Source organism: Sarcophilus harrisii, chromosome 4 (assembly GCF_902635505.1).
Source record: "Sarcophilus harrisii chromosome 4, mSarHar1.11, whole genome shotgun sequence".
Taxonomy (NCBI): domain Eukaryota; kingdom Metazoa; phylum Chordata; class Mammalia; order Dasyuromorphia; family Dasyuridae; genus Sarcophilus; species Sarcophilus harrisii.
The window spans coordinates 320640542-320782419 of record NC_045429.1 but is presented as its reverse complement, the minus strand read 5'-3'; the positions used below and the strand labels follow the sequence as shown (position 1 = coordinate 320782419).

Below are 141878 nucleotides of genomic sequence, written 5' to 3'. Positions count from 1 at the left end.
ATACTTGTCTAGTTGAATCTGAGACTACATTTTAAAACCTTATCTGCTTGTTTTTTTTTTAAACTTTGTTTCTTTTCCTGAGCATGACTAACCACACAATGGTCCTCAGACAGGTGTTTACAGCTACCTACCTCACTGATTCACTACCTCAATGTTGGAATCATGGAGAGGTTTGGATGATTGACAGTAAGAAATGCTCCTTGCATCTTTAACATGTTTCAAAGGAGGAAATGGCTACCAGCAAAAAGATGAACCCAATCTTTGAAGTATATTTGGACAGCGCAGAGCAGAAGTGAAAATGAAATGGCTGTTGAGCAGTGCCATAAAATGTTTCATGTTTTGATGTTTTGAGTATTAAGCTTTCAGAATAGAATACTAAAAGATATGAGTTTCCAATTAATTTTTTATAAGTCTTAACTATATTTCAAATATTTCTTTTTTGTATAGAAGAAATAGTTGTCCAAAACTTCAAATACTGAGTATTTTTCAATAAAGGACCCTCATGATTCCTTTTCGGATGACCCTAAATATGAGAGCTCCTGGATTGGGTTTAAGGAACCAGAGACAATCGGATAAAAAGAGCTTGGTACCTCTTTTTATTTTTTTTAATTAAAATTAAGATTTTATTTTCAAAACATATGTTTAATTTTTCAACATTAACCCTTGTAAAATCTTATGTTCCAATTTCCCCCTTCTTTCTTCTACCCTCTCCCCTCCCCTAGATGGCAAGCAATCCAATATGTTAAACATGGGTACCTCTTTTTAGAGGTCAACTACCCTAGGACTGAACCCAGTTTACATGAGTCCAGAGCTAGGGTTCTGTCATAAGGACAGACCACCTCGGCCCTTTGGACCTGAAGGCTAATATTACACTTAAATGAAATAAAAATATTTTTCTCAAAAACTCATTTTTGAAAAACATTTATTGCTCTGAGTTAAGTCCCCTACGGTCACTCAGAATAAATGTAATCTTTTCTACATGGGAGTATCTTTAAGATATTTCTGCCCAACTTCTCAATGCAGCTTTTTCCAAAACTGGGCAGAACTAGAAGATTGAAAATATAAATGTTAGAATTGAAAAGATCATTTATTCTAATCCCCACATTTTACAGATGAGGAAACAGAATGCCAAGAAGTAGAAGAGCTAGAGTCTCAAGTCTCCAAGCTCCTGTGCAGAGTTTATTTTACTCTACCATTTCTTAGGAAAAGCATGAGAGAACTAGGCTCACATAACAAACGTGAAATTATATGAAAGTGCCTAGGGAGACCTGAGTCTTAATAACTTTATTAATATAGTGATATAATGTATTGGCATGTAATGTAATTCTTATTCTGCCACAGACATTCACTTGCTCCTGATAGATTGTCCTTAACAAAACCACTTTTCTCCTATTAGTTGGTTAGCTTGTCCTATATCTGTTAATTTCAATTTAAATCTTTTATTTCCTTACTATAAACTGTTTACCTACAGGGAAGTCAAACTGTGTATATTTTAAAGCTTACAAATGGGAACTGATAAAAATATTCAGAAAGTGCATTCCTCATTCTAGGGAGACAAAATTACTTAGCAGGAGCTAATCTGAGGATTTAGAACTGTTTAGACAAAGTAATACTGGACCGTACTTCTAGTTTAAGAATGTGGGCTTCTAATAGGTCTAGAAATAAGTCATGAACCAGTTAAGATTGCAGGTTAAAGAGCATCCAGAGTAGAATTTATTGTTTCAAGTGAACTCAGAATAATCAGCATAGTAATCAAATAGATATAGTTAAAATAAGTACATTATATTATTTTTAAAGGAACTATAGAAATGAAAATACCAATGAGACTCTGGGGACACATTGTGTGTGTGTGTGTGTGTAGTATTTAAGAATTTTAAAGGAAAAAATCAAACATGTAAGATATAAAAAAAACTATTATAGGTAGGGACTTCAAGTTACCTTTTTCAGACCTAGATAAATCTATAAATTACCTAACAAACAAAAATTATAGGTCTAAATTTCTAGTGATTATTAAATGGGAATAAAAAGGTGAATACATATTTCTGTGTATGAAATATTTACATCTCAAACAGATGCAGACAAAGAGAAATATCAAATGTATCCTTTATTGACTACAAAAATCATTACCAATAAAAGGTCTTTAAAGAAAGTATTCAAACATATGGAGAACAAATAATTGTAAAAAAAAAAAAAATTGATGAGTCAATAGAAAATAATTGCATCGAAGAAAATTATTATATACTAAAACTTAAGGGTTTGGCCAAAAAGCCTAGGCAGAAATTTGGATCTCTCGACACTTTCATCAACAAGAAAGAGGACAGATCAATTTAAACATTAAAGAAAAAAACTTTCGGATCCAAAAATCCCAACTGAGCACAAAAACATAGTTTTGTAAAATAATTTTTTTTATAAATTAAAAGCAAAAACATTTACTTGATTGATAGATAAAACATTAGCTAGGGCAGCTAGATAGAGTGCTGGGCTTTAAATCAGGAAGACAATGGTGTCACAAAAATTTGGATGTGACAATACAAACAAACTATTAGCTATTATGTTTTTTTTTTTTAAAGGACAAAAACCAAGTTACCAGTATCATAAATCTAAAAGAATTAGTGGCAAATGAAAGGGAAATAAAAAGAATAAAAACTTTTATTTACTATATTCTCACATCAAATTATTATGCCATGTCAAAAAATAGGTAATAATTTTTTCCTTATAACAATATTTCCTTACAATCATGTCATTTTGTTCAGGCATTCTCCAATTGATTAGGATCCCATTTTAGATTCTACTTTTCTTTTTTAGTTTCTTAGTTCAAGATCAAAAAGCTTTTTCCTTGCTACTATTACATTCAGCATCATCCTCTTTCATAACCACCCAACTCTCAACCCTACTTGTTAGCTTGTTAAGTTTAAAATTTCTTTTTTTCAAAAATTAGTTTATGAAAAAGAAATATTCTATGTGGCTTATAACAAAAATCATTGCATATACCATAAATCTTTATATCATGCTATTTTGTTGGGGGTGGGGACATTGCTCAAAAGTATAAAATTAGGTTTGGTACATCCTTTCTAAACTGTCCTACTTGTCTGCTTTTTTCTTAACTTCTGTTTTCTTCTCTCAGTTCAAAAAAAGTTTCAATGTCCCACTAATTTTGGCATCACTTTTTCTAATAACCATTCTCACCTCACTGCCCACCCTCAGAAAAATTAAAGGAAAAATATTTCATTATAACAAATATGCATAATCAAGCAATCCACACAGTGGCCATCCATTCACCTTAATTCCATTATACCTCTATCGGGAGACAGCTAACACATTTAATCATAGGTATTCTCTTATGGTGGGTCACATCATTGATCTAAATTCTATACAAAAACATACAAAGTTTGGTTTACAAATACATCAAACTCAACAGAGAAATAAGTGAGGATCAAGGTAAGGTGCTTAAGGTGGAGGGTAATATATGGAAAAGAATTGTAAACAGAAGACCACCTTTTTTGTTTTGGGGGAAAAAAACTAAAGAACAAGTGTCTAAGGAGGTGTCAATCAAATGAGGAATGGCTGAACAAATGAAGATAGATTAATGTGATGGAATATTATTGTGCTATAAAAAAAATTTTTTTTTAAAAGGAAGGGCTGCCCAGAATCCTGGGTAGTATGAATTAATACCAAGTGAAGTAAACAGAACTAAAAGTACAATTTTTTACAAAGATAATTAACATTATCAAGTAAAACAACCTTGAAGGTGTAGTCAAGAAGGCAGAATAGCAGCAAGTGGTACAATGAGCTTCCCTTCACAAATTCCTCCAAAAAAAAGTCACGTTATTTTTCCAGCCCAGGTCACTACAGGAAGACAAATGTTTGGACGCTAGGCACGATGTCTGACAAAGATTATCACATATAAAATATTCCAGCACCCACTGAAAAACTGCAAAAGAAAGTCCTAGAATTCAGGAGTCCTCAAACTTTTTAAATAGGGGACCAGTTCACTGTCCCTTAGACTGTTGGAAGGCCAGACTATAGTAAAAACAAAAACTTTGTTTTGTGGGCCTTTAAATAAAGAAACTTCATAGCCCTGGTAAGAGGTATAAATATCCTCAGCTGCTGCATCTGGCCCGCGAGTCAGTTTGAGGCCCTCTGCTAGGGTACCATACCAGGGTAGCCCCAGAACCATACCCAGATATCTCAATAAGGACTGGTGTCAACTGGCAGCCTTATTGCCCTGTACCCAATTCTGGATCAGAGATTCAGGGTAAACTGAAAATGGAACATGCATCTAGGGGTAGCTCAGACACAAACTCAGGTCAGAAACTTTCAAAGCTCATCAAAAATGCTTTAAAAGTTCTCTATTAAGTTAAAAGTATTATTCCCTCTGTTAGATTGTTCTCAGTTTTGCAATGTTACTTAGTTGTTTTGCCTTTTGGAATATTGCATTGTAAAATCTATGTATAACAAAAATTGCCAGCTCTTGTGTGATCTAGACTGTTTTCTGTGTATGATTGTGTATAAGGAACTGTGTCCCTTAGTATTTATCCTGTTTTCTGGATATTTGTAGTATTTTTTCTTTGAAAATAGGAACTCTGAATTTTGACTGTGACTTTTTTTTTTTTTTTTTTTTTTTGCTGAGGCAATTGGGGTTAAGTGACTTGCCTAAGCTCACACAGCTAGGAAATGTTAAGTATCTGAGACCAAATTTGAACTTGGGTCCTCCTGACTTCAGGCCTGGTGATCTATCAACTGTGCCATCTACTGTGACTTTCTTGGGACTATTCCTTTTTTATTTTGGGGAAGAAGACATGATCTGTGGATCTTTCTATCTTTACTCTCTAGTTCTAGGTCTGACAATTTTCATTTATTTCAGTCTTTTGAATCTGTTCTAACATTTTTTACTATCTAGGCTTTTTTTTTTTTAATCTTTTGTTTAATTTCTTTTAAGTAACCCTGTAGTCTTTTTGGAAAATCCATCTTTTCCTTTGAGATACAATTTGCAGTTATTAAAATTACTTGCTCCTTATTTGAGGAATCTTTAGATCTATAATAATTTTTTGTAAGATTGTACTTTGATTAACTCACTTCTGAAGCTTTAGTTCCCAAATTAGAATTTTGTGGGCTCAGCCTCACCCACCTACTGAAGTGGTTTGCTCTGCTTGGTCTCTTCTTGATTCCCCTAGGTTCTTATCTTGACCTCCACCTCCCTGAATTATACCACACTGAATCTTCAGTTTTTTAGTATTAAAATTTCAGGAACCTTTATGGCACTCAGGACAAAGTGCTATGGACCTCACATCCTGAGCTGTCTCAAAGTCCCTTCCTAGAGCCTTCTGAACACTGAGATTCTAGACTTTCTGTATCTTTATGGGTTTTCCACTTCTCTACATAGAATCTCGTAAACTATATGTGTGATTGATCATATTGGTAGGTTTTAGCTTGTTTGCCTGTGCTACCTTCCTATTGCCTATGAATAGTTATGTGAAAACTAGGCAGTCTATCTTTGTTTATAATTGGCCAAGATTCCTCCACATCTTTTTATGAAATCAACTATGTGATGGAGAAGTTTTTCCAATAAATCAGGGATAAAGCAAGGATTTCAAAAGGAAGTGACAAGATTTCTATGAACTAATATACAATGAAGTGGGCAGAACCTGGAGAATGATTTATATGACTATAACTTTCTAAAGAAAAACAATACTTCAATATGTAAGGTGTGTTCCATGCAGTGAAATTTACAATTGAAATTCACAATTTCACAGAACTAGAAATGAAACATTCATCCTACCTCTTGACAGTGAATGTACCAGAGATAAAGAAAGAAAAATCCATTTTAGGACATGGACTACTACATGGATTTGGTTTTTGAGAAGATGTAGAAGAATGAAGGATATAATGATAGAGCAGGAAGAAAAAGAATAAGAGTTTCAATTATTTTTTTTCAAGTGCAGAGAAACTAGTTGTGATAGATATAGTAGTCTCTGCTTCTAGGGTGACAAAAACTGGTGAATCACTTGGGTTCTGGAATTCTAAGCTGCAATAGGGTTAATTCCAGTCTGGTCTGACACTTTGTCTTAATATCAAATAGTAGAATAAAGTCTAGTTGATCATAATTGTCCCACTTAAAATGAAACCAGGATAGATCCAAGTACACCCAAATCTATTTTCCAAATGACATCATATAAAATGCTCAAGTAATAATTTCAAGAATTGTATTATTACAAAAGCCTCTTATTTTAAGCGCTTCATATTGTTCAAAGTTATGGTGACTCAGTATCTCATTGTTTCAAATCCTGCTTATCAATCAGTGTTGGGAGAGGGCCTGATGGAGAAGGAGATAACAAGTTTGCAGCTTTTTGTTTTACCTGCTCTTTGTGATGCACCATAGAGCTTCCCAGTTTAGGGTAAGTTCAACCAAAATTATCAAGTTCCCATTGAGTCCATTACCATTTAGGAACTTATAACTGAAACTGCTTTTTTGAAGAAAGGAAAACTATTATTGGTTGTAGTAAGCTTAAAATTCTTAAATAGGGCTCTGGTTCTATGTTATATGCCAATTATTATAGTAGTTAACTGGAGATAGAACAATTAAAATAACTGATGCTGATTGATTATTCCCCAAGAACTTTTGACATATTCCTTCTTTCATTTACATAATGCTTCAAACACACACAGATACACATACACAAATATTGATTGGTTTTGCTTAAATGTTTTTCTTTATTACAGGAGGAGTTCAATATGGTATGAAGAGCAGAAAACTAAATCTCAAAATGACTGATGTCAAAACAAAAGGCATCCATAAAACTAATATTAAAAAAAATTAACTGCAGGTATAGACTGCATGTGAGTTGATGGATTTCACCATGTATTGTAGTAGCAGTTACCTACATTAGCTCACGAGCTGTCTCTTATGAATTGTAGGCAACTAGGTGGCACACTGCAGAGTACTAGACTTGAAGTCAGGAAGGAAGTGAGTTCAGATACCTAAGACTTATATTCCCCTGGGCAAATTACTTAATTTTTCTTAAATTCAGTTTTGAGGATCAAATGAGATAGTATGTATATAAAGAGTTTTGCAAATCTTAAAGCACTATAATATTAATAAAGCAGAGAATGTAACATATAATTTGGCCACCAGATGGTGATGTACCTTCAACCTAAGTGATTCTGGAGTATGTACAATATTCCCAGGATGCATGTGCAAGCTTCCTATCTTTGCAAGGTCATGTGGTTTCAAATTTATGGCAAGAAAGGATTCTCTATTGATAGGATTCAGGATTCTATATTAGAGTTTGACAAAGTATTGTTTGTGTTCATGAAGATTGTATCTATTACTTGGGGGAGAGAGCATTCCTGCACCTGGGAAATTGGCTCTCTGTGTTTATGTGTTTATATTATTCAGGCAATCAACTCTGTAGCAGCAGTTTTGTTTTGTTTTGTTTTAACATGGTGCCTTTCCCAGCTGAATGGAGCTGAGAGATTGTGGGTCCTGAACTGCAACAGTAATCATAAGAAAGAAACCAAAGAGTCACCGCCCCGGGTTCTAGATATTCTCTGGTTCCACACTTCAAAAATTGTAACCCATCAGCCCCCATCTGTGTGTCAGCCTTATCTCTAGTCAGAGGGCTAACAAACTCAAAGCAAAGCAAAAGAATTCACTAAAATATCAAAACAAAATATCTTCCCTCATAAATCTGGGATACTCTGCCACTAATACATACAATATTAATAGGAAGAATGAACACACAGTTCATAAGTGTGGAGTCACAAAATTCACATATTGGCCAGGGTAATTTAAACCTTTGGAATCAGATTTCCCCTGATGTCTTTTAGTGACGTTTTAAAAAAAAATTATTATAGCTTTTTATTTACAAGATGTGGGTAATTTTTCAGCATTGACCCTTACAAAACCTGTTCCAACTTTTCCCCTCCTTTCCCCCATCCCCTCCCCTAGATGGCAAGTAGACCAATACATATTACATATGTTAAAGTATATGTTAAACACAATATATGTATACATATCTATACAGTTATTTTGGCACAAGAAAAATCGGACTTAGAAATAAGGTAAAAATAACCTGAGAAGGAAATAAAAAATTCAAGCGGACAAAGACAAAAGGAATGGAAATGCTATGTTGTGGTTCATACTAATTTCCCACAGTTCTTTAGCTGGGTGTAGCTAGTTTCTTCATTATTGAACAAATGGAACTGATTTGGTTCATCTCATTGTTGAAGAAAGCCATGTCCATCAGAACTGATCCTCGTACAGTATTGTTGTTGAAGTGCATAATTTCCTGGTTCTGCTCATTTCAGTTCATGTAAGTCTCTCCAGGCCTTTCTGAAATCCAATCCTTATAATGACTTCTTAATCACAATTCTTTCAAAGCATAGCATCTCTGCTGTGAGTTATTTGGTTGAGCCCATCTTAAGCTACTTTTCATACAGGCATGTGACTGATTTATAGCTGTGGTCTCCACCATTTGTAGTATCAGAATTATCTGTAGTCTACTGACTATTAACTCAATAGTCAGTAAACATCTTTTAAGTGCCTTCGATGTAGCAAGCACTGTATTAAGCACTGGAGATGTAAATACATTTAAGAAAAAGGAATCTCTGCTCTCAAGGAACTTCAAAGACAACACACAAAGGAAAACTGTGGGGCAAGGGCTAAATAGGGGCATGATCAATAAAAAAGAAATCCAAAATAGTAAATCAGGTGAAGTGAAGAAAATCCAAAATGAGTACATTGAGGTGGGAAATGAGACAGAGATGTGACTTTGAGGACTCTCAGCTGGAATCCTGTCTTAAGGTATTTTTATATTTTTGGAAAGAGCTAGAGTTCATAGTTGAAGACCAGCAAATTTTGGGTCATAGTCTTGATGAGGTCTAGATTTGAGGTACCTAAATGAAATTAGGGTTTAATTGAAGTCTAGTGGCAGGTTCAGGGTACAGGGAGTCAAATGGAGCTTCCCTGCAACCCCATTGGATTCAGCGCAAGGATACTGAGTTAAATGAAGTGTAGTAGCGGTGTGAGTCCCCAATAAAAGCATTTATTGCCTGAAAAGCTAGATTGATAAAAGAGGTGTATTATTGGGCTTGGAAGCAAGGTTAAAGCATAGTTAAGGAAACAGGCAAAGGTAGAGATAAGACGGGCACCGGACAGAGGATCCAGTGGACAGAAAGTCCTGACATGCCAGGCATAAGGCTGCCAAGTTTGGGACCTCTGCAAAGAAGGGGTCCCAGCATGGCCCTTTTATAATGGTAGATTTAGCTAGGGGGCCTGTGGGTGTAGCCCCGAGTTGGCTCAGATCTGGGGGCCGGGACAGGTCCGGATCTTCTATTGGAATTCAAAGGGACTAGGATTCGTGAATCAAAAGGTAATTACATTAACTAGGAAGGGTTGGGAATCACAAAGAAAGGAATCTTAAAGGGACCACATCTGCATTAGTCTCACCATCATTAGCTTTGGGCACAGTTAAAATCTTTGCCTAGGTATTAACATGTACAATTTTGCTGGGTAGGTGATTCTTGGTTGTAATCCTAGCTTCTTTGCTCCCCAGAATATCATATTCCAAGCCCTCTGATCCTTGAATGTAAAAGCTGCTAAATTTTGTCTTATCCTATGAATCCACTATACTTGAATTGTTTTTTTCTGGCTGCTTGCAGCATTTTCTTCTTGAACTGAAAGTTCCAGAATTTGGCTATAATATTCCTGGGAGTTTTCATCTTGGGATCTCCTTCAGAAGGTGATCAGTAGATTCTTTCAGTTTCTACATTACCCTCTGGTTCTAGAATATCAGGATAGTTTTTCTTGATAATTTCTTGAAAGATGATATGTAGGCTTTCAGGTAAGCCAATAATTTTTACCATAACTCTCCTGAATCTGTTTTCCAGATCAGTTGTTTTCCAGTGAGATAGTTTACATTGGGGTTTTTTTTTTCTTATATTATTACTTGATTTTTCATGAAATTCATTAGCTTCCATTTGCTCAATTCTAATTTTCAAGGAATTATTTTCCTCAGCTTTTGTACCTCCCTTCCCATTTGGCCAATTTTGCTTTTTAGGGCACTCTCCTCATTAGCTTTTTGTACTTCCTTTTGCCTTTTCTCTTCTGCTCTAATTCATTGTTATGAGCAGACTTTTAACACCACTGTTTTGTCACCACAATAAAGAAACCACTAATGAAGGACAGTTCATGGCAATGAATTACTCTAAATTTCAACTTTGAGGTTGACTAATTAGGATTGTAGGAAAGGAATAGGAAAAGGCAGCTGATACAAATGAGCTTTGCTTACTTCCCTTTTCAGGGGAAGAATTTATTTCCCATTGTCAGAGAAGAGAAAAATCAATCTGTTTGAAGTTGCCTTTGTAAAAGAGTGGGATGAGAAGGGATGGATGGAGGAAATAAGAAGCATTCCAGACTGAAGAAACAGCATATATGCAGACACAGAGATGGGAGTGAACATGTTTGTGTGGTCTGTGAAGGACAGTACAACATGGATAGAATAGATTCGGATTTGTCCTTTTTTGGTCACAATGAGAGTGCAAATACACCCCTGAACAGAACTGTCCATCCCAGCATTTTCCATCCCAGTCCACATAACAGGACAATGGTTTATCCCAGCAATATTAGGGAGTTGAAAAGCCTGAAAAAGCTTTAGGCTTTGTTGAACATATCTACATAATAAAGGCAGGACTGTGGGCTACACTGGGGGAAAGAAAATAGCTTTGTCCCTGGGCTTAGGTTTATCTCTGGGCCTTTCCCTGTATCTACACATCTTCATGAGAAATTGGATATTGGATAGGATTTGGAAATTGAGAAACTTGGGAACCCTGGATTCCAAGGACTTTGGATGTATATAAGGACAACCTTTAGACGTGAACGAGATGAGGTGAAATCTTTCAAGACAGTTGTGAAAATTGAGTAAGGCTTCATCTATTTCAGAGTTGGAGTAGGCCTGAAGGACTTTAAACACCAAGACAAGGGCATACCTAAGTCCCCTTCCTGCCATCCCCTAAGGGCACACTTAAGTCCCCTTGTTATCCTCCTATGATATCAGGTCAAATATGGGCAACTATGTACTTATTGGTCAAGTTCAATTTCTTGGGTAGTTCCCGAGTTTAGAATGTAAAATCCTCAGCCAATAAGAATGAGGGTCAGTGGTGGGAGGGGGTATTTGCGTTAGGGATAAAAAGTGTTGACCCTGCCCCCTACGGCGTTTCCTCCCTTCCACTGTCTGCTCGATGGGATTCTCAAGAAGGTATAATAAACTTCCGCTTTGCTTCTAGATATTTCTCCAGCCTTTTTTTTTATTAAATGCTGTCTGAACCACACAGACCTAAGACTAATTAATTAGGACACCCTAGTCATCTGAGACATACAGATCTAGAGAAGTCCCCATTATGCTAGAGTGAAGTGTCTCATAGGAAAATCTCAAGCCTCTAGTGACCATGCCATTGAATTCAAAAATAGACTCGAGGCTGAAGGCATTAACCAGTCATCTAGGAGTTTCACTGCTTTATATTCTGAAGTGTTGGCTATTGATTATAGATAGAGGCAAAATTTCTTCCAGACTTGCTTCTGAGAAACATCGTCTTTTAATGGAGATGGGAGACCTTTACCCACCTTTTTTTTTCCTCACCAGATATCTGTTGCTAAGTACATATGACTTGAAAAGGCTGTGAAAAGTTTTAAATAGGAAGGAGGGCAGAGCCCTCTAATGAGGAAGAGATAATGCTGAAGTCAAAAGCCAGAAGCAGATGAAGTGCCCCAACTTCTTACCCAGTGGAACTTTATCTGACAGCAGCCAAAAGGAAATGTATTGTGTCATGTAACAGTAGAGTGTCATACAGCTTCAGGAATGTTAAGTTACTTGCTCCTCAGTCACACTTTGCCAACATTTGTACTACACGTACTACTTTTTTCTACATGTGTTTCCTACTCTTCAACCTGACAGTATGTCTTTCCCTGGGAGAGTATGCCCCTGGCAAAATATTTTATTGATCCTATTCTTACCATACTATTCCATTAAATGTCTACAAAATGAGTGGAGTCATCCAAGTTAAAAAATAACGATAATAAAACACATCATCAATGTGTTACAAACTGTGATTATGATCAGATATGAGCTCACAATGTTTGTTTAACAGTTCCTTGAAAGTGGGCCCTTTCTATAAATATATCAATCCGTTTAGCCTGACCTGATTCCAGTTTCTGCCCATATCCTTACTCCTTGAATATACTAGACTCACCAATGCCAAATTCACCGATCCATGTCACATCCATAACAAATACAGGAAAGGATGTTGGATCGTGGTACACAGATAGTGAATAGATGGATCCCCAGACTAATCACAACTGAGAGCAGAAAACTCTATAAGCCACTTGGAGAAGGATCCTAGAATTATGGGCAGAAACTGTATTCAGGTCAGGCTTAAGGGGATTGATATATTTATTCTAGGTTAAGTCAAAGAGGGTCTGGTTTAGGTAAAAGGGGTGATAGCTCTAGGAACAGAGAGTAAAAAAAGACATTCTAGATTGTAAAGAAACTATTGTATCTTTCTCAGACTTAAGAATTATGAATTGTAAAAGCAATAGCAGGTCATCATTGGTACAACCAAAAATATAGGAGACCCAAGTCAAAGAAATCTCTTATTTTGTCATATGGATGGTTTCAGCCCTTTTTCTCACATCTTCCTGTAATATATCTTCCATCTGTCCATTTTCACTGCTACCACCTTGATCCAACACTTTGCTATCTCACAACCAAGCCACTGCATTGAGCTCCCAACTGATCTCAACCTTCTTTCTCTCCCCCTCCATCCTGGCCTGTAGAGGCATCTCATTATTAATTGCTATTTCCTAATCACCATATTACTAATAGAGGGAGTATGGTCTCCTGGATAGAGTCCAGACAAAGACTCTGGGATCTAATAGTACCTACTAATAGTGTAATCCCACCCAAATAATTTCTTTCTTTCTCTTTTTTTTTTGAGGCAATTAGGGTTAAAATACTTGCCCAGGGTCACACAGCCAGGAAATGTTAAGTGACTGAGGTCGGATTTAAACTCAAATCCTCCTGACTTCAGGGTTGGTGCTCTATCCACTATACTAACTAGCTACCCTCCCTCCCCACCCCCAAGTCATTTCTGATCTCTCAACATCAGCCTCCTCATTTCTAAAGCAATATGAATGTTCTTTTCAGCTTGAATTCTATGAACCTTTTCTCCCCAATTCAGAAAACTCAGAATTAAGTGCTCAGACTCCTAATTAAAACATTTATAAAGACCTCTATAATCAGGTTCTAACCTACTTCCTCAATCTAATCTTCCTTTAGTTTACAGTCATTCCATGGCCTGTTACATTGATTTCACAGTGCTTCAAAGGATATAAATCTCTGCCTCTCAATCTTCTTTTTCTCTGCTTGTGAATCCTATCTACAAGTCCAAAGAATATAAAACTTCTCTTCACAAAATCATATGATAACAATCCTCTATCTATCCTTCCTTAATCTGGAGTTCTTAAAGATGTGGGGTTTTTTTTGTTTGCTTGTTTGTTTTGCTTTTTGTCATGGACCTCTTGGGCAGTCTGGTGAAACTTATGGATCCTTCTCAGAATAATGTATATAATAATAAATGCCTAAAATACATGCAACTACAAAAGATACCAGTGATATTAAAATGACAGTAATCAAACTACTAAAAACCACAAATATTCATCAAATGCTTACAATGTAAAAAATGCTTGTGCCAGTTAGGTAACCAAAGACAATAGTTTTTATTGTTACAAATTACAATTTTTTTTACACGTTCAATTAAGTAGTATTTTTTCAGTTACACATTTGGACACTTTTTAATGTCCTCCCTAAGAGAGTAAATAATTTGATATATTAAATATGTGCACTTGTGTAAAATATTTTCATATTGGTCATTTTGTGAAAGAAGAAACAAAGTAAAAGGGAAAAAAACATAAAAAGAAAAGAAAGTGAAGACAGTATGCTTCAATCTGCAATCAGACTCCATCAGTTCTTTCTCTAGATGTTGACAGCATTTTCCATCATGAGTTTTTTGGATTTTTAAGACAAATAATTTTTGTTTTTAAAGGGCTTACTTTGTAGTTAGCTAATGGATTGGGATGGGGGCTAAAGAGGGGATTATCTACACAGATAAGTAAAAGATGAGGTGCATTTGAGATGGAAAGTAGGAGGAAGGATGAGGGTTGAGAGGTTTTAATAAGGAGGAAACATCTGAATTGAGCCTTGAAAGAAACTAAGGAGTTGTTGAAGAAGTGCTAAAGGAGGAATACTTGCCAGACAAACTTGAAGCATATGTAAAGTTATAGAGTTAAAGTTGGAATCTTGAATTTGGAGAGGAGTTAATAGGTCAGTTTTTTGGTTTTTTTTTTTGGAAAAGTAATCGTTGTACAGAATTATGAAAATAACATGCAATAATAGTAACAATGAAAAATGACTTTGAAAGACTTTAAGAACTCTGATCAATTCAGTGATCTAACATAAATGCAGAGGATAATGAAGCTTGTTAACCAGTTCCAATAAAAAGGTGGATGATTGTTTTGTTTCAAGATATGGAATGACTGTGAATTTTTTCTTGTGTTCTCATAAGATTTAAATTTCTTCCAACAGTGGGTACATAAATCATTCTCCACGATCTAAGATGTCTAAAGTTGTTGGTGGTTGTGATGACTCTTGGCTCTGTATAATGAAACCAGTTTAATTTTCTGTTCAACCACCACCACAAAAATAATCCTTGTTTAGTTTTGCTCAAAATGTTCTGTTCTGGATGAGGGCCTTTCAAAGCAGGCTTTCCAGCTATCAAAGCACTATTTTAAACAGTTGCTAATAGCAACAAGATAGAGAAATAATCTTTTACATGTAAAAACGAGGTTACATTCAACTAAGAAGACAGAAGGCAAATGGAGAGTGATCTAAAAAAAAAAAAATCATCAAAAGCTAGTCAAAGTGAAGCCTTCAGGAACCAAGGAGGATGGGAATAATGTTGAATTGCTTTAGAGGTCTAGATGATAAAAACATTTAGCAATGAGTCAAGTGGCAAACTTAAGGAAACCCTTTATATCTGCTATATGTGAAAAGTCATCTTTTACTCTTGCTATACACATAGTCATTTTAACCAAAAGTAGGATCTCCCTTAACTTAAGTGACTCCATCATGAATTTGTAATGAGTATGCACACTCCAAACCCTTAAAGATGTAAACAACTTGATTGAACAGATCATCCCCCCCATCTCTTCAATTTTCAACCTCTCCCCATCAGTTCCTTCTTTATTGTCTTCCAACACCTACAAGACTCGTCTGGTCTTTTTAGAGTTTCATTTGTCTCCATTATCCTTTGATGCTTTTGTCCTATATCTTTTCTACCTTTCTTAGCTAAATTACTTGAAAAATTTTGCTGCACTTGTTACTTTAACTCCCTTTGCTCTCATTCATTCCTCAATTCTTTTCAGTTTGGTATCTGATCTCATCACTCATCTGAACTTGCTCTCTCCAAATTTTTCAGCAATCTTTTAATTGCCAAATCAAATGCTCTTTTCTTACTTACAATCTTCTTGACCTACTCTGTTTGACAGTGTTGATTATCTTTTCTACTTAGTTATTCTCTCCAGGTTTTTTGGACATTTCTCTTTCCTTTTTTACTTCCTGTCTAGCCACTTCTCAGTCATCTTTTCTGGCTCATCATTCATCCCACATCTTGTAACTATAGGTACCCCCAAGATTCTGTCCTGTCTCTATTTTTTTTCTTGATAACTTCATTCGCTCCCATGAGTTTAACTATCATCTCTTTGATGATTCATATATAATATCTATATCTATATATATGTATATATATACACAAACATATACATGTGTATATACATGTATATATATTTTACATATATTTTTAAAGTTATATATGTACATTCATTTTTTACATATTTCTATATGAGTCATATTGGGGGAGAAAAATCAGAACAAAAGAAAAACCATGAGAAAAAAAAAGGTGAAAATATTATGCCTTGATCTGCATTCAATCTCCATAGTTTTCTCTCTGGCTGTGAATGGCATTTTCCATCCAAAGTTTACTGGAATTGTTATGCCAAGGTTCCCTCTCCACATGGTCACCCTTCCCCCACTCCACCATGATTCCCAACCCTAACTTATCACAGCTAACTTTTTAGGGTGCCATTTCCCCAGGATCCAAGCTGCCAGCTCAAGACAGGCTCCAACCTCATGGGATATATCTCCTTTTCCCATGGCAAATGGCAGATTCACTAAGGAATTTTGCCTTTTTCTTCCCCATTTCTGGAGAGCTATTTTCCTCTCTTTTTTCTCTCACACCATCTCTTCATAAAGCTTACTTGCTTAAACCTTCTCCAGACATATGTTAAACACTCCCAAATCAATACTAGATGCTCCATTTAAACCATTAATTGCTTTTGCAAATCAATCTTTCTTGTTTGCAAATAACTGAACCAAATTTCATAAAACTTATACATGCCCAACAGAGATGACAAATTTTTAAGGCATAAGCCAGTTACAAATTACCTAATACCTCTAGAAAATAACACACCTCTAAGTAGGGAGATACAACCCCAACCTCCCTCAAGGTAAACTACCAGCATTTTGTTATAATAACCTATATTTTAACTTAAAATTCCAAACACGGCTTTAAATTCCCAATAATATAAAACCACTTTCACCATCATATTTAAAATAATGAATTTCACCAAATAGCAGTTTCTTTCCCTTGGTCCCACATGGCCCTACTGTAGGTCAGGACACGTGGGAGGAAAAGGAAAGAAGCTACCATCTTCACTCTCTGGATTCCACATACTTCTTGGATGTATAGGGTGATTGTACTCCCAATTGGGATAGCTAAAGGTATTTCTGGTCAGCTGAAACTACTCTTGCAGCTGGAGGGTTTCTCCTGTCCCACTCCTTCATAGCTGCACCTCTAATTAGTCTCCTTTCCTCTTGTGAGAAGAGAGAATTCAAAATGGACACATAAGTTCTCCTCCTGAGGACCCTTGGAGGGGCTGATGGAATTAAATCCTTTCCTTCTCTTTCAGGTACAAATTCAGTCTCTGGTGCACCCAGTCTTCAATAGTGCCTTCACCAATATCTTTATCACCCCATTCAAAACAACAACACCTTATCATCTTTTCCTTTTTCCTTATATATTTTGGCAGTTCGTTCCAATTACTTAATTTATCTCCCAAAGGACTATCTACTAGTATTTTCTGATCATTTTTCTCATCTCTCTCCACGAGGACTGGCTGGGACTGGGCCACATCCATTGAATTTGGATGGAATCTAAATTCCAAAATGCCCAAACACACCAATTGTCGCCAATTGACTCCAGTCATCCTAGAAGGCCTAGCCAAGCCTATCTTGTCCAGAGTCCCAGAGTTTAAGACTCCAGGCATCACAGGGTCTTCCCAGAGACCCTTCCAGAGTTTATGACTCAAGGGTCTCACAGGGGGCTTACCTCTGGGTTGTTGCTCAACAAATTACTTGACTGATCTGTCCTCCACTGAACCGGTCGGGATTTTTACCGCAGAGTTTCTCCTTTTGCTTTGCTCCGAGTTTCTCCACTTCACGTCCACTTTACCTTGGGGAGTAAGGAGAAGCCCTGGACGCTGGTGGGTTGCCTAAATCAGGGCAGGGCGCCACCCCGCCAGCACCCAAGGGTTCACCTACTCACCACAAATAGTGTGATCTAGACTAGCCCCCAAAACTGTGTGGTTCAGACAGAATTTACTAAAAAAAAAAAAAAAAAAAGCTGGAGAGATATCTAGAAGCAAAGCAAAGTTTATTATACGTTCTCGTGAGAATCGGGCGTCCCACAGAGATTAGAGACCAATTCAATGGTTTATTAAATGGAGAGAAATACTGGGACCACTGGATCCATGTTGATCCCAGGGCTAGATGAGACTATCATCTCAAAGAGTCTAGCCCCAAGTATTGGGGCAGAGAGCTTTTTATGGAATAACAAGAACAATGACATTACTGATATTCTAATGACATCTGAAATGGATAAACCTTTATCTTGTCAAACATTAAGGAATGTCTATAAAACCTTTATCTCAAACATTAAGAGGGGATGGTTATAACCTAAGGTTATAATGAAATAGGACAATTTGGAGGAACTGGGTCACCCCATTAAAAGGGAACCTTGGCATAACATTCCCCAGTTTTTCTCTTGGAACTATTCAAATCTTTGAATTACCTTCCTCTAGAAGGTCTTAGCACCATAATTTTGAACAACCCTATGTGAAGTAAATAGACCAAATAAAAATCAAAATAAAGCTAGACCAATGCAAGGCCTTATGGCAAGATCAAGTCTCTCCCTGATACTCCCAGAGTTAATCAGCAATACACAAAGTTCCTTATTTCAATTATTTCTGACAATCAATTGTCAGATCCTCTGCAGTTGTGGAGCATATGGACAGCTGTGGTCATTTGTGCATGACTCTGCCTCTGCTTACAGAGCAGCAGAGCTCAAGGCAGTTGTGCTGCCCATTCAGAGGGCTGGCTCCAGGGGAGGAGGATGAGGCTTGGAGTAACCCCACCTGTCCTGCCCAGAGCAGCAAACAGGGCTGCCACTAGAATACAGATTTCTGAGCAAATTATGCACAGTTAGACCAAGGCAGGCAAACCCCAAACTTTTAGAGGCGTTGATATCAGCAAGGTCCTTTTAAGTATGCTGAACTACTAATTAAAGATCTGGGGTAACAGATCAGAGAGACTGCCAGTTCCAAGACAGGTATCCAATTTCTGGTTGTTTCTAAAAAATAATCCCCAAAACTGAGTCTGCCAGGGCAATTCCAACAGAATAAGGGATTTCAGGGTTAAAGCACAACCAGCAAATCATAGTCTAGTAAATTTAAGCAAGGAGTAAAGGACTTCCAATTAAATCTGAACTAGCAGGAGATAAGGCAGAAGTGCCTAAGGAAATACACCAGTTTCCCCAATTTCCTATTTCTTCTCCTCCCTTTTTTCTTTTGGAAAGGAATTATCAAATCCCACATATAAATCATACACATATGCATATACATAACAGACTAAAAGTCCCTCAAACATAACAGCAATAGTTACACAAGTTTAACAATTTCCATCCCAAGTCTTAAACACACAGTAATACAGTGAAAATTTTAACAAGTCAACCACTTTTCCACCCCACCCCCCATCAGTCCGAATTACATCAGGAAAAGTGGGCGATGGCTGTCAATTGCTTCTTCATGCTGAACAGGGATGATGCTCAGTCCAGGAGGGGGATGGGTCTGTAGTGTGGCGAGCTGACAAACAAAGGTTTGATCTGGGTCCCAGAAGCAAGTCAACATACCTGTAATTTGACCAAATCTAGAAATAAAAACAAATCTAACAAAGAAAAGTTAGAACAGTCTGAGATAGAAAGACCGGTCCACAAGGACTGCTACAAGATGTGGCCTCTCATTAGTTATAAACCTTAAAAAAACTTGAATATCCAGACACAATATCTAGTAACCAATAGAAGACCAGACTAAATACTTATTCGCTCAAGTATTTAGGATATAATGATTACCGATGACCAGATTGGAAACAGCAAGGTATGACATAATTGAATCAACAATTTCTTATTGACCATTGCTCTGATTATAGAAATCAGTTACAGGAGGAAAAAATGCAGTGCATATTAACTACAAACCCAAGATATTTTACCTCTAGTAACAAATTCTAAACAGATATTTACCATAACCTTATCAGTTTGCTGCTTTTAGCCAAGACCCAGGTAGCTACAACTTGATTAAAAAAATGTCTGGAACAGTTTAGAGGGAGGGGGGAGGATAGGATTCCATGTGACTACCCTTCCCCCCACTCCACTTCCAAAGAGGCAAGGGTGGGGAGCGAAGTCCAACTAAACTTCACTCCAGGCTAACTAGGTGCTCCTATAGCTGAAGTAGCAGCAGTGGGGGGCGAGTTTAAATCTTTACAAAAGATCCTTATCCCATCCAACATTTAAAGTAGCAGAAATCAGTGGGTGGGTGGGGGAATCCCATAAAACCTACATGTCCACCAGAGCTGGATTTAAAGCATATAATCCATTTGTATCTCATTTCAAATAATAAAACAGAATAGTTTCTTTCTCTCCTTCTGGCCCCATGTGGCCATTATTCCCAATGGACTTCTCCTAAGCCCAGCTTGGCCAGGGATGAAGCTTTCAGAAAAGTCCTTGTTACATACTTTAGGTAAAATTAGAGGCACATGACCTCTTTCAGGCAAGTTAATAGAACTTCTTTAACAAGCTATTGTTCCTTTAAGATCTTATACTTAAGGATAACCAATTCATTTCCCAAATTTAGAATCATCTTTAAATTCCTAATCAAATGTTTTCTCCAGCTGGAGGTCAGTATTGAAATAACCAATTCCCAAATTTGATCATTGTTCTTAAATTTAATAGAGCTCTTAAGTTAACAAAACAGACAAACAAATTACAAACAATTTCTCAACACAGACAAAAATCACACAGAACACAGAGCACAACTAGACTGTCTAATAACATACAAGACATACAGAATCACACTTAGACTGCACAATTATAACATTCAGTAGGACACTAACATTAAAGCCAAACCAAATGGCATTTTAAAACTCCCAGTCTTTGTAGATAGCCCCCTGAGCATGCAAAAGCGGGAGGGGCCGACATTGCTCTAACTAACACAGGATGACCCAAGCAGGGAAACGGGAGTCCCGTTTTCAAATGTATATACTCCCCACTTGATGGAAGAAGTGGGAGGAGAGGCCAGAGCTAGCGTGGGGGAGGACCTCTCCTAGAAATGCATTGAGATACAAAGGACCGGCCTTTGTCTCTGGAAAAGAATTTGGACAGAGAGAGTTTCCTCAAGCAAAACATCTGCTCCAGGAAAAGATTTTTTTGAGGCAGCGGAGTGTCTAGATTGTGGACAGGTAAAAACTTAGTTTTCCAAATCTTTGCAGCAAGATAAGGAAAGAAAAAGTCTCTTATCTTGTCCAGAGTTCCATATTTCACACTCCAGTAGTGACGCCGGCGTCCAGTTGGCCACTCATCAACCAAACAAATGGCACCCCAAAAAGGGCACCCCAAGTGACAACTGCATCCAGTTAGCCACTAATCAACCAAACCAACCGGTACCCCAAGAAAAGGGCACCCCAAACGTGACAACCATGTCCGGTTAGCCACTAATCAACCAAACTACCCAAACCAGTTGGGCACCCCAAAAGTGACAACCGTGTAAGGTTAGCCACTAATCAACCAAACTACCCAAACCAGCTGGGCACCCCAAAAGTGACAACTGTATAAGGTTAGCCACTAATCAACCAAACTACCCAAACCAGTTGGGCACCCCAAAAGTGACATCCATGCAACTGCGTCCAATTAGACACTAATCAACCAAACCAACCAAACCAACTGGTACCCCCCCAAAAAGGGCACCCCAAAAGTGACAATCGTGTCCTATTAGACACTAATCAACCAAGCCAACTACAAGCACTATTTCGACACTACTGAGAAGTAGCAGGCTACTGAGAACCCAGGTGTTAGCATGAGCAAGTATATTCTAATTTTGTGAGAATCCAGACAGACAAAAACAAATCAGATTGGATTTATTCCCTCCTGGCTGAAATGGGGTTGTCTACCATCAGGCTATTGTGGCTGGAAACTGCTCTCTTTCCCGGAGGCTCTGAAAAAAAAATCCAGGAGGGCCCGACCTCTCCAGGCCAAGAATTCAGATACACAGCCACCCTGCCCAAGGCAGAGACCCCAAAAGTCTCTTATCTCTAATCCTGCTCATTTTCTAATTATCTCTCTGGGGAACTCCAAATGTAATGCCGAAGAAACTGAGCAAGACAGAGATTAGAGACCAATTCAATAGTTTAATAAATGGAGAGAAATACTGGGACCAATGGATCCATATTGATCCCAGGGCTAGACTATCATCTCAAAGAGTCTAGCCCCAAGTATTGGGGCAGAGAGCTTTTTATGGAATAACAAGAACAATGACATTACTGATATTCTAATGACATCTGAAATGGATAAACCTTTATCTTGTCAAACATTAAGGAATGTCTATAAAACCTTTATCTCAAACATTAAGAGGGGACAGTTATAACCTAGGTTATAACGAAATAGGACAATTTGGAGGAACTGGGTTACCCCATTAAAAGGATGTCCCACCTAGAAGGTCAAAGGAAGGGAGAGCAAATCAGAAGTTATCTCTTGTAAGTTAATGCAGCACTCTACTGCTGTCCTGGGATAGCAGGAGGACCAAGAGACCATTCATAGTTTCCACATTGTACTAAAGGGGAGGAATTAAAAAAAAAAAAGGTACTTGGAGTACATCATTAATTTCATATGGGACAAGTAATTTATTCCTATAAAATTATTCCTATTATATGCAAGAAAGTTTAAACAGAAAGAACATTACATACAGAACATAAAGCAATTTGTGAGATTATTAGTGAAAAATTCTACATGTCCTCTCTGCTGTTCAACTTGACTCTATTCCAAATAGAACTATCACTGAGCTTCTTGCTTCCTACTATCAGGCACTCTGGTAACAAACAACTGCTTCCAAGAATGTTTGCCACCCTCGGTTTAGTGAATGCTGCTGCCACGATCTTCTCAGAACTCGGGAACTTTTAAGCTCACAAGATCACCTCCTGCACTGAGATTACTGCTGGGTGATCTCGGGAAAGGACACCAAAAGAGGCAGTGAAGGGCCAGATAAAAGCTTGCCTGATTGTGCCCTTGCCACGTGGGTGAGGCTGCTATATGTCATGCTCTCCTGAGAGATGCAGCTGAGAGGGCCTTAGCCAGAACATGCCATCTCTTTTTAAAAGGGACGTTGAGTCATCGTCTCCTCTCAGCGGCATCTCAGGGCGAGTGCCTCTATCATGAGTCACATACATGGTTGGAACTGGTTTCCCAAAATTTCTACAAGGTTGATTGGGACCAGGAAGGGCAGCTTTGAGCATGCTCCATGCTGGAGGCGGTACAACCCTGCAATCTGCCAAAAACATGTAGGCAGGAAACTTGAAAACATTGTAGACATCCCTTTTCTTATTGTCTGTCCTGCCCCCCACCTCCTGTACTACCCACACTTACATTTAACATTTACTATTCTATAGTGCCCAGGTTAAACATCCGTCATCTGTACACTCTATTTTGGTGGCAGGTAGGTGGTATAGTGCATAGAGTGCTGGGCCTAGAGTCAGATAGATCAAATCCAACAACCTCAGACACTTACTAGCTATATGACCTTGGGCAGGTCACTTAACCCTATTTATCTCTGTTTCCTTCTTTGTAAAATGAGCTGGAGAAGAAAATGGCAAACTACTCCCATGTTTTAACTAAGAAAAACCCAGAATTGGGGGGTGGGGGTGGGAGTACTGTCTCAAATTGTTGGATGTGATTAAACCTAATCTGAAAATATCAGACCCATAGAATATTAGATCTAGAAGAGAACCTCTATGTCATCTAATCATTTTTCAGAAGCCCAAGAAGTAAAACTGATTGCCCAACATTACATAACACTGTTGATACTAGACCTCAAGTGTCCTGTTCACTTTTCATTTCATTAGATGGCACCTCAGAAATTTTCTTGGTGGAAATAGTAAGATAGTGTAAATAACATTGCATTGGAATTCAGAAAACCTGAGTTTAAAGTCCCAACTCTGCCATTTATTCACACAAGTCAGGTCAATTATCTGGTTTTTAGCTTTCTGGTCTGTATAAAGAGGGAGTTAGACCATAAAGCTTTCTTCCCACACATAATATAACTTTCAATAATTCTTTGAGTTTATGATAAATCCCACCCAAGGAGCATAGAACCACATTCAACTTCTCAGGTCACCAGTTCCAAAACCATCAGCTTGTGTGGTGAAATAAACACTTCTCTCTGGTCAAGACTAAGACCATACTTAGTTCTAGACAGGAGGTGGGGAAAGTCCCAGAGAGCTTTAAATAGGACTGGGTACAGTAAATGATGTGTTCACAGGTTTACATAAGGGTTCACTTCCCCATCAAGAGCTACAGTTTGATGGAAACAATTTTATCTTGGTGTTTTTTTTTTCTTGCCACATGATGTTACTTCCTGGAGTTTATTTAATTTAACACAAATGGACCAGATTTCAGGTGTTTGAATTCTGAACACAGAGGATAAGCCTCATTAACCTTGTAAGCTGCTGCTGAAGGCCAAAGTGTGTTTTCATGTGTTAAGGTGGGAGAAATGCTCAGAAGACAGGAATGGCCTGAGTGATCAAGGATCAAGAAGGAATGATAGAAGAAATCAACTTCTCTCAGAAAGAAAAAAAAAGATATGATATGACACATGTTTAGCAAGTAAATAGAACAGTCACTGACTGAACCAGAAATCACATTTATATTATAATTTCTGTTTCACTAAATCGCTTTAAGGAATTCAGTATGATATTCCCTTTGTTTTAAACCCAGAAACTAATATCCATAAATCTTTATACTAGGTTATATTTGCATTGCAGCCCACAACTGATGCTCACGAAATATACTGAAGTTGTATTCTTGATTTTGGATGGTCATGGGGATGCTTTGCAGAGCTTGCTTTCAGCCTTGTGGGATCCATTACTGAAGGAACTTTTATACCATGAGATGACAAGTGATCTCCTTATTGAACAAGGAAACTAGAAAAATTAATTAATTACTAGATATACCCCAAAGAGTTCTGAACTTTTTCTTCCTTTGATTTTCTCACTTGAAAAGTAGTTCACTCTTTGCCTTGAATATTTTTTGTGGAGCAATTGGGCCTGCTGCCATCCGTGTGAAGAATGGATACTCTATAGACCCCAACTGCCTTTTCCTCTTTTTTTTAATATTTTCAAATTTCATTTTAAAAATATTTATATTTATATTCTTCTTAATAGTGTACATCTTTCTTGAGTAGGACATATTCTAGTTTGAAGGACCTTATGAATTTGAAAGTTCCAGAGGTCCTAGGTTCTATAAGAGGAGTAGTTGGTTGTGTTGGTAAAAGGAGGGCAATAAGAAAAACTTCTCTATCAGAATAGGCAGCCACCAACAAGAGGGCTGGCCCAAGCTTATTCATTTTACCAGTAGACATGTATCAGGAGTTTGAACAGTGCTGAACTAGGATGAAATGTAAAATCTCTACTGACAGTGTTTGAGTATTAGTCTTTTTACAGATTGTAACAACACTTATCATATTAAATCCTGTTCTGCTTGTGTCTGCTTGTGAATGCTTTATTTTTAGCATTTCTTCAGTGTATTTATTTCAGTGGTGCTGTTATCTTCATTTTACAGCTGAGGATGAGAAAATGTGAGAAAAGGGATCCTAATCCCTTTCATTAGAATCAGGCTCCCCAGTACTGAATCCAGTCCAAACTACATGGCTAAGTACCATAAGAAAGGATAAGTGATTTAAGTTCCTCAAATATTTGGGAGGTTAAGTGACTTGCTTAGGATCACAGATAAGTCATATTGTCTCAGGACTCAAACCTAGCTCTCCTAATTATTATTTGGATGATTTCTTTCTCTGCTTACAGGCATTCTCTCTGGAATATTCCCCTATGCGGGGAACACTACCTCCTGTACTCCTAATATTGATCTTCCTAGCTTCCTTTATGTCCCAACTAAAATACTACCTTCTTCCTTCTATTTGCTTTCCCCAACCTCTCATAATTCCAATGCCTTCCCTGAGTTCATTATTTCTTATTTATCTTGTATTTAGCTTGCTGTATTTATATTTGTTTGCATGTTGTCTCCCTTAAATCTAAGTTGCTTGAGGAAAGGGACTATCTTTTGACTCTTTTCTGTATCTCCAGTACTTAGCACAGTGCCTGGTACATAATGGCACTTTAATAGATGATTATTGATCTATTGATACATTACTTCCCCTAGGGGAGATGAAAAAAAAAGGGAGTTGAAAGTAACACAATGTCGGTCAGTCAACTAGAATTTATTAATTATTTACCATGTGCCAGGAAGTCCCTGCTCTCAAGGGACTCACTGTTTTAAGGAGGAGACAACATGCAAATAAACAACTATGAACAAATAGGATAAATAGGCAATAATCTCAGAAGGCTAAAATTTAGAAGGATTCATGAAGAAGGTGGGATTTTATCATTGTTTTTTTATCCTCTCTCTTTCCCTTTCCCCTTCACATATTACACATAATAGTTGTTTAATAGATGTTTGATGAATGAATGAATTGAATCTAAGAGAAACAAAGAAAGATCAAATGTAGGCTATCAGTGTTATCTCAATTTTTTAAATTTAATTTACATGGTCCCTCCTGTACTAGAGTTTTTGTTTTGTTTTTTAACTTTTTTTTTTCTGTAATCTTCTTCCCTTCCATCACCCTCCCCATCCTTTATATACTTTATCATCTAGAATCAATCACAATGGTAATTTATCAAGCAGGGGCTGCTAGTAACCAAGTACATAGATCATCAGCTATGGAGGCAGGAGGTTCTGAGTTCAAATGTGGCCTCAGACACTTACAAAATGGGTGACCTTGATTGCCTTCAAAGAAAAAAAAAACAACAAAAAATAAATCAAGCAGTATTTATTAGGCACCTATCAATCCTATGAATTGACAATCCCAAAACAAAAACAAAACAATTCCTGCCTTCAAAGAGCTCAAATTCTATTGGAAGATATTTATTAAAAAATATATATATATATATAATATATAATAGGTATATGTAAAAAATATAAATATATAAACAGAAAAAATCCTGAGGAGCCACTAGAATCTGGGTATCAAGAAAGGCCTTAGATGAGAGGAGGGGACCTTCCAGATAAGCTTGATATTAAAAAAAATTTTTTTTACAAAATATTTTCTAATATATTCTCTTCCTACTAAGAATCCGTTCTACAAAACTAACCAATCCCTCTGATATTATATTCAGTAATCTATACCCATCATCCCCCCAGAGAAGGGAGAGTGCTTGAACCGGTCTGAATTGGGGATTTCGGAGATACTGAAGTAATTTGCCATTTCCTTCTCCAGCTCAGAGGAGGGGACTGAGGCAAGCGGAGGGAAGTGACTTGCTGAGGGTCGCACAGCTGCTAAGTGTCTGAAACTGGATTTGAATTCGTGGAGATGAGTCTTCCTTACATAGTAGGCCCTTAATAAACGCAGGTTCCCTTCCCCCTTTCCTCTGTTGCAAAGGTTCATGGGAGAGGAGCCAAACTAGAGGAGGGTCGCTCTAACGAGCAGAGGGATGGACCGGGGGGATGGGGAAGAGAGAAACGGGAGATTTGGCAGTTGATTGAATACGGGGCCGTGAATGAGGTAGGAGTCGAGGGTGTTTCAGAGAGATGCAGTGGACCCGGATGAGCGGAGGAACGACGGTGTTTTGGACATTTTGGAAGGACTTAAAATAAGCTCTGTTTGGGACTATCTACGGAGTAATTCCAGTTTTAAGTGTCCAATAGGCGACTGGCGTGGGGCTGCATCTGTAAATCGGGGAGTCTGCAAGTCGGATCCATCCGCATTTAGCAAGGGCCTTGCTGTACGGCAGGTGCGTATGTAAATTAGGAGACACAAAGAGAAGCGGAAACGCGGTCCCGCTTTCTCCTGCTTGTGATCTAATGGAGGAAAGGGCGTGTAAACAAGCCACGGTAAACTGGATACACGCTTCCGACCGCTGCTAAACATCCTTTCTCTTTTCAATCTGGTTCCCGGTATTTTGCCATTTCGAAACCCGACCTTTGTCATCTAACCTTTCACCTTGTGCCCACCAAGTCGCCCCGCCCCTAGCAGCGCTGGAGGCTCTAACCGCGTGAGAGTGGCGAGAACACCTCCCTCAGGAGTCCGGAAACTCACATTCCTTGCGGGACTACATCTCCCAGGAAGCTTTGCGTCGTTAGGGTGGGGTGGAAAGGTTCTCCAGAGGCCGGATTCTTATCCTGGCCGGATGGGGGATGTAGAAGGAAAGCGGCCATTTGCCCAAGGGGCGGAGAGAGCCGCGAAGAAGGCCGCTGTGATTGGATGCTAGTCCCGTCACTCATAGCGGATCATCTCAGGTTCTTGTCGGGTGACGTCAGGTAAAGGAAAGAGTGGAGTGCGGCACCGGGCTGGGCCTGCGAGCCGGGTGAGTGAACCAGTGACCTCTGTCCTCCCTTGCCCTCCCGTGCCCCCACCGCCTCTGACACTTTGAGAAAACGCGCCAGGGAGTGGATCCCGGGGAGCGGGTGATCTGTGCGCATGTGTCCTCACCTACCGGACCGTGAACACATGTGTTCACGTGGGGAGGCGGGGCGCTTCGCGGACATACATACAGACCGGGCGCGCCCACGCGGGTTTCTGCGGCGCTTTGCAAGCGGGGTCCCCGTTGCTCCCTCAGATTCGGGGAGCGGGCGCGGTTACCGGCCCCCTGTCCCAGAGGAGGAAACTGAGACTACAGGGGAAGCTGTGACACTTTGACAGCCGGGGCAGGATTGGAACTGGGGGCTCAGCCCTCAGGTGCGGTGCCACGGTGGGGGGAAGGGAGGAGGGCGCCGCCCTCAGACACACGTGACCCCTCCCGGATACACACGCGGGGGCGTCCGTGGCTGAACACGCCAATGAAGGTGTTCCTACCCAGTCATGCCCGCATGGGGGGGTCCGGTCCCAACCCCTCCCCACGCACACAGAGCGTCTCAGCCCCGACACCCTCAGGGGCGGTCACACTCAGACACGCACGGATAGCCATCCCTGAACACGGAGGCGAGGGCGTTCACACTTAGAGATACACAAGGATCTCCTTGTCCTAACAGAGAGAGGAAGCACTCACACTCAAACACAGGCAGGGGGTGTCTGGTCAGACACACACACACACACAGCGTCTCAGCCCCGACACCCTCAGGGGCGGTCACACTCAGACACGCAGGGATAGCCATCCCTGAACACGGAGGCGAGGGCGTTCACACTTAGAGATACAGGGATCTCCGTGCCCTAACAGAGAGAGGAAGCACTCACACTCAAACACAGGCAGGGGGTGTCTGGTCCTAACCCCCCCCCACACACACAGCGTCTCAGCCCCGACACCCTCAGGGGCGGTCACACTCAGACACGCAGGGATAGCCATCCCTGAACACGGAGGCGAGGGCGTTCACACTTAGAGATACAGGGATCTCTGTGTCCTAACAGAGAGAGGAAGCACTCACTCAAACACAGGCAGGGGGTATCTGGTCAGACACACACACACACACACAGCGTCTCAGCCCCGACACCCTCAGGGGCGGTCACACTCAGACACGCAGGGATAGCCATCCCTGAACACGGAGGCGAGGGCGTTCACACAGAGATACAGGGATCTCTGTGTCCTAACAGAGAGAGGAAGCACTCACACTCAAACACAGGCAGGGGGTATCTGGTCAGACACACACGGAGGTATCTGTGTTCACACACATCTGTGATTAAACGTGAGGGTATTCACACTCAGACATATGAGAGTTTCATGCTCACACACATGGATGTCCATGCTTACATGTGGAGATGAGGGCATAACACACACACGAAGGTATCCATGTCTAAACACATAGATGAGGGCACTCTTGCTCAGTCACACAGGAGAGTGTCCGCGCTCACACACGGATGTCTATTTAACCGTGTAGATGAGTGTGTTCATACTCAGACGCAGACACATACTGAGATGGTTTCATGCTCAAGCCTGTTTGCGCCCAGAGCCTGGGAGGAGCACAGTGCCCATCCAGAGGTGTTGGCCCCCAGACAGAAGCATAGCGGGGTGTGTTACTCCCCCCCCACACCCCCAGCTCACAGGCAGGAGCCTGGTATCCAGGGTCCGTCTCTGTCTCACTTTCCTTCTCTGATGAATGAGAGGCCCATGGGGCCTGTGTGGCTCAGCAGTGGCTTTCTCTTCCCAATGTGTCCTGGGGAGTTCCCTCTCCTCGGGCATTCCATTCACATCCTGTACCTTCACAGGAAACTTCAGGAATCTTAAATCATTTTATTTGTGGGAATTAGGAAATATACCTTGGCCTGTGTTACAGGAGCAACCTGCCAGTGGCTGCTGGGGATCCAACTCAGATCAGTAGAATGGATCCCTTCATGTGAGAGGCTGATAATGATACAAGGAGACTGAGAGGCAGTTGCTGTTCTCTCACCTCTCTCCTCTTCCCTCTGCCTCCAATTTATTTCATTCCCTAATCCACAAGGAACATCTGCAAAGGCTGCTTTGCAACTCCTTCAGGGTTGTTATGATTCACAGCTGTGGGGGCTTTTGGAGAACCAACCTGCTCCTTCACACTTAGGCGTGGTCCTTAACAAGCCTATTATTGGAGGAAGGCATCATTTTGGACCCCACTTGACACTATGGCAAAGATCTAAACATGCAAAGGCTTCACCGATGAGAAGGCCACAGGTATTAGGATTGCAGTGGTGCTGCTTTTTTGGTAGGAGCATTGTTTGAGGTTATTGAAGAAAAGGAAAAAAAAATTGAGAAAAAGTAGAATGTTAATAGATTGTATGGAAAGAGGTCTCAGCTTGGAGTCAGGAAAACAGGTTAGAATCCCAGCTTCCTGTCTATCAAAAAAAAAATTATTATTTTTTTTTTTATTGTACTATTAGCTTGTGAAGGAAATAAAAAATGCAGGTGGGCATAAATATAGGGATTGGGAATTCAATGTAATGGTTTTTAGTCATCACCCAGAGTTCTTTCTCTGGGCGTAGCTGGTTCAGTTCATTACTGCTCCATTGGAAATGATTTGGTTGATCTCATTGCTATCAAAAATCTTAATGCAGTTTTAAAGCTAAGGTTTTGGGGGTGCCTTGTATAATTACAGTCAAGTTCACTTAATCCTTCTAAAACTTAGTTTCATTCTGGATTAAAAGGAGAAAACAATATCTGTAATAGTTCCCTCAATGGATTGTTATGAACACGAAATTAAAACACTTTGTAATCTCCTATTTTCTAAAGTTCTAAGATGAAAATAGAAAACTTAATAGTAATTTGTCCAAACTGGAATGTGTGTGAAGAGGAAGGGAGAGTGGAAGAAAAATAATTTTATTTCAGCAGAAAGTGGACAAAAACAAGTCAGCTAGATGGAGCAGATAGAGCACTGAGCCTGGAGTCAGAAAGACCTGAGTTTGAATGTGACCCCATACACTCATTAGCTGTGTGACCCTAGGTAAGTTACTTCATTTCTGATTACCTCAGTTTCCTCAATAGTAAAATAGTGTATAGAAGATCAGCACCTATCTTAGAGAATTGTTGTGAGTGAAATGAGATGATATTTGTAAAGTGCTTAGCACATCTCATGGAGTAGGTGCTTACTAAATATTTAATTCCTTTCTCTTTCTCTTCCCAGAAGCAGAAAATTAAGCAGAGAAATTAATATGAACTCATGGGTTTATTTCAAACTAATCTCTCGTGTCTAAGACAGTGCTTGGCATAGTAAGCACTTAATAAATGGCCTGTGTATTGATTAGGCTTTTTTAGAAGCAATGAACTTCATCTTTAACTTCAAGTTGTCTGAAGCACTGAGAGATGATTGACTTGCCTGTGATCATTTAGCCATTGTGACCTTCTATACACTATGCTAGGTTGCCTTTCGATTCAGGGCTTGTTACTTGAAAACCCTAGGTCTGAATGGTGTTAATGCTCCATGACTCTACTTTCCTAAAAGGTTTCCTGAGTTCTAGACACTGTTTACAAGAAAATATGATCCTTGTATAATAGACTTACATTCTAAATGCAGCCTAAGTTTTTGTTTTATTCTTACCTTTGGACATATGCCAGAAATTTGGCAGCACACTTGATTTGCTTCAGAAAACTACTTTGTGAACAATCTCTGACCAAGCTGCTTCTGTTTTTCCCACCTGTCTCCTGCTTTTTAGCTTAATGCGGATGGACATTGCACTTAAGAAAGGCAGGGATGGTCGGTTATGACCCCAAACCAAACAGGAAGAAAAATTCCAAGGTAGATGTGGCAGTGGCTGGGTCTGCCTCTGGACTGGTTACTCGGGCTTTGATTAGCCCCTTAGATGTCATCAAAATTCGCTTCCAGGTACCTTTCTTTCTTTATGATATATAATAGATGGAACACAAGTTTAGCTGCCTTTACAAAAGTTGTTTGTGATACTTGAAACTGTATCTGCCTCTTTGAAGTTAAGAATATTCTCTGCTTCTTTTTTGAAAAAAGCCTTTTTCACCTGTTCCCTCTCCCCTTCCCTTTGTCTTCCCTGTATTCTTTGATTTATAGCTTCAGGTTGAGCACCTGTCATCCAGTGACCCACATGCAAAATACTATGGGATAATACAGGCAGCGAGGCAGATCCTGAAGGAGGAAGGCCTAACAGCATTCTGGAAGGGGCATATTCCAGCCCAAATTCTCTCCATAGGCTATGGAGCTGTCCAAGTAAGTGTCAGAAAACAGGTCAATGACCCAAGGTTTCAGTAGCTTAATAAAGGATTATAGAGAAGATGAGGTCAGCAAGGCAACTGTCCTTAGAGGATTGTCTCAGAAAGGGCGGGAGCGATTTTATCAAAGTGTTTTCTATTTGCCTCATGTGAAATACTTTCTGAACTATATTCAGAATGAGCTTTGAAAAATGTTCCCCTTCCACTGTATACTCACCATACATAATTAAATAGTCACAGCATGCTATACATTATACAGCATAAAATGGACTTTGTGCCTTATCTCCTATAGATAGTTCATAAATATAATCAATAATAACTCTATTTGTTTAGTACTTTTTAAGGGATTTTCACAAATATCTTATTGGAGTCTCCCAGTGAAGTAGATAAGGCAGCAGGTGTAATCATCCTTCTTTGAAATTGAACACTGAAATACAGGTGATTTATCTAAATGAGTTAGTGATGGTACCAGGACTAGTGGCCCAAGTATCCTAATTCCTAGCCCAGTTCCCCTTCTCCCCTGCCACACTGCACTCTCAAGTCAATATTGATTGAATATGGTTGGTCATTCAATTCTTCCTCTGAGGTTCTGCTACACAGCATCATTTGGAAAGTAAAAGCTGACGTGACATTAATTTCCCTTAAAGAGGTGCCTAAGGAGATAACCATTTGGGGTGGTAGTGTCCACTTTGGATCCATAATAGAATTTATGATAGTGAAGCTTGGCCATATCCCTCAGATTTGTTGTCTTTGTCTCTTATAGTTTGTGACCTTTGAGCTTCTGACTGAATTGGTCCACAGAACTATGAGACATGATCCACGTGACTTTTCAGTGCATTTTGTATGTGGTGGCCTCTCTGCCTGTACTGCCACTCTTGCAGTGCAGCCTGTTGATGTTCTCCGAACTCGCTTTGCTGCTCAAGGGGAGCCTAAGGTGAGTGTTCAGAGGTCAGAAAGGCATGGAATCATTAAAAGGCTGGGGAATGGGTCCGTCAAGGAAATGTCAAATTAAGTGAGATTCATTTGCTTAGAGAAAAGATTTGAAAGAGCCCTGATAGCTGCCTTTAGTCTATCAATAAGTAGTTATCATTGACTCAGAGTAATACAAAGTACTTTAAGAATATTCTTGGGGCAGCCAGGTGGTGCAGTGGATAGCACACCAGCTCTGAAGTCAAGAAGACCTGAGTTCAAATTTGATCTCAGACACTTAACACTTCCTAACTGTGTGACCCTGGGCAAGTCACTTAATCCTAATTGCCTCAGCAAAAAAAAAAAAAAAAAAAAAAAAGAATATTCTTAGTATTTGGTGTATACTTTGCATAATGGTGTCTTTCCAAAAAGGGATTTGTAATTGATTTTGTATAAACAAAATCATATTTTAAATGCAACAGAAATGAACTTTTTTTAAAAATTAAATTACATTTATTTCAATTAACAAAAATATTTTATATCCCTCCTGAACCTTCTACCAACATGACTAAACCTGTTTAGTCTATATCAAATTGCTTGTCTTCTCAGTGAGAGGGGTTGGGAAAAAGGGATAGAGAGAATTTGGAACTTAGAATTTTTAAAATGATTTTTACATATAATTGGGGGAAAATAAAATAATAAAAGAAGAATAGCATTTATACCTGTAGATCTTACTTTGGGTATAGTTCTGGTTGCCTGAGGCATTGGGATACTATGACAATTATGACTTAATTTTAATGAATTGTGTTTAGAAAGAAGTTGAAGGAAAAAGGCAAATAATGGAAAACCCTACAGATTCCCCCTGATGTCCACATTATCACTCTGTATGCCTTGGATTTACCTTGGGTGTTTTTTTTTGGAGTTTGACTAACCTTTATAGCAGAAATGATATATTTGTTAGTTATGTTATTACTGGGGGTCAGGATAATAAAGCCCAGAGAGGCAGGGCCATATAATGGGCACTGGATCTGAGGTCAAGAAGATCTGAGTTCATATCCTGTCTCAGACATATTCTGGTTGTATGATCCTGGGCATGCTCTTTAAACTTTCAGTGCCTCAGTTACCTATCAGTGAAATTGGAGGGTTGAGCTTATCCAGCTCTAAGATGCCATTCAGCTTTAAACCCAAGATCTTTTGACCTTATGAGTTCACCAGAACTACCTGTGCATGTGCAGATCTACAGAAACCTCCGGCATGGCGTGATGATGATGTACAAGACTGAAGGTCCATTGGCTTTCTACAGAGGCTTGCCACCCACTTTGATTGCCATCTTCCCTTATGCGGGGTTCCAGTTCTCCTTTTACAGCGCCCTGAAGCAAGTCTATGAATGGGCCATTCCAGTTGATGGGAAGAAAAATGGTGAGTGGGGGGGAGGGCCACCTCTGTAGTGACATTCCTATACTGGCCCATGGAGGGAAGGGAGTGAACATGATGCAGACTTAGAGGTCTGATTCCAGCCCACTAGATTTTCTCACCCCTGTCTCTGAACCCCTCCCTGAGGCCTTGCTGGTCACATCTTCTGTTCTCTCTCTGGCGGCTATCAGGAGACTGGTTGGACGACTGTAGTCTTTAAGACTCTGTCCTTGGACTTTGTGTGTTACTTTAAAGTTGTCTTATTTGGTCTTTGGTGGAATTTTTGTGAGGGGAAGAGGCCCTCACATCCTGACATACCCAGAGTTAGCTCTGCAGCTACTTACTATTAGTGTAGAAATCGGTTGCTCTTCCTATTTCTTTTCCTGGACAAAATCCTTTCTTATGACTGAAGAAGAATTTTAGGATTTGTTCTTCTGAGACAAGTGAAGAAGGGTGTTTTAGGGTGCCTGTCTGGGATGAAGACCTCAGAAAGCATTTTTTCTTTTTCTTCTCTGACCTCCCTTTGCTTTTGTTGCAGCAAACCTCAAAAATCTACTATGTGGCAGTGGAGCTGGTGTCATCAGCAAGACTCTTACATATCCCCTGGACCTCTTTAAGAAGAGGTTGCAGGTGGGTGGCTTTGAGAAAGCCCGAGAACCCTTTGGACAGGTAAGAAATAGTTTCAGTGGAGATCCATAGAAGGTTTTCAGATCAAAGATTTTAATTAATTAGGAATATTAACCTGGCTGTGATGAGTATAGGATAGATTTAGGGGGTGAACCTGGAGCAATGGATGTGATTACAGTAGTAACAGGCAAGAAGTGATGAGGGCCTGAATGAGGGTGTTGGCAAAGGGAATAGAAAGGAGGGGATGGATGTAAGGAATGGTCCTGAGGTCAGATCCACAGAATGGTGAATAACTAGATATAGAACCTTCTGCTCTGACCTCTCTCAGTGAGAATTGAGGACCATACCTGACTTAAGTAGTGACAGCTTTCCTCTCCTCTCATTAAAGAGCCAACCTCTCTAGTTGGTGCAAAACTCTTATGAAGATGATAGATGACTCCCCCACAGTGCCCTTTGTAGATGCTTATCAATAAGTATATGGACACAGAGGAAGGAACCTGCCTGTCTGGTTGGAGGTATTGAAGGCCTGGCATTTAAAAAAAAAAAAAAAAAAAAAATGGCTCAGAGTTCTTCCCACAAATCGACATAGGTTCTAGATAGACAAGTTTGATTCCAGTTCATAGGTAGATTGGATATCTCCCTTGTCAAACTTTTTATCATGTATTGTCCACAACTCCATTTTCCTTCTTTAGCTCTCTTGTCATCATCTTTTTCTATTGTCATTATCTGTGCTTACCTTTTTCTCCCTTTTTTAAACTGGAGACTTTTTGAGAGCAGCTCCTTTTACATATCTGCCTTTACATTCATATTATTTAGGGCATATAGTTGATGTTTAATCCTTTTTTGTTATTATTAGTTTGATTGAGAGAAAAAAAAAAAAAAAAAGGATTCTGTTGCCTTATTGTGGCCTGGAGCCGACTCTGGTTTCCCAAAGGTCATGGAAGCTCTTAGTAGACTGGACCTGCCAGGTTGGAAATGTTTTGAGTATGGGCCAGTGGAAGCTGTCATCTGAAGATCAGCCTCAATTAGCTAAGAAGACTTTGTCATCAGGTTAACTACAGCTTAGTTTTTTAGCTACAGGAACTCTGAAAAACCATCTCCTGAATCAAGGTGTTGTATTCAGTTTCTTTTTTTCTTTTTTTCCCCCTGAGGCAATTAGGGTTAAGTGACTTGTCCAGGGTCACACAGCTAGGAAGCATTAAGTGTCTGAGATCAGATTTGAACTTAGGTCCTCCTGACTTCAGGCGTTCCATCCACTACGCCACCTAGCTATTCTATTCACTGTTGACAAAAGGAGTACCCTACTCCCATGAAAGAAATTATAGATTCCTGCAATATTGAAATAAGGGCTTTCCTTAAAGGGAGAGTTTAAAGAAATTCTTTTGTTAATGCCTTGGTAGTATATACTTTACTCTCTAATATATGTTTTCTGTTCAGTTTCTTTTTTTAATAGACATTTCTTGATCACCTACTCTGTACAGACTCTTATTCTAGATACTGTGGGGGATAATAAGGTGGATACAAAAAAGCAAACATTTTCTCTGCCTTCAAAGGGCTTATGATATAGTAGGTAATATAATCAATCACCAGACATTTATGAAATATGTACTATTACATGTTAGGCATTGTGCTAGGCAAGAGGGTACAAAGATAAGAATAAAGTAGTCCTTGCTTTCCACTGAGCAAGAAATATTTGTAAATACACAGAGAGTTCTTGCTTTACATAAAAATTTACATTATGCAAATTTGACTTTATAAAAACAATTCTTGAAAAACCCACATTCCCCCAAAACCCCTCTTACCTTTACTGTACAGTACTGTGCTTGCCTGCTTTCTCACCGCTCCTGTCCCTCGGCTCAGCACTCTATTCCCTACTCCCTGTAAAGTTTTGAAAAATTCTCCAAGTGAAAGCAGAAGAATGGATGTGTGGAGAGACCACCATTATTGCTGGATTGAGGGTTTTATTTGAGGTCTCTGGAATTGAGAGAATAGACCTTTAACTTGCTTCGCCATTCTGCCCACCTACCTGTACAGTCCCTATGTGTCATCTGTCTTTTGTCTGTGTCCATGTGCAGACCCTACATGTCTTTCCTTATGTTCTTCCTCATGGTGCCAGCTAGGCCTCCATGCAGCTGGCCCTAACCCTATTCTTGTTTCTCTGTCCCTGACCTCATGTGTCCTTGTGCTAGTCTTCTCCTTCCATGGTTGAGAAACCGCCTTCTTTCCTCCCTTCTTCCCCTATAACAAATTTGCATTATGTAAAAATCACTTTAAGTAGAAGACTGCAGAAGGGTCCACTTCTGTAAAGCAAGAACTGTTTGCAAGTCTTTATTAAATAAGTACAAAGGAATTTGCAGGAGGATACTTTGACCTCTGAGACAGGGCAAATCTTTAGGAAGTTTTATTTGAACTCAACTTTGAAGGGAAGAAGTTATTCTAAGATAGGTAGGTGAGGAAGAAGAGTGTGGGCAAGAGGGTTAACTTGTACAAAAGCATGGAGATGGAATGTGATGTGTGAGGGACAGCGTAGCTACTTTGAACTTGTCTGAAATGTTCAGGAAGGGGAATAATGTATAAAATGCCTGAAAGGGAGGCTAAAGCGTGGTTGATTTTAAGTGGGGAAAAAGAGTAGTCTGTATTTTACTTGAGGAAATAGAGAGCCACAGAAGTGTATCGAGCAAGGGAGTGACATCATTACACCTGTATCATGGCAGCAATGTGGAGGATGAATTGGAGAAGCTGGAAGCAAGAAGATCACTTTGGAGGTGACAAGGTGACAAGGGCCCAAAATAAGGTGTTAGTAGTTGTGTGTACAGAGAGAAGGGGATTATTGTGAGTGATGTTATAGAGGAAAAAACGAGAAGATTTTGCAACAGATTGGAAAATCTGTGGTTTGGTAGAGGGAGGAATTGATGACTCCGAAATTGTGGGAAAGCAAGCAGGTGACTCAGTGAGTGCTGGGCCTGGAGTCAGGAAGCCACAGATAATAGCTGTGTGACTTTGGACAAATTATTTAATTTTGCCTTAATCCACTGGAGAAGGGAATGGCAAATCATTCCAGTATGTTTGTCAAGAAAACTCCATGGCCAGTATTGATTGCTGTGGTACATGGGATCACAAAGAGTCACACATGACTGAACGACTGAACAACAACTACTAGGTTGTGAACCTGGTGCTCGGAAAAATGACTGTACCCTCAGCAAAGAGGAGAAAATAGTGAATTATTTTCAGACAAGTTGTGAGTTGTAGTGTTTCTAGGACATTCAGCTTGAAATGTTACAAGACAATTGATGATGGGGAACTGGAACTCAGAAGAAAGAGTAGGACTAGATACATGGATCTGAGAGTCATCTGTTTAGAAATGATCATTGGACCCATGATCCACTGAGATCATCAGAACAGAGAAGACATGACAGATATACCTGTGTGCCTTGGGCATGGGTTAGTATGTACCAACAGATAAACTTGGGGATGTATACGCATAGAAGCATATAGGTGCTGATCCAGCAAAAGCTCTCAAGAAGAAGGGATCAAAAAGGTGGGAAGAGAAAATAGGCTCATGAAAAACTTGTGAGGAGTTTAAGATTAAGACTGCTGGATTTGGCAATTAAGAAGAGTAGAGCAGGTCTGTTCAGGTGATGAAATCTGAAACCAGATTGCAAAAACTTGAGGGGTAGGGGAGAGGGTGTAGATGAAACTTTTACTAGTCTTGTTTTTAAAAGGTCAATAGCTTGAGGCTGGTGCTAGTGAGGGTTTTTCTAGGTTAGAGGAGACCTGAGAATGTAGGTAGCAGAGTATAAGCCAGTAACAAAGACTGAAGATCAGAGACAGATGAATAATTTGCCAGATCAAATGGGAGGAGATAAAAGGGGGATTAGCCTGGTTTTAGAGAAAGGCTATCTTTCATCAGAAACTGGTATAAAGGTGGAAATAATGAGTGCTGATGTCAAGGAGTTCTGAGATGTAGCAAAAGAAAAAAGAGGACTCAAGTTAAATGGCTTTTTTTTCCTAAGTAAATATAGTAGGAGCTCTTCTGAGAAGATATGGGGAGAGTGTGGTATGGTGTAGCTTGAAGAGCCTTGAAGCTCTTGAAGAAAGCCTTGAAGAGAAAAGGTTTAAAGCTTGGGGAAAGTGATAGAGAATAAATAAATTAAGGAGAAGTCAAAGGATTGCCTTGCTGTGGTGAGGGCCCAAATGAGATAATATAAATTTATAGTGGACCCAGTTGTATGAATTCTTCTTCAGCTAAATGAAAAGTAGTGTGTAATTAAGTTCCTTATGAGAGGGGCATACCAAAGGGTTGGGGAAGTTCACAAGACGAAGTTAGCTCTTCAACTAGAGAAATCAGATGACTTCATGAAAGAGGTGAAAGTCAAGTTGGGATTTGAAGGATAAATAGGGTTTCAATAAACAAAGTATCGGGAGAGGGGGATCTTGTGACGTGTAAGGGATGGCACTGGCAGAGACTTGGAGAGGGGTGGGTGTGCACAGTATATGCTGGGAAACTTTGACGAGAGCATTTTAACTAGAGCTGTGGGTGGGGGAGCAGGTAGTAATTAAAAATAAGGGTAGAAAGAGATGGAAGTCTAAATTGTAATGGAATTGGGGTGGGGGAGGAGAAGAACATATAATTGGAGATGTTCTTAGGGGAGAAAAAACTGTTACATAGGATGGATTGTGGGGAAGAGGGATTGGATTCAGGGAGACCAAAATAGAACCCAGTGAGAGGTGTTTATTGAGAGCCTGAAGTGAAAAGGAGGACAAAGACTTAAGGAAAACTGGGAACTTGTTAGCTGTTTCTTCCTTCTGTCTTACCCCCCACAGTCATCACAAAGAATTCCCAGAAAGACTTGAGATGAGGCATATGTATCCCCAGCCAGCAAGATTTGAGCATTTGGCTTCCCTGTGCTCTTTGTGTATTACTGTCCAGCTTCCTATAGGAAGTCCTGGGCCATTTTATGACACCTTTTCCTTCACAAAGTAAATACTTGTATTCTAGACAGCAGAATTTTCTACCATTAAAAGAATTGGATTTATTTAAAACAACAATAGAAAGTGTGCTTGTACCTACCATGTCTGCATAGTAGACCCAGCCAATAGGCCCAATTGTTGCCAGCTTTGCTCTAAAGTTTTCAAAGGACACACCTACAGTACAAGCAGCAGACACCAGTATAGAGGGGAGAAAGAAACGGGTTCTTAAGTCTGTTAGAGAAGACAGACTTTCTGCTTCCTATTCTAGCAGAGAGGGATGTTATCGCATAATGCTCATCCTGTGCTCAGGGGCCTGGAGTTTTCCAGGTGCATTTGATCCTAAAAGGTTAAGAAAGACCTGATCTGTAAGTTAAATGGTTTCTGCCCAGGTGTTGGGGGGTGGGGAGGCAGGAGGAAGGGAATGGATTCCTATGGTGGAACAACAGCTCTCCTGAGGTACTTGCCTGACCCTCTTTCCACAGCAGGCTTTCTAGAGCTTCTGTATCCTGCTTTTTGTACTCTTCTCACCAGATCTTTTATAATGTTCTGTTATAACTTACATGTCTCTGACAAATCATCAGTCTCAGCCAGTATTTCATTTTGGCTGGATTGATTTTTTTCTCCTATTTTTCTTTTTTATTCTTTTATCAAAAGGCACAGTTCTCTGTGGGGGAAGGAGAGGGGTGTTTATTGATGAGTGAACATGATATAAAAAGAGCAATAATCTTTTTTTTTTTCCCAAGAGGGGAAAAATAAGGTGTCCTGTCTGGGATACATAGTGGAATGGAATGGAATGGCTCATTTCATCTAATGATTTCAAGGCAACTCTGGTCAAATCTGACTAAACAGTTTGAAAGAGAAAGAATGAGATGCTTCTGACTTCATGCTGCCCAAGGGGCAGAATCCTTGGAGGACCGAGACAGGGCGCCTCAGCCTGACTTCTCCGCTCCTCCCCACAAGGTTTTCACATGTTTTCCTTCTCTAGGTCCGAAAGTATCAGGGCTTACTGGACTGCATTAAGAAGATTTTCCAAGAAGAGGGCACCCAGGGCTTCTTTAAAGGCCTCACTCCCAGCTTGCTAAAGTCTGCCATGTCGACTGGCCTTGTGTTCTTCTGGTATGAGTTATTCTGCCACCTCCTCAGCTGCAGGAATGCCTTAGACACCAGAAGAGAGGACAAGTGAGCCGAAGTCTTGGGCTTCAAGACTTGGGCTTCAGGACCGTCTCCTTGGTGCCCTTGTGGGGATTCTTCATCCATTACCTCCAAGTCCTTAACTCTGAACACACAGTGGGGTGGCAGCTCCCATCTGCACTCAGTCCGTATGCTGCCAACAAAGGAACTTCTTTTGGATTTCTAGGGAACACTTGGGAGTTGACACATACATGTGACTAAGCTTTTATTTTCCTCCATTAGACCAAGGGGTAGAAAGAAGGCCTGACTTCCTCATGTTACCCTTCTCCACTAAACACTTGAAAAGAACAGACTAGGTGCTGTATCTGCACTCTCCTCAGGCTGAAGTTTGAGCAGTTTTAAGGCTGGTATCTGACACTGCAAGTGGTCCCTGTCCTGTTTTAGTCATCAGAAATTATATTCCTTGGTTCAGAGTCTTCTCTTCTCCCTGCCCACATACCTTACTACTTTTCTCTTATTTCTCAAGTGATCTCCGCAAGTTCTGTTTTTTATTTGTTCTCCCTGTAATGGCTAAAGGAAGAAATTGCTTTATCTTTAGTCATTCTAAAATTAGCCTGCCGGTGCAGGAGGTAAAGGCAGTCCTACCTTTTCCAAACTCCATTTTCTGAATAATTTTTACCTTCCTTCATTGCAGCTCATCCCCCCTTTTTGTACTTTAAGGAGAATCAGTGCCAAACTGAGGGACCTCCTCATCCCCAGCTGCCTGGACCTTAATGTCTGGGCAGACACAATTTGAATGTTCTCTCTGCATGGACCAGACTGTTCACTGAAAGCCTTCTCTTATGGGCCTTGGGCTTTGGGGAAACAAGCAAAAGATGACAGGGACTTGAAAGTGGTGATGAGTAGATGGGTGTGGAAAGGGAGGGGAGGAGTGACCAACCTCCCTAGGATTTCATTTTCCCCTTATATAGCAACCACTCATTCCCTAAAATAACACTTCCAAGGAAATTTGGGAGAGCAGAGGCTGCTGCCCCTCTGTGGTGTTTGGCTCTGAACATGTCCTGGTGATGACTGTTCATGGGCTGGTGCCTGCTGAGTGATCCCCATGGGCCCCGTTATTAAGCTTAGCAAAGGTGACCTGTTGTGGTGAGGGCAGGGTTTATAGCTCTGCAGTGGTGAGGCTAGAGGAGCCCATAATTGATATTTATCTAGAATCCCTGGAAATATGAGTTGGATATGGAGGAGATGGGGAAAGCTGAGGCAGACCACAGCAGCCAGGCTCCTCGCCTTCATCCATGCTCACCGAGTGTTCTAGGGCCTATGCCCCAGAGCCTGGCTGAGCAGTCAGAGAATCCAAACTGTGAGGACTGTTGGCTTTTCTGGGATACTGGGATTTATTAGAGGGAGCCAGAAAGGTTGCTTTGATCTGCAGATCCTGAGAAAGGGGCCTTAATTGTCCCTCTTGCTGCCTCTCTGACCCACAAACCTTGAGGGCCTACAGCTCAAAGGAGCTGGGCTTTAATAACTGGTTTATAATTTCTGTTTCATGAAATCTGTGACACTCAGAAATGTTGGAGGGTGAGAAACTTCACTTTTCAGACCACCTTTTCCTGTATCTTGGATGCTGTCATGTGAATGAGCAGAAACTGCTATAGAAAGCCTTCTCATCAGGGTCCCTGGCTTGGCACCCAAGGCTTTGCCTCTTTGGTACTGTTGGGAAGTCAGCTCCCTGAATGTATTTTATACACTTCCAAAGTCAACGCATCTGTGCTCAAATGCAGTAAAATCCTATTTTCACCAACTTGGCTCTGTTTAATTGTCTGCTTTTTGCTCCTGACTAAAAAAATTCCAGGCTCTTCTCTCATTTCTGATGACTCAAAAAAAAAAAAAAAAAAAAGCTTAATCTGTCTCCCTCTGCTTTGGAAAAAACTTCATCTGCTATCAGACTTTCCTCTTTGGCTGGGCTACTGGCGGGAGTTACGGCCAACTCCATTCTCCTACAGTCTAGAATTAGCTAATGAAGGGCAGAGGGAGTAGTTTAAGGAGTAAACAAAACATTTTTCTATATAATTATCGCTCACGTGTGTATATATGTAGTACTTTGTAGACATGGGCCCTTTTCAACAAACTGAGATTTGAGGTTTGTATTCAAAAGTCCCTTTCATCTCTCAGTCTGATCCTGTGACCCCATTTTACAGGAGAGAAAACAGGTTCATAGGGATTGTATCCTGTCTGAGTCAGCTATAAAGTTTCAGAACCCATCTGGCTTTGGAAGAAAAAGCATTAATCCTACCTTAGCATCTGAATTCAAATCTGGCCTGAGACACTTTAACACTTCCTAGTTGTGTGACCCTGGGCAAGTCACTTAACCCCATTGCTTAAGCCAAAAAAAAAAAAAAAAAAAAAAAAGGAAAAAATCTAACCTTAGGGGCTAATGAAATTCCTTGTACAACTTATAGGGTATCCCAAAAGTCTTAGTGTTTCTCTCTGTTAAAGCTTAAATGTGCACCAAGACTTTTGAGAGTCCCTCTATACCACTCATGATGTTAGGACCAGCTTCTGGAATGCTTCAGAGGCAGCTAATGAGCATCATGAATTCAATCAGGGCAATACCCCGAAGGGATGGGATTAGATCTGGGGTTCTGACTTTGAATTCATCATGGGATCTTTGGTTATATTAGGGGGAGGGGGTTCCTAAACTGGAGTGGGGGGAAATCTTGATTTTCACCAACCTTTAACATAGTGTTAAAGGTATGTTAAGCCTTTTCTAAGAATGGTCCACGACACAGAAATCGGATACCACCATTGGGGTGGGGCAGTAGACATTGGCACCTTCCATTTACAACCCACTTTCCTGAAACATCTTAGGGCCTCTGTGGCCAAATAGAATGATTTCATCCCAGAATGGCAAAGACTAACTGCTCCCTCCCTCCCTCCTTGAACTAACCAAGTTATTACTAGGTTCTCTCCTTCCCAACCTTCTGATAATCCCCATTCCCTCCTCCTCTACATCCATCCAGGTTCTATCACTGCAGCCAGAATAATGGGGTAAAGACACATGGGTGCTTTGAGAAGCATACGGAGTTCTGTAGGGCACTTACTCTCTTGGCAGCTCTTTTCCCCAGGGCCAAAGAGTCAGATTTATCTCCAATTCCCCCAGGAATAGCAGCCCCTTTCTCTGGGGCTCATTACTATGTTGAATCCAATTTTTTTTAGCTTTGTTTTGTTGTTTCTGCTGTTTAAAAGATTTTTAGTTTTGAAAAGATATGCATAGATAAATTTTTCAATATTAATCCTTGCAAAGCCTTGTGTTCCAATTTTTCCTTCCTTCTCCCAACTCTCTCCCCTAGATAGCAAGTAATCCAATATATTTTAAACATGGTAAAAATATATGTTAAGGCCAATGTATACATACATATTTAAACAATTGCTGTACAAGAAAAATCAAATGGGGTCAGCTAAGTGGCGCAGTGGATAGAGCACCAGCCCTGAAGTCAGGAGGACCTGTGTTCAAAAATGGCCTCATACACTTAACACTTCCTAGCTGTGTGACCCTGGGCAAGTCACAACCCCAATTGTCTCAGCAAAAAGAAAAATCAAATCAAACAGGAAAAAAATGAGAAAGAAAATAAATGCAAGTAAACAACAAAAGTGAAAATGCTATATTGTGAATCACACTCAGTTCCTACACTCTTTTCTGTGGGTATAGGTAGCTCACTTCATCACAAGATCATTGGAACTTGTCTGAATCATCTCATTGAAGAGAGCCACATTCATCAGAATTGATCATTGTTGCTATGTATCAGATGATCTCTTGGTTCTGCTCATTTCTCATAGCACCAGTTCACATAAATCTCTCCAGGCCTCTCTAAAATCCTACTGGTTGTTTCTTATAGAACAATAATATTCCATAATATTCATATACCACAATTTATTCAGCCATTCCCCAACTGATGGGCATCCACTTGGTTTCCAGTTTCTAGCCACTACAAGCAGGGCTGCCACAAACATTTTTGCACATGTGGGTGCCTTTCCCTCCTTTAAGATCTCTTTGGGATATAAGCCCAGTAGAAACACTGCTGGATCAAAGGGTATGCAGTTTGATAACTTGTTGAACAAAGTTCCAAACTACTCTCCAGAATGGCTGGATGTATTCACAGTTCCACTAACAATGTATCAGTGTCCCAGTTTTCCCACATCCCCTCCAGCATTGATCATTATCTTTTTCTATTGTCTTAGCCAATCTGACAGGTGTGTAGTAATACCTCAGAGTTGTCTTAATTTGCATTTCTCTGATCAATAGTGATTTAGAGCACATTCTCATATGACTAGAGATGGTTTCATTTTCTTCATCTGAAAATTGTCTGTTCATATCCTTTGACCATTTATCAATTGGAGAATTATTTGAATTCTTATGTTGTCAATTCTCTATATTACTGAGGCCTTTATCAGAAACTTTGAATGCAAAAATGTTCCCCCAGTTTATTGCTTCCCTTCTAATCTTGTCTGCATTAGTTTTGTTTGTACAAAAACTTAATATAATCAAAAGTATCTTTTCTGTCTGTGTGTTCAGTAATGATTTTCAGTTCTTCTGTGGCCACAAATCAGTTCCTTCTTCACAGATCTGAGGTAAAATACTTTGCTCTTCCAATTTGCTTATAATATCACTCTATATCTAAATCATGGACCCATTTCCATCTTATCTTAGTATATGATGTTAGGTGTGGGTCAATGCCTAGTTTCTGCCATACTACTTTCCAATTTTCCCAGCAATTTTTGTCAAATAGTGAGTTCTTATCTCAAAAACACTAGATTACTATAGTTATTGACTAATTTGTCCTGTGAACCTAACCTATTCCACTCATCAACTCGCCTATTTCTTAGCCAGTACTAAATGGTTTTGGTGACCGCTGCTTTATGCTATAGTTTTAGATCTGCTACAGATGTGGTACCTTCTTTTGCTTTCTCTTTTTCATTAAGTCCCTTGAAATTCTTGGCCTTTTGCTCTTCCAGATGAACTTTATTTTTTTTCTAGATTTGTAAAATAAATTATTGGGAGTTTGAGTGTATGGCACCCAAGAAGTAGATTGATTTAGATATTGTCATTTTTATTATTGCTGTTGTTTTAGATAGACTGGGAGGGCAGGCAAGCAGGTGGTCTCGGCCAAGTAAAAGCTATAAGGCCGAGGTCAGGCCCAAGTCTCAGCCAATTCCGGAGCTGGGGCTGGCTGTCGGGCAGCAGCATCCCGGGCCCGCTCGCAGCGACCGCGGGGCCGGCAGACGGCGCTGGCGAGGCGCCTTTCGGGCCCTGGCCCCGCCCCGCTCGCCCTGCGCTGGGTCCGCGGAGTTCTCCCGGCGCGTTCGGAAATGACCTAACCGGAGAGGCTGGGTCAGGCTGGATGCTCGCTACAGCCCCGGGCCGGCCGGGGAGCCTACCGTGTCCTTGCTGATGCGGCGTCCGCGGACGGCGGGGAGATAGGGACGGCCTCGCCCGGCAGGTGGGTGGCGGCCCCCGCGCGTTCCCAGCTGTGCTGGGGACAGCGAGAAAGGGGCTGGGGGTGAGGCAGCAAAGCCTCCCCGGGGGGCTTGGGTTACGGGCACTCAGAAAGGCTAGAGATGGGGAAAGCCTCGCCTTCCCCGGCCCCGCGCTCGCCCCCGCGCTCTGCAGGACTACTGCCCAGGATGGCGTCCCAGGGAGCAGACCTGTGGGAAGTAGAGACTGGTGTCTGGCACCGGGGAGGGAAGGACCGCCAATCCGGGGCTGAGGGCCTCAGGGGAGAAGCGCGCATGTGGGGCTCGAGTGGCCGCAGAGAAGTTTTCTGCACTTAGGCCAGCCCCATGCACGGAAAAGGGAGCTGTGGCCCCCGTAGTCCTGTTGGGAGGCCCTGTGGCTCAGTGAGTGAAGCAGGGCTGACTGAAGGCAGGAGCGACTGTTAGGGAAAGGCCTTAGAGCCCAGGTGGGACAGGACCTGCGGAGTCCAGTCATTGGAAGCTGGCTAAGCGGAAGCCTTTACCCCTTGTCAGGTTCCCTCCTGGGAATAAGGGTGTATCAGAAGTTTGGAATTGTGCTGAGCTCTGTGCTTTGAGGCAGATGGAGTGTGACTTCGGCTTGGGCAGAGCTTCCAGAATGAGGTGGAATTCCAGGTATCCAACCAGTTATCTACCTGTCCAGTCCAACAGGACTGTGAGCCCCCAAAAAGCATCCTATCAGTGACAAGAAATGAGCTCTCCCCATCCAAGATTGGAGGATTATCTTAATTTTTCCCAAATGTTTTAACTCTTTCGTTTCAGGTCAACATTAGGAACCAAGTTGGGGTTGTTTTTTTTTTTTTAAATACCTGGTTTAGAGAGGCTAACATTTCTTCCTGCTTCTCCTCCTCCTCCCCAAAAGGAGGATGAAGGGTGAATTAACATGGTCCTCAGCTGAAGCTGTGTGTTCTGTAGAAGGCACTGGATTTACTTGACTACTGTCATTGCTTTCTACTGTCTGGTGACTCTGGGCGTATCTTTTAATCTCTAGTAACCCTTACCTCCCTTTGCACACCTGTAACATGAGGTTGGGCTTTACTTCCAAGGCCCCCTCTAATTTCATGATTCAAAATCGTCATGAAGTTCTCTTAGTATCTTCTCTTCCAAACTACCTTGTATTTAAATATTTTCTGTGTTAATTTTTATATTTATACTGTATTTTTATTTGTATGTCTTTTCTAGCTCACTGCGAGTATCATTCTTTGTACTTGTATATCTTCTGTCAAGCACAGTGCCTAACATATAGTAGGTACTTAATAGATGCTGTGTGACTAATTGATCCTATGACAATCCCTCTCTCCTTACCACCCCTCCAGTACTGCCAACTAATAACCCTGTCTCCTGGCTGCTGCTGGAGTTAAACTGGGCAGTCATGGGTGAGCCAGGCCGAGAAGAATATGAAATACATTCCTTTGATGCCGAGACCCAGAGGTTATTGAAAACTGCCCTCAAAGGTGAGAAGGAATGGGGGGAGGGGAAGAGAAGGGGACCACTGAGCAGGAGCAGAGGTTGGGCAACTGGTGCCAGAGCAGACCTATCACCTACCTTAATTACACTTGCAAAGAAATGGAATCTGAGAATGGCTTTCATCCAGTTTAATACCTTATTAGTGAATAAAAAACTTCAAGATCTTTGAATTGGAAAGCAAAGATTAATTTTAAATGGCTGCATCTTTTGCCTCTCCCAGTGCGTGGCACATCATACATAGACACTTAATATTTGTTGACTATTTGATTTGGAGAGTTGGCCATAAAGGCCAACTTTTTTGGCCACAACAACTCAAAATCTTGTAAAATTCAATTGCTAATAAATGCCTGCTAGCTGTTAGGTACTCCTGGAGATTATCATGATCTGCTTTAGAAAGAAAATACCTGCTTGGATGAAATCACACAATCCCTTTTTTGGGGGGAGTAGTTGGGTTAAGTGACTCACTCAGCTTCACACAGGAACTTCAAGGCTGATGTTCTACATTAAATCACTTTGCTGCCTCCAAATCACAATCTTGAAGTGAGCAGGTTTTGAGCTCAGACATGGCTCCAGAAACAGGCATGCATTTCAAAGCATTTAAGGGATTCATCAAGTAAGAAGATATTAAAGAGACATTTAGGCCAGTATTTTAGAGGGAGAAAAATATGCCTTCTAATCAGTAAATCCTACTCTAATTCCTTGTAGTAAAGAGAACCATAATCTCAACAGTTATGTCAACAGAAACAGAATAGAAGCTCTCTTAAGTCCCTGAACAAAGATGGACTTGGACACTGGCTGTGCCTGTCCAAGGGCCAGCCAAGAAGTAGATCTGTATGAGCTCATAATATGGATTCATAAACTTTAACCACACTACCTTGAAAACCACCACCAAGGACAAGAGAAGTGATGGTTTTCTCCAATGGAAGTAGCACTCATGCCAAAGGAATCTGAGCTTATGTTTTTACTGGTTCATCAAGTGACCCAGAACTTTGCTAGTAAAAGAGTCTCTACTCTGGAGACATTTACATTCTTACTCTTGGCTTTTGCTATAATGTAACCAGCTCTCCTCAGGTCCCTTCTTCATACCTGTGCCCTAAAACAGACCTTTGGTGAAAAAATGTCTGGTGCCTTATATAGCAAAGAAGAAGTACATAGCTAGCGCATCCACAAGAAATAGCATTTATAGCACTCTAAAGTTTGCAAAATGCTTAATGTGTTATCTCATTTGATTCTCACTGTGAAGTAGGTGGTGGTGTTATCCTCACTGTATAGATAAGGAAACTGAGGCACAGAGGTGAAGTATTTTGCCAGGGTCACACAACCAGCTTCCGAGACAAGGTTCAAACTCTAAATCCAACAGTTTTGTGCACTAGGGCACTTAACAGATGTCCTGTGCCTGGGTTCTTAGGCAGAGCTACTGACGGAGGGGCACGATAGAAATAGAAAGTGCACCTCTATCTGTGGACTACCTCTCTTACCCTCATCCCTAGAACCTGGTGCTGTGGATTTGGAGAAAGTGGCCAATGTGATTGTGGACCAATCCCTGAAAGACTGTATGTTCAGCAAGGAAGCCGGACGAATTTGCTACACCATCATTCAGGTCTTGGGGTGGGGGAGGGTATCTGGGACAGTTGGTGGCTAGGGGAGTGCCCCCCTCCTCCCCAAAAGGTACTAGCAAATAGGCAGGTACCTCTAGGCTAGCTGAGGAAAGACAGGAAAGAAGTTTCTAAAGGCCCCTGGGGAAACCTTCCTGCCCAGAGACTATATAGCTTCCAGCCCAATTGTCAATGTAGGGAAAGTGAAATTCTTCTAGGAGCAGAAGAAAACCAAAGAAGGGAGGACTTCAGCCACAGATATCATGGATGAAATCCCCATGTACATCTGGGCTTACCTCACCTTCCCTGGGTCACAGGCAGAGAGCAAGCAAGCCAGCCAGAGCGTCTTCCGTCGGGGCCTCCTCAACCGGCTGCAGCAGGAGTACCAGGCCCGGGAGCAGCTCCGAGCTCGATCCCTGCAGGGCTGGGTCTGCTATGTCACCTTCATCTGCAACATCTTTGACTACCTGAGGGTGAGCCTAGTTAAAACCATCCACTTCCTCTGACCCTGTGGTTCCTTTCTCTAAACCACAACAAACCACTAAGCTGTTTTTGGGGGTGGGAGGGAGGGTCTGCCACCCACCCCCCCACTCCACTAAAGGGTAGTTCATGGTAACAGGGCTAGAGCCTGAGACCCCATTACTATCTGAGGTCAAGTGCCTCTGTGTTTGTGACACCAAGGGCTCTTTTCCTAAAACTGGCCATCCTAGTGGTCTGGTGAGCTCAGCCCTTTCTGGATTAGGACTGTTCCTAATGGATCTGGCTTATGGGGCCTCTCTCCCAACTAACTGCAGTGTTTTGGGCCCCTCCTCCATCAGGTAAACAACATGCCCATGATGGCTTTGGTCAACCCTGTCTATGATTGCCTTTTTCGACTGGCACAGCCTGATAGCCTACACAAGGAGGAGGAGGTAAGCCCTTCTAGCCTAGGTGATAGGGAGAGGAAGCAGTGGATGCCAGAGCTGCTAAAAGAGCAGGGAGGACATTTAGCTCTTCTCAGAAAGCTCAGGACTTTTCCAGTCAGGGCTTTGTAACCTGTTCTCTGGGGCAAAAGTCTAAAAGCTCCACTAAAAGGGTGTTGCCCAGGAAGGGCAGAAAGTCATCACAAAGAGTAGGGGGAGGAGGGCTGGTTAATTAAGAGAGAGGAGCAGGGGCAATCCAACTAAGAAACAATCTTAAAAGGGAAGCAAGGATGAGATGTGGAATCACAGGGTCCCAGAAAATGAAATTATTCCCAGTTGGAGAGGGAGGGGAAAGGGGAACTAGGACACAGGGGATCCCTTTCCAAATGTTTTAGGTGGACTGCCTGGTGTTACAACTACACCGAATTGGAGAACAGCTAGAGAAAATGAATGGACAGAGGATGGATGAACTGTTTGGTCTGCTACGGGACGGCTTCCTGCTCCAGGATGGGCTCAGCTCCCTGTCCCAGCTCTTGCTGTTGGAGCTTATTGAATTCCGGGCTGCTGGCTGGAGGACCACACCTGCTGCCCAAAAATATTATTACAGTGAGGTTTCAGACTAGGTTAGCCCAGCCTCAGGGCCCACTCACCAGCACCTTCCAGAAGGCTTATACACATATTACTTTCACCAAGACTAAGTCCCAGGCTCAGGTCCATACATCTGAACTTGTATCCCCAGCGTTTTCTTTCTTTTGAGCTGTCTACTACTACAGGGTCTCCCCAACTCCAAGTTTTGGGCTTCCCATAGTCCTGCCCTTAGCAACTTTCTTCCTGTCAAGCACTTCTGACCTTTTAACTCATCCAAAGAGGTGAGGGGAGGTAGCATACTGCTTTACTCTATTGTACTTCAACTTTAGAGAAACATAGTTGTAAGAGCTAAAAAGAACCTCAGAAAATAAGCTCAACCTCCTTGTTTTATAGATAAGAAAACTGGGGCTCAGAGAATTTAATTTGCCCATGGTTCACACAGGTAATATAAATGTTTGAAACAGCATTCAAACCCAAGTCTTCCCAATTATAATTCCAATGCACTATCTATAACACCCTAGTGCCTCAACTAAATGAGAGAACATGACTCCTGACTTTCAGCCCATTTCCTTCCTGCCCCCCCAATATGGAATTGGGTAGTGAAGGACAACCCACCATCCTTGCACTATACAACCATCAGTGCATCTTCTCTCTTGATGCCTCAGCTTCCTGATATGTAAAATGAACAATTCAGTGGTCAGGAGGATGCTTTGAAATCTTCAAAAGGCAAAACATCGAAGGGAGAATATAAGTCCAATAACAGAACTGAAGCCTGGTTTTTGAACTTCCTGTATGAAAGGGATGCTTCCAAAGCCAAGAGGCTGTGTCAGGTAAAGAAGCCAAGGCTCCAGAGCACAAGTAGTGCTAGAAACTGGCTTTATTGTTTTTTTTTTGTTTGTTTTTTTAAAATAATTTTTGTATAAAAATGACTTGGGGAACAAGGGTATTTTATCCAGACGAGTTTTAATGAGCTGCTGACCAAAACACTGGTTCAGCGTGGGATTTAAAAATATATATATATCATATATATAATTTATTATGAACCAGTGTAGACTTTTCTAGTAAACCTTTTCTAAAGTGAATGCTGCCTCTTTTTTTCCAAAAGCCAAAGGTTCGACTAGAATTGAGGCAAAGGAAACATAGCTCTGCAGAGCTGAATGAAGCCTGTGTCCTTTCCTCCTTATGAAGGCAATGTGACATGAGGGTGAGGAGAAGAAGCCAAATAGGATGGCATGCTTGAGTAATGTTACTCGCATGTCTCCCCCATACATTTTACCGGCCTTTTACCAACTGGTACTAAATGGATTATTTACTATCATTTCTGTTAAGAACAGCTGAGAATGGCAAGATTACAAGAGGGGAGATTTGGAGCTATTGCATTACAATTAATTCTAACCATTCAAATTGAAACCTCCATGGTTGGTGATACCCTCTACGCAAGTGGTAAAAAAAAAAAAAAAAAATGATCTTTCTCTGCTCTGATTAACCTTCCAACAGCAGAAGTCCAACAGCAGAAAGGCAGAAGGCTGAGCACATGGTATCAGGTTCTCACCTTGGGGCTCAAGCCTTTCCACCTTTTACCACCAACGGTAGTGGGCAAAGGCTCGGTTAGCTTCTGCCATCTTGTGCAACTCATGCTTCTTCTTGACGACAGGGCCTTGGTTGTGAAAGGCCTCCAGTAACTCATGAGACAGCTTTTCTGGCATTAGCATTCGGCGAGGTTTCTTCTCCCGGCATTCTAGAATCATCCATTTCATAGCCAAGAAGCTTCTGCGCTTCTCAGTCAGAGGGGCTGGGACCTATTTTGCATAAGAAGAAGGGAATAATGAGATAAAAGAAACTAAGTAAGATGCTGCAGCAGGGGCTGGGTCTGCCACTGGCAAAGACCCCAAGGGATGCCTGATCCATCCAAGGGAAGCCAAAGCAACAAAAATGTAACGTCCAGGACTCAATAAGCATTTATTAAGTGCCTTTTATATACCAAATACAGTGCTAGATGTTGGGGATACAAAAAGATAGTCCCTGTCCTCAAGAAGCTAGTATGCTCTTGAATGACAACAATCTATACTCTTGTCACACAGGAAATACAAACCATAGACTAAGGGCTTCCTAGGATCTGGCTCTTGAACTGAGCTTGGAGGCTATAGATTTCAAGGAGCAGAATTGAGGGAGAAGAGCATCCCAAGTATGGGGCCCTCCAATGCAAAAGCACAGAGAGGGGAGAATATTGTGTAAAAGGAACCCCTGTAGAAAGGCAAGTTCTAACAATATAGGACATGAAAAGGTAAAATATGGAGAACAAGAATATCAAGATTTGCCTCCTAATCATTTAAGGTGATGTTAAAAAAAAAAAAAAAAAGATTATGGGCTTTTTGAAAATAAGAATGAAATCTATATTTCATATCCACCTCTCTCCCAGGACACATTATATGGACACACTAAATGGTATGAACAATTGATAATGGCTACCCTCAAAGACCTTTCAATCATGAAAAAACAGGGCAACCATGAAGTCACTATATTTCCTCTTGCTCACCTGATAGAAGCGGCCACCTTTCAAAATGCTGACCAGGCCTAGGACAGGCTGACAGTTCTGTAGGGCTTGGTGGAAGATTGTGTAAGGGTTGCATTCAATGGATTCCCGCTGCTCTGCAGTGGCTTCGTGGTATTTTTGAAATTGCTTTCTCTTGAGGAGTTCCAGAGTCTGGAATGGAAATACAAGGGTGGGAAATTCCCTGAAGGGTTAATTAGCCCCACTTAGCTGAATATTCCCAGTCATTTCCTTGGGCCTTTCCTACCTCATTGCAGCCTCTCCTTCCTCTTCTCCCATACAGATCTCTTTCTCCCCTTGGAGGACTGTCAAGTCTTTTGCTAAAGATCCTTTGGAATGGAACACTCAGTTCATTCTATTCTATTCAGCCCTGGCTGCTGTTGATATGACCCCTGATAGTCCATTCAGTACCAAGTGCACTAATTGTTCTCCTTTGAGGCTGAGCTGAGAGAATGGGGGGGGGGGGAAGAAATGAGGAGACAAAGGGACAGGACAGGGAATGTTCACCTTACCTCAGTCATCAGGGATCTGGCCAGTACTTTGTTTCCTCCTTTCATCATCATGTTGATGAATTTACTTCAAGAAGAAAAACAAAATATTCAGGACTCTACAAGCACACAGTGAGCCCCTTATTTTAGACCTTCCCCAAAAACTGTCCTTGTCCATGGACAGAAGAGAGTATCATGTGGGTCTAACCTGATCACTGGGTCTTCAAACAAAGAGCTTGTCTTTGATGGTGGGGGAGCTTTGAAGATCTGTGTGGTTCTGAGATCCCGCTCAAACTTCTCCTCCTCAGTCAGCTTCTCCAAGGGCTTAAGGTAGTAGTCTTTATTAAGCTGGGGTTCCTTATAATTAATATCATAGCGGCTCCATCTCACCTGTGTCAGTCTAGGGGGGGACAAGAAATCATGAGTTTGAAGGGACTGAAAATGACAATTTCTTCGAGTCTAAATCCCTCATGGTGCAGGTCAAGAGAAATGACTTGCCCAACTTTAGGCATAGAGTAGAGTCGGAGTTGGGTAGTAAGCCCAGATTTCCCGATTCCAATTTTTAATTAAACTTATCTTCACGAGTGCCAAGAGCCCAGATGTGAGGCCAGTTTGCCCACTGGAATTTAAGCAAAGGGAATTCTGGTTTTCTAGTGTGCACTGAAGAAAGCTCTAGCCCTGGCCTCCGAAGGACCAGAATTCAATTCCAGGCTCAGGCACTAACAAAGTAGCCCTGACTCTTAACTTGTTTGCCTCCCTTTTCTCAACTGTAAAATGAGAACAATAAAAGCACCTCCACCCCCGGGCGGGAGGATCATTAGAGACAAAATAAGTAAAACTCTTTGCAAACCCCGAGACGCGGTATGAAAGTGAGCAGCTGCTCCCGGCAGGAAGCGGGCATTTTTATATAGCCCCTACTATGCGCCAAGCACTACTAAACGTCCGTTCCGTGCCAGGTTCCGGGAGGGAAGGGAAGATCCCACTTAAGTAATAATGACAGCGCGCATTTGTTGGAGCGAGCCAAGTGCCGTGCACAGGACAGCATTTATGTAGCGCCTACAGCGTGCGGGGCGCTGGGCACGCTTCCAAACCCTGCACAGCTCTGAGCTTCCAGCAGACTTCTAACAGCCACTGCGTGACCTTGCACAAGTCACTTCTCCTCTCCAGTTTCCTTCTCCGCAATGGGCGGGGGCGGGGGCGGGGCGGTCCATCTCCGGCCGGCTCCCGCCCCAGGGTGAAGCCGGGGCTCCACCTACTTCCAAGCAGGGACGCATTGAGCGGGGCAGGGCCGCACTAAGCGAGGCGGGGATGGAGATGGGAGGAGGGAAAGCCTCATTCCTCCCTCCCCAGTCCGGGACAGATCCCCGAGGGCCCGGGGCTGGCGCCGTCGCCAAGCACACACTGATGATCCACTCATCCTCCGCCCCTCTGCCCCCGACGCATATCCTCTCACCCCGGTAGAGGCTGGAGAGTCCTCCGTACTCCGGCTCCCAGCCTCCAGAGGCAGCGCGCCGAGCTCGCCATGGGGGCAGCCATCTTGGCCGGCTCCAGGACTCTGCCAAGCCCCATCGGGGCTGTCCGCCGGCTTGCCTGAGCGGACTTGCGAACTCTCGCGACATTTCATCCTAACGCCCCGCCTTTCCCATTCCAGCATCTTGTCAGAAAATGCAATCCAACCCAATCCACGTGATCCACCTCATCCTGCCCGAAGGCAACGCTCTATTGGGAACCCCTCTGACTTAGCGGTTAGGAAGATCGTCTCCCAGCCAGAGGCACTTGCGTTCCAGTGATACACACTTTGTAAACGTCCTTGTGGGATTTTAGACAAGCCTCAATACGGTCCCCTTCTCGCTTAGCTCTCCAACCTCCACCCGCCTGGATCCAGTGACGTGGGTCTCTGCTGACGCTGAGATCACCATCTCTGTACCCCGAGCATCCCCCTATGCCTGGAATGTCTCCCTCTGCCTCCTGACTTGCTTCAAATCCAGCTAACTCTCTTCTGCCTCCATCCTTTTCTGGATACTGCCCCTCGAGGCAATTCCAGAGCCTTCCCTCTGCTAATCGTTTACTATTTATCCTGTACCTAGCTTGTGAGTACATACACACAGTTACTGCGAATCCCAGGAGGTGGTTGAATTATATTAATTTTCACAGCTGATTTCCATTGGAAATTTTTCTCTCTCATTTCTAACCCCTTAAAAAGACACTTCTGTCCTCATTACTCCACAATTACTCCACAGAAACTGTCACCAATGATCTCTTAGTTGTGAAATCCAAGGGCCCTTTTCTTTTTTTTTTTTTTTTTTTTTTTCTATTACATATAACTTTTTTTTTTTTTTTAATTTTTATTTTTTATTTAATAGCCTTTAATTTACAGGATATATACATGGGTAACTTTACAGCATTAACAATTGCCAGACCTCTTGTTCCAATTTTTCACCTCTTACCCCCCCCCACCCCCTCCCCTAAATGGCAGGATGACCAGTAGATGTTAAATATATTAAAATATAACTTAGATACACAATAAGTATACATGACCAAAACATTATTTTGCTGTATAAAAAGAATCAGACTCTGAATTATTGTACAATTAATGTGAAGGAAATCAAAGATGCAGGTGTGCATAAATTAGGACTGGGAATTCAATGTAATGGTTTTTAGTCATCTCCCAGAGTTCTTTTTCTGGGTATAGCTAGTTCAGTTCATTACTGCTCCATTAGAAATGATTTGGTTGATCTCGTTGCTGAGGATGGCCTGATCCATCAGGACTGGTCATCATCTAGTATTGTTGTTGAAGTGTATAATGATCTCCTGGTCCTGCTCATTTCACTTAGCATCAGTTCGTGTAAGTCTCTCCAGGCCTTTCTGAAATCATCCTGTTGGTCATTTCTTACAGAACAGTAATATTCCATAATTTTCATATACCACAATTTATTCAGCCATTCTCCAACTGATGGACATCCATTCAGTTTCCAGTTTCTAGCCACTACAAAAAGGGCTGCCACAAACATTCGTGCGCATACAGGTCAAGGGCCCTTTTCTATCCCCATTCTCTTGGATCTTCCTCACTGTCGATTAATGGTACTCAGTCAGTGGGGCATTTGGGGAGGAACTTGTTTTTCAGGTATAAAAAAAGACTCTTTTGTTGCTTCCAAGAGTTTCTGTTCTATAGGATGCTTACTCCTGCCTACTCTGTAATTAAAGACTTTTTAAAAAATAAAGACTTCACCCCTCCCACGTCCAATGGATTTATTTCTCACACAACCCAATGTTACCAAAGTCTGCAATTTCACCTTTGCAACATTTCTCAAAGATGACCCCTTCTCTCTGACATTGTCACCACTGTTGTGCAGGCCTTCATCACCTTAAGCCTGGACTATTACAATAGTCTGCTGGTGGGTCTGCTTGCCTCAAGTTTCTCCTTACTGTAGTCCAGTGGTTCTCAAACTTTTGTTTTCAGTATCTTTATCCTATTAAAAATTACTGAGGCTCTCTCCGAAGTATTTTTATCTGGATTATATTTATAGACATTTACCATATTGGAAATAAAAACTATTTTTGAATTTGTAGACCCTCCAAAAGGGTTTCAGAGATCCCCAGGATTCTCTAGACCATACTTTGAGAACCACTGCTGTAGTCCATTCTCCATTCAGCTTCTAAAGTGATTTTCCTGAAGCATAGTCTTGTGGATTCGTCACCAAAATGATGTAGGTGATGTAGGCACCAGATGGTAAGCGCCAAAAATTGGGGTTGTCATGTGAAGAATTCACAATGGCCATTCTCTTTTTTAGCAAAAGGTAGATTTATTTAGAGAAGAGTTTACGGATAAAATGAAGGGATACAATAGATATTGGTAATGGTAAATGTGAAATAGAGTTGGGAGAGCATATGAAAGACAAGTTCCTGAGTGGAACTCACAATTACTCAATAGAAGGGGAGCACCCCATGAGGTTGGGGCATGCCCTTAGCTGGCAGGCTAAATTCTGAAAGGGACTTAGCAGTCTAAAAAGAGTTAGCTGTTAAGAGAAGTGGGGTTGGGAAGCATGGCAGTGTTAAGGGAGATACTACATGGCATGGGGGAAGGGAAAGGGAAAAGACACCAGGAGGTAGAGTAGATTGGTGATCTACTGGAAGAGGCAAACTGACCCAAAGGAAGGCAGCAGCCAATGGCCCACAAGTAGATTTTATAGGGAAAATTTAATCTCAGGAATATGCCTGAGATGTCTGACAAGGCATGGCAAGGTGAGACTGCTAGAGATCCCTACAGAGGATGGGTCTCAGGGATTTGACATAACTTGGATTTCAGACTGGATGACCTCCCCAGAGGGTGGAATCATGAAGCTAAACTGATAGAGATCTCTATCAGTGCCTTCTCTGTGCTTGCCTCAGGGATCACTTTAGTTTCTCTCTGTCCATTCAGTACCTCATCAGTTGGTCTGATCTTACTCACTAAACTCTTCAGTGGCTTTCTTTTGCTTCCAGGACAAATACAAAATTCTCTGGCATTCAAAGTCCTTTATAATCTAACCCCTACCCACCTTTCCATTCTTCTACCTTAAGCTTCAACATTTACCTGTACTCTTCCATCCAGTGCCTTTGGGGCTTCTTTCTTATCCCATGAACACTCCATCATTGGGTGCCAGGCATTTCTTTTCTTTCTTTTTTTAAAATAATTATAACTTTTTATTGACAGAACCCATATCAGGGTAATTTTTTACAACATTATCCCTTTCACTCACTTCTGTTTCAATTTTTCCCCTCCCTCCCTCCACCCCCTCTCCAAAATGGCAAACAGTTAAATATGTCACAGTATATCCTAGATACAATATATGTGTGCAGAACCAAACAGTTCTCTTGTTGCACAGAAAGAATTAGATTCAGAAGGTATAAATAACCCAGGAAGAAGAACAAAAATGCAAACAGTTTTACATTCATTTCCTAGTGTTCTTTCTTTGGGTGTAGCTGCTTCTGTCCATCATAGATCAATTGAAACTAAGTTAGATCTTCTCTTTGTCAAAGAAATCCACTTCCATCAGAATACATCCTTATACAGTATCGTTGTTGAGGTATATAATGATCTCTTGGTTCTGCTCATATAAGTCTCTCCAAGCCTCTCTATATTCATCCTGCTGGTCATTTCTTACAGAACAATAATATTCCATGACATTCATATACCACAATTTACCCAACCATTCTCCAATCGATGGGCAACCATTCATTTTCCAGTTTCTAGCCACTACAAACAGGGCTGCCACAAACGTTTTGGTGCCAGGCATTTCTACTGGTTGTCTTCTTTGCTAGGATACTTTCCCTCTTTATCTGTCTCTCCATTTCCCTTTTAGTCCCAACTAGAATCCTATCTTCTGCAGAAAGAATTCCCCAACTTCTCTTAATTCTGATGCCTTCCCTTTGTAAATTATTTATTTTATATATAGGCTTGCTTTAGTTATATGTTGTTTCCCCCATTAGTATGGGAATTCCTTGAAAACAGTGACTCTTTTGCCTTTTTTTTTTTTTTTTTTTTTTTTTTTTTTTTGGTATCTGCAACATTTAGCACAGTGCCTGGCACATAGTAGGTGCTTGTTGACTAATGGATTTTACAGAGCTTTGCTGCTTTTTAGAAAGCAGTTTTATAAGCAATATGGAACTATGGCCAAAAGGCTATCAAACTGTACATGCCCTTTGAGCCAGCAGTGTCTCTACAGGACTGTATCCCAAAGATATAATAAAAAAAGGGGCAAGAACTCACATGTACAAAAATGTTTGTAGTAGCTCTTTTTGTAGTGGCAAGGAACTGGAAACTGAGTGGATGCCCATCAGTTGGGGAATGGCTGAATAAGTTATGGTATATGAATGTTATGGAATATTATTGTTTTATAAGATAAGCAGGATGATTTCAGAAAGACCTGAAAAGATTTACATGAACTGATGCTGCGTAAAGTGAGTAGAACCAAGAGAACATTGTACACTGCAACAACAAAATTATGTGATCAATTCTGATGGACATGGCTCTTTTCAACAGCCAAGTAATTCAAGCAAGTTCCAATGATCTTGGGACGGAGTGAGCCATCTGCACACAGAGAGGACTGTGGGAACTTAAGTGTGGATTACAACATAGTATTCTCACTTTTTTTGTTATTTGCTTGCATTTTTTTCTTTCTCATTTTTTCCTTTTTGATCTGATTTTTCTTGTGCAGCATGATAATTGTGGAAATATGTATAGAAGAATTGCACATGTCTAGCATGTTTCTTGCCATCTAATGGTGGGGGTGAGGAGAAGGGAAGGAGAAAAAATATTTAAAACACAAAGTTTTATAAGAGTGAATGTTGAAAACTATGCATATGTTTTGAAATTAAAAAGCTTTAATAAAAAAAGAAAAATATAAACCATAAAAGAAGACAGTTCCATAAAACTATAAATGTCAGAGAAGGTGCCAACCTGTACTGCTCAAGGCATGTGATTTAGGAGAGCTAAATGATGAGATTGTAGGCACCAAATGTTGGGGTTCAGTCATGTGAAGAATTCACAATGGCTATTCATTTTGACAAAAGATCGTTACATTTAGAAGAGGTTACAGACAAAATGAACAGGTACAATAGACACCAGGAATGGTAAATATGAAAGAGTTGGGAGAGCGTATTATTGTGTCCCCTTTAATCTTTGAGGGGAGCCCTGATGTAAATTGTGTCCCTTTTAATCTTTGAGGGAGGCCCTGATGTAAATTGTGTCCCCTTTAATCTGGGGGGGAGGATTAGAAAGGCCCTGATGTAAAGCATGGGGGAAGGGTGATCCTGAATCTCAAACCCTCCTGGCTTCTGGGAGGGGCCCACTCTTCTCTCCATAAAGGCATCTCCCAGATAAGTAATTTCATTCAAATGGAAATCTTGGCCAAACTGCTCTCCAGACTGGGGCCAGGAGAAACCCAATGAAATTGAAGGCCTGTCAATCATCAGCAAAGATGACTTAAGCCATGTATAGATTTATTAGGGAAAATTTAACCTCAGGGGTTTAACATAACTTGGATTTCTGACTAGACTTAGCAAGGTGGGGCGCCCACAACCTCCACAGAGGCTAATCTAATGCCTTCCCTGCCTGTCCCAGGGACCAAGCCCATCAATATCCTGGTCCTCTGCTAACCACACCCAAGGGGGGTCGATTTGGCTCACAGAATCATAGGATTCCCTGTATCAATGAAACCAGAGGCCTTAGTTCTCATGGCTGTCTCTAGCAAGCTATGTCCAAGTAAGTACTACAATAAGCTCTAGGGGAGAAAAGCCCTTGCTCCCCCAGACCGTCCTCCGTTGGAAGGGGGATGGGAAGGGAAGAGTGTGCAAGGCAATGTGATTAGAAAGGGTTTGGAGCATTCTTGCAAAAGGCATAGATGCAGGAGTTCAGAAAATAATTAGGACTTGAAACTAGCTCACAGGGCAGTGTGAGAAGAAATAATCTGCGAAGGGCTTTCTAAAACGCCCAGCTGCGGAGCTGGCGTCTCATCCCCCAGAGGGACTAGGTCAGATTGGGAGGACTTTTCGGAGAAAGGAGAGACTCGTCGGGAAGTTGCTGCAACGGCCTGGGAGAGGGACGGTCTAGAGGGAGGACATTTTCCGGGAGCACTCAGAAGCGAGACCCGGAAGAAGCCGAAGGTCGTTTCGGCCCCGCAGCCCTTCCCCCTTCACGCCACCCGACCCTCCTCCCAGTTTTGCAGTTGTCAAAAATCGCCGCAGGTTTCTTTGGCCCCGCCCCGCCCCACTTTCCAGGAAAGGCTGGGAGGGAGGGGAAACCAACTTTTTGGCCCCGCCCATCTCCCCGAAGGATGGGGGAGGTAACCACTCCGGGCCTTGGCCCCGCCCATCTCCCCGGAGGATGGGGGAGGTAACCACTCCGGGCCTTGGCCCCGCCCATCTCCCCGGAGGATGGGGGAGGTAACCACTCCGGGCCTTGGCCCCGCCCATCTCCCCTGAAGGATGGGGGAGGTAACCACTCCGGGCCTTGGCCCCGCCCATCTCCCCGGAGGATGGGGGAGGTAACCACTCCGGGCCTTGGCCCCGCCCATCTCCCCGGAGGATGGGGGAGGTAACCACTCCGGGCCTTGGCCCCGCCCATCTCCCCGGAGGATGGGGGAGGTAACCACTCCGGGCCTTGGCCCCGCCCATCTCCCCGGAGGATGGGGGAGGTAACCACTCCGGGCCTTGGCCCCGCCCATCTCCCCGGAGGATGGGGGAGGTAACCACTCCGGGCCTTGGCCCCGCCCATCTCCCCGGAGGATGGGGGAGGTAACCACTCCGGGCCTTGGCCCCGCCCATCTCCCCGGAGGATGGGGGAGGTAACCACTCCGGGCCTTGGCCCCGCCCATCTCCCCGGAGGATGGGGGAGGTAACCACTCCGGGCCTTGGCCCCGCCCATCTCCCCGAAGGATGGGGGAGGTAACCATTCCGGGCCTTGCCTCCGCTCAGCTCCGGGAAGGATCGGGAGACCTCTCGGAGCCATGGCCCCGCCTCTCATCGGAGGGGAGGGGAAGCCACTCAGCGCCCTGGCTCCGCCCAACTCCCGGAAGGGCGGGGGATCCGATCCGTCAGATCCCGCGCGCTTCTCTTGTCCTTTCACCTCTCTTCTCCCTGTTTTTCCGGTAACTCTCGCGAGTTTTGGGGCTCCCAGGCCTGGAGGCTGCAATATGGCGGAGGCCGAAGGGGAGAGCCTGGAGTCCTGGCTGAGTGAGTAATTGCGGCCCCGCCCCGGTTCCCGGGGCTCCCTGGCGGCCCGTTTCTGCCAAGTTCAGGCGTTCGCCAGTTGCCCTCCCTCCTCCCCCTGCCGCCGTTTCTGGCCCCGCACGCCCCTTTTGGGCCTGGTTGCTTCGCTCCGGGCCCCGCGTCCTCCCCCAGCCCCGCTGCCCCGGGGCACTGCCGCTTCCTCGGCTTGCCGGGCGGTCTCTAAGGCCCGCCCCATTCTGGCCGGTGCCCCGCCCCAGGAACGCTGGGCCGGGGGAGCGAGGAGGGCCGGGGGAGGGAGGAGGGCCGGGGGCCACGCACACGCACCCAGAAACGCCTGCGAGGGTCGCCCGTACACACCCGCCTCTCGCAGGTACATACACACCCCTGTCGTCATCCCAGGCACACACCTCCGTCCTCTTTTATCCCATGGATACACGCAGACGCTCAGCGTTCCCTGGGCATAAACGGAAATTTAAGCGAGAATATGTGGAAAGCAATTTTGAAACCGAATCAAAGCGATTGCCCAAAGGGAGAAGGGCAGCGCTTCCTCTTTCTGGAAGGAAGACGGGTCCGGCCTGCTCACTTCCCCAGAACTACGTATCTACTCCCCTGCACATCGGAGACGCCCATTCATCCTCATTCTCTTGTAGGGAACCACGGTAGAGCTGGGGCACATCCCCCAAAGTGTCACTGCCTTACTTTCTAAATGTATAGCTCCTGCACTCCCGCAGTAAGTCCCAGGGTCGTAGATTGAGAGCTGAAGGAACCGTCTTTCACAATCCCCTCATTCGTAGGTGAAGAAACTGAGGCCCAGGGACACTCATTGACTGTCCCAAGGTCACACAAGTAAGTGAGTAAGTATCAGGAATGGGATTTGACGCGTATATTCTTCCTGTGTTCTTGCAAGCAATGAGATTCTGGTTTTTCTTTTTTAGCAGATAAGATAGGAGGGTTCATTTCAGTAGTTATAATGCAGGCAAGGTACCAGGGAGACGAAGATGGCTATGACACAGTTTCTGTTGTCAAGGAAGGGAGAAATCTGAGGCAGGAAGTCATCACTTTAACCTAGGGGAATTAGAGAAGAACTTAGGGAAGAGATAGCATCTTAGTCGTGCCTTGAAGGAAGAGAAAGGATTTTGAAGCATAAATGATTTTTTTTTTTTTCTTTAGGAGGCATGATTCCATTCCAGTCTTGGGAAATGTTATGTAAGCAGTGAGATAGAGCAGAATTGGAAGTAATGGGCAAGAAATTGTGAAATATGTGCAAGGGATGTAGTATGAGCTAAGACTGAACAGAGAGCTTGAAGTTACTGTGGTCAATCTGTTAAAGGGAGTGCAGTTAGGATTTTATATTTCATTTAGTGGGGATCAGAGAAACTGAAGGATTTAGTAAGTATAAACTGGTGGTTCTAGTTCTGTCTTTTGAAGTGTTGAGTTCAAGCAGAGAGATTGGGTAGGTTGGTCATAAGGACAAACTCTGCTATAGAAAAATGATTTAAATATTAGCTCTGCCTTAAAAGAGCTCTCTCTCTCTCTCTTTTTTTTTTTTTTTGGGAGGGGATTCAGCTTGCTCCAGGTTGTCATCATTAATTTTAAGAAGTTTTTAAAAAAGAAAATAAATTATTTATTCCTGGAAAAGTGAGTACCAAATTAGACAAATATTTATCAAATAGTAAAGAGGATAGAGAATCCATATATTGAGTTTCATTGTCTTATCACTATTTCATTCTTCATGGTTAAGTGTAACTATTTAAAGAAATGATGATAGCATCTTGGGATTTCTTAAAATATCCTTTATTTTAAAAGCAGTCAGCTAAAAAACATTTACTAAAGTCTTTTAACTATTTAGAAGATTTGTTTGAATATAATAGAATTACATATTGTGAATATCTTGTCTTAGATCTGAAAAGATGATTTTACAAAAGAAATATTTTACTATAGAAAGCAACCAGTTACTGTCTTTTTAAGGCACACCAGGGCTAGTGTATAAATCTGTAAGTTGAAGTGGAAAATTTAGGCAATTATTCAAATAATTCATGGGGAAAAGAACATTTACATATGTTATTTGGATAATATAGTATATTGAAAAGACCAGAGTACTGCACTCTGGGGACCTAGGTCTACATCTCACCTTCTGATGCTAAGGTATGACTTCTGTAAACTAGTGGCTTTGTCTTGAATGAAAAGAAAGCTGCAGAAATTTGCTGCAAATTTGCATTTGCAAACCTGATGCTGTCTGTTGGCTGATAGTAAAGCCTTCTTCATAGGTGGGACTGTTCTCTTAAGAAGCTTGGTTTTGCTCTGTGGGATGCTGATGAGGCATTTTTAAAGCCATCTGCTGTCTTCAGAGCTGAGCTGAAACATTTGTGTTTGATATAGCCAGAAGATGGGAGCCTCCATAGATATTCATTTAAAATATAGGATCTGATTAAAGGACTAGAAAACTGGGATCCAAAAAAGAAACTTGATCTTTGAGAAAAGAATATTCCAGTAGAATGTAAACTTTGAAAGCAAGGGCTCCTTCTTTTCTTTCTTTTCCTCCCTCTCTCCATTCCTTCCTTTCTTCTTCCCTTCCTTTTTTCTTTCATTCCTTCCCTCTTTTCCAGCTGAAAAAAGATCTGCCAAGATTTTTATAACCATCAAGGACAGTAGAGCCACTATACCTAATACAACAGCAGCGTAGATTCAGACATGCTTAATAAAAAGGTCGCTATGATCTTACAGAGAAAAATTTGGAAAAACAAGCAAAAGTGGACCAAGTATATGTAGAGAAGACTTTCATTTTGGAGGCAGTCCAATTGTGAAGTCATTAAGGGTTTATTTACCAGTTGTCTAAAGGAGAGGAAGATAGAAATCAGTAAAGTCTTGGATTTTACTATGGGGAAAAGAAAAAGTGGGGGGCCTGGAGAACATTATCAATTTCTGACATGTGGCCTTTCTTTCAAGGATCAAAAGCATCCTTGATAAGGTTATTGGTGTGGAGCAATCAGACTTTTGCTGGCAATATTTTCTAGAGGCCCACACACATCTTTACCATTTCTTAATTAACTGAAAAATGTCAGTCATGCTGTGTTTAGTGTTTATTGCTATAACAATAGAAATAACTGTTCAGGGATACATTGTTCTTCAACATAAAAAGAGAAATAAAATAGAAAGGTGCGTGATCACTAAAGACTATGGAATCTAAATGTCCAGTAGTTGGAGAGGGATTCCCTTAAGTGTTAAGGTCCTTCATAGATGTTCCTGTGAACACACACTGGTTGTATCAAGTCCTGGGATATTTCAGAGCCTCCTAGAAAAGCTGTCATCATTCAAAAGAGTTTCCCCTGACCATCCACAAAAGAAAGACCAAGGAATAAAGAATCTCTTGTTCATATTATGATGTGCAGTTGAGACCAACCTGTTGACCTTGTCCATTTCTATTTGTTTCTAAGACAGTGCAAATATGCTCACTGTGTTAAATAGAAGGAAGAAAATGATCTGGGTTGCCTTTATGAAATTGTAGTACTCCTTTAATGACCCCAGACTTCTTCAGGAAATAAAGGCTCATCTTTTTAATATCAATCTTCTATCCATGTTATATAACTGAAAGAACACAATAGTCTCCAAATAATTTAAATTATCACAAAGGACAGTGAAGAAAATATGTGAGTATGCATAGCCTGCAGTATATGAACAATGAGGAGCCTCAAATAGAAATCAAAAGTTTTATAAAGGAACGTGTGATAAGATAGACTGATCATGTGTCAAGGATGAGAGATGACAGATGGACTGAAAATTCCACTACTGTCTTTGAACTGTCAGGAAAAAGCAAAGAAAGTGTCAAATTATGACCCCCTGTATCAAAACTTAAGGGAAGACATAATAATCATGAGATGGATAGGTATAGATGAGTTGTGAAGTGAAATAAAACATAAAAAGGAACATCCAAACCAGTGTGATCACAAGTTCCTTTGTGTTTGCCTAGTTTCCGGTCACAATCTTTTGCAGTTCAACAAGTACTTAATCAAACCATATGTGCCAAGCATTATACTAGGTGATGATAGATGCTTAAATGTTTGTTGTCAAACTGAGAAGTAAAATGATTTACAAATCTATAATAATGATGCAGGATTATTCTTGATATTCTTGAGCTTCCTGCCTAGATACACTATTGCTTCCTGGGGAGGGAGAGCTGTAATTAATATGAATACATCCTCTTCACAGTAACCAGGCCTCTATTATCTCTGTGCTATCAACCTACTTAAAAATCTTCAGTTGCCCATATTTCCTATCCCATAAAATGAAACTACTTGAGGTTGAAAGCTTCTAGTCTAGTACTCTCTCACTTGACTTTCTATTCCTTATTACCTCTCTTCCCTCCTACCCCTTTACATGCTCTACATTTCAGCCAAATTTGCCTAATAGTTATTCCATTCCCCATCTCAACCTGCACACTGATTTTTCAAATCATTTCACTCTTTTGCTCAGAAACCTATGTTCCTTTATTTTTTTTTACTGTCTTAAATGTTTGTTCCCCTTGATGTCTATCAAAACTATAATGTGACTCTCCTCTCCCTAATATTTCTCATTGTTTCCATATTCTGCTCTTCTCACCTTCCTAGTAGTATCGCTTGTTCAAGCCTACTCCAGTGTTTGGAATGGATATAAGTATAAAGGAAAAGGGAAGAGGCAGTGACAACTCAAATTTCAAACTGGGGGGACTAGAACTGTGGTAGTACTACAAATAGAAATTAGAAATCAGAAAGGATTTTTATTTTATGAGAGGATAATGCATTGAATTTCCTTACCATATAATTTTTTGTATGCTAATCATTTCATATGTATTGGTATTTTTTATTAAAGCTTTTTATTTACAAAGCATATGCATGGTAATTTTTCCATTATTGACCCTTGCATAACCTTTTGTTATAAATTTTCCCCTCCTTCCCCCCACCTCCTCCCCTAGCTAGCAGGTATGTATTGATATTTTTCACAGAGGATTTTAAAGTTCATTGTACTGAAGGAATTTATACTCTACAATACTTTGTATACACAATTTGTATCTTTGTCTTTGCTTAGTTCTAAATCATTTGTCATGTATCATCCTGAGCAGTTTGGATGAGGTTTAGATCTGGGGTACCCAAATGAAATTAGGGTTTCTGGTGGTCAGGGAGTTAAATGAGGTCTAGAGGTGGCACAAGGGTAGGGAGTTTTGAGGATTCCCTTTCTGGCCGTGCAGTTGTCTGTAAGGGAATTTACAGACCCGAAAACCTAGACTGATAAAAGAGATTTATTATGGGGATTGGAGGTAAGGTTAAAGTCTAGTTAAGGAAATAGGTATGGATAAAGAGAAGAGGGCACTGGAAACAGTATTCCAGTGAGCAGAAGCTCCTTGGGGTGTCAAGCGTGGCATGGCTGGCATGTTTGGAACCTCTGCAAAGAAAGGGTTTTAGTTTGGTTCTTTTATAACAGGGGACTTTGGCTACAAGCTGAAGGGGGCTTGTGGCTGGAGGCCCAGGTTGGCTCCTCGCTGGGTTTCAGCTAGGGCTAGAATTTGAATTGAATTCAATGGGTCTTGGGACTGAGCTGACCCCACCCATATAACAAAGATGAAACTGTGCTTTGGGTGGAGTCCCCTCACTGAGGCAGAATTGGAGGAGGTTTTCTCTTTTAAGGATTTTCAGTGTTGGGGTTCCCTTTTCAGTTTGAGCAGAAAATGAGCTTGTAACTTTTGGACTGTCCCTAAATATTAGATCGTAGGTAGACAATAGCAAATACTGCTCTTTCTATAACTACTATGCTCTTATAAATTTGTCCTTTAAGCTATTTATTGTGTGACAGAGGCCCCAAAGACCATCAAAGTTGATGTAATTAAACAGAAAATGATCATAGAAAATGTCTAAATTCATATACAGAAGAAAATGAAGCTTTGAGAAGAGAACTGAAAATAGATGGAATCTATGAGTCAGAGAAATAAACAGAAGAGAAGGGAGCTGCAGAACAGAGCTGGTATGAGCTTGGTTAAAGGAACAGTGTGTTTGTGAGGAAGGGGAAAAAAGGAAAGAGGATCTCAGAATGACTTAAATTGATTTAAATGATTCAATCTTGGATCATTGGAGAAAAAGACAAAATTTTGTGATATGTATAGGCATGTAGCAGATGTGAAATGCAAGAGAGGTTGATAATTTTTAAAAATCTTATCATAAACAATAGCCATCAACAAAAACAAACATACAAAATAGTGGATAAACTCTCACATAAAACTCTTAACTTTTATCAAGTCAGGACCAGAGGAATTAGGCAGAAAAAATACTTTTGTTTTCCGCCTTCATCCAGACTTGCCTTAAGTTCTACTTTTGACCTTAATTGTAATCCTTCTATGTACAATTCTTGTTTAGCTGCTTTTGCTTTGTTTCCCCTGATTTAGGCCATTACATATTTCCTTGTCTATTTCATATTTTCTGTTTTTGTGTCATAATATTCAATTACATTAACATATCTTAATTTAACAAGAATTTATTACATACCTGCTAAATGCTAGACACTATGTGCTATGTGTTGGAGATGCAGACAAAGATTCAAAATAGTCCTTCTCAGGTCAGGAAACATAAATTTTTTGGGGAGAAACAACACATGTACAGATGAATAAGTATGTAAAAAGTAAATTTGAAGTGATTTTAAGTGAGGAGGGCACAAACAATTGGGAGAAAAGGATCACTGCTTCATATAGGCACTTAAGTTGTGCTTAGAAAGCAATTTGTGATTCAGAGGCTAAGCCAAGTAAGCCTGTTTGGCTGGAACATGAAGTTTATAAATCTGAAAACAGGTTGAACCACAGGAAACACGGTGCAGTATGGGTTCATTTTCTTTAAATGTCCTTTGGGGAACTATTCTATGAATGATTAATAATGAGGACCTTTTGTGTGCAAAGCACTGTGCCAAGTGCTGGGAATGCACATAGAAAAATGAAATATTTCCTGCTCTCAGGGAGCTCACATTCTAATGGAGACAATATGTAAAAAGTTTCATCGGCAAGTCACATGGAAAGATCTCATAGACTTTAGAGAGTGTATTGACAAAGCAGATGGTAATACTTTTTAAATATTGTTTCCACCGATAAAATTATATCAGTTTCCGATAGTGAAATATTTGACAGTGCCAAAGACTTAAGTAACAAGAATTTTCTTTTGTGGGTCTTCAGGACCATTTTTCCAGGCTGCATTACCACAGGGGCTGTTCCCAGGATGATGGCTGAAGGCAATGAGCTGGAAGCATTGCCAGGCTTCAGGATCCTTCATTGTCTCCATCAGCATCTGAGGAGAGGACATGGCTGTAGTGATTTAACTTGCTTGGCACCTGTTGCATCCTTTACTTCAGGGTACTCCCTTGCCTCATCTAGGTTGGTTTGTTTATACTGTGAGGGGCAGTTGGTGGAGATGGCTTAATCCTTCTCCATACCCTGTGAGCATTAATCTGGAAGCAAATCTGATGATCTGAGTTGCCAATGCCAAAGCTCTTGTGCTTAGCAGCCTGATGGTGGCAGTTGGTCAGCAGTTGTTGGTAGTAGTGAGGAAGGTGGGCCCACAGTTATTTTTAATTTAAGTGAGTCTTATTGGAAGCAAAAATCTGACAGTTTTCCAAAGTTAGGAAAATACTGCTTCATCTGCAGATATTTAGTAAATGTCTATTACTTTTTTTTTTTTTATGCTGAGGCAGTTGGGGTTAAGTGACTTGCCCAGGGTCACACAGCTAGGAAGTGTTAAGTGTCTGAGACCAGATTTGAACTTAGGTCCTCCTGACTTAAGGGCTGGTGCTCTATCCACCACACCACCTAGCTTCCCCATGTTTGTTACTTATGATGATGGTCTAAGAATCGTTCTAATTTAAAATTTACTGTGTACTTTGTGTCTGATCCTGACATCAAGAGTTTATCAGTGGAGCATGGAAGTTATCCCTTGCTTTCATTCTATGACCAGCTTGTCATCTTTTCTGATCTTATGTTTCTTTAACATTTTTATCTCTGGTTTTTCTTTGTCATTTCTTATTCATTTTGTGTTGTAATTTGCCCACACTCCCCATGTGCCTTCCCATTGCCCGCTAAGTGTTACTTATAGTTAATTCTTCAGACTGTAGTATTCCATAATTTGCATATTGGAAGAACTCTTTGTAGCAGGCATGTTAGATGACATGGGCAAGAGTTATTGAAAGTGAATGGGTAAGAATGGTAATGATCTGTGTCCTTAGAGTGATATCCACATCAGTATGGTCATAGATCCTCTTGGAGTATTTTGAATATGTTGCAAGCAGGACTGCCTTTCTCTGTTTAAGAAGTGGTAGTAATGGTTTCAGTGGCTCCTCAAGTATATCATATAATGATCTTAAATGTTTTTGTCATGTGAGGAAAACTTTGAACATCTTAGCTGAAAAGGATTATTCAGCCCAGCCAAGTTAATGGTATCAAACAACCTCTAGGAGAAACTCAGGGTTACTGTACAGATTAGCCATCAGCAAATCACTTTGGAAAATAAATTCTAGTCACTTGCTTATTGGTTGTAAAAGATCAATGTCCATTTTAGTTCTGGGATTCTTTGTTTTTGTTTTTTTCCAGGCAATTTAAAATTTAGAAAGTTAATTTCACTTCCCCATTGATTTTTGAAAATCCTGCTGGTCTTCTCCCCCCCCCCCCCCCCAGTGTAGAGGACTAAGCAGTTATTTTCAGTTTATTTAAAAATATCAGCCTGTGCCATCAGGATTTTGCCCTAGTGACTTAAGAGAAAGACTGTTACTAGACAGGATGTTAAAATTGGGGGTAAAGTAAAATTTCTTGTCTAGTGACTAGAAATATCCCAGAACTATAGTTTTTCCTAAACCAAGAATTAGGAATCCCAGTTAGAGTTTGGTAATCAAAACAAAGAATATTTAGAGTGGGGGAGCAGAGAAAGGAAATAAAGAAATCAATTTTGGAGGTTAAAAAACGTTCAATTGAGATTTTGCAATCTCTCCCACAGTCTCATGCTTCTGTTCTCAGCACCTGTAGAAATCTTACATGAGAAAAGCAAGATGCATTCAAAGACTATTCCTCTACAGACTATTTACTTTCCAAACCTTAGATTCCACATTTAACTTTGGAGTGCTTTCAGGCAGAATCAAGATTTTATTTCATTTTAGAAGTTTTGAAAATATTTAACAAAATCTCTCAGCTGGGTGCTGCGTTGTTATTGGAGTCATCACATTCAGGGTAACAGGAAAAGGAGAAATCAAGATAGAGATTATGGGAATTGCTTATTTAGGGGCTTGACGTCACTCAACATTGTTGACCTCTATGACAGGGACTTGACTTTAATATGTTCCTATAAAGCACTAAGGTTAACTCATAGATATTTCACAATGCTTCTTCTCTGAGATAGGAACTATTATTTTCCCTTTTTACAGAAAAGGAAACTTAGGCATAGAGTAATTAATCTGTCAAGCAGTATGACTACAGACTGGATAGAGGATTGGGCCTGGAATCAGGGAGTCCTGAATTTGAATGCCACCCCAGACACTTTATAGCTTTGAGACCTTGTGCAAATTGCTTAAATTATTCTTTGGTCCTTAGTTTATTCATCTGTAAAATGAGGAGGTTGGATCCAGTGACTTCTGAGGTCTCTTTAGTTCTAAATCTGTGGTCTTGTGATTTACAAAGGTGACACCAATAGGCAGTTTCCCTGCTACTCTGAGAAGGTAGATTCTGTTTTACCTTTTTGGTACAAGTACCTTGGACAGTGCCTGGCTTGAGATGAACAAATAAATGTTGAAGTGAAATGTCAGAAATGGGATTTGTATTCTGCCATCAGCCCCCATGTTCTCTATCCATTCCACCATAATATGCTGCTCTATAGGTGATACTTTAGGGAAAACCCACTTCAGAGCTTCTTTGATTCCCTCCCTCTTTATCCCATTTTCTAGCAGTCTCTTGAGATGGTTGATTTTTGATGAGTCTTTTAAAAGATTAAATTGTTGTTGAAGTTTACTGGCTTTAGTAAATACCTTCCGTTATCAATTCCTGTCTCCCTTTGCATCTGTATATATAACATTTTGACTTTGTATTTTATATAACTCCATAGCTGTATTTTCAGATCTTCATCTTTAGTTTGTACATTTGCGTTTATGGTGTATATATGTTTGTGTTTTAACCATTTATATTTTAGACAAGTGTTTGTCACTTTTTTCTATTAGACAATAAATATCTTGGAGGCAAAGATAATTTTGTTTTTCCTTTACAACTCTCCAGTGCACCTATCAGAAAAAATCAGTGCATGTAGTGTTCAGAATAACATCACTAATTGATTTGTCTGACCTGATGAAATTATGCTTATATATATTGTTAGAAATATAACAGCCAGAGATGGAGTCTCACCTACCTACAGTCTTTTCTTCTGCCTCTGTATCCATCATAAAATTTTTCCTGTTCTCCCTTTTTGTACAAAGATAAAGCCACCAATCCATCCAACCGCCAGGAGGACTGGGAATATATCATTGGCTTCTGCGATCAGATCAACAAGGAACTTGAAGGGTGAGTGTCAAAGCTGTGGAGGATACCATGGGTAGGTGAGAACTATATCTTCCACTTAAGGAAATCAAAGGCTTTGATTTAGGAAAGCTAGCTAGGAATTCATGGTTTAATTGTGATTGGCATTGTGGGTTGCTTATGTTTTTCAGTCCTCAGATTGCTGTCCGGCTTCTGGCCCACAAAATCCAATCCCCACAAGAATGGGAAGCAGTCCAAGCCTTAACAGTAAGTAGCATTTCTTTTCTGAAACCCCAAGTTCTCTAGAGTGAGGACTTTTCATTTAGTAGAATAGAATGACAAGGGTGAGCATTTATTTTTATCTATGCTTATTTAATCGTATGGAAGGAACCATGGGGGTTCCCAGAATTTAGGACCTGAAAACTTGCTTTTTTATGGAGAAAATTTGTTGCTGTCAATCATTATAATCCATTAAACTGAAGTAGAAAAGTATATCCTTTTTCTTGTGTAGCATGATAATTGTGGATATTTGTATAGAAGAATTGCACATGTTTAACATTTATTGAATTACTGTCTAGGGAAGGGAGTGGGAGGAAAAAAGAGAGAAAAAATTTGGAACACAAGGTTTTGCAAGGATGAATGTTGAAAACTATCTTTGCATATATTTTGAAAATAAAAAGCTATTATTTTAAAAATAAAATTAAAAAAAAAAAGAAAAAGAAAAATATATCCTGAAGACTATAATCTCCTTGGTGGCAGAAATGTTTTGTTTTGCTTTTTTTTCTTTGCATCCTTGGTCTAGTACATAATAAATGCTTATTGAACCACATTGATCTAGGCTTGGATTTTTCCAACTGTCTTACCACAAGAGGCTTTATATAGCCCTTTTAAGGACCATGGAATTACAGAATCTTGAGAATTGAAGGCATAATATTAACAGTAACAGTTAAGATTTATATAGTACCTACTATATGCTATGCACTGTACTAACTGTTTTATAATATCTCACTTGGTCCCCATAACCTTGGGACATAGGTGCTGTTATTCAGATCATTTAGTCCAGTCTTTACTTCAACAATAATTCCTTTGACAGCATCCCCAATGAGGGGTCATCCAACCTCATTTGAAGATCTTCAGGGAAGAAGGGTCTTTGTCTGCCATGACAGCCCATTCAACAAATCCAAATACTCCTCTCTGCAGCTGCCATACAATGATTCTAGTTCTGCCTTCTGAGGCTAAACAGTATTTAAGCACCTGTTTTGTGCAAGGCACTGTTCTCAAAGATAGACATTCTGTTTCTTTTAGATCTTCACTCTAGGCTGAATATCTCTAGTTCCAACTGATCCCTTCATATCTCTTTGCCACTCACAAATTTTCAGGGACATTTGTTATTTCTGTGATAAAATATCAGCTATTCAGCCTGACATTTGAAGTCTTCCACAATCTGATTTCCATCTAATTTTCTACACATTTCATAGGCCCCATCATTTCCTCTACATTCCAACAAATTGGCTATTCCCCAAACTCAGCCTCCCAGTTCTTGTCTTCACATCTGGAATTTACTTCCTCCTCAGTTCTCATTGTCTTATTTCCTCTCTTTTTTCAAGGCTTAGCTCAGGTACTGTTTCTCCCAAAGACCCATCTCCCAGATTCACTTCAATTTTGTCTCTTTCTCCCTATCATCTTGTACAGTGTTTTGCATATAGTAGGTACTTATTAAATTTTTCTTAAGTTAAATCTGTTTCTCATGTGACTTCATGGTTTTTAATCCCTTCATCCTATTATTCTTATATTCAACATATTCCAGTTTGTGGATGTCAGTCATAATATGTGTACAAAACTCAACATGGGTGTTGTGGTTTGTAGAATCTAATGGGAATGTCACTTCTCTCAGGATACTACTTTATCTTGATTATACTACAAAGGAAGTCAACAAGACTTTTTACTCCCTAAATGTCACTTTTTATCATATTGGGTTTTTTGGATGTTTTGTCACACTGTTGAGTTGTATAGAGAGTTAGCAATCTACTAAAAACCCCCAATTTTTTGTACACAAACTTTTTTCTAGCTATGCTTCCCCCGGTCCCTATTCACACCTATCTCTCACCTGGCCACAGGTGCTGGAAGCATGTATGAAGAACTGCGGGAGGAGGTTTCATAATGAAGTGGGGAAGTTCCGTTTTTTGAATGAGTTAATCAAAGTCGTCTCTCCCAAGGTCAGTTAGCAGTTGGTTCTCTTACCTCTTAGTAACATCCTTTGTGTACTTTCCCTATCCCCTGCTTCATCAGCTTTGCCTAAACAACCAATATCTCTTCCATGAAACGAGATTTCTCTATTTTCTTCTGGTTGAGAATAAACACTTTGTATAGCCTAGAAACAATTTTTTTCTGATAAATTTCAATTGAAGATTAAAAAGTGCATGAGAGGATAAGTGTTCTGATTAACAGACCTGGTACCTCTAGATTCTTGGGGGTTTGGCAGGCATCAGTTGTTACTCAATAATAATCCTGAGTGGGTATTTGCCTTAACATGATGGCTGTCTGGGGTAGGTCTTGTTGAGTCAGTGTCACTTAGCTCTGGACACTGCCATAAGGAGCCATTGGGACCCATTATCTCTTATTAAAGAAATTCCCTTTAACTCCTTCAAGATAAAATGTAGTTGTGTTTCTGGCAGATTATGCATGGAAATGCAGTGACAAGAACTCCCGGCCCCTGCCTAACCACAGGCTGTATCCCAGATTGATACAGATATGCCACAGGTAGTTTCCTCTCTTATCCCTCCTCCTCTTTCTCTCACACATAATCTTTAAAACCGGCTGTCTTTTAGTAAGCTTGAGGACTAGAGATAAATAGCAACCAGTTAATTACAGTAAAGAGAGCTTTACCACTTTTCCTGCCTTCAGATTGCAGTTACTAGATTTTTCTGTCTCATTTTTACTCTCAGTACTTGGGGGACAGGATTTCTGAGAAAGTGAAAGCCAAAGTCATTGAGCTGCTGTACAGCTGGACAATGGCCCTACCAGAGGAGTCCAAAATCAAGGATGCTTACCAGATGCTTAAGAGACAGGGTAAGTGTCTCATTGCATTTACTTTCCCTCTCCTTCCAGAACAGGTAGTAGCAAATTAAGTCTCAACATAGGGAAGGGGCTTAGAATATCATTTAGATCCTTTGCCTTGAGACTCCCTTATATCTTCTTCAAGAGGTAATGGGCACTGCAGGGGGATGTAGGAAAGAACACAGCTCTTGAAGTTAGGAAACTGGGTTAGATCCCCATTGCTGACACTTTATGGATCTAATCCTGATCAGTTACATCATATGTAAGTAAAGGGAAATAAGACCTCACCTGGCTTTTTTTGAGAAAAGTTTTTCATAACTGTTAAAGTACTATTTAAGAGTGAGTTATTATAATTACTTTAAAGAATTTAGTTTATTGAAGTAGTTGTCTTCAGTTCCACCAAGGTATACTGTATCATTTCCTTTTTTGTTGATCTAATTCTCAGGGATAGCATTCACACTTTTAATGAGGGAGAGAAAAGAAGGAAACTTTTTTTTTGGTATCAGTAAACACCCTTAATCCTGGCTCTTATTTCAGGGATTGTGCAGTCAGACCCACTGATTCCTATGGACCGGACACTTATCCCCTCTCCACCACCTCGTCCTAAGAATCCTGTTTTTGATGATGAGGAGAAATCCAAGGTAAGGTACAGTCCGAACATGGGAATCCTGACAATCCACAGTCAAGAGTTAAGCAATAGGAAATGAAGTACTAGTCATTCTATAGCAACATTGAACATCACTTTCATGGTAATCTCATCTTTGATGTCCTCTTCTTTCAGCTCTTAGCCAAGTTGTTGAAAAGCAAAAACCCAGATGACCTCCAGGAAGCCAACAAATTGATCAAATCCATGGTGAAAGAGGTGAGCACACCCTGATGCTTTGATAGCAGTGGGAGAGGGTACCCATTGATCATTAAGTAACAATCTCTTTCCTTCTCAACATTATGTTTCACTTGTTCATTTTTGACACCAGCTTCTCACTATGTGATTATTATCATGGTCTTGAGGGAGATCTATGTTGACTAGAATTAACAACCTTGCATCTGAACAGGGTGGAAGTAAGTCAGATACCCAAATTCAAACATAAAAACGCCCTTTAGAAGTAAAATTCTTTTTCTCCACTGTCCAAGAAGAGGGCAAAGGCTGAAGAGCTTTTTCCTACTGTAATGGGTGTCCTTGGGTTTACAATGGAACCCTTAATGAAATTCTGGAAGGTAGGGAGATTCCTGCATTGAAGATCTTTGTGCTTTTTTTTAGTTTACATTGTTGCAGTCATCATCTATAATTTTCTGTTGAGTTTGCATTAGTTCCTGTGTATCCAGTTCCTATAATTTTCTCAATTTATTGTTTCTTATAGAATTGTAATTTTTTTTTACATGAATGTAATTTGTTTAGCAGTGTTCCAGTCAGCAGTCATCTCCTTTGTTTTTTGGAGTTTTTTTGCCCTACAAAAAGTGCTGTTATAAATATTTTGGTAACTTTGTTTTTATCATTGATCTCCTTGGGGCATATGCCTAGCAATGTGAACTCAGATCAAAGGATGGGGACAATAGTTAATTTCTCAACATAAATCCAAATTACTTTACAGAATGTTCATACTTCCACAAACAGTGTATCAATGTGTTTATCTTTTTTTTCTTTTGATAATTAAGTTTTTATTATTTTTATATTACTGTTTGTTTATAGTGAGCCTGCCTTTTCACAACACCTTCAACATTGTCTTCCTTTGTCCTTTTTGCCAATTTTAGAGGTGTGAGGTAAAACTTGAATTGCATTTATTTGCATTTTGCAGCATTGTAAATGGATAGAACAACAAAAAACCTTAAAACTGAATGCTGTGAAATTATAATGAATTTTGGCCTCAAAGAAGAAAAATTAGATTCCATCTCTCTCTCCTCTGCAGAGATGGGGGAGTCTGTGGTTGCAGAATACTATATATTAATAATAGCACTTGGGTGATATGTTAGTTTTATTTATCTTTTTTTTTTTTAATTTATTATAACATGGCTTTTCTGGGAGTGAATGGAGGTGTTGTAAAAGCAAAATATAAAAATTTTAAAAAAAAAATTAAGTCACGGTGACTGGAGTTTCTGACAAAATCTTTCTCTCCATCTTTTTCTTGATTTAGGATGAAGCTAGGATTCAGAAAGTGACCAAACGACTCCATACTCTAGAGGAAGTCAACAATAATGTAAAACTTCTCAATGAGATGCTGGTTCATTATAGTAAGGAGGACTCATCAGAGGCAGATAAAGAACTCATGAAGGTAATCATCCTTAGCAAAACTAAAAACATGGGACGTTTTTAATTGAAGGCAAAAGACTAGGTTAGCTAATCCAGGGGATGTGTTTGATGAATCTTATGCTTAAATTGAAGTCTTGGTCCCTTTTAAATCTAGAACAAATCTTGGTCAAGGAGCCAGTGACTCTTGAGCAGTATAATGCATTCATATACAATTTTTTTTAGTACCAAAGCTTAGTAACGGTATGTAGGTAGTTCAATAGGAGTTACACTAGTCTGGAAATTAAAAGAAATGGGTCCTAGTTCTGCTTCAGTTATTAACTAGCAGCTGTGTAACTTTGGAAAAATTACTTTTCTGAATCTTAATTTCCCCATCTCTAAAAGAAAGGGGGAATGAACTAAATTTTTAAGGTTCTTTCTAGCTATAGATTCTTTATTGACTTGGTCTCTCCCAGGAGTTATATGATCAATGTGAAACCAAGAGGAGAACATTGTTCAAATTGGCCAGTGAGACAGAAGACAATGATAGCAGCTTAGGTGAGTGAGAAAAGGGAGAAGTTTTGGTTGACAGAGAACCCCAAGACTTTGGGTGTTCATAGTGGGGCAGTTATTAACTCAGTGGTATTTTCTTCTCTGCTCCAGGAGATATCCTCCAAGCCAGTGACAATCTTTCACGGGTTATCAACTCCTATAAAAAAATTATTGAAGGACAGATCATTAATGGTGAGGTGGCTTCCCTAGCCATATCTGCCTCAGAAGGTAAATAACTCTGGTCCTCAAAATCCTGGTGGCTGTTTTCCTCCAACCCTATCTAGATTTCATAATCCAAATCCATCTCTTAATTTACAAATTGCTGTGTGGGATCAGGAGAGCACTCAGATTCAGCGGGGATGCCCAAAAAGTGAGAAAACTGAATAAAAATGTTTGTCTTTGAGACATAGAGAACAAATGGACTTATTGGAATCTACCTTCTCCACTCCTGCTACTTTTCCCTATTATCTCAGCAGGCCTGCACTGGTACTGGTCTGGGTTGCCCTAAGAGTTTTATTATAACTGTTATAATCTTTATCCCCTTTTCTCCTCTCCATTCAGGAACCAACCCCTCTAGTAACCTCAACACTCTGATTGATCTTGCTGAATTGGATATGTCTAACAGCCCACCCCTGGTACTGGCCCCACAACCTGCCCCACCCTCCTCGGATATCCCTATCCTTCCACCCCCTCCAAGAAGCTGTTCATCTAGTCAGGCAGAAACCTCTGGGACCAGTGGCGTGACCAACTCTCTGTCCCTGTTGGATGAAGAGCTATTATGCTTAGGTAAAACCTTTGAGGAGAGAGTACAATGTCAACCTAGGTTATTATAGGTGATATTTGAGGGAGCACAGCTCTACTGTGTGCAGTAATGCTAGGTGCAGTAAAGAGGAACTCTCTCACTCAATGAATTGCACCCATTTTCATTTAGCTAGCAGAGCCATTAGGAAAGATCTAGCTGGAAGACATTGTAAAAAGCATGTTAGCACACCACCCAGCTTTTAGAGTGTTTTAGGAGGATGTGGAGTTGTATAATCTCTAGTTCCTGATTCTCCTATCCTCCACTCGCAGTGGCCTTCCCCCCAGTTCAGGCTACTTGCTCTGGGGGCTGTTCTTGGCTCAGAGAGCAGTTCTCATTATTTCAAGACCTGACTGATGGTGATAGCCTTTAGTTGGGTTTCAGGATGAGATGAGGTTTTAACTTTACCATGAGTGGAGCTGGATTTGAGACTCCTGGGCAGTTTTCCAGGGCTTTTTCCCAACTTCCAACTATTCTGTGTGTTTAGGCCTTGCTGACTCAGCCCCTAATGCTGCTCCCAAAGAGTCCACAGGGAACAGTCAATGGAACCTATACCAGGTAGGAGGAGAACATTCCCTAGGTGGGTAGGTGATGGGGGAGCCCCTGAGAGTCCTGTCTCAATAGCCAGATTCTAAAATAGAGAAAACAAACACCTCCTACTGAAAGTTTAGTCTGGAACCCTAATCTAAGTATAATCTGGGGTTAGGTCCTACCCTTTGGGATATCCCAGTTTAAGGGGGAAATTTAGGAAAATAAAGTACTGTCAGCAGGGGAAGGAAGAGCACAGTGGGTATAGAATTGTGTCCCATAAATGCCCAAGGGTCCTATGTTCCACTTCATTTTGTGGCACAATAAACAGTCAAATGTAGCATTTTTCAGCCCAAAGCTGTTGACTCCTGTCTGCAACTCCCAGGGCAGCCCTTTCCTCCAGTCCTCTACACAGCCCTTGAACAGCTCCCCAGCCCCACTGCCTCCTCCTCCCTTTACGGCTCCCGCTACCAAGGCCAGCGTCCCTGCCCCCAACACAGGCTCATTCTTGTTCTCCATGGGACTGGCCACGGCTACACCCCAAAAGGTGGGGCCACCAGCCCCAGGGTACCTCAGCTCAACTGTGGGTGATAGTTCCTTGCACCAGTTGGATGTTCTCAACCAGCTTCTGGAAGATACCAAAGGGTAATGAATTGGGCAGGGGAAAGGAGGGGGAGTGGAGTGGTGGTGGCAAAAGGTTCCTTAACAAGAGGGGAAAAGATTGGAAGAGGATTTGGGGGCTGGTCTTTGGAATCCTGGGAAGAAACTAGTGTGGAAATAGAGGGAAGCCAGTTTCCATGTGGGCGATCTGGCTCAGGTCTTAGAAATAGAGAATGACCAAGGGTAGGAGGGACCATATCAAGAGTTGGGAAAATCATGCCAGTCTCTTTAAGTAGCGACCTAGGCAGTTGTGGCACCTTCTGTAACTTTTCTTCTGCTCCTTGCCCAGGACATCAGGCTTGGTGAAACCAGTCTCCTCCAGCTTCCTCCCTGGGGTCACCTCCTCAATCATCCCCAGCAACGCTCCAGTAGGGCCACCAGGCTCCTTCCCTCCTGGGCCTGGTAGCCCTTTGTTCCAACCACTGCCATTCCAGCAGGGAAGTCCCCTGAAGGGAAATGAACTCTCCCTGACCAATGTCCATGTCCCCTTGGAGTCTATCAAACCAAGTAGGTATCTTGGCAGCTAGGGGGTTAGATGTTTTGAGGTGGAAAAGGGTTAAGACTTTTTTTCTCAGTATGGCAGGGAGGGTACCTGAGAACAGAACTTGGGGCGTTTCTTTTCTTCTGTGGGTGCTACACTCCTAAGGAAGATCAAGGTATCAAGATGCCTGTGTTCTCCAAACTTGCCTGTCTTTTTCCCTCCTTTGTAGGCAGTGCACTCCCAGTGACAGCCTATGACAAAAATGGCTTCCGCATCCTCTTTCATTTTGCCAAGGAGTGCCCACCTGGGCGGCCTGATGTGCTGGTGGTTGTGGTATCCATGCTGAATACAGCTCCACTGCCTGTCAAGAGCATTGTACTTCAGGCAGCAGTGCCCAAGGTACTTTGGCATTTGCTGCTAGCCCTGGGCCTTTTTCCTTCCCATTCCCTTCCCTTCTCAAAGAGGGAATGTTTCCTGGGCTGTCACCTAGAAGACAGAATTTGGAGACAGAATTTACTTGTCTTCAACACATTGGGTCCTAACTTTTCTCCACATGAATATCATGTAGCTGGATTCCCTCATCTTTTTGTGTGACTGATGTCATCCCCCTCTAGCTAGCTAGCTCTCTCCCTGTCAACAGATCTCTTCTACTTTTTAGTCCATGAAAGTGAAGCTGCAGCCTCCCTCAGGGATAGAACTGTCTCCATTCAACCCCATCCAGCCACCTGCAGCTATAACTCAGGTTATGTTGCTGGCTAACCCAATGAAGGTGAGTTGAAGAAAACCAGGTCTGTCTAGCGATGCTCATTCATCTTTTTCTTCCTTGGGATATTTTTAAATACATAAAATAGGGTTAAAAAGGAAACCAACTATATTTAAATGTACTTATCAAAAAAGTTAACCTTAACCCAAATTAAGAACCCTTAATCTATAGGATTTGACAATCTTGTGCTCCAGTTTGAGCCATTTCTAAAGTGCTGAGGCAATGAAAGCTAAAGATGAGAGATAAGTTTGACTGTTTTAAGGCCCCTTCTAACTGCCTCTATTAAGAAAAAGGACACTAGATATTCCTACTATGATATTAAAATAGGGATTCCAGAAACCGTTGCTCATGTTATTCACTTATTCTGTCTCTCTCTTAGGAGAAGGTAAGGTTGCGTTACAAGCTGACCTTTGCCCTTGGGGATCAGCTCAGCACAGAGGTGGGTGAAGTGGACCAGTTTCCCCCAGTGGACCAGTGGGGGAACCTATGACCTATCAGGACAGCTGTGATCTCTGCCAAGAGGACAAGGGATGCTGCCAGCTACACCAGAAAGAGAAAGGACCACAAATGCACCCTGGTGCAGTCCTGCTTTGTTTCTGTGGCCTGACAACAGTGCTTATGGTTTTACTTTGGAACATGGAAACTGGGCAGTGCTAAACTGGCCATTCCTTCTTGGTCTTGAAAAAGACCCCTCCTCATCCAAACACTTCCCCCTCTTCCCCTTCTACTTTAAAAACTTGAAATAATGGTATAGCTGAGGGACAAGGTATAGCCAACTGTCAAGGAGGATGGTTCCCTCTTCTCCTAAGCAATATCTGGCCTGGATCAGTTTCTTCACTACAGTTCTATGAGGGGAGCTCTTATGGAGAAAGATTTTCCCAGATGTTTTGTCCCTAATTAACACCTGGTTTGTTACCACCACCAAAGACCCTTGGCACAGGGGAGTATTTGGGTCAGAACGCCACAACCACATCCCCTCAGTATTTATAGGCTGGAAGCTGATAGGAAATGTAACAAGGGTGATAAAAACTGTCTTTCCTCATATATTTCAGGTGTTTGCTGGCTATGTGCTACAATTACAACAGGAGAGCTAACTAGAAAATACATGGAAAGATAAGGCAACCAGTGTTCCCCCAGTGCAGGGGGTAGGGGAACATAAGTTAGTTCTAGGCTTGGGCCAATGAATTCTGGTATAGAAATGATACCTCTTCTCCCTGCTTAGTGCAGAATAAAGAACTGCCTCCCTATCCTGCCACTCAGGCTTCTGAAGAATGCTTCTACGAACATTTTTTAGCATATTTGGATGTATAGAATTAGTAATAATATAAGCAAATTGCACTAGGCTTTGTCCATGTCCCAAACTATGAGTGGCTGGGTATCTGGCCTCTCCTCTCTCCTTGGAGTGTCAGCACTAACAGCAAGATGGTGGGTCTGGAGGAAAACGCTGATGAAAGGAGAGGTTCACGAGAGCCAAGTTCGTCTACCAGCCAACTGGTCCCATCTGTAAGAGGGCTTTATAGCTACCTTTCTGCAAAAGTGAAAAGAAAGGATAAATGGTACATCTACTCCAGAGGGATAGCTAACTACATCCCTTCCATTCTTTCCCAGCCAACATTAAAGCTCAATTTAGCTCCTTTATGCTCATTTAGAAAGCAGGTTTCCCTGCTTCAGATATGTAAATGAATCAATTAAATCACACTAAGGAACATGAGCTTTCCCCATGGCCATGATGCTCTAGCCAGGAAAGATAGTTTAACTGTGTGGCATTGTAGAAGCTTCAAGGCACTGAACCTGATGAATGTAACTTGTTTGTATGTTGAGGTTGCAGCTGAACTTTACATGCTGTCTCCAATGCACTGGTTTTGCTGCATGTCAAATAAACATTTTGTGTAGGGTTTGACTCCACTTGGAAGCTTTAAGGTATAAACTCTGTATGCACAGGAGGAAAAGTGTTCCAAAATAGTGGAATTCTATGCTAGAACATCTGAAAATCAAATTGCATCTTTCCTTCATAGCTCACATCATTTTCCTGACCGGATAATGAAAAGTCCTTTTATTTGTTTAAAAAATTTATTTTTAGAAAAACATCACCATACAAAGTAAAGGTCCTGGGCAACTCCTTTGGCCATTTCATGAGCCTTCCAAGGTTCCTTCTTTCACAATCGCCCGTGCAAGGTTTCGTGCAAGAGCAAGTCTCAACATTTCCACTTTAGTCGTCTCGATGTCATCGTCCTAGAAGCATTGCTTGTTAGGCACAGCTCCTTGGCTCACCCACAATACAAGCCTCCCTCCCTTAACTGGGACCCAAGTACCTGGAGTCTCTGACCCTCAAGATCTCTGGACTCTGTTCTTCCTATTGTCAGGTCCTCTAGGCATTGCATCAGCTCATAGGTTTGCTCAGCAGAAAAGATGACCTAAGGAAGGAGTTGAGGGAGGGGAGAAGGGGGAGTAATGTTAGAATTCTTGGACCAGGGACTAGCCATTAACCTCTGGCTTAGGTCAAGCCTACAGTTTTCAAAAATTAAACTGATGTAATCAGAACATCTTAGCTAGGTAGATAGAATCTGATGTTCTTAAATTCATACTCCCTGAACCCCCTACCCTTTAAGCCCATCTTAGCTGCCAAGATGCCCTTACCAATCAAATCAGTTCACAAAATAATAAACAGCCTATATCTTGTGTTATGGTTATGTCCTAGAAAGCAGAGATTTTTAAAATGAATTGCCTCCAAGAAGCTTATAACCTGACAAATTGAAATTTGTGTGGTATCTTAAGTACCAAAATTCAGAAGGGAAAGGCTATTGTGGGCTGATACCTGTTTTTGTTCTAGTAGAGGAAGGGCATCAGTCAGTAACGTCATCCAGAAGGATCGAGGTGCAATTTGGGAAGTCATCAGTGATAGCAGCAGGGAGGCAGCATCAGCAAAGCGCTTTTCTCCATATAGCCGGTGAAACTCACGGTATTTTCCTATTAACCCAAGAGAGGCAAAGTCAGATTAATGATAAATCCCAAAGGACTTTGGATTCAGGAAGATGACCGCTACTAAACAAAAGCTGGTTTCCCTGTCTTCCCCTTACTCCCCCAAAAAGCCACTACATGGAGCTGGGAGATGACTCCAAGATCCTAATGTGTTTTACAGCCCTGCAGGATTGTCCCTGGTTTTTCAAGCCCAGACAGACACTGATGTCATGTCTCCATTAGGAGAGATATGGTCTGCAGCCTCTTCTGGGCATAATGAGCAGCCCGTGGGAGATACCTAAGAAAGTCAGACGATCACTAAGCATCATAGCAGCGCCCAGGTTGTCAATGAGATCCAAGTCTGAGAAACTGCCCCGTTCACAGTAATCCTTTAGGAACCTACAGAGAAATATCCAGGATGAAGTTGAGGGCAGCAGATATTCTCCCACCCATTAAACCCTAGGTAAATGGAAGCACCTCCCTCCAGGTAATTGTTTACAAGGACAATCCTGCCCAGACCCACCTATCGGAGACTAGGGTGGCAAAAGCTGCATCTTTGGCTCGGATGCTCCAGGACAAGGCAGAGCCCAGGCGGTTGTTGCAAACAGCTTTCATGGCAAGGATCTTACAAATGCTTCGAACTTTTCAAAAGGAAAGAGAGATAAATAGATTCTAGATGATCTGCTGCACACCCACCAATACACTTCCTCTCTCCTTCATGGCCTGTCCCCATTGTGCTCTACATGTTCACTCCAGCTAAGTACAAAATCTTCAAAGACAGAATTGAAAATCTTCAGTGTCACATAGTTATTTGTCTGCTCATAAATACCTAGTATTCACAGTATTTCCTGCAAAATTGCTTTTATGCTGCCAAATGTTGCATTTTAAAAAGCAACGGAAGGACTCCCGAGGCCCCAAAAAGTCTCAACTGGGATAGGGCCTGAAATCCCACGTAGCTCATCCCTGAGCACACAATTCCCGACTCTAGATTCTTATTAAAGGGAAAAACAGTATCTTAAGCTCTTATCATTCATCTCAGTTCAGATTAAATCCTTTGAAGGGAGAGAAGAAAGGGACTTGAAAGAAGACACAGGAAGGAGATCTTTCCAATTTTGTTTGGAGATAGAGCTAGAAAGAATGCAAAATCAAACAGTCATTTTGCAGATGTAGATTGCCCAAGATCATGGGTAGTAAAGGGCAAAGGTAGAATTTTAGTTCAAAATATAGCACACTACTTCCTCAAGGAAGCTGAGGTCTACAGCAGTTAACCAGATCTAGATTGCACAGAAAATATCTGTTAGAAATGCAACTGGTCTCTAGGTCTTTGTGACTCTGGCCATGTTATAGAGGTTACATCTAGGGCAGTCAGATACAAATCATGAAAATAAGGACTGTTTAAACAGAGGTAGAAGATGTTTTCTAGTAAGCCTGCTCCCTGATTGATTAGCTCGTGAGCATGTCATCATAAGTATTAAGTAGATTACCAACTCTCCTGCACTCTCCATAATCTAGCTAGTACAGACTGACAGTGAGGAGCTCTCCAATGACCCGATCCCCACTCTGATGTCTGACATACAAAAAAGAGTGACAAATTACAATGGCTCCCCCATTTCATCACAGAATGAAAGCAGTCTAAGAATAGGGCCCACCTTACCTTGTTCAGTCATCTGCCTCCTTTCACAAATCCGAAGTATTTTGAGGGCCTTCTGCTCCGTGTTTAGGGGAATCCGCTCAATATGTAGCTCCAGGTAAACCCTACCCAGCTCTGGACAGTGGTCAAAGTAATCCACACCAAGCTGCCATAAGCTGAAAACAAAATCCCCAAAGGGAGAAGGGTATGGGGCAATCTAGAGCGAGTGGGTAGACACTAGCAACTGAGATAAATGTACTTCATAGCCCTGTTGCTAGTGATTCGCTGGCTGCCTAAGAAAAATATTCCAAGCCACCCCTTTACCAATTTCACCAGAAAACTGTCAATCTTTTCCAAGTATTCCTACCTGTGATGAGCAAAGAGTCCTGATGCATATTCGAGCAGAAGAAATTCTCGCATATTGGAACCAAAACTGAAATAAAACTCATTATGAGATTATTAGCAACCAAAACCTTTCTCCTGTATAGGTTCTAACCTTCAGTCAGATTCTGCTTCCATCCCTGCTTATAAACTTAATCCCTTCTCTCAGGAGCATCATAGTTGCCCATTCCCAGCACCACCCTCTGCCACACTTACTAGAGGTTGTGAGAATGAAGAAGTTTGCAGTGATCCAGCAGGTCTGTCAAGTGAGCAACAAACCACCAGTTGCTCAAGGCAATGCTGTAGAGATAGTTGTCAATGCAAAAAGGAAGACAGGATAAATAATTTAGAAGCTATTCTAAATCTCAACATAGTGAGCTCTTCCTTAGGAGGTTATTTCCTACTTTCTTGGATATAATGTGAACAGCTAGGGACCTATGTATGGTACCCCATTTATTTCTGCTTTTCAGGATAACAACCCATTTTTTCAAGGGAGAGTTATCACCTACCCCTAAACAGAGGGGTACAACTTAGGAAGGAGACACTGGCAAGAAGTGAGGTACAGAAAACCAGAGATTCCTACCTGCATTCCTTGATGACTTGATGAATGTCAAATTCAAAAGCTGCCATCAAAATGTTGTCCAGAGGTTCTGGACTACTATCACCTCCCAGAAAGAGATCTAGGCTGGACTGTGGAAAGGCCACAATATGAATTGAATTACAAAAATAGCTAACAGTTCTAGGGGAAAAGCAAAATGAAGATGCAAAGTTGGGAACTGTAGGAAAAGATAATAGGATTTAGCAAAATAGGACTCAATTAAATACCTTGGAATCTATGTCTTTTTTGAAAAGAACTGCTAGGAAAACTGTCAGAAAATTTACCAGAAATTAGGATTACACCAATATTTATGGTATGACCTGAATATAAGAGGTTAAAAAAAAAATTAGAAGAGAACAAGATTGGGTACTTTTCTTAACTATGGCTAGGGAATGATTCTTAATAAAACAAGGAATAATGAAAATTTAAAGACAAAATTGTAAATTTTGATTATATAAAATTAAAAATCTCTTGTTCTAATAAAATCAACAAAGGATCACCATTAAAAATCTGATACCCAAAATATATGGAGAATTGACATAACACCAAGAGTCACTCTTCAAGTGATCAAAAATATTAACATACTTCAAAAGAAGTTGTACAAATTAAAGATCACCAAAAAAAAAAATGCTCTAAATGACTAATAAGTACATAAAGTAACTCTGAGGTTTCACCTCACTCCCCACAAGTGGGTAGAAATGAAAAAAGATAAGAACAATTAATGTTGAAGGGGCTGTAGAAAGATAGGCATCATAATGCAGGCAATAAGTTAAGTGACAGGAATAAGCCCAGGGATAACCAGCTAGTAAGTAACTGAGGACAGTTATGAACTCAGGTGCTCCTAATTCCAAAGTCAGTGCTCATACACTGCACCCCCTAGCTTTACCCTATAACATATGTAAGTTAAGAGAGCTGTGAAATGGTCTAACCTGGATTTCAAGATGGAATTATACAGGAAGATGAACTAAATAGTCCACACCCAGCAATCCTATCCCTAGCATATACCTCAGTAAAGACAACAGAAACAGAGGTCCAATGCATGTCAAAACACCCCTAACAGTACTCTCTCTGATAGAAAAGAACTGGATGGCCTCAGACACTTAACACTTCCTAGCTGTGTGACCCTGGACAAATCACTTAACCCTAATTGCCTCAGCAAAAAAAAAAAAATAAAAATAAAAAAAAAAAAATAAATAAAATAAAATGAGTGCCCATTGATTAGAGAATAGTTGGGGGGGGAAGGGAGAAAGAGGAACATGGTTTCGGAATCTAATGGATCATCATTCATTGTGCAGCAAGAAATGATAAATGTGAAAAATTCAGAGAAATAAGATTTGAATGAATTGATATAGAATGAAATAAGTAGAATCAAGCGAATTATATTCAATTACTACAACACTAAATGAAAAGATCACTTAAAATGAAGTTGAATTTTTGAGTAATAGAAAAACTAATGAATGTCTTCAGAAGACATAATGAAACAACTCCTCTCTCATAGTAGAAATGTGGGCCTCTATTAGAATAGAATATTATATAGAATGTTAAGACAAGGTTTTTATCTACTGGTCATCCTGCCATCTGGGGGAGGAGGGAAGGGGTAAGGGGCGAAAAATTGGAACAAGAGGTTTGGCAATTGTTAATGCTGTAAAGTTACCCATGCATATAACCTGTAAATAAAAGGCTATTAAATTAAAAAAAAAAAAAAAAAAAGACAAGGTTTTTATTTTGGATGCTTTTGTTTTTCTTCATTTTAAGGGAAATTAATAACTGTGATATAAAGAAAAAGAACAAGAATAAAACTAAACTAAAAATAAACTGATTCTTCCAGAGCATAGGGATCTCAGCACACAACTTTCTCTCTTAAGGTGATGACTTCACACTTACCTGGGCATAGAAGTGCAGTTCAATAGGTTTCACTGTGGGGTGAGAGTAGAGGAGCCGAGTCACCAGGAAATGATACCAGTTACTGAGAAGTTCTTTCTGCTCCAGTAAAGCACTGTCATCTCCCAGCATGATCTAAGGGAAGAGGCTTTTCTGTCAGCTCAGAGAGTGGGGAGTTCAACACAGTCCATTCCCCTTAGGACGAGTTCTTGGCCTAGAACCAGGGGCATATCTTCCCTGAGATGGCTCCTCCTCCTCTGACAGGGCAGGAGCTCTACTTTTACTGCAAGGGTGGCCTAACCAAGACAGAGCAAGGGTTCTTAACCAGAGGACTGTGAACTTGTTTTTAGAAATAATAGCTTTTTATTTTCAAAATATATGCAAAGATAGTTTTCATCACGCACCCTTGCAAAATCTTGTGTTCCAAATTTTTCTCCCTTCCTTCCCCCCTGCCTTCTCCCCTACACAGCAAGTAATCCAATATATGTTAAATATGTATAATTCTTATATACATATTTCCATATTTATCACGCTGTACAAGAAAAATCAGGTCAAAAAGGAAGTGAGTAAGAAAAGAAAATGCAAGCAAACAAAAAAGGTGAAAATATTGTGTTGTGTGATCCACCCTCAGTCCTCATAGTCCTCTCTCTGAAAACAGATGGCTCTCCCCAAAACAAGTTATGAACTTGTTTTTAAGGACATTTAAATAACTGTTTTCCTCTGTTGTCCCATATATTTTATGCTTTCAGAAACATTATTTTCAAGATGTGTCCACAGACTTTCCCAGACCACTAAAGAAGGTGAAGAATTATTGGCTATCAGTCTGTTGACAGGCTACCCAGTTCCCCTCCCCACAGACCTTGCAGAGGGACTCCAAGTGAGGGTTAGAAGCAAAGGTGCCATCTTGGAGATGTCTTTCGCATTCCTCATGCCAGTGCTGCCATTTCAGTTCCAGTTCTGTCAATGTCTGTGTGTTGCCAGGCTACAGAGGAAGAGGGCTCACTATGTAAAGTCCCCTTCCTCCCTCCTTTGGACTAGTTATAACACTTCTAGAAATATATCCAAAATAGGTTTAAAAAAAAAAAAGGTTAAGATCTTTTATGTGCAAAAATATTTATAGCAGTACTTTTTGTAGTACTAAAGAAGTAGAAACAAAACAAATGGCCATAAGCTAGGAAATGGTGAAACAAACTGTGGTGCATGTACATAACAGAATGTCACTGTTGCAAGAAACAACAAATATGAAGAATTTGGAAAAAATTGGATCTCTATGAAGTGTAAGCAAAACCAGATAACCAGGGGCCCTCAAACTTTTTAACTAGGGGGCCAGTTCACTGTCCCTCAGACTGTTGGAGGGTCGGACTATAGTAAAAACAAAAACTTTGTTTTGTGGGCCTTTAAATAAAGAAACTTCATAGCCCTGGGTGAGCGGGATAATCTTCCTCAGCTGCCGCATCTGGCCCGCGGGCCTAGTTTGAGGACCCTTGATGTAAACCCTTCAGATAATGAGCATAATATGTAAAGGAAAACAACCCTGAAAAGGTTCAGGATTCTGATCACAGCAATCACCAATCAAGACTTCATAGGTCTCCTTCTACTTCTCTGCAGATCACCAGTGAAAAATGAGACATCTATGGTCAGATACATGGCCAAGGTAGTAATTTGTTTTACCTTACTGTACTTTAATGAAAGAGAGTTCTACTGGATAGGAGAAGAAAGGAGTATTATTGAGAAATGAAAACAATGTGGAAAAGAACATAAATAAAATCTTAAAAAAATTAATTTCCCCAGAGCACTATTTGCTAGGTTCCTTGATGTTGCCTTAACATGTTGCCCTGTTTTGAGGCTATTCCTACTTACGCTGAGAATAGGCATTGTCCTCATGAGGTCCCCCAGGACTCTGCACATGCTGGCTGAAGCAGGGTTAGCATCGGCTTCTTTGGACAGCATTTGCCGTGCCTCATCAAGGCGGCCCTGCAGCACGAAGAGGGTTGCCTGCAAGAGATTCCATACCCTTCTATCTATAGGAAGCCAGGAGGGCCAGAGTCCCCACTGCTAGTGCCAAGCTGAGGATGCTCTCTCCCTAAATAAATTCTTTTAGTTCCAAGAATCCAAAGGATCTACTTTTCCAGTTCAACAAGGACTCTTCCCTTCCCTTACTGCAGAGGAATCTCTCTGAATCAATACAGGATGAGGAACCACCCTAAGATCCTGTGAGCAGAAATTTGCCAAAGTTCTTTGCCAAATTCTAGTTTTTAAAATAGAATTGATTCTTAATTATCTTTCAGTAACCAAATAAAGCAGACCAAAGCTCAACTAGCATCCTGAACATGTGCTCCTTCCCTACTTTGACAAGGCTTCTCTGAACCAAGAGAGATACAGGAACAGCCAAAGGGATCTAATTAAGAACATGTCTTAGAGATCATGTCTCATTCAATTCTCTCCACTTATAGGTAAAGAAATCAAGGCCCAGAGAGCTTAAGTGGTTTGCCCAATGCCAAAAAAAAATGCCAACAGAATTGGGACTTAAAACACGGATCCTCTGATTCCAGATCCAGTACCACACTTCAGCATGAGTCCCCAGTGACCACTGGAAAACATCCATACTATTCAGAGTGGTCAGAAAACTGTTCATAGCCACCTAGGCCTTAGGCAGCAGGACTTAATAGGATTTGGAACTGTCTTAGAGGTAGGGAACTCCTTGGTAACAACATTCTAAATTTAGCTAAAAATTCCTCTCAGCTGATCTTCACTAACTACATATCAAAAATATGCTCCTTCCAAGACACCATGGAATAGTGAAAAGAATATTGGATTTAGGTTCTTCTCATTATGTCTCTAATATTTCCTAGTCATGTGATCAAAGGAAAAATCACGATCTCTCAAAGCTTCAGTTCCCTTATCTATAAAAGGAATGGAAAAAGTTATTAATATTCAAGGATATTAAATCCTTACGATGTGCCAAGTCTCTGCTCTTAAGGAGCTCACACTCTTAACTGGCGAACACAAAATATAAAAAAGCTGTTGACAAATGACAAAGCCCAGGTGGCTCCTCAGATTGCATTAGAAGATCAAATGATAATATCAGGGGGTCGAAGGACATATGTTAAGGCCGGTAGGACCTCAGAACAGAAATGATAAAGCACATGGTAGGGAGGAGGGAAGGGGAGGTGAAAGGGGTAGCCTATCTCAACCATTACGAACAATTGGTGAGGGGCAGTTAAATGGCGTGGTGGACCTGAGTTCAAATACGACCTCAAACATTTACTAGCTGTGCAACACTGGGCAAGTCACTTAATCCCAATTGCCTCTTGAAAAGAAAAAGAAAAAGAACAGTTGATGACTCTCATCTCATCTAAGTGAAATGAGTCAAGTAGCCTGGAGAGGTTCTAAGTAGCTGGAAACCAGGGACAGAGAGAAAGGAAGGCAAGGAGGGAGAAGATTCCCTCCTGCAGGCAGTCAGATAGATTCTGTCTAGCCTGGAGCCAACAAAGGGGACAAAGGGAAGACAAGGGGGAAAAGATGCCCCCAGTGGTGATGGTCTTCCTGCTGCCCAGTGGCCCAGATAGGACAAGAGAAAGGGAAAGTCGAGAAGCAAAGAAAAGGATAGATATATTTTCTGCAATTAGCTGGATGCATTCTGGAAAACTTCAGGTCATTGGAGAGGTTTGAACGGAATGCAAATTTTTCTAAATTATTTTGCCTTCCCACTTCAGATTCTAGACATTCTAAAATGCTAACATTCAAACTACCTCTTAGAGCTGCTGTGAGGAAATCCTTTCAAAACTAATCCTAACTGTGAGTTATTGCTATTTTTCTCTGGGACAGGAGAAAAAGAATGAAAAATATTCTTGCAGTCAATGATTTCAATTGATCATACTAACTACCTACAGGACATGGCATTTAGCTTGCAGACCCACCCAAGAACCCATGGTACCAATGCTGGGAAGAGATGCCCAAGCTGTATTCAGTTCTTACCAAATTCCAGAAGTTCTCATGTTTGTTTGGATTTTCACTACCAAGAACATCTGCTGACAAAGCATCCATCTCACACACATGCAGTCGGACCCAGTCAAGGAGGTGAAGGAGTAGAGGACCAGCTGAGAGCAAAGACTAGAGTCACATATTAATCCTCAAGTTTCTTCTGTAGCCATTTTCATTTTCTCACATTAGAGATGAATAAGCTAAGGCACAGAGACTGGTTATGGGAGATTGTTAATTAATATTAATGGTATATCTTTAGTTACTGTAAGTATTTTCTTAAAAAGTACTGTAATCAGAAAGCAGAAGTGAAACTGGCACCTAAACATCCACTGCCTCTATTTACTGATCCTTAGCTATCAAATTAGTCCCATGACCATTAATATACATACATGGGCCACTATGACTAATGTCTTGGCCACAAAATGAAATACTTTCATGGTTATCTTCACCCTAGATCCCACAACTTAGTACCCTTAACAATTTATCACAAGCAATTATGATTCCAAGGATTAAATTCTCACAATCTCACTTCTTTCTGCTTAATTATATGAAAACCTCCAAAATTCTTTGGACTTCAACCTGAAATCAATTCAACATATATTTATTAAGTGGTTACTGTATACAGAGCATGATACTAGGAACAAGGGATATGAGACTAAAATTTACAACAGCCTCTTAACCTACCAGTCTACAACTGAATAAGAGGGATAAGACATGGATACAAATATATATAAGGTTGAATGTTATGAGGGAAATGGAAAACATTCTGTAAGAAATATGAAAAGGAAAATTTATAATCGGATACAGAAAGACAGGCTCTACCTAATAACAATTTCTAGAATGTCTTACCTGTGCTATTACTATTCTTTCTATTCAGTGCTATGCAAAATATCATACATCTTTGTGTATTTAAGTACTTCTGATTAAATTCACCAACAAAATCAACAAAGTAGATGTTATATGAAAGAAATTAAACAAGGCCCAAAAGACCAAAAAACCAAACCAAAACAAAAATCCCTGCCTTGAAGAAATTTACATTCAACTGAGGAAAAGAATGAAAGCTGAGAAGAATAATTTAGGCAAGAAATCCTACAAAACATAAATAATGGGAAGATATTGGCAGGGGAAGAGTAATGGCTTTTAAATTTATTTTAGATTATAAAAGCAAATTATTCTCACCTGGGGCTACTTCAATAAAGAGGATTTCACAAAGGTTCCAGATTAACTCCATTGCAGAAAGAATAGAAACCTAAGAAAAGAATCAAGAACTGACTTGAATTGAGAAAAATCACTCTGTGATAATAAGAGCAGAGCAGGAATTGAACCACAAAGTGATCAGAAAAATGACTGATGTCATAACTCATACATGAGAAAATAAATGCTTTGTTGAGTTTGGTATAACACATGGAATGGAAAACAAGATCATGATTAAAATAAAATAAACAGCAAATTAATTTTTCTTGTTCCAGGTAGGGAAAACTAAAATCTTTCTAATAATTAGAGAAAGAAAAAGTAGAACACTTCTATTTCAGTCCTCAGCTTTTAAGATATTTTATTAAAATAACAGATCTCAACATGGGTGAAAATGCTAACGCCACATCAACAACATAGGTAAGCACCCCAATACTCTATTCCAGGTAATAACTCTATTAATCTAGCAAATTTAGGATGAATATCTCCATTGATTAATTGGTTGATTAAGAATCTAATAACAATTGATTTAACCATTCTGTAGAACAATTTGGACCAAAAGAGACATAAAATCACGAAAACCTTTTGATCTAGCAATACCACTACTAGGTCTTTATCATAAAAGAGGTAAAAAGCAAAAAAATCAAAAGACCTATACATACAAAAAATATCACTAAGCAGCTCTTTTCTGAAAGCAAAGAATTGGAAATTGAGGTGATGTCTATCAAAAGGAAAATGGATGAATAAACTATGGTATGTAATTATGATGGAATATTACTGTGATATAAGAAATGATGAAGCACATTTTCTTATTTTCTTTCTTTCTTTTTTTCTTCCTTACTTCCTTCTTTCCTTTCTTGTCTTCTTGTACAAAACAATTAATATGGAAATGTTTTATATGACTGAATACATTTAAGCTATACCAGATTGTTGCCATCTCAAGGAAAGGGGAGAAAGGGAGGGATAGAATTTGGAATTCAAAACATAAATGTTGTAATTGGGGAAAAAATGAAATATTATTAAAAAGTTAGTGGTATAGATATAAATGCAACTGTACCTGACTGCTATACTGACGACCAGAGACTGGATCTTGAGCAGCAACTAATAAAAACAAAAACATTTTCAATGGGCAGCAATTTTACTGTTTTTCCCAGGAAACTTACTACAGGATTTCTCTCTGACCCTGCTATTACAAGAATCTATAATTTCTTCTTTTGATTATTTTTATTTGTTTTTACACCATTATCTCAGAAGAATGAAAATTTCAGGCTGCTCAAAGGGCAACAAGGGAAAGATAAAGCTAGCCTTGCTACTACTGCTAGGTCTATATCCCAAAGAGATTAAAAAAAAAAAAAAAAGACAAAAAGGACCCATATGTACAAAAATAGTTATTGCAGCTCTTTTTTGTAGTGGTAAAAAACTGGGAACAGAGAGGGTGTGATCATTAAAATGGAGAATGGTTGGACAAAGTATGGTATATCAATATGATAGAATACTGTTGTACCATAAAAAATGTTGAAGGGAATAGTTGCAAAGAAACTTGAATTGCTGTTTTTTTTTCCTGTCTTTTTTTAAAGGCAACTGGGATTAAGTGACTTTCCTGGACAACACAACTAAAAGTGTTAAGTGTATGAGGCTGGATTTAAATTCAGGTCCTCCTGACTCCAGGCTGGTGCTTTCTTTTCACTACACCATCTAGCTCCCTCACCTTAATTGTTTTCCATGAACTATTGGAGGCTTAGGTGAGTAGAACCAAAAGAACAATTTACACAATAATAATATTGTAAAGAAAAACAACTTTTGAAAGACTTAAGATCAACACAATGACCAACCATTAACTCTAGAGGATTCATGATAAAACATGCTTTTTAAATCTCCAGATAGAGAGCTGATGGATTCAGAATGCAGATTAGTACTTAAAAAAAAAAGAAAAAACTGACATGGCCAAATTTGTGGCAATTTGTTTTATTTGATTATAATTCTTTATTATAGGGATTTATTTGTGCTTTCTCAAAGAGAGGAAGAGGAAAGACAGGGAGGAAAAAAAGGCAAGTTTCCATAAAAAGAAAATAAAATTTGATTTTCAAAAAAAAGAAACATAATGGGGAGTTAATAAGTTATAGCACAATATAATAATGAGTAGCATGCCAGAATTGGCTTCACTAAGAAGAGAGTTGACCATGTTATTTGAATGCCAAATGTATGCTTGTCAAAAAGACTATTTTATGGAGAATGCACATAGGGCAAGCACTCACAAAGTAGTAAGAAAAAGCAATACAAAGACACCCAAGATCTCTCTTAAGACTTTAGAAATGATTTATGACATAGGATTCATTGGCACAGGACCACCCAGCATGGTGGAGGGTGCTGTGCTCTATAAGGAAAGCATAATTGAATTAGCTTAGAAGAAACACAAGATGAGCAAAATTTTAAAAGCCACCATAAATGTTCATTGGGACAATTCAGGTCCAACCTGTGTCAGAGCATTACATCCTCGTATTAGTCTGATCAGCTACAGTTGGACACACTACAACTCAACTTTCACACAGTGATGTCATTTTGTTCCTCTTCAAGAACAAAGGATACCAACCAAGCAATCAATCAAGAACAAGTATGCCTGGAAGAGAATGTAGGCTGGTCCATGACTGCCAGAGATAAGAGTATGAAATAGGGGCAGTTAGGAGGACCCGAGTTCAAATCCAGCTTCACAATCCCAACTTCACTTAACCATGCCTGCCTCCAAAACATGTGTGTGTGTGTGTGTGTGTGTGTGTGTGTGTATACACACACACAAACATATATGTATAAAATAAATGCAGTAAGAGTTGGTGATACAGATGAGATACTGATTTCAATTTAACCAGGAATCATTTACTGATACTTTATAGTTATATTCTTCCCAAATCATTTTCAAGATGAGACAAAACCATGGACCTATGGCACCTTTCTTCCAACTGTATTAGGTTCAGCATATGTCTAGCAAATAGTCCAAGTCTTCACTGGTACCACAAAACATTAAGAGATGCAGAGAAAGGTGTCTAGTACTTTAGGTAGATCTCTCTATGAAGGATTTGTAGAAAGATACGGACAACAATTTCTCAGGATGAGAGGGCAGATGTGGATCATATCATTATTTGTGGAATTAATATCTATACTGATGAAGTCACAGATTCATTTAACTTAAGTGCTTTCCTTATAGATATTTTTAATATATCTTATATCCCTTTATTGTAGATCAGTGGAAAACTATGGCTCTCAAGCTTCCTGACTTGTCCACATGCAGCTATTTAGGATCTCTAGTTTGCATTTATTCTCTTTATTTTATAAATGTTTCTATCTACACATGTTGTCTCACCTGATAAAACATAATGTCCTGAAAGGTAGGTATTGTTTCATGGTTTTGTCTCTGTATGCTCATATCCTAGCAGTAGTTATTTAATAAATGCTTTTTGACTGACTTTTTTAAAATTGCAGAAATAAAATTTGGTTTATACTTTTGTAACTCCACATTCTAACTTTCTGTGATATATAGTGTTTCTTTTAGGGGCAATCATCTTGGCCACATTTTTCCAAGTTAGAGCCTACTGAGTTGCTATAACAAAAGTAACCTTCTGAGTAGTCTAAAAATATTTTCAAATTTTATCACAAAATAACTTACTTGCTACTTGATGCATTTCTTCCATACAGGCCCTTATAACTGACCGATAGTTTTTACTCACTCGAACCAATCTGTAAAGAATAAGAAGGTTTTAAGAAAAAAAAGCATTCAGTTGGAAATTGGGGGAACACCCATCAATTGGGACACTGCTGATATATGACTGTAATGGAACACTATTATAGTATAAGAAATGATGGGTAGAATGCTTTCAGGAAAACCTGGGAAGACTTACATGAACTGATGCAAAATGAATCAAGCAGATCAAGAACATTATACAAAGTAACAGCAATATTATATGATAATCAACTATAAAGACTTAGTCCTTTTTAGCAACACAAAGATCCAAGACAATTCCAAAGGATTCATGATAACAAAATGCTATCTAACCTCCAAAAAGGAATTGACAGTCTGACTGCAGATCAAAGCATACTATTTTTTACTTCCTTATTCATTTTTTTTTTTTGGGGGGGGAGGTGTGTGTGTCTGTTTTCTTTTATAAAAATAGTTAATATGGAAATGTTTTGCATGATTGCACATGTATAATCTATATCTTACTGTCTTGAAAGGTGAGAAAAGAAAGAATTTTAAAAAACATCTAAAAAAAAAACATTCAGTAAGGATTTGTGTAAAGTATATGTATGAACAAAGTAGAGCCCAGAATAAATGCAGTTATAACAACTGTAAGTGAAAAAAATTAAAAGGTTAAAATCATAAATAAAATGAACAATATTGTTACCAAATTCCTATTATTAAATAGTAAACTACAAAATATAAAGTAATATATATTATCAGTTTTAATTACACTAATAGGCAATTTTGCTTAACTTCTTAAAAAGTATATTCTGAGAAGGACTTTGAGTATTGGTTATGAAATATTTGTTTTATCAAAAGAAAATTTTTTTAGTGATATGCATATTCAATATAATGATCTAAGGCAATGTCAGAAGACTCATGTTGGAAAATATAATCCACATCCAAAAAAAGAACTATGGAGTCTGCAGACTAAAGCAAACTACTTCACTTTTTTGGCAGTTTTTTCTTTCTCATGATTTTTTCCCTTTTGTTCTGATTTTTCTTTTACAACACGACTAATTTGGAAATATGTTTAATATGATTGTACATTTATAACCTATATCAGATTACTTGATGTCTTGAAGAGAGGAGAGAAAAGAGAAAAAATAAAACTTAAAAAACTTGTAAAATTGAATGTTGAAAACTATCTTTACATATAATTAGGGAAAAAAATTAAGTGGGGGAAAAATGACATGTATGTTTAAAAAGAAAAAAATAAATAAATAAAATCCAATTCTAGGTTATTTCCCTCTCTCTGAACACTACTCCTCCTTCCAAAAAAAAAGAATGAGGGAAATCTCATTCAAAATCCACAGGAGTGATCATATGATAGATGATGCAATAGCAGCACATTTAATAAAAGATGAATTTTGGTTTATTTTCTAGTAGTGATCTATTTTGTTGCAACCCCTGAGAACAATGCAAAGTATTTATAAAAAGGCTGGCTAGGGTACATCTCTATAGCCAAAACTTTTTTTAAATTTATTTTATTATTATTTTTTTTTTTGCCAATTTTTTTATATAAAGGTACATAAAAGGCTTAATAGAGAATCAACTTCATTATTGTTACCATGTGGTAGCTAGCTGCAGAGCCAATACTTGCATCCTAGTTTTCCATTCTCTAGTTAAGACAGTTATAGCCAAAAAACATACTTTGACTAAATTTTATGACTAAATTTCCATTCTTCCAATACAACGCCAATTAACTTTTAGAAAAAGATGGCCTGGAGTAATGCTCAAATAATTCAAAGGCATCCTAAGATAATCTTTTGTTTAAATAATTTACATTTCTTAAAGTCCAGGAAAACTTAAACCTGAGATCTTACTATCCATTTTACCAGTTCAGTTTGCAAAATAAGTTGGGAAGAGAAATTTGGAACTATGCCCAAAGGACTATCAAACTGTGCTCACCATTTGATCCAACAGTGTTTCTACTGAGTCTGTATCGCAAAGACATCATAAAAAAAGAAAAAGGCCTCACATATGCAAAAATGTTTGTGGCAGCCCTTTTTGTAGTGGCAAGGAACTGAAACCGAGTAGATGCTCATCAGTTGAGGAATGGCTGAAAAAGTTATGGTATATGAATATAATGGAATATTATTGTTCTATAAGAAAAAATAATCAGCAGGATGATTTCAGGAAAAGTCTGGAGATTTTTACATGAACCGATGCTAAGTGAAGTGAATAGAACCAAGAGAACATTATACACAGCAACAACAAGATTATGTGATTATCAACTGGGAGGAGACTTGACTCTTTTCAACAATGAGATGATTTAGGCTAATTCCAGTGGACTTGTGCTGGAGAAGGCCATATGCATTCACAGAGAGGTCTATTGGGACTGAATATGGATCACAACATGGTATGTTCACTTTTTTCTGTTGTTTGCTTGCTTGATTTTTTTTTTCTCCCTTTTGATCTAATTTTTCTTTGTAGCATGATAAATGTGGAAATATAGTTAGAAGAGTTGAATATCTTTAATCTATATTGGATTGCTTGCTGTGTAGGGAAGGAGGAAGAAAAATTTTGAAACAAGATTTTGCAGGGGTATTGAAAATTATATTTGAATATATTTTGAAAAATAAAAAGCTATTATTACCAAAAAAAAAAAAAAAAATCCAAACCTAAAATTAGTTGGGAGTTATTTCACTCGGCATAAAGGAAAGAGAACTTGATTTAGTGTGAAATAGCCTAGTTTTCAGTCCCAGCTCTGACACTGTATAACCTCAGAGAAATAATTAAACCTGAGACTAGGTTTTTCTCATTTGCAAAATGGGTATTATAGATATTAGCTACTTCAAGGGATATTATGAAAAAAAGAATTAAATAAATATGAGTTAATACTTCCTTCAACAAGCTACTTACTGAGCTTTCCTGGATTTTCCTGTTGATTCTTCCTCAATCCTCTGGAGCCCCACAAAGATGCCATGAGACTCATTGAAAAGTTTCCTAAGGATACGAGAATAAACATCTATATCTTTCCGGACTATATAGATGAAAGGGCAGCCTAACATCTTCTCTTCTTTCTCTGAAATGAAAAAAATAAAGATATTGTCTTTTAAAATCTAAATCATCAAATTGATAATCTAACTATATGGATAAATTTTGAACCAGTGATATCATTTGTCTAGGGAACATTCCTTCAGTCTCTTTTTTTTTTTTTTGCTTTAATTGACTTTTTTTTAAATTAAAGTTTTTTATTTACAAAGCATATGCATGAGTAATTTTTCCAACATTGACCCTTGAATAACCTTTTGTTCCAAATTTTCCCCTCCTCCCCTGGCTAGCAGGTAGTCCAATACATGTTAAATATGTTGAAATACACGTTAGATCCAATATATGTTTACATATTTACACAGTTATCTTGCTGCACAAGAAAAATCAGATCAAGAAAGAAGAAAAAGAAAAACTGAGAAAGTAAACAAAATGCAAACAAATAACAACATAGATTGCTATGTTGTGTTCCACACTCTGTTCCCGTGGGTCTCTCTCCGGGTACAGATGGCTCTCTTCATCACTAAACAAGTGGAACTGGTTTGAATCATCTCATTGTTGAAAAGAGCCATGTACATCAGAAGTGATCGTTGTATAGTCTTATTGCCATGTGTAATGACCTCCTGGTTCTGCTCATTTCACTCAGCATCAGTTCATGTAAATCTCTCCAGGTCTTTCTGAAATCGTCCTGTTGGTCGTTTCTTACAGACCAATAGTATTCCATAGCATTCATATAACATAATTTATTTATCCATTCTTCAATTGATGGGCATCCATTCAGTTTCCAGTTTCTTGCCACTACAAAGAAGGATGCTACAAACATTTTTTTGTACATGTGGGTCCCTTTTCCTCCTTTAAGATCTTTTTGGGATATAATCCCAGTAGAAACACTGCTGGATCAAAGGGAATGCACAGTTTGATAATTTTTTGAGCATAGTTCCAAACTGCTCTCCAGAATGATTGGAACTGTTCACAACTCCATCAATAATGTATCAGTGTCCCAGTTTTCTCACATCCCCTCCAATATTCATCATTATCTTTTCCTGTCATTTTGGCCAATCTGACAGGCGTATAGTGGTATCTCAGAGTTATCTTAATTTGCATTTCTCTGATCACTTGGAGGACCTTTTCATGTGACTACAAATCGTTTCAATTTTCTTCATCTGAAAATTGTCTGTTCATATCTTTTGACCGTTTATCAACTGGAGAATGGCTTGAACTAGTATAAATTTGAATGAATTCTCTATATATTTTGGAAATGAGGACTTTAAGAGATCCTTTGGATGTAAAAATGTTTTTCCAGTTTATTGCTTCCCTTTTAATCTTGTCTGCATTAGTTTTCTTTGTACAAAAACTTTTTAACTTAATATAATCAAAATTACTTATTTTGTGATCAATAATGATCTCTAGTTCTTCTTTGGTCACAAATTCCTTCCTTATCCAAATCTGAGAGGTGAACTATTCTATGTTCTTCTAATTTGTTTAAAATGTCATTCTTTATGTCTAGATCATAAACCCATTTCGACCTTATCTTGATATACAGTGTTAGGTATGGGTCTATGCCTACTTTCTGCCATTCTAGTTTCTAATTTTACCAGACCCTCAGTCTTGATAAGAAGGATCTTAACAAAAGAAGGGCCCCTTCATTATCAGAGATTGGGGGAAAGAAAGATTTTTTAAAATAAAAGCTAGTGCATGTCTACATCTTTATAACTTATAATCTAACAGATATCTGGGACACTGAAGTTCAATGTTTTGCTCAGGATGACAGTGAATATCTGTTCAAAGGAAGGGCTTGAACCCAGCTAGTCTTCTTGGTTTCAAGCCCAGTTTTGTATCCATTATTCCACCCTACCTCTATTTACCTATTACCATTTTATTAAATTGCTGCTGATCCCACTAAAATTATCCAAACAGTAGATAAAAGAATATAGTCATTTATTAACCATCTACATATAAATTATTCATAGTAAACTTGTACTCTATCATTATTGCACAGCACACCAAAGTATATTCTCTCTCAACTTTCAATGTGCTACCTCCCTCAATCCTCAAAAAGCTGGTGATTAAAGGCGATAAATTTAATATTAGCCTTTACAAAACAATTAATAAAAGTAAATCCATTGTCAAAATATAATATGCTCTAAATAGGTAATTTCTGTAATACTTGTAAAAGCACACCCTCCACAGAAATACAGAAAAGTTGACTATTTATTATCTCATGAACAAGTACAATCATTGTTTCATGAAAACTTCTAAAATAGAAACCATGTTCTACATACAAAAACAATTTCTATAACAAATTGTTTTGGCATGCAGTGGTTTGCATGAACTAGAATTTCAATAAAAATAATGGAAAACAAGAAGAACTATGTGGCAGAGATCCTCGTGTTTCTACCTAGAAGTGCTGACAAGTTTTCCTGTTAAATATGTAAAAGTACCATCTGGATGCATTTTTTATAAGACTCTCCTAAGCTGATCCCTAATGTGGTGGCTAAAGCCCTACTTTGCAAGAGATTTCCAATACCCACATTTCCTGTTTGGGATATAACAAAGAGAGTAAATATTTTAAATAGGAAATTAAGAAAAAAACAGTTCTCAAGAATTAATTAAATTGAAAAATAGATAATTTACTCAAATTTCACAAATAAGTCCTTCACTAGACCTAATGCTTCTTGCAAGAGGCAAGTGCTCTTGAAGTAACTTTATTTATTTTGATAATGTTCCCTCAAAGATTTATAAGAAAACTGTCTAAAAAGTAGCAAGATTTCCCAGTTAAAGTGCTAGCAAACAGTACAGTAACATTCACAAGCGTTTTTTTAAAAGTTTATTATACTACTACCAAAAAAATTTTTTGTTGATTACATTGAAGCCATCTTCAATAGTTAGATGGTGTTCATAAGAACAAAATTAAAAGGATACATTCTTTCCAATAAATACATCTCTAGCCATGTTTGCCAGTAATTAGCCACAGATAGAGCTCATAAAAATAAAACATTATTCAATATATTATTCTGAGAACAGAAGATATGAACTAGCCAAAGCATCTTAAAAGTGTCATTCTAATGAGAGCAGCTGTTAAGAATGAAACACAGTTACAGTCTTAGTGGACAGAGAAAAAGCAAAAATAAAAGTTCCAGTTGAACAAGAATCGTAGGCAGGAAACACACCTATCCTCAGACCAGGGAGATCAATCACACTGACAATTTATTCTGAACTGGATGTTTTTCAGGCTTCATTAGATTCTCAATCATGACTAAGATTATACAACTGCCAAAGCTTCCAACATTTAAAACAATCAGAAATTAGTCCAAATTCCTCATGTCTCTGCTGGTCAAGATCCCTAATAATACAGATACACACTAATAAAGGCTGCCCAGAGGGAATCTACACAAAGAGAATAAAAATTAATTACCTTTTTTTTTGAACAAAGTTTCACACACCAGCATCTCTCCAGGTCCCCAGTCAAAACACATTTGCCTCTTCTTGGAATTTACTCCTGGAATCAACTAGAAAGAAAAAAAGACATAATAATTATCAAATTCTCCTTAATAAAAGAAATCTGAAATTTTAAAATTTCAAATAATTTGTTTACACAATCCTAAAATCAGTAATAAACAATCAAAAATACTTTACAAATGCCTATATAGATGTGACACTGTACCCAGGTGGTTAGTAAGGAAGTCATATAAGCCAAGTAACAGAACCAACCCACTTTTAATATATACAACTTTAGTTGTTTGTTCCATAGCCACAAACTATGCCCCTTACCAGAACAAACCCAACTTAACGCAAATTGCTAAGAAGAGTGTTACAACTAAAGTACATACTGTTCCCAATTAAACAACTCGGAACACAAATTGACAGTCAGCAGCACCATCTTTGCATGTGGATAACTAACATGTATTTTATACTAAATGAGGCAAATTCTATCAAATTTTGACAATTTAAAAATCAAATATTTCATTAAAAGCTAATGACATGGGGCAGCTAGGTAGCGCAGTGGATAGAGCACCAGCCCTGAAGTCAGGAGGACCTGAGTTCAAATGTGATCTCAGAAACTTAATATTTCCTGGCTATGTGACCCTGGGAAAGTCACCAGCTGGGGTCAGGTTAACGTTAGTCTGAGCTTTAGTTTGGTTGTTTTATCACAATGTACCTGGAGACCCCCCTAAGGGTCTATTTGCCCTCCTTTCCTCAACTCTATGAGGATAATAACGTTATAAGGATCAAAAGATAATATCTGTAAAAGCACAAATGCAGTATCTGTCATAATAGCTTAGTAATAAGTGTTTTAGCAATACTTATTCCCTCTTCCCCTTCTTCTTTAGAAAGAAAAAAAAAAGCTAATGACATGCTATAGTGCAGAGGTCAACAAACTCTGGCTCATTACCTCTTTTTCACAGTCCCTGTGCTAAGAATAGTCTTTGGATTTTAAAACACACTTTGACCTATTTTGACTTTACCAATTAGGTGAATGATTATGGATACCACGAGTTATTCAATTTTTCAGTAAAGGGGATAATCCTAGCTGTAGAATATGTACCTTACAGGGTTATTATCAGGATCAACTGAAAATATATTCAAAGGACTTTCTAAATCTTAAAACTCTGTGTAAACATCAGATATTAGCATATCAGATTGTTACCTTGTACCTAAAATAATATTTATATGGATCTGTAGTATCACTGATACTACTGCAGCAGTACACTATGTCTTCCCATCCTGTGGGATTCTTGTCCATGTCTTCCCACTAATCCTTTGCTAGGCCTTCCAATACCCTTAGCTCTAAACACCATGATATTTCCATAAAAGCATGTAGGCATTAGTCATTTTTGCTCTCAATATATGATTTCTCCCCCTCTTCTTATGGTCATACATCTCTCTAAAGATTTCCTTTATGCCAGTACTCTTTTTTTGTACTGTATCATAGCCTAGTATTCATTAGTCCATTCCACAATGGCTGACTAACTTTAATTCTCTGAAAACTTTTCAAGTCCCATTATATGAGATATTCACTTAAACAAATAAACAAAGAATATGAAATCTTCAAAACATTTGTAAAACACAAATGACCATATGAAAATGTACTCCGAATCATCAATAGCAAAAAATATAAATTAAAACAATGCTGAGGTTTTACTTCACCCAGAAAATTGGCAAAGATGACAAAAGATGCGATGACTCAATGCTGAAGGTCTATGAGCAGACAAACACACAATGCACTATTGGTGGAATTTATAAATTCACCACTTAGATTTCAGTATGGATTCAAGTTGGAAAAGTGACTGTGGGATCAAAGAAGTGCAGACAGAATTAAGTACTCATTGATCAGGAAGTGGCTAAAAAAAAAAAACCTGATATATGAATATAATTAATTACTATGCGGTTAAAAATGGAATTAGAGAAAAGTGGAAAGATTTGTATGAACTGATCAAAGTCAAATGCAGTCCACAGGGATTCTAATATTCAGTTTATTAACCCCTATTACTATTTGAGTTTGATAACATTGGTATACAATGCCATATAACATATCTGTATTGGATGTCTTGTTTATTTTTCTCAATTAATCAATAAATATTTATTAAGTACCTACCATATATGCCAGGCACCAGAGATGAAAAGACACAGATGAAAATAGTCTACTCTCAAGGAGCTAACACTCAACCAGGAGAGATAACAAATACAGATATATATATACATACACATACACACACATATTTTTATATTCTACAAACATGTATATTATTTTATATGTCATGCAAACATATGAAATAAATACAAAGCAGTTGGGGAAGAAGTTAAAAAAAAAGAAGATGCCATGTAGAAGACATTACTTGCAAACAGCTTTGAAAGGAAAAGAGATTTTAAGAGGCAGTGACCAATGCAAAGGCACACAAAGTAGATGGAGTGTCAAATGAGAAGGAAAACAAGAAGGTCAGCTTGGGCTGGACCATAAAGTGTAAAAAAGAGAGTAATGCATAATAATAAGGTTGAAAAGATAAGTTGAGGCCTTTAAAAGCTAGAAAGAGAAGCTTACCTTTGATCTTGGAAACAATAAAAAACCTAGCGTTCACTGGGAAGGGATATGACTTGGTACAATCTGCACTTTTAGCAAAATCCTTTTTGTCAGCTAAGATCGACTGATTAAGAGGCTATGACAGTGAAAGGTGACCTAAGCTTAAATTGCAGTGGTGATTATTGAATAGAAAGATCAGGTCAGATCCAAAAGATGTCATGGATAGATGAATCAGAACAGGAAGCAATCTAGAAAGGGTTGGAAATGCCTGGTACAAAGACAAAGGCATCAATAAGATGCAGTTTAAAAAAAAATATATATCTATTCATCTTAAGTAGTATTACTTTAATCATTTCAAGATTTCATGCACTACATCCTAATGCACATCCTTGTTCTTGACTAATTAGTTTCAGATTCACAGAATCTATTAATTGGAAAGGCCCTTCAAGGCAACCTAGTTCAACTTTCTTAGATTAAAAAGAATGGAAAAGAACTGACTAGCTTCAGCAGAAGGATAAAGCCAACAACTCAGAAAAAAAGAGGAAAACCTGTTGAAGTCCCAGCTTGTTTGGCTCACTCTAAAATTACCTAGGGAAGTCTGCAGGATGACAATATACTACTAGCTCACCTCAATCTCACTGATTGAATCAGTTTTCAATGATATTCAGATATTCAGTGCAGCACTAAACAAATGCAAAGCTTTGCTCTGACCTGGTCCAGGTGGTTCTGTTGAAAGGGGATTCAACTATACAGAAAGGGCTATAAAACTGTGCATACCCATTGTTTTTCCCCATTGGTCTGATTTTTCTTGCATAACATGAAAAATATGGAATTATGTTTAAAAGTATTGTACAACAGCAAAATAACTACGGACATGTATACATATATTGTATTTAATGTATACTTTAACATATTTAACATGTATTGGTCAACCTGCCATCTGGGGGAGGGGTTGGGGGGAAGGAGGGGAAAAATTGGAGCAAAAGGTTTTGCACTTATCAATGTTGGAAAATTACCCATGCATATAACTTGTAAATAAAAAGCTGTAATAAAAAAAGTATTGTACAAGCAAAATAACTGTATAGACATGTATACATATATTGTATTTAACATATACTTTAACATATTTAACATGTATTGGTCAACCTGCCATCTGGGGGAGGGGGTGAGGGGAAGGAGGAGAAAAATTGGAACAAAAGGTTTTGCAACTGTCAATGCTGAAAAATTACCCATGTATATATCTTGTAAATAGAAATCTATAATAAAAAAATAAAAGTATTGTACATATATAATCTATATCAGATCGCTTGCTCTCTTGGGAAGAGGAAAAATAAGGAATGGAGGGAGAAACAATGTGGAACACACAATCTTACAAAAGTGAATGCTGAAAACTAACTTTACAGGTGTTTGAAAAATAAAATACTATTCTGAGAGGGGAAAAAAAGAAACTAGATTCAATCAAAAGACAGAGAAAGTCAAAGGAGACAAGGATTTCTCCAGTACTTTCCACTGTGAAAACATCTCTGGTTTTCTCTCCACTCACTTTACTACATTTCTCTACCAAGACTAAATAAAACTATTCAGAATGAGGAGCCTCAAGAGAATGGAGTTTGATTCAGCAGGTAGAAGTCCCAGAACTGAGGGCTGCAATGCAGTTAACAAAATTGTGGAAAAGTGTGGGAGATATACCAACTATGAGCACCCCAGTTTTAAATATCTGATTCTAGGATCCTCCTCTCCCCCAAAGCAAAATAAGCACAACTGTTTCAGTTTTAAACCTTGAGGAGTTGTCCGGGGAACAAAACAATTAAGTGATTTGCTCAGGATGCAACAATTTAGTGTGTAGGAAGGGGAATTCTAATTCAATTGCAATGAATATTTATTAATCGCCAGGGCGATACTGGAAATGCAAAGGGGGAGCTGTTTACTAAATCCAGGCCTCTCACTAGGCCACATTTATTTTTTTCCCCAATTTTTAAAAACATTGTTATTTAAAGTTTTGAGTTCCAAACTCTATCCCTCTTTCCCTCCCTCTTCCTGAGAACGTGAGCAATCAGATATAGGTTATATGTGTACAATTACATAAAACATCTCTGTATTATCTACGATAATTAATATTAGTGACTATTATTAATAGCGATATTATTTAAACAAATCGCTATTAATAATAGTCAATAATATTAATGATTAACAATGAAAACTAACACCTAGAGTAGCGCGTGCCTGGAAAGGGGAAGAAAAAGGGTATAAGGACTTACAGAGTATCTACTTTGTGCCACGTACTTTTACTATCTCATTTTAACTGGCAACCCCGCTGAGAGAAAGATGCTATTATTGTCCCCACTTCACAGCTCAGCAAAGAGAGGCAGGCGGAAGTTAGGTGACGTTTCCGGGGTTCGCAGCGATTCTCGATGTTATTGCACTAGCTCCTCCCTGAGAAGTGGAGGACGTCATTATCGCCATTTTACAGGCTAGGAAAGCGACCCCGGGAGTACAGCAACTCATTCGGGGTCACGCAGCTGGAGAGGGAGCAAGGCCGCAACTAGAACCCAGGTTCCCTAACTCCACGCGCAGCTAAAGTGACGGCGAGAACCCCACCCATTCCGAGCCCGGGAGTGGACCGAGGGTGGGAGAGGGGGAAGCCCGCCCAGGGAGCAGGAGGGAGGAACACCCACGTGTGTGGGCGTGGCCAAGGAGCGCGCAGGAGACAAAGGAAATGCCGCCCGGCGACTCTCGCGACATGCCCCCGCCAGGCCGGGGCGCGCACTCAAGCTGGCCGTGACCCCTCGAGGGGCGGGGCAGCGCGGAAGGCGGGAACGCACTCCGTCCTCCCGTGGCTGTCCCTACCCCCGTCAGGCCCTTGGCATGAAACATACCGTGAGCGTGGGTTCGCCGTCCAGTTCCTCCATGTTGCCGGTCTGGTCAACGCAAGCACCAGGGGTTCGAGGGCCGCCACAAACACCCGGACCCCAGATCTCGCGCCTAACAAAGGACCCCGCTCCAGAGCCAGGCTGGCTTGGAAACTGCCTGTCAGGCCCTTCGGGTTTTGAGAGCATACGTACGCACGCTCACACTAGCAACCTTTATGGGTAACCTTTTCCCCAGGGCTTGGAAGCGGTTCCTTCGCAATTGCCGACCCTGACGCATCGCGTCACTACTTCCATCAATCTCCCAAAATCAGGCATCGCCGGGAACAGCCCGGCTGTGAAGCAGGGAAACGCCCCCCCCGAGGTGGCGGGAGAGTGACTTATCGGCTCCTAGCTGGGTTTAAGAGCATGGGATGTTTGAGCAGACTGCGCCTCCCTGCGGCTGGGGGAGGAGCGGTTGTCTAGCGGGCTGGAGCTTTCTGCGCTGGTTAGCCAGGCAGAACTGGAGCCCGCCCTATGCTGGGACCTCTCCGCGCTCCCTGGGCTGGGGGTGGGGGTGGGGCCCCAGGGCTGGTTTCATGAGAAACTGACTCTGCAATGAGGATTACGCCGATAACGGACTGCGGAGCCATTCACAAATATCCTATCTGATCCTCAACTACCCCGAGGGGAGTCAGGTGCTGTTATTATCCCCATTCTTAGAGAAGAAACTGAGGCAAACCGGTGCAGTGGCTTGCCTAGGCTTTCCTTTCCGAGAGAGAATTTGGATTCAGACTTCCTGTCTCCAAGACCATCCTTTACTGCTTAGTAGTAGAGGTTAAAATGTATTTTTATTTTTATTTTTTTATTTTTCCCTAGCTCCACGTAAAAACAATTTTTGACGTTCCTGAGAACCAAATTCCCTTTCTTCCTTCCCACCTCCCTTATTGATACGGCGAGACATTTGAAATCGATTATAGTTGCGTAATCATACAAAACATTTCCATGTTATGTTGTGAAAGAAAACATAAGCCAAAAAAACCTCGACTTCCCCCAAATAATGCCCTCGATCACTTTATTTTAAATGTTGTATTTATTGCTATTGAGGGACAGTTAGATGGTACATTGCATAGAGTTCTGGGCCTAGAGTCAGGGAGACTCTTCTTCCTGAGGAAAAAACTGATTTCAGACACTTACTAACTTGTGATCCAGGGCAAGTCACTTAACCCAGTTGATTTATCTGTAACATAGTGCCCTAGCACTAGAAGGGATGGCACCTAGCTGCCATCTAGTGAACTAGAGCAGTACAGAGTATTTGAGGGATTTGTGTATCATTTGCACAGTGAGAGATTTTACTTGTAGTCACATCCTTTTTGAAAACAAAGCTATATTTAGGAGGATGGTTGGTTGGCCAGAAGATACAGATCTTAAGTTGCTCAGACAGATGAAATGTTTAGTGGTTCCACAACTGTCCTATAAGCTTTTCCTTTTTCCCAGAAGAATATAGCAAAACTGATGGATTATTGTTTCGTGTTTTAAGTATTCGTCAGTGCTTATGAAAAGATTTTGTGTTCTAAGCATTTCTTTTGCTGTGGAGGAAATAAGTAGCTACCCTCTATATAATCTATTTCTACACTGAGTACCTTTCTAGAAAGGATTTAATTAATCCCTTCTGCGTGGAACCCAGACAAGAGTTTAGGTTTTGTTTAAGAGATTTTCTCCACAGTAGAAAGATGATTTGGGAGGATGAGAAAGAGGTCACCAATTCTAAACCAGACTGTAAGCGACATCTCTAATAGATGTGATCTCTAAATACAATGCAAATGGTTTTATTTACATAGAAAACAGCATCTACAATAATATGAAAATAAAAAAGGAATCGTGAAGGTATATAGGGTCAAAGCTAAAAGTATATAGGGTCAAAGCTAAAATATCTGTCATTCTTTATCTCGTCTAGAAATGTGTTCATTTCTAGAGTTTGTCTTTTTGGAACAACAAAGCAAATTCATTATTTTTCATTCCCCAGAAGTTGAAAGTAGAAAAGATTTCATCAAACTTACATCAACTAAGAGGACCATAAGGGAGGAATTTTGCCCTGGGACTCCTTTTCTCAGCTCTGCTGAGTGGTAAGTAGCTTTTCCTCTCTAGAATACCCCCATGAAGGGAAAAAAGAAGAGTAACATCCTTTTATCTGCCTAGATACCATCATAGCTACTAAATACATAGCAGTGAAACCAGCTGAGCCAGGGCCTTGAGGTCCCTAACTGACTTTTCCATTTTCTCAAGTAGTACATGTCCTGTCTCCAAGGCAATCTTGTGTTGAGTTCAAGAGTCTGAGAAATCATCCTTCAGTCTCTTATTTGAGCTATGCTGCAGCAGAAGTGGACCTTGAGAGACTTGTCTGCCATGCAGAAAGATAAAATATCTATTCAGCAGACACACAAAATACTTTATGTTTTGTTCATTTTAAATCTCACAGGAGAATATAACAGTAGTATTGAGGGCACTAGGAGAGAAGCCTGGAAGTCAGGAAGACTTAAGTACAAAACTGGCCTCAAACACATGTTTCCTGACTCAGGTACCTCATCTGTAAAATGGGGATAAACAATAGTATTAACTTCCCAGAGTTGTTGTGAGGGTAAAATGACATAATGTTTATAATGTGCTTTGCAAACATTGAAGTGCTCCAGCCATTATCATCATTGCTGCCTTATTAAGTATTTTGTTTATGGACCCTTGTGAATCTTTTGTTTTTAGACTTTCTTTTGTGTAGAGGAAATAAATAGTTACCCTAGATCTTCTCAGTATTTTACCTCTAATGCCTTTCTACTTCTTTTTGAGGAAAACCAGGTTCAATATTGTGATTTTGCTCATCCTAGAATTTCAGTTGCTTATGTTCAAAGAGCTATAAAACTATGTATATCCTTTGATCCAGCAATATTTCTACCAGGTCTCTATCCCAAAGAGATCATTAAAAAAAGAGGAAAGGACCTACATGTGCAAAAATATTTATAGCAGCTCTTTTTGGAGTAGCAAAAAATTGGAAATCAAGAGGATACTCATTAATTTGGCTGAATAAGTTCTGGTATATGAATGTAATGGAAGACTCTTGTTCTGTAAAAAATGATGAGCAGGAAGATTTCAGAGAAACCTGGAAAGACTTACATGAACTGATGCAAAGTGAAGTGAGAAGAACCAGGGAAACATTGTACACAGTAACAGCAACATTGCCCAATAATCAACTATAACAGACTTAGTCCTTCTCAGTAATACAGTGATCTAAGAATTTCAAAGGACTCATGGTGGAAAATGCTATCCACATCCAGAGAAAAGAACTGTGGAGCCTGAATACAAATCAAAGCACACTATTTTCACTTTTTTTGTTGTTATTTCTTTCTTGTAGTTTTTCCCTTTTGTCCTGACTTTTCTTTCACAGTATAACTAATGTAAAAGTATGTTTAATATGATTGTACATTATAACCTATATCAAATCATTTTCCATCTTGGGGAATAGAAAGTGAAGGAGGGAGAAAAAATTTAGAACTCAAAATCTTATGAAAGTTAATATTGAAACAATACTATATGATGACCAGTTCTGATGGACCAGGCCATCCTCAGCAACGAGATCAACCAAATCATTTCCAATGGAGCAGTAATGAACTGAACCAGCTATGCCCAGAAAAAGAACTCTGGGAGATGACTAAAAACCATTACATTGAATTCCCAATCCCTATATTTATGCACACCTGCATTTTTGATTTCCTTCACAAGCTAATTGTACAATATTTCAGAGTCTGATTCTTTTTGTACAGCAAAATAACGTTTTGGGCATGTATACTTATTGTGTATCTAATTTATATTTTAATATATTTAACATCTACTGGTCATCCTGCCATCTAGGGGAGGGGGGGGGGGTAAGAGGTGAAAAATTGGAACAAGAGGTTTGGCAATTGTTAATGCTGTAAAGTTACCTATGCATATATCCTGTAAATAAAAGGCTATTAAATAAAAAAAAAAAAAAAAAGAAAGAAAGTTAATGTTGAAAAGTTTACATGTAATTGAAAAAAATAAAATACTATTAAGTGTATGTGTGTGTGTGTGTGGGAGAATTTTAGTTCCTTTAAGAGAAAGGAGAAGGACTCTATATTTTGGGGAGATATGATTGAAACCTAAACTTTAAGTAATTTTTCCAGGTACTTTTTTAGGGTAGGGGGTAAGAATTAAAAGAATTCAAGAAAAAGAGTCTGACCCTTGTTTTATGTGGTCCAGCTCCTCTGGGGTAAACTCAATCCTCCAAAGTCCTGGGAGCTGAAGAACCTCTTAATGAAGAGCAGAATGAGGGTAAAGAGGTCGGTATATAATTTTAATAAATTACATGAATAAACAACTATTTGAATAAATAAGTTAATTCATACCATTCCTATCTGCTGTACCCCTATTACATTTAACAGATAGGAAGAAGGCCTGAATATCTCTCCAAAATATAAAAAGAAATATGTTCTGATTGACTGAGGAAACTTAATTATGTTCTATGGGCTGTCAATAAAATATTGAGGCAGTTTATTCCTGAGAGATTCAAGCACCCAGCAGTGGAGAAGAGAGCATTCTAGCCATACTCCTAAGAAAGCATCATTTGGCATCCAAGGAAAAGCAGAGAAAGTCTAGCCTTGGTTTCCTCAAATCCCAGTCCTATTTTGACGGAGGAGTAAAGTATTTTGTACTGCCATCTTCCCATTTGACATCCTTGAAGTGTCTCTAGATCAATTGGTGACACTATTTGCTTCAGGAAACATGATGAGGAAAGGAAAGTTCAAGGCTTCACAAAGAAGAAAAATTAAGTCATACTGAGCAGAACATCTTTAGGACTGTGTCAAAAGGATTCTTAAGAGCTTTGATTTTGTCCCATGTACTGTCTTATCTCAAACCTACTTTTTTTTTTTTTTTTTTTAATAGCCTTTTATTTACAGGGTTATATGCATGGGTAACTTTACAGCATTAACAATTGTCAAACCTCTTGTTCCAATTTTTCACCTCTTACCTCCCCACCCCCTCCCCTAGATGGCAGGATGACCAGTAGATGTTAAATACATTAAAATATAAATTAGATACACAATAAGTATACATGACCAAAACGTTATTTTGCTGTACAAAAAGAATCAGACTTTGAAATATTGTACAATTAGCTTGTGAAGGAAATAAAAAATGCAGGTGTGCATAAATATAGGGATTGGGAATTCAATGTAATGGTTTTTAGTCATCTCTCAGAGTTCTTTCTCTGGGCATAGCTGGTTCAGTTCATTACTGCTCCATTGGAAATGATTTGGTTGATCTCGTTGCTGAGGATGGCCAGGTCCATCAGAACTGGTCATCATATAATATTGTCAAACCTACTTTCTCGTGTAACCTGTATTTGTAAGAAGAATAATCCAAAATAATACTTATAAATGAGGAATAGCTAAAGATATGTGGCTCATGAATATGAAGTATTCTGAGTGTAAGGAAAAAACAACAACTGAGAAGCATAGGATGTTTTATATGAAAAAATGCCAAGCAAAATAAACAAAGACAGGAAAATAAACATAATGATCCAAAAAAATGCAAATGGAAAGAACAATAGCAACAAAAACAACCAAGAAAATTAAATATGCTGTGATTGTAATGACTAAGCTTAGCCTAATAGCCCAAGAAAAGTGATGAGAAAATTCACCTTCCTCCCTTATTTACTGAGCTGGAAGATTATGGGTGTGGAACATTGCCTTTAATACCTGTCTCAGTTTGTGTAAGCTAATTGTGCACTGTGAATTCACAGCAAACTTGCAACCCAAAATGGGGCAAAGAAATTGTTTGCCAGACCTGAATGACTCATGATCAGTAGTGTCAAATTCAAATAGAATGGATCCCTAGGCTGCATATTGACTTAGAAAAACACAAATTAACATGTTCTTTTTCATCTAATACTAAGAAGCACTGCTGGACTCAAGTCAGCAAAGACAATGAGACCTCATTCCTTCTTGCTAAAGATCTCCTCACAGCTCTAGACCTATCTATGTACATGTTTTGGACTGAGTTCTGCCATAGCAGAACCTGACTGACTCTAAAAGAGAAATTAGACTTTTTCTCACATATTTTAGCTCATTATGTCCCCCAGAATAAATACCTCTGGGGTGTTTTTACTTAAAGGAAATGTACTTAAAGACTACATTTTAATTCATGCTTAAGATTTCCCCAAATAGGGAAATTAAAAAGCTATTCTATACACAATTTGAATCAGGTATGGAATAGATATTTACTATATTCCAATGAAATGCTAAATACAGAACACTGACAGAAACAAAGTAATGGGCAAATTATTGCTGTACTGTGCTGAGAGATTAATACTTAAAACCATTTAAACTGGAAACAGTTTGCAAGGTATTTGACATATCATCTTGGCTCTGTATTGTCTTTCTCAAAGTCCATGTCTTCTGGGAAGCCAAACCAAGGATTTGGATTCATCCTATTGCAGCTAGTCTTCTTCTTCAAGAAGTCCTATAGTATTTATTAGGGATTTTCCTTGGCCATTAGTCAGCATTGCATAAATTATTCACTTGGTTTTACTCAGATTCTTTTTTAAAAAATTATTTTATTTTTGGTGGTTATACATGGATATTAACTTTTATGAAGCATGCTGGGAGAGAAAAATCAAAACAAAAGCAAAAAACCATGAGAGGAAAAAAAATAGAAAAAAATGAAAATAATATGTGTTAATTTATATTCAATCTCCATAGTTCTCTTTCTGGTGCAGATAGCATTTTCTCTCCAACGTTTATTGGGATTACCTTGGATCACTGAGAAGAACCAAGTCTTTCATAATTGATCATCATACAATCTTACTGTTATTGTGTGCAATGTGTTCCTGGTTCTGTTTGTTTTGCTCAGCATCAATTTTGGGTAAATCTTTCCAGCCCTTTTTAAAATCAGCTTGTTCATCATTTTTTTTAACAGAACAGTAATATTCCATTACTTTCATATACCATAACTTATTCAGCCTTTCCCCAATTGAAGTCATCTACTTATTTTCTACTTCTTTGCTATCACAAAAAGAGCTTCTACATTTATTTCTGCTTACATCCTACTTCACCAATTGGTACATGTTTTTCTGGTTTCTTTGAATCTGTCATATTCATAATTTCTTAAGAATGCTAGAATTAAGTATTTTGTAACATTCACATACTTTCATTTGTTAAGTCATTCCTCAATCGATGGGCATACCCTTGATTCTAATTTTTTGCTTCAACAAATATTTCTGTACATAAGTTATTTTTCCATTATCTCTGATCTCATAAGAATATATACACAGTCAAATGGTATCTTTGGGGATTCGCTACAGGAGTGGAACTGTAAGGCTGAACTGATCACTTTCAATGTCTTTCCCTGCGTGCTTCAAGAAGTATATTTCAGGCTTTCTATGTCAACCCCTAGTCACCCAAGACCTCATCAGTTATTTTGCTTTATTTTGTTTTCAGGACAGTATTTTTTTTATTGGTATCTTTATTTTTTTTAAAGCTTTTTATTTTCAAAATATAAGCATTGATAATTTTCAACATTTGCCCTTGCAAAACCTTGTGTTCCAAATTTTTTTTCTCCCTCCCTTTGTCCTAGCCACTTAGCTGCCCCTTGATATATGATTGTGATGTACTATTGTGCTGTAAGAGGTGACAAACTGGATGGTTTCAGAAAAACCTTGAAAGTCATATATGAATTGATATAAAGTGAATTGAGCAGAACCAAAAGAACATTGTACATAATAACAGCAATATTGTAGGGATGATCAACTGTGAAAGACTTAGTTCATATCTACTCCGATCAAGAAAAAACAATTGATCTAAAAGATCCAAAACAATTCCAAAGAACCCATGATGAAAAATGTTGTTCACTCCTACAGAGAGAACTGATGAATTCTAAAGACAGATTGAAGCAAATTTTTTTTTTTTACTTTCTCCTTCTCTTGTGGATTTTTTTTAATCTGCATTTTCTTTTGTAACATGGCTAATATGGAAATATGTTTTGCATGATTTCACACGTATAATAGCTATCAAATTGCTAGTTTTCTCAAGGAGTGGAGAAGGGCAGGAGAAAAGGAGTGAATTTGGAGCTCAATTTTAAAAAAATGTTTAAATCTATGTGTAAGTGGCAAACATTTAACAAAAGAAAAATATATTAAAAAGAGAAATAATAAATCTAGGATTTAAATAATGTCTAATACACTGATAATCAATTACACAGGCATTTTGCCTTTAGCTTTACCCCTTTCCCCCCAAATTCCATTTAGGGCACAAATTATTTCTCATTCCTTTAAAGCATTTGGCTTCTCTCCCTCTCTTCTTCACTCTCGGTTTATGCATTTAATAACTAAGCACTAGCAGAGTTTATAACTATTAAGCTTTATAATAATATAACGATTATTATAATAACATGGTTATTATTATAATTAAAATAGCATAAATATGAAACTAAATAGGGAAATTGAAACTCCCCAATGTTGGCTACTTGGACTAACAGCCAGTAAGAGACAAGGAGAAAAGCAGCAAGTGAATGCAAAATGGCTTCTCTCTACAGGAACAAAGGCGAGGAAAGAAAGATGTTGTTAATTAAGCTAATGCTCCTTACAGGCTCCAGGGTTGGCTGTAACCTTTTCAATTCTCAAGATTTATGCCTGGTCAGCAGCTTGGGTCTGGCCTCGGGTTTTGTTTTTTTTTTTTTTTTAGGCTATCATAATTGCCTCAATCCTTGCCAGCCACAATACTAGAATAATCTGGAGTCCTTGAGATGCCTCATCCTGATCCTCCATCAGCTTTACATAGCTCCTCCTCTCCTGCAACAGACTTGGCTTCTTCCCAGAAACCCACTCAAGATCAAGCACAGATCACTAGAACCTCAGGAACTCTGGGGAGTCTACCTGCCTTGCTGGAAAGATACCTAGTTTCCATGGTAATAACTCTGTGGGTGGGACAAATGCAGATTACACAGAATAACTAAGTATTTTTTTTTAAAAGATCCACCAAATGCACAAGTTTAGGGAACAAATGGAACAGAATACTTTTATATTATGTACAGCTTGCTTTTCTTTTTAAGGAGGCAATAAATTCAATCTATACCTTTCAAAAGCTAACCTGCTTGTTTGTAGTTTTTTCTAATTTTGTTCCAATTATTCTCTGCATTAAATAGAAAAAGATGTCTCAGCAACCCCCCTTTTTTGTTTAAATTCAATCTTTATCCACCTTTGATTTCCCTCATTAATGAGAAAAAAATAATTACAGTCAAGCCCTAATCACCCCAAAAAAATCCACATTAACTATATCTGAAACCATGTCTTATCATATTGAGCTAATCTAACTAGAATTTTTCATTATGAGTTCTTTGAAATCATAGTTGATCAATCTTTCAAAGTTGTTTTTCTTTTTCTTTTTATTTACAAGTTACATGCATGGGTAATTTTACAGCATTGACAATTGCCAAACCTTGTGTTCCAATTTTTTCCCTTTTATCCCCCACCCCCTCCCCTAGATGGCAGGATGACCAATACATGTTAAATATATTAAAGTATAAATTAAATACAAAATAAGTATACATGTCCAAGCCATTATTTTGCTGTACAAAAAGAATCAGGTCCTGAAATATTGTACAATTAGCCTGTGAAGGAAATCAAAAATGCAGGCAGACAAAAATATAGGGATTGGGAATTCAATGTAATGATTCTTAGTCATCTCCCAGAGTTCTTTCGCTGGGTGTAGCTGGTTCATTTCATTACAGCTCTATTGGAACTGATTTGGTTCATCTCATTGCTGAAGATGGTCACGTCCATCAGAATTGATCATCATATAGTATTATTGTTGAAGTATATAATGATCTCCTGGTTCTGCTCATTTCACTCAGCATCAGTTCGTGTAAATCTCTCCAGGCCTTTCTGAAATCATCCTGTTGGTCATTTCTTACCGAACAATAATATTCCATAATATTCATATACCACAATTTATTCAGCCATTCTCCAATTGATGGGCATCTACTCAGTTTCCAGTTTCTGGCCACTACAAAGAGGGCTGCCACAAACATTCTTGCACATATGGGTCCCTTTCCCTTCTTTAAGATCTCTTTGGGATATAAGCCCAATAGTAACACTGCTGGGTCAAAGGGTATGCAGTTTGATAACTTTTTGAGCATAGTTCCAAATTGCTCTCCATAATGGCTGGATGTATTCACAATTTCACCAACAATGTATCAGTGTCCCTGTTTTCCCACATCCCCTCCAACATTCTGCATTATCTTTCCCTATCATTCTAGCTAGTCTGACAGGTGTGTAGTGGTATTTCAGAGTTGTCTTAATTTGCATTTCTCTGATTAATAATGACTTGGAGCATCTTTTCACATGGCTAGAAATAGTTTCAATTTCTTTGAGAATTGTCTGTTCATATTCTTTGACCATTTATCAATTGGAGAATGGCTTGATTTCTTATAAATTAAAGTCCATTCTCTATATATTTTGGAAATGAGGCCTTTATCCAGAACCTCTGACTGTAAAAATGTTTTCCCAGTTTATTGCTTCCCTTCTAATCTTGTCTGAATCAGTTTTGTTTATACAAAACTTTTCAATTTGATATAATTAAAATTTTCTATTTTGTGATCAGTAATGATCTCTAGTTCTTCTTTGGTCATAAATTCCTTCCTCTTCCACAGGTCTGAGAGATAAACTATCCTGTGTTCCTCTAATTTATTTATAATCTCATTCTTTATGCCTAGGTCATGAACCCATTTTGACCTTATCTTGGTGTACGGCATTAAGTGTGGGTCAATGCCTAGTTTCTGCCATACTAGTTTCCAATTTTCCCAGCAATTTTTGTCAAACAATGAGTTCTTATCCCAAAAGCTGGGGTCTTTGGGTTTGTCAAACACTAGAGTATTAAAGTTATTGACTGTTTTGTCCTTTGAACCAAATCTATTCCACTGATCAACTAATCTATTTCTTAGCCATACCAAATGGTTTTGGTAACTGCTGCTTTATAATATAATTTTAGATCTAGTGTACTTAACTTTTAATCTTATTTCTGTTGGTTGTGTCTTGAAAAAAACTTTTTAGTTTAATGTAATCAAAGTTGTCCTTTCATAATTGCTCTAGTTCTTCTGTCATAAATTCCTCCCTTCTCCAAAGATCTGATAGATAAATTATCCCTTGTTCTTCTAATTGGTTTATGGAATCATCTTTTATACCCAAATCATGTATCCATTTTGACCTTATTTTGGTATGGGGTGTGAGATGTAGGTCTATGCTGAATTTCTGACATATTATTTTCCAGTTTTTCCAGCAATTTTTGTCAAATACTGAGTTCTCATTCCAGAAGCTGGTATTTGGGGGTTTATCAAATGCTAGATTGCTATAGGTCTTCATTATTGTGTCATGTGTATCTAATCTATTCCACTGATCCACCACTCTATTTCTTAGCCAGTATCAAATGGTTTTGATTACTGCTTCTTTATAATATAGTTTTAGGTTTGGTATTGCTAAGCCACCCTCCTTTGTATTTTTTTTTTTCATTAATTCCCTTGATATTCTTGACTTTTTGTTCTTCCAGATGAATTTTGTTATTATTTTTTCTAGTTTTATAAAATAAACAATTTGGCAGTTTGATTGGCATGTCAATGAACAAGTAAACCAATTTAGACAGAATTATCATTTTTATTATATTATGTTGGCCTAGCCATGAATAATGGATATTTTTCCAATTGTTTAGATCTGACTTTATTTGTGTGAGAAGTGTTTTGTAATTATGTTCATATAATTCTTGGATTTGCCTTGGCAGGTAAACCCCCAAGTATTTTATTTTGTCTTCAGTAATTTTAAATGGAATTTCTCATTTTATCTTTTTTTGATGGACTTTGTCAGTACTATATAGAAATGCTGATGATTTGTGTGGGTTTATTTTATATCCTACAACTTTGCTAAGGCTGTGAATTGTTTCCAGTAGGTTTTTAGATGATTTTCTAGGATTCTCTAAGTATATCATCATATCATCCGCAAAGAGTGATAGTTTTATTTCCTCATTGCCTATTCTAATTCCTTTAATTTCTTTTTCTTTTCTTATTGCTAAAGCCAGCATTTCTAGTACAATGTTGAATAATAATTGTGATAATGGGTATCCTTGTTTCACCCCCCGACTTTATTGAGAATGTGTCCACCTTCTCTCCATTACAAATAATGCTTATGGTAGGTTTTAGATAGATACGGCTTATATTTTAAGGAACACTCCCTTTATCCCTATGTTCTCTAGTGTTTTTAATAGGAATGGGTGCTGTTTTTTTGTCAAAAACTTTTTCTGCATTTATTGAGATTATCATATGCTTTCTGTTGGGTTTGTTATTGATATAAGCGATTATGGTAATAGTTTTCCTGATATAATTGAACCAACCCTGCATTCCTGGTATAAATCCCACTTGGTCATAGTGTATATTCTGCTGACAAGTTGCTGTAATCTCTTTGCTAATATTTTATTTACAATTTTTGCATCAATAGTCATTAGGGAGATTGGTCTGTGATTTTCTTTCTTTGTTTTGGCTCTTCCTGGTTTAGGTATCAGTACCATATTTGTGTCATAGAAGGAATTTGACAGTACTCCTTCTTTATCTATTTGTCCAAATAGTTTACATAGAATTGGAATTAATTGTTCTTTAAATGTTTAGTAGAATTCACTTGTGAATCCATCTGGCCCTGGAGATTTTTGTGTAGGGAATTTATTAATGACTTGTTCAATTTATTTCTCTAAAATGGGACTATTTAAGTAATTTATTTCCTCTTCTGTTAATCTTAGCAATTTTTGCAAATATTCATCCATTTCAATATTGCCACATCATTGGGCAAAATAGTTCCTAATTATTGCTTTAATTTCTTTTTCATTGGTGGTAAGTTCACCCTTTTCATTTTTGATGCTGGTGATTTGTTTTTTTCTTTCCTTTTTCTGATTAAATTAACCAAAGGTTTATCTATTTTGCTAGTTTTTTCATAAAACCAATTCATTCTTAGTTTTATTTATTAGTTCAATAGTTTTCTTATTTTATATTTTATTAATCTCTTCTTTGAATTTTAGAATTTCTAATTTGGTATTTAATTGGGGATTTTAAATTTGTTCTTTTTTTTTTTTTTTTTTTAGCTTTTTTAGTTGAATCCCTAATTCATTGATCTCTTTCTCTATTTTATTCTTGTAGCTATTTAGAGATATAAAATTTCCTCTAAGAACTACTTTGGCTGCATTCCATAAATTTTGGTATGTTATCTCATTATTGGCAATCTCTTGAATGAAATTATGGATTGTTTCTGTGATTTGTTGTTTGACCCACTCATTCTTTAGAATTATATTATTTAATTTCCAATTGGTTTCTAGTTTATTTTTCCCTGACTCTTTATTGAATATAATTTTTATGTATTTACTATTTCTGCCTTTCTGCATTTGATTGTAAGGTTTTTATGCCCTAATACATGGTCAATTTTTGTGTAGGTGCCATATACCACCAAGAAAAATGTATATTCCTTTCTGTGCCTATTTAATTTTCTCCAGAAATCTATATCTAAGTTTTCTAGGATCCTATTAATCTCCCTAGTTTCTTTCTTGTTTATTTTGTGGTTAGATTTATCTGATTCTAAGAGGGGAAAGTTGAAGACCTCCAGAAGAATAGTTTTGCTGTCTATTTCTTCCTGTAATTGGCTTAAAATCTCTTAAGAATTTGCTCTACCACTTGGTGCATACACATTTAGTATCTTTGCTATTTTTTTTATTTACCATACCCTTTATCAAGATGTACTTTCTTTTCTTAACTCTTTTAATAAAATTCTATTTTTACTTTTGCTTTATCTGAGATCAGAATTGCTACCTCTGCTTTTTTTTTTATTTTAGCTGAAGCATGATAAATTCTATTCCAGCCTTTTACTTTTACTCTTTATGTGTCTCTCTGTGTCAAACATGTTTCTTGTAAACAACATATTGTAGGATTCTGTTTTTTAATGCACTCTGCTATTCATTTCTGTTTTATGGAAGAATTCATCCCTTTCACATTCACAGTTACAACTACCAGCTCTGTATTTTCCTTTATCTTATTTTCTCCCTTGTATATATTTTTGTTCTCTCTTTCCACTCTGTCCTCATTCGTGGTTTTTTTTTACTCACTCCAATCACTACCTTATTTCCTATAACCCCTCTCTCCTTCTCTTAGTAATGTTTTTTTTTTAAACGCACTCTACCTACTACCTTATCTTCTACCAATTCTTCCCCTTCTCTTACCTTTTCTCCTAGTTTTTCTGCCCTCTCTTCTATCCTATCCCTCCCTTTTCTTTTCTTCTCTCTCCTCTTATTTGTTTATAGGATTATATAAATTTCTATACCCAACTGAATGATTAAGTTATTCCCTTTTAGAGCCCAAACTTATGAGATAAAGCTTCAGACAATGCTTATCCCCTGCTTTCTTTCCCTTGATTATAATAGGTCTTTTGCACCTTTTCTTGAAAACTAAGTTTCCCATTCTCCTTTCCTCTTTTTTCCAGTACAGACTTTTCCCCATTCCTTAATGTCTTTTTCTTTAATGTTATCACATCAGAATGAATTCATAACCACACTCTCAATCCATGTAATAGCCCCTGCTCTGTCTGCTCCAATGACAGATATAGTTCTCAAGAGTTATAGATATGTTTTCCTTTCTAGGGATGTAAATAATTTAACCTTTAAATAATATATATATATATATATATATTTTTTTTTTTTTTTCCCCTGTTTACTTTTCTATGCTTCTCTTGAGCCCTGTGTTTATAGATTAAATTTTCTGTTTAGTTCTGGTTTTTTCAATAGAAATCATTAAAAGTCTCTTACTTCATTGAAACTCCTTTACCTCCCCTAAAAGATGATGCTGAATCTTGCTAGGTAGGTAATTCTTAGTTGTAACCCCAGGTTCTTGGCCTGCCAGAATGTGGTATTCCAGATCCTTTATTGTAAAAGCTGCCAGATCCTGGGTAATCCTGACTGTTGTTCCTTGGTATCTGAATTGTTTTTATGTGGCAGCTTGCAGTATTTTTTAACTTGAGATCATAGTTTCGGATTTTCCCAACAATGTTTCTTGGAGTTTTCCTTGTGGGATCTCTTTCTGAATGTGATTGATATATTCTTTCAATCAGTATTTCCCCTTTGTTTCTAGAATATTGGGACAATTTTCCTTAACGATCTCTAATAGAATGCTATCCAGGCTCTTTTTTGCTCATGGCCTTCAAGTAGGCCAATAATAAGTAAATTGTCTCTTCTAGGTCTATTTTCCAGGTCAGCTGTTTTTCCAATGAGGTATTTCACATTCTCTTCTATTTTTTCCATTCTTTTTAGTTTGTTTGACTGATTCTTTCTGTCTCACAAAGTCATTAGCTTCCATTTGCCCTGTTCTAGTTTTTAATGTGTGATTTTCTTCAGTTACCTTTTGTATATCTTTTTCCATTTGGTTAATTCTACTGTTTAAGAGTTGTTTTTTTCAGACAATTTTTTTCTTTCCTTTTCCAATCTATTGGCTCTCTCATGCATAACTCTCATTTCCTTTCTCATTTTTTCTTCTACTTCTCTTATTTGCCTTTTAAAGTCTTTTATGAGCACTTCCAAAAAGCCTCTTTGGTCTTGAGACCAATTCATATCATTCTTGGAAATTTCCTCTGTGGACATTCTGTCCTCATCTGAGTTTGTGTTTTGGTTTGCCCTGTCACCATAGTAGCTTTCTATGGTCAAGGTTCTCTTCTGTTTCTTGCTCATGTTCTTTCCTTTTCTTTTGGTATTTCCTCTCTTTTTTTTTTTTTAACTTTTAAGGTTGAGCTCTGCTCATAGAGTATAGAGTTTCCTCTCCCAAATTTCCTGTGCAGCTCTAAGCCTTGGCTTTGAGTACAGGGGCCCCTTGTGTTTCCAGGGGGGTAGTTTTGCCTTCTCTTTTCAGGAAACATCCTGGTTTCCCAGAGTTTGCCTTCTGAGCTGGGACTGGAAGCTGCCCCGCTGATTTGCTCCTCTATTGAGCCAGGACTGAAGGTCTTTGTTGCTGATTTGCTGTGATTAAGACCTTCTCACTGGCTTTCCAAGAGTCTGTCTGAACTGGGCTGACCACCCTTTTCACTGTGGTGAAACTGACTTTTCTTGAAGTTTTTTCAGTCTGTCTTGAGCTGGAGAGTGATTTCATTCCATCAGACTCTTTTCAGAGGCTTGGTTTCATGTGGTTTTTGAGGGAAACTGAGAGAGCTTGAGCAGCTTCCTGACTTTACTCCACCATCTTGGCTATAATGAGATCTTTTTCATAGAAACTTGCTACAAAGATTTCCCCACCATTTTTTAGCTTCTCTTCTAATTTTAAGCATATTATCTTTATTTATACAAAAACTTTTAAAATTTTATTGAATCAGAATTGTCCATCCTTCTGTGATCTTTTGTAGTTCTTGTTTGAACATGAGTTCTTCCCCTATTCACAGATCTGACTGGTAATTTCTTCCCAACTCATCTAATTTGTCACTTTTTATATCTGAAACATCTCCTTTTGAAGTTTATCTTTGTATATAATATGAAATATTAGTTTATAACTAATTTATGTTACCTCTCAATCCCTCTGAATTCCGGTACCTTCCCTTTGTCAATTATTTCCTTTTTATCCTGTAGGTATTTTGTTTGTACATATTTGTTTGTTGTTTCCCACATTATATTGAGCTCCTAGGCACTATTTTTGCTTTTTTTTTTTATTCCCAGGTATTGGTACAATGCCTGGTTCACAATGGAATGGATGCTTAATAAATGCTTATTTACTGGCTGCCAGATTGCATTCCAGTTTTTCCAACTTGTAGAGAACCACAGATAGTGGGGGAAGTATGGGACCGTGTTCCATCTGGGACCCTTCAGCCCAGAAAGAACCTGCTGACAGTGTCTGGTTTGGCTCCCCATCTCCTTTTGGGGTATCTCATCCTTCTTGAGAAGTCTAGGGGGGCATGCCCACCTGTGTTCTACTTGAAGCAAGGGATACTTGCAATAAAGAGACATTTACATATCAATAGCAGGGTGCTTATAGTTAGCACTTGCACAGTGTACTGTGATGATGTGGTGATGTAATGGTTCTATAGTTGACACATGCTCAGTGTGCTGTAGTGATGTAATTGTACTAAAGTATTTAGGGGCTGAGAGGACTTGAAATAAATGAACTCCATTTTTGACCATCCTCATGGGGCTCCTGCCTTTGTCACCCCTCCACTAAGACCAAGGACTCGGGCTGGTTCCAAGATCCTCCAGAGAGCTAGTCTGGATAGTACATTTTGACACCCCAATTTGGGGGCTCTAGAAAGCACACCACACCAACTGTTTGATGAATAATAAGTTCTTGCCTTGATAGCTGGAATATTGGAAATTCATTCCATTTTAAAACTTTCTATCTAGGACATCACCATCTTTCTATCCAACTAGGATTATAATTTTAGTTTTAGAAGCACCATCCTCTCTCACCCCAAATATCCAATCAGTTGTCAAAATCTTGATGTTTCTACTTTTACATTTTTTGCTTCCATCCTCTTCTCACCACTCACACAGTTACTATGCTCATTTGGGCTCTCATCCATCACCTAGACAGTTGCAATACATCGTCTTCTATTTGGTCCTTCTATATCAAGACGTACCCCATTCCAATCCATTTTATTCAAGCCCATGAAATAAATAGTCTTAAAGGACACATCCAACCAACCATGTCACTTCTGTCCTCAATAAACTTTAATGATTCCTTATATTTACTCAAGAATCAAATATTTCATCTTTATATTTTTGTTAGCTTTATAATATATGTATATAATTATTAATACATATATAGATAAGCATGTATATATAAGATGTAAATAAGTAAAAGTACATATTTGGATATATATTCTCAATTACTTTTTAATGATGATCAAAAATAAGTTAGGAGACCATTAACTTAGGAAGCCCAAGTACCTGAACTCTCAAACTCAAATTTACTCAAAATGTAATCTCTATGGCTGGTAATGCTCATTCTCAGGAACTACACTCTTTGATCAATGCTCAGACAAAGAAATAGGAAGACACCTAAATCTGGAGATCCAGGACTTTCACTTTTCAGGCTCATAATATTTTTTGCCAAGTTGCCAATTTCAGCTTGGCATAGGTAAGTATAATATCAAATGCTTCAATTAATTTCTGTTCATTTTGTGTACAGAGGAGCAAAATAAAATCAATAAAACCTTTCAAAAATTATAATGCTAAACAAACAAGAGGGATCTAAGAAAAAATTAATATTTTATTAGAATAAAGACTATGCCTTAATTGATAAATGGTCAAAAGAAATGAATAGGAAGTTTTCAGAGGAAGAAATTCTAGCTATGAACAAATGATTAATAATTAGAGAATTATAAATTAAAACAAATCTGAGTTATTAATCTCATAACTATCATGTTAGCAAATTTAACAAAAAAGGAAAATGACAACTATTAGAAGAGTTGTGGGACAATAGGTACACTATTGCACTGTTTGTAGAATTGTAAAGTGGTCTAGCCACTGGAAAGCAGTTCTTTAACTTATATTTATCATCATAAGTAAATTGGAGAGGTGTAGCCAAGATGATGAATTAGAGGCTACCAGATGAACTCTCTCAACATTTCCCTCCAAACAACTTTAAAATAACACTTCAAATCAAATTTTGAAGTGGCAGAATCAACAAAAGGTCTAGGGAAGACATTTTTCCAGCCTAAGAAAACTAAAGAAGTCAGAAAGAGACATCTTTCACACGGTGGAGAGACCTCTCAGGAGCCCACACATACAATAGCAGTAGTGGCAACAGTGGCTATAGCAACTTCAAGAACACTTAGAGATGGTAAAGGGATCAAATAGTTTGAAAGAAATTACAAAGAACCCTTTTCTGGCACTGAATACAGCTGATGCTGATTGGGATTTTCCCATATGTAGTTCTGGGTCATAGTTCTAGGGCAGAGAAGAGTGCTGGTAATTGGTCACAAGGGAGCAGGCCCAAGAGGAGGACTAGCACTTGCAGCTGCAGAGGAACAGTTCCCTTAAATATCAGAATATAGATCAGAAGAGCAGTGACCATACCATCCTTTCCCAGGATCATATAACCTTGGAAACACTGAACTCTGAACTATACCCTGAAAATAGCAGCACAAAAAAACCTGGATTGTGGGATAGTACTTTACCATTCCCAGGTAAGCAGAATCCAATTTTACCATGAATTGTTGTTGTTGTTTTAACATAAAGTTCAAAATCAATAAATAGGCTGAATAATGAACAAACAACAACAACAAAAGAACTTGATTATAAGAAGCTACTATGGTAGTAGCGAAGACTAAGACAAACTCAGAAGATGACAACTGTGCAAATAACTACAAACAAAACCTCAAAGTGAGATGGTATCTTACCATTCCCAGGTAAGCAGACCTCAGCTAGAACATGTTTTTTGTTGTTGTTGTTGTTGTTTTTTAAAAACATAAAGTTCTTAACATATTTAACATGTATTGGCCTACATGCCATCTGGAGGAGGGGGTGAGGGAAAGGAGGGGAAAAATTGGAACAAAAGGTTTTGCAAGGATCAATGTTGAAAAATTACCCATGCATATATCTTGCAAATAAAAAGCTATAATTTTAAAAAAAAGAAAAAAAAACAAAGTTCAAAATCAATAAATAGGCCAGAAGAATGAACAAACAACAACAACAAAAAAAACTTGATTATAAGGAACTACTATGGTAGCCGGGAAAACTAAGACAAACTCAGAAGATGGCTACAATGTAGAAACAGAATTAGGAAAAGAAATGAGAATGATGCAAGAAAATGCAAGAGAATCAATAACTTGGTAAAAGAGGCACAAAAATATTGAAGAAAACAAGTAAATTAGAGCATTTTTAAAAACGGCTCTTGATAGCTTGCTTTTATTATTTTGAGAATTCTTTATTCATGTCCTTTGATCACTTATCTATTAGAAAATGGCTCTTGCAATGATTCAGGCCAGTTCCATGGTCTTGTGATGAAAAGAGCCATCTGCACCCAGAGAGAGGACTGTGGGAACTGAATGTGGATCACAATATAGTATTTTCATTCTTTGTGTTGTTTGCTCACATTTTGCTTTCTTTCTCATTTTTTTCCTTTTTGACCTGATTTTTCTTGTACAGCATGATATTTGTGGAAATATGTACAGAAAAATTGCACATGTTTAACATATATTGGATTACTTGTCATCTAGGGGAGAGGGTGAGGGAACAGAAGGAAAAATTTAAAACACAACATTTTGTAAAGGTGAATGTTGAAAATTATCCATGTATATATTTTGAAAAAAAAAAGCTTTAATTTAAAAAAAACAAAAAAGAAAGAAAAATATTTTTTTAAAATGAAAAAGAAGGAAAAAAGAAAACAGCTCTTGTTTTTATATTTAAATCATTTCCCTGTATATTTTGGATAGCAGACCTTTATCAGAGAAGTTTGCAGTAAAAATCTATTCCTAATTGCCTGTTTCTCTTCTAACAAAATGCATTGATTTTATGTATACAAAAGCATTTCAGTTATATATAATCAAAACTTCATTTTGATAAGCAGGATGATTTCAGAAAAACCCAGAAAGACTTAAATGAACTGATGGTAAGTGAAGTGAGTAGAACCAAGAGAACATTGTACATAGCAACAAGATTTTGTGATAATCAACTGTGATGGACTTGGCTCTTTTCAAAAATGAGGTGATTCAAGGAAGTTCCAATAGATTTGTGATGGAAAGTGCTATCTGCATCCAGAGAGAGCACTATGGAGACTGAATGTAGATCAAAGCATTGTATTTTCATCTTTTGTTGTTTGCTTGCTTCCTTTTTTTTTTTCCTCTTTCTCTTTTTTCCCCTTTTGAGCTGATTTTTCTTGCATAGCATGACAAATATGGAAATATATTTAGAAGAATTGCACATGTTTAACCTATATTGGACTACTTCCTATCTAGGGGAGGGATAAAGAAATGGAGGGAGAAAAATGTGGAACACAAGGTTTTGCAGAGGTGTGAAAGCTCTGCATGTATTTGGGGGGGAAAACCTATTAAGTTAAATAAATTAATTAATTTTTAAAGCTGTCCATTTTATTTTCTCTGATCCTCTCTGTCCCATAGTCAGGAAGTGTTCCCTCATTCTAAAATGTGTTTTCAACAGGACTTGCCTCAGGCCAATCCCCTACTATTTTAGTATTTATATTGAAACAAAATTAAAACTCGAAAATTCAACAATTAACAAAAAGAGATTTATTTAGCTATAAGAGAAGGATAATCAACAAGAAAAACCATTGAGGACAGCTTGGTTGATTCAGCTGAGTAAAAAATTTCTTTTCCTGAATTATCAATCCATCATGTCTACCAGTTAAACATTCTAGCATCACTAGAGCTTCCTGTGACTAGTTTGTACTCAGAGGACCAAGAAGTAGTATCAAGCCTGAATCTTTAATCCCCTGGATCAATCAAATCTCAAACAGAGACTCAAAAGCTTTTAAAGAAAAACTTGCCTAATTTGCATTGGGGATTATTCATGTCACAAAAATGCATGTTTTATTCTCTTCTGATTTACTTATGATATGACTTTTTATTTATAGGCCATGTCTCCCTTTGGAATTTCTTTTAGTATATGGTATGTTATGATCTGAACTTAATTTCTGCCAGATAGCTCTCCAGTTTTCCCATCAGTTTAAAGTTTTATTTTGAATTTAGCAAACATAAAATACAGCAGACATTTCCCCACCCCCACCCCCAGAAATGAAAACTTTTTAAACTTAAATTTTCTTTCTTTTATATTTTTTGATAAGTATAAATCAATTCATTAGTCTGATCAAAGTAAGGCACTTAAGTAAGGCAAAAGAACAGGATTTCAAAAGCAGGAGATATTTTAGTACTTCTCTTGTAGTCACAAAATAGTAATGTAGTAATGAAAATAACTTCACAGTTTGCAGTATTTTTTAAATCATACAAATGAGAAATAGCTAACTTAGAGATGGGTCACAGATTCTTATAAAATTCTTAGGAATGTCAGCAATTTCTCCAAAATATCCATTTTAAAATACAAAAAGTACATATATTCATATAAAATTACAATAAATTTATCAGATATCTTTCATGGAAAAAAAAGATGCTAATTCAATTTTCCCCTTTTCCCCCTAAACATGACATGAAATAAATTTATAAATAATAATGTCTGTGTTTTAAAACAATTAGTTAACTAAATAAATTCTTTAAAAATATATAGTATTTTTTTTTTAAAAAAAAGAAAGAATGGAGAAAACATCAATTAATTCTGTGGATCGAACTTTTAAAAAATTAAAAATGATAAACTGTTATTAAACTCCATGAGTATGCATTATTCCAAATCATGTCAACACTGAATGACTATGTTTTTTCTTTATTATAGCTTTTTAATTACAAGATATATGCATAGGTAATTTTTCAGCACTGAGAAATGCAAAATCTTTTGTTCCAATTTTTCCCTTCCTTCCCCCCCCACCCCTTCCCACAGATGTCAGGTAGACCAATACATGTTAAATATGTTAAAGTATATGTTAAATACAATATATGTATACATATCCATACAGTTATTTTGTTGCACAAGAAGAATCGGACTTTGAAATAATATACAATTAACCTGTGAAGGAAATAAAAAATGCAGGCAGACAAAAATAGAGGGATTGGGAATCTATGTAGTGGTTCACACTCATTTCCCAGAGTTCTTTTGCTGGGTGTAGCTGGTTCTATTCATTATTGAACAAATGGAACTGATTTGGTTCATCTCATTATTGAAGAGAACCACATCCATCAGAATTGATCATCATATAGTATTGTTGTTGAAGTATATAATGATTTCCTGGTCTTGCTCATTTCACTCAGCATCAATTCATGTAAGTCTCTGCAGGTCTTTCTGAAATCATCCTACTGGTCATTTTTTACAGAACAATAATATTCCATAACATTCATATACCACAGTTTATTCAGCCATTCTCCAATTGATGGGCATCCACTCAGTTTCCAGTTTCTGGCCACTACAAAGAGGGCTGCCACAAACTGAATGACTATTTTGAATGGAAATTTTCCAGAAAGTATAAGACTTTTGAAAAAATAAAGCATCTGGTTTGTATAGCTTGTCTACAAGCCTTTATTAGTATTAACTGATCTCTTTCAAAAATCCATTAATACAAAAGAATTTTCAGGGCTGAAAGAAGGGGCTAGAATAAATGATGTAGGATTGAATTCATATGCCCATTGAGTTTCTTTTCATCATTAAGAATTTGAACAAGCTGCTATGTGAATGGAAAATGATCAGATGCTAGCTTTGACTAGAATGGTACATTATTTAAATTTATCTGAAAAGTACTTATTGACATATAACTGCTTTTCAGTTGTGTTCCTTAGGAAGAAAACCATCATTCATGCGTATATCTTATTTCCTTGGCCCCACTGTCAGATGTTTAGAGTTTGCATACCAAAAGAACCACTCCCTACCCCCGCCCCCCCAATCGTTGCCAACAACTATCAATTCTACTAATACTAGTTTGAAGGCCAACAAGAGAGTTGCTTTATACATTGGTTGAGAGAAATAATTTTCTCTTACAATCAGGATGTGTAGATACTACTAATATACTCAAGTACTCCATAAACATCCATCCATAACCTCAGGAAGTGTAGGTATGGAGCTTAAATAATGCCCTTGTCATGTACTACATCTTGGCGAGTACCTGGTATGGGAGCCACCATGAGTTGGAGTGGCAGGGAGTCTTATCAAGCTCATGACTTAGGACTTTCCATATTGACTATGTCCAAAAATGTATGATTTGGTATTCATCTTGAGTTCATCACATGCATATCAAGAGGAAGACAGCTTGTTTCATCATCAGTCCTCTGTAATCTTTGTCATTAGTCAGAGTTCTTAAATTGTTCAAAGTTATTTTTTAAAATAATGTTACTATTGTATAAATTATTCTCATTCTGCTCATTTCCCTGTGTCAGTTCATAGCAAGTTTTCCCCATTCCTCTGTTCATTTTTTACAGGGCTAAATTTTCAATTACATTGAGATACCATAATTTAGTCACTGGAAAAGATCCTGATGTTGGAAAAGACTGAAGACAAAAGAAAAAGAGAACAGCCGAGGATGAAATAGATAGATGATGTCATGAAAACAATGAACATAAAGTTGGACAGACTTTGAGAGGTGGTAGGAGATAGAAGGGCCTCTCTTGCGGGTAAGAAAGAATCAGATATAATTAAATTCATGAACAGCAAAAAAAAAAAAAAAAAAAAAAAAAAAGCCATAATTTGTTTAGTTTTTGCCTAACAAATGGTCACTCCCTCAGTTTCCAGCTGTTTGCTAGTGCAGAAAGACCCGCTAAAAATAATTTTTATAAATGGCATCTTTCTTCCTTTTCCCTCCCTCCTTTCCTTTCTCTCTTCCTTCCTTTCTTCCCTTCTTCCTTCCTTCCTTCCTTCTTTTCCTTCTTTCTTTTTCTTTCTGTCTTTTTTCTTTCTATCTTTCCTGCTTTTCTTTCTTTCCTTTTTTCTGTCTTTCCTTCTTTCTTGCTTTCTTGCTTTTCTTTCTACTCTAGGAGTATAGATCTATTTGGTAGTGGCTTGCACAGTTTAGTGACTTTTGGGGTTTAGTTCCAAATTGCTATTCAGAATAGAAAAGGGAGGAAAGCTACTTTTGGAGGTTGTAAATGGCTTTAAAAGCTAGATAACTTTATATTTGGTTCTAGAAGTAATAGGGAGCCTCTTGAGTTTATTGAATAGGGGGATGAGATGATCAGACTTATAATTTTGGAAGATCAATTTGATAGCTGAGTAGAAGGTGAATAGATATTTTTTCAGTCTTTACATTTTTCCTCACCTTTAGTTTTCCATTACCACCTGCCTATTGGAAATCTCAAACTGCATGTCCCAGAGATGTCTGAAACTCAGCATGTCCAAATCAATTTATCTTCACACATATTTTCACCTTCTCCTTCTCTCTTCTTCCCTATTTTTGTTAATTCTCACAGTCACTTAACTTTATGATTTTGGTGTTATCTGAACTCCTCACTCTCACTTACCTTAGATCCAATCTGTTTCCAAGTCTTATTGTTTTTAACTTCACGATATCTCTTGTATATGTATGTAACCTTCTGTTCCTTTATACAACTACTATTCTGGTGTGTAGGTCCTCATGACCTCATGTTGATCTCATGATCTCAAGCTTCAATCTTGAAGCTTGTTGCTTCAAGTCTCTCTTCACTCCAATAGTTAGAATTCTTTGGGTTTATTGAATCATTTATTCATTTGCTTATGGATCTTGTCTCCCTAATACGTACCAATGATCAACTTTTCTATTTTTTTTTTACCCAAAACCAATTCATCTGAATGATTTCTGCTTTGTAGAATAGTTTGAGATTGGGTTCAGTTAGTCGTCTTTTACATCAAGTCTCTTTACTTCTTTGATCCTCTTCCAGATTGCTTTTTTCCTCTAGCTTTATAAAATAATCCTTTCATAATTTTAATGGCTTGTAACTAAAAAATACTCCACTGGATCCACAATCTCATGGTTTCAGGTGTTTCCTCCAGTTGCAGATTGCAACTCATCCAAGTTTGTTCATTCTGTGAGATTCTCACCCAATGAGATGACTAAAAACCATTACATTGAATTCCCAGTCCCTATATTTATGCACACCTGCATCTTTGATTTCCTTCACAAGCTAATTGTACAATAATTCAGAGTCTGATTCTTTTTGTACAGCAAAATAATGTTTTGGTCATGTATACTTATTGTGTATCTAAGTTATATTTTAATATATTTAACATCTACTGGTCATCCTGCCATTTAGGGGAGGGGGTGGGGGGGGTAAGAGGTGAAAAATTGGAACAAGAGGTTTGGCAATTGTTAATGCTGTAAAGTTACCCATGTATATATCCTGTAAATTAAAGGCTATTAAATAAAAAAAAAAAAAAAAAAAAAAAAAAAAAAAAGAGATTCTCACCCAATGTCCTCTCACAATTTCATCTTAGAGAATTCACCCAAACTGTTGGAAGCGTTCCTTGATTTTTTTCTGACATCTGAAGGGAACAAATATTGAACTCTACTTCTCATCCCTCATTCATGTTGTAGATCAACATCTTCTCTTTCTACTATCCAATTTCTTGGTGCAGTTTTTTCAGTGTTGTCCATCTTCAAAGTTTCTCAATGCTATCATGTTGTGGCATGCTCACACCCAACACACTTTTGCAGTGTCTTCTATGTGATGCGCATCTTGGATTCTTTGAAGTGTTCCAGGACTGTTATACACTGTTTTACAAGTGAAACTGGCATAATGTCTGTTTTGAAAAGAATTTTTGCTGTTATGGGAAATAATATCATTTCAAGTGCTCATCCTAAAGTCCCAAGAAGCTTCTTCAGCATAATTTGAACAGAAAAAAAATGCTTTGCAATTGTCCAGAATCAATCCAGCCCACTCTCTTCCTTTTCAACTTTGAGATTAGCTCATTGTCTATCATATTGTCTATCCCCATTATACATACTTTTTGGGACACATTTAATGTGTACATTCAGAAGTATATTGAAATGTGGGCAACCGATATTTTTCACCCATTTGGTCTTTTCTGTGTAGATGGACAGGTTAAGCTTCTCTGAATGATCTCTTCAGAATCTATAATGGATTTGAACTTGATGCCATTGACACACTGTCATTCACCAAAAAAAGAACATCTGGAGGACTTTGCCATCCTCAAGGAATCCTCCTTGAGCAAAACTTTGCCTTGGATTGGCTCCAAAACAGTGTTGAATACTTTTGATGAGCAATATCTCCCTGTTTTATGCTTTATTTTATGTATATTATCCAGTGGTCATTCAATAGTTGTTGTTACATTTCCAAGAAATCTTATATGATTATAAGAATATATGATATGAATATATTGTAAAAGAGTAAATAGCTGGGTTTTTTTGACTAAGTCAAATTATTTTTTCTTAAGTAACAAAGTAAAAGCAATCAACACAAATTAATTTAGGTAGTGTTGTTATTTTTATTACACTGGCATGGTCCCACCATAAATAATAAACTTTTTTCAAATTATTTAAAAATGTCTTTATTTCTATAGTCTTATAGTTACACACACACATACACACACACACACACACACATACATATGTACACACATACATACACTGACACATACTCTCTTAATTTGTGTTAATTCCCTCAGGTTTCTTTTCTAATCTTCTTGCTATAGCTAGTCCTATATCAAATAGTATTGATAACAAATATAATTGCTTTTTTCATATAATGTTGAATCTTGGTTTTAAATAAATATAATTTATGATATTATAGAAAAGTCCATTTAGTCCAATGTTTATTAATTTTTTTTAAGAAATGGGTATTTTATTTTGTCAAATGTTCTTTCTCCATTTATTGATATAATCACATGATTTTGGGAAATGCTGTTACATTGATATTCATTAGGAACACTGGTCTATAGTTTTCTTTCTTAGTTTTATATCTCCTTAATTTAGGTATCTGAATTATATTTGTATCATAGGGGTAAGGTCCCTTTTTCTATTTATTTATTTCTATCTTTTCTTTTTTGAAGATAATTAGGATTAAGTGAATTGCCCAGGATCACATAGCTAGTAAATATTTGAGTTCAGATTTGAACTCAGGTGCTCTATCCACTAAGCTATCAAAGTACCACCTTTTCCTGTTTCTTCAAACTATTCAGATAATATTGGGATTAATTTTTCTTTGAATGCCTAGTGCTCTCTCTCTGTACTCAACTCCAACTTGTATATACACTCATAGTTTATATAACCAGAAGGGCAGCTGCTACCTTGGGTTCCGTGGATAACCCCTGTGGGTGATGACTTCTAGCCCTGTAGCTTCCATTAATATCTTCCAATTAATAAAAATTCAGTAGACTCAATTGGCTTTTAGAAAAGGTATTTACTTCAACACTAGTTAAAGGCAATCTTCCTCTCAAAAAGTTGATGGGATATCTCCCACAAACACACAGAGTCAGGGTAGGAAAGTAGGCACATATGTAAAACAAAATGGTAGTGAAAACCCATGCAAGTAATAAATGTGAACAAGGCAATTCACAAATCTGAAAATATAGATCCTTGATGACCCTTTTTATTTCTAGAGAGTTCTCTAGAACTTCAGTATAGGATATGGTGTCAGGGTCTATAATGAATAAGTCACTCCATTGCTTATCTGGCTGGACTTACCTCTTAGAAGGTATGGTATTTCAGATAGATAAGTGTGTTAATTGGGTTTGTTCTTTACAGGGTATGACATCTGCTAGATAGGTTGATATCTTACTAGTATAGATAGTAGTAGGTAAATCACTTAGACAGTGGGTTAGCTCTTCATTAGACACTGCATCTCTGCTGGATAGGCTGATCCTCTGGGATCTTGGGTCCATGCTTCAGTAGGAGGCTTCAATGGGCTAAAATTCAGGCTTAGCTTGATGATACTGAGCTATTTCTGAAATTATAGAGATTTTAGGATTGGCAAAAATCTCTCCAGTTCTGGTACCTCAGGGATTTTGTTATGAGGTTTGTTACCTTCTACAGAAGGGAGTTGCAAAGATAAAGCTTCTTGTCAACTCTTCCATGTTCAGAGCTATATTCCCTTGATATAGCTTGCTTTTATGGTGATTATCCATTATATTTTCCAAATTATTTTTTAATCTATGCAACTTAGTAGCTGGGGAGAAGGTGGTGAGAAAATCTCTGCTATAAATACAAGTTCAGTGGCTTTTCTGACTTTATCATATTCAACTGAACTACTCAAAGTTTCATACCCCTTCAAAATATTTGGTTGTTTTTCAGTCATTTCAATTATGTCCAACTCTTTGTAGCCTCATTTGGGGGTTTTCTTGGCAAAGATACTGGAGTGGTTTGCCATTTCTTTTTCCATTTGTATTTGAAAGAACCTCATATCACATTATCTCTACCTTTTCCAAACTCTTATGACTGTCAATTGCTAAGGTCTAAAAAAGGATACATTCTTACAAAATTTCTAAGAGATTTTATTGATATTTTTAACATGATTTGTTATTATTTTAATTATATATCAAAATGCTTCTTCCTAGAGTACCTAGAGTATTAAAGAATAAAAGAAGAGGAAAGAAAAAGTTCTTCAAAACTAACTAAAATATTTGAAAGTCTGACATATGTAATGTTCCATGTTCATCACTTTTTAAAGAACTTGCTTCCTATTTTGTAGCATTAGATTTTGATCTATTTTGTATATCCTTTTATATTGTTCTAGTTATTTTGCATATTATTTTTCTGGTTCTGCTTACTTCATTTTTCATCAGCTTATATGCTTTCTTTCCCCTGTTTGTATTCCTCATGTATATCATTTCTCATAGCATAGTAATATTTCATTGTATTCATGTAATCATAACTTTTGCAGCCATTCCACAATCAATGAACTTTGTTTCACGTTCTTTACTACCACAGAAAGTATTACCACAAATATTTCAGTGTATTTGGGGCTTTTATTTTTGTTTTTGTTCTCCTTGGGACATATGCCTACTACTTGAATCTCTAGTTTAAAGAGTATAGAAAGAATATAAAACAATTTTAAGTCTTAAGAAGTCTAATTAATACAGTGATGAAATTTATCTCCCGAAAACTCTTGATGAAATGTTTTACTCACCTCCCAACAGAGAGTTGATGGACACAATATGAAGAAATAGATGTATATTTTTAGATTATATGAAATGGTTTTACTTGACTCTCCTTTTATTTTTTAATCTCTCTCTTTTTTTTCCTTTTGTGAGGCAGTTGGAGTTAAGTGTCTTGCCCAGGGTCAAACAGTTAGGAAGTATTAAGTATCTGATGTCACATTTGAATCCAGGTCCTCCTGACTCCAGGGGTGGTGCTCTATCCTTAGGGCTATCTAGCTGCCTCTGACTGCTTATTTGTTACAAAAACCTTATTATTGGGTCAATGTATATTCACAGTTTAATAATTTGGGGGGCCTAGTTTCAAATTGTTTTCTAGAACAATTGGATTAGTCACAGTTTTACCAATAATGCATTAGTATGCCTATTTTCTCATATCCCTCCAACATTTATTTTCTTTTTCTTTTTTCTTTTTTAATAAGTGTAGCCATTCTTAAAAATGTGAGATAGTAACTAAGTTAATTTCATTTTCATTTCTCTAATTATTAGTGAAAGTGCATATTTTCACAAAGCTATTGAAAGCTTTTATTTCTCCTTCTGAAAATTGCCTATTTGACCATTTTTTAAAGTGAGAATGACTCTTATTCTTATACATTTGAGTCAGTTTCCTATACATTTTAGAAATGAGACCTTTTCAGAAAAGCTTATTACATAAATCTTTCCCTAGTTTCCAGCTTTTCTTCTAATTTTACCTATGTTGTTTTTGTCTGTGCAAAACCTTTTTAATTTTGTGTAATAAAAAATGTTTATGATCCTCTATATTTTTTGTTTGGTCACAGACTTTTACCCTATGTCAGATAATTCCTCCACTAATTTGTTTAAGATATCAATCTTTATGTCTGACTCATGAATCCAGTTTGAACTTATCTTGGCATATGACATAAGATGTTGATCTGGGCCTAATTTCTGCCAGACTACTTTCCAGTTTTTTCAAGTTTTCATCAAATATTGAGTTCTTGAATCAATAGTTGTTCCTTTCCCATTAAAAAAATTAATTCTCTTGATATCCTTGAACTTTTGTTTCTCCAGATGTATTTTATTATTTTTCCAATGGCATAAAATAATTCATTGGTACTTTTATTAGTATGACCTTGATTGAGTA

The 141878-nt window shown here is 38.8% G+C and overlaps 5 protein-coding genes and 1 long non-coding RNA gene across 24 annotated transcripts; 4 read left to right on the top strand and 2 right to left on the bottom strand.

Moving 5' to 3' along the window:
• Positions 1-27159: 27159 nt before the first annotated feature.
• Positions 27160-43335, top strand: SLC25A19 (solute carrier family 25 member 19). 7 transcript variants are annotated; one of them, XM_031965784.1, is made up of 8 exons: positions 27161-27545; positions 31044-31155; positions 31865-32034; positions 32230-32385; positions 33151-33321; positions 34532-34715; positions 35248-35378; positions 41293-43335. In XM_031965784.1, exons 3-8 carry the CDS (start codon positions 31903-31905, stop codon positions 41488-41490), a joined length of 972 nt encoding a protein of 323 aa, XP_031821644.1. In that variant the 5' UTR covers positions 27161-27545; positions 31044-31155; positions 31865-31902; the 3' UTR covers positions 41491-43335. The 7 variants fall into 7 exon arrangements, with proteins under 7 accessions (XP_031821646.1, XP_031821644.1, XP_031821642.1 ...); XM_031965782.1 differs by having other exon boundaries at positions 31041-31155; XM_023502534.2 differs by lacking the exon at positions 27161-27545 and adding an exon at positions 27578-28118.
• A 3422-nt stretch (positions 43336-46757) lies between these two features.
• Positions 46758-52601, top strand: MIF4GD (MIF4G domain containing). Of its 3 annotated transcripts, XM_023502531.2 has the most exons (7): positions 46760-46936; positions 47463-47582; positions 48284-48421; positions 49925-50034; positions 50347-50502; positions 50848-50940; positions 51327-52601. In XM_023502531.2, exons 3-7 carry the CDS (start codon positions 48340-48342, stop codon positions 51552-51554), a joined length of 669 nt encoding a protein of 222 aa, XP_023358299.1. In that variant the 5' UTR covers positions 46760-46936; positions 47463-47582; positions 48284-48339; the 3' UTR covers positions 51555-52601. The 3 variants fall into 3 exon arrangements, with proteins under 3 accessions (XP_023358300.1, XP_023358299.1, XP_003768519.1); XM_003768471.4 differs by lacking the exon at positions 47463-47582; XM_023502532.2 differs by lacking the exons at positions 47463-47582; positions 50848-50940 and having other exon boundaries at positions 46758-46936.
• Positions 52403-56150, bottom strand: MRPS7 (mitochondrial ribosomal protein S7). Its single transcript, XM_003768473.3, has 5 exons — positions 56012-56150; positions 54767-54958; positions 54583-54646; positions 54056-54223; positions 52403-53318 (listed from the first exon to the last, which is right to left on the bottom strand). The coding sequence occupies exons 1-5, from the start codon at positions 56125-56127 to the stop codon at positions 53097-53099; spliced, it is 762 nt and encodes a 253-aa protein (XP_003768521.2). The 5' UTR covers positions 56128-56150; the 3' UTR covers positions 52403-53096.
• A 6388-nt stretch (positions 56151-62538) lies between these two features.
• On the top strand, positions 62539-84728 carry GGA3 (golgi associated, gamma adaptin ear containing, ARF binding protein 3). Of its 9 annotated transcripts, none has more exons than XM_031965777.1 (18): positions 62540-63270; positions 73720-73804; positions 73951-74026; positions 75877-75975; positions 76705-76828; positions 77354-77457; positions 77598-77678; positions 78946-79083; positions 79514-79595; positions 79701-79817; positions 80151-80375; positions 80876-80946; positions 81302-81561; positions 81866-82083; positions 82287-82456; positions 82716-82826; positions 83200-83205; positions 83873-84728. In XM_031965777.1, the coding sequence occupies exons 1-18, from the start codon at positions 63045-63047 to the stop codon at positions 83912-83914; spliced, it is 2235 nt and encodes a 744-aa protein (XP_031821637.1). In that variant the 5' UTR covers positions 62540-63044; the 3' UTR covers positions 83915-84728. The 9 variants fall into 9 exon arrangements, with proteins under 9 accessions (XP_012403945.2, XP_031821637.1, XP_012403943.2 ...); XM_031965778.1 differs by adding an exon at positions 70451-70648 and having other exon boundaries at positions 63182-63270; positions 83200-84728; XM_023502541.2 differs by adding an exon at positions 63918-64121 and having other exon boundaries at positions 63191-63270; positions 83200-84728.
• A 143-nt stretch (positions 84729-84871) lies between these two features.
• Positions 84872-111428, bottom strand: NUP85 (nucleoporin 85). Of its 2 annotated transcripts, none has more exons than XM_003768475.4 (19): positions 111063-111428; positions 105583-105676; positions 102039-102201; positions 99102-99172; positions 96501-96544; positions 95432-95501; positions 94247-94368; positions 92129-92263; positions 91128-91250; positions 90272-90403; positions 88373-88479; positions 88006-88089; positions 87776-87841; positions 87433-87584; positions 86302-86419; positions 86077-86177; positions 85636-85787; positions 85133-85234; positions 84872-85052 (listed from the first exon to the last, which is right to left on the bottom strand). In XM_003768475.4, the coding sequence occupies exons 1-19, from the start codon at positions 111240-111242 to the stop codon at positions 84951-84953; spliced, it is 2118 nt and encodes a 705-aa protein (XP_003768523.2). In that variant the 5' UTR covers positions 111243-111428; the 3' UTR covers positions 84872-84950. The 2 variants fall into 2 exon arrangements, with proteins under 2 accessions (XP_003768523.2, XP_023358312.1); XM_023502544.2 differs by lacking the exon at positions 111063-111428 and adding an exon at positions 110445-110920.
• Positions 111429-111444: 16 nt separating this feature from the next.
• LOC105750397 lies at positions 111445-135485 on the top strand. 2 transcript variants are annotated; one of them, XR_001120994.3, is made up of 3 exons: positions 111445-111730; positions 113059-113158; positions 119780-120173. It is a non-coding gene; the product is annotated as an uncharacterized LOC105750397 (long non-coding RNA). The 2 variants fall into 2 exon arrangements; XR_004233816.1 differs by lacking the exon at positions 119780-120173 and adding an exon at positions 135115-135485 and having other exon boundaries at positions 111446-111730.
• Positions 135486-141878: the final 6393 nt, after the last annotated feature.

Excerpts from the sequence above, each read along its gene's own strand:
- SLC25A19 (XM_031965786.1), top strand. The coding sequence starts at position 31,903 with ATGGTCGGTTATGACCCCAAACCAAACAGGAAGAAAAATTCCAAGGTA. Across the intron at positions 32,035-32,229 it reads TCATCAAAATTCGCTTCCAG|CTTCAGGTTGAGCACCTGTC; the intron begins GTACCTTTCTTT and ends TTTGATTTATAG. Across the intron at positions 33,322-34,531 it reads CTGCTCAAGGGGAGCCTAAG|ATCTACAGAAACCTCCGGCA; the intron begins GTGAGTGTTCAG and ends GTGCATGTGCAG.
- MIF4GD (XM_003768471.4), top strand. The coding sequence starts at position 48,340 with ATGGGTGAGCCAGGCCGAGAAGAATATGAAATACATTCCTTTGATGCC. Across the intron at positions 50,035-50,346 it reads TTTGCTACACCATCATTCAG|GCAGAGAGCAAGCAAGCCAG; the intron begins GTCTTGGGGTGG and ends CCTGGGTCACAG. Across the intron at positions 50,503-50,847 it reads ACATCTTTGACTACCTGAGG|GTAAACAACATGCCCATGAT; the intron begins GTGAGCCTAGTT and ends CTCCTCCATCAG.
- NUP85 (XM_003768475.4), bottom strand. The coding sequence starts at position 111,242 with ATGCTCTCAAAACCCGAAGGGCCTGACAGGCAGTTTCCAAGCCAGCCT. Across the intron at positions 85,788-86,076 it reads TGATCGTCTGACTTTCTTAG|GAAAATACCGTGAGTTTCAC; the intron begins GTATCTCCCACG and ends TTGGGTTAATAG. Across the intron at positions 85,053-85,132 it reads TTGAGGGTCAGAGACTCCAG|GACGATGACATCGAGACGAC; the intron begins GTACTTGGGTCC and ends CAATGCTTCTAG.
- GGA3 (XM_012548489.3), top strand. The coding sequence starts at position 63,045 with ATGGCCCCGCCTCTCATCGGAGGGGAGGGGAAGCCACTCAGCGCCCTG. Across the intron at positions 79,084-79,513 it reads CAGATAAAGAACTCATGAAG|GAGTTATATGATCAATGTGA; the intron begins GTAATCATCCTT and ends GGTCTCTCCCAG. Across the intron at positions 79,818-80,150 it reads AGCCATATCTGCCTCAGAAG|GAACCAACCCCTCTAGTAAC; the intron begins GTAAATAACTCT and ends CTCTCCATTCAG.
- MRPS7 (XM_003768473.3), bottom strand. The coding sequence starts at position 56,127 with ATGGGGCTTGGCAGAGTCCTGGAGCCGGCCAAGATGGCTGCCCCCATG. Across the intron at positions 54,224-54,582 it reads CCAGATCCCTGATGACTGAG|ACTCTGGAACTCCTCAAGAG; the intron begins GTAAGGTGAACA and ends TTTCCATTCCAG. Across the intron at positions 53,319-54,055 it reads AAGGTGGCCGCTTCTATCAG|GTCCCAGCCCCTCTGACTGA; the intron begins GTGAGCAAGAGG and ends TATGCAAAATAG.